The sequence below is a fragment of the Acartia tonsa genome, chromosome 5 (assembly GCF_053477335.1).
Source record: "Acartia tonsa isolate MP-2025a chromosome 5, ASM5347733v1, whole genome shotgun sequence".
NCBI classification, from domain to species: Eukaryota; Metazoa; Arthropoda; class Copepoda; order Calanoida; family Acartiidae; genus Acartia; species Acartia tonsa.
This window is the reverse complement of record NC_137264.1, coordinates 15,229,951-15,357,871: the sequence shown is the minus strand read 5'-3', so window position 1 is coordinate 15,357,871 and position 127,921 is coordinate 15,229,951. Positions and strand designations below refer to the sequence as shown.

The 127,921-nt window shown below is 33.5% G+C and overlaps 3 protein-coding genes across 22 annotated transcripts; all 3 read right to left on the bottom strand.

Annotated features, from left to right (window-relative positions):
• Positions 1 to 7,537: 7,537 nt before the first annotated feature.
• On the bottom strand, positions 7,538 to 54,498 carry fmt (phosphatase 6 regulatory subunit 1-like protein fmt). 18 transcript variants are annotated; one of them, XR_013879553.1, is made up of 34 exons: positions 54,365 to 54,498; positions 53,936 to 54,016; positions 50,898 to 51,011; positions 50,459 to 50,542; positions 50,094 to 50,240; positions 49,127 to 49,155; positions 48,254 to 48,346; positions 47,797 to 47,845; positions 47,334 to 47,430; positions 46,649 to 46,847; positions 46,221 to 46,338; positions 39,701 to 39,771; positions 39,369 to 39,450; positions 38,688 to 38,822; positions 38,061 to 38,180; positions 37,616 to 37,810; positions 37,242 to 37,349; positions 36,696 to 36,796; positions 35,673 to 35,760; positions 35,323 to 35,421; positions 34,618 to 34,689; positions 34,157 to 34,234; positions 27,828 to 27,925; positions 27,356 to 27,439; positions 26,954 to 27,035; positions 21,297 to 21,369; positions 20,482 to 20,586; positions 19,599 to 19,901; positions 18,438 to 18,543; positions 12,314 to 12,562; positions 11,987 to 12,050; positions 11,445 to 11,720; positions 7,941 to 9,211; positions 7,538 to 7,653 (listed from the first exon to the last, which is right to left on the bottom strand). XR_013879553.1 is itself a non-coding variant. In XM_080160483.1 (32 exons), the coding sequence occupies exons 2-31, from the start codon at positions 54,014 to 54,016 to the stop codon at positions 12,014 to 12,016; spliced, it is 3,297 nt and encodes a 1,098-aa protein (XP_080016609.1). In that variant the 5' UTR covers positions 54,365 to 54,498; the 3' UTR covers positions 11,288 to 11,720; positions 11,987 to 12,013. The 18 variants fall into 18 exon arrangements, 5 of the variants coding, with proteins under 5 accessions (XP_080016609.1, XP_080016613.1, XP_080016614.1 ...); XR_013879554.1 differs by lacking the exons at positions 7,538 to 7,653; positions 7,941 to 9,211 and adding exons at positions 9,404 to 9,477; positions 11,193 to 11,247; XR_013879555.1 differs by lacking the exons at positions 7,538 to 7,653; positions 7,941 to 9,211 and adding exons at positions 9,404 to 9,477; positions 11,193 to 11,220 and having other exon boundaries at positions 11,463 to 11,720.
• On the bottom strand, positions 54,462 to 76,002 carry ebo (exportin ellipsoid body open). Its single transcript, XM_080162348.1, has 29 exons — positions 75,826 to 76,002; positions 75,441 to 75,570; positions 75,016 to 75,125; positions 74,613 to 74,712; positions 74,015 to 74,234; positions 73,688 to 73,752; positions 73,104 to 73,201; positions 72,518 to 72,612; positions 71,524 to 71,615; positions 69,379 to 69,436; positions 68,622 to 68,746; positions 64,820 to 64,933; positions 63,888 to 63,991; positions 62,908 to 62,966; positions 62,313 to 62,485; positions 62,056 to 62,139; positions 61,452 to 61,557; positions 61,208 to 61,307; positions 60,722 to 60,832; positions 60,227 to 60,299; positions 59,769 to 59,899; positions 59,105 to 59,248; positions 58,672 to 58,789; positions 58,258 to 58,341; positions 57,683 to 57,820; positions 57,089 to 57,183; positions 56,559 to 56,713; positions 56,208 to 56,307; positions 54,462 to 55,651 (listed from the first exon to the last, which is right to left on the bottom strand). Exons 1-29 carry the CDS (start codon positions 75,903 to 75,905, stop codon positions 55,258 to 55,260), a joined length of 3,456 nt encoding a protein of 1,151 aa, XP_080018474.1. The 5' UTR covers positions 75,906 to 76,002; the 3' UTR covers positions 54,462 to 55,257.
• A 1,958-nt stretch (positions 76,003 to 77,960) lies between these two features.
• Positions 77,961 to 125,885, bottom strand: LOC145318839 (choline transporter-like protein 4). 3 transcript variants are annotated; one of them, XM_080160490.1, is made up of 29 exons: positions 125,843 to 125,885; positions 101,410 to 101,475; positions 96,308 to 96,384; positions 93,910 to 93,962; positions 93,299 to 93,375; positions 92,688 to 92,780; positions 92,197 to 92,331; positions 91,774 to 91,834; positions 91,054 to 91,126; positions 90,741 to 90,791; positions 90,149 to 90,251; positions 89,400 to 89,507; positions 89,200 to 89,254; positions 88,922 to 89,003; positions 88,718 to 88,742; positions 88,285 to 88,362; positions 87,045 to 87,125; positions 85,664 to 85,728; positions 84,860 to 84,902; positions 84,355 to 84,444; positions 83,904 to 83,991; positions 83,395 to 83,454; positions 82,964 to 83,027; positions 81,817 to 81,856; positions 80,718 to 80,851; positions 79,975 to 80,053; positions 79,672 to 79,754; positions 78,937 to 79,021; positions 77,961 to 78,312 (listed from the first exon to the last, which is right to left on the bottom strand). In XM_080160490.1, the coding sequence occupies exons 1-29, from the start codon at positions 125,874 to 125,876 to the stop codon at positions 78,224 to 78,226; spliced, it is 2,172 nt and encodes a 723-aa protein (XP_080016616.1). In that variant the 5' UTR covers positions 125,877 to 125,885; the 3' UTR covers positions 77,961 to 78,223. The 3 variants fall into 3 exon arrangements, with proteins under 3 accessions (XP_080016616.1, XP_080016615.1, XP_080016617.1); XM_080160489.1 differs by having other exon boundaries at positions 88,718 to 88,745; positions 88,925 to 89,003; XM_080160491.1 differs by lacking the exons at positions 77,961 to 78,312; positions 78,937 to 79,021; positions 79,672 to 79,754; positions 79,975 to 80,053; positions 80,718 to 80,851 and adding an exon at positions 81,024 to 81,103 and having other exon boundaries at positions 88,718 to 88,745; positions 88,925 to 89,003.
• Positions 125,886 to 127,921: the final 2,036 nt, after the last annotated feature.

The following is a 127,921-nucleotide window of genomic DNA, read 5'->3' as shown; positions in this document are numbered from 1 at the left end:
TCCGCTTTTAGATAAAGAATTATACAAAAAACGAATTTTATAAAAAATCCTTAAAATTTTATGCAGATTTCAAATCTACTCCCTACATTAAAATTCCGGAAAACTTATATCTCTTAATCTACAATTACTATTAAAAGAAAATTCTAAAGTAATTTTTACAAAAATATTACTCTATTGCAGTGCTTTTCTGTATAGACATTACTCCATGACAATCTAAAAGCACTGACTGCGTTCTGAGCTAAATTTTAAATCTTTCTAAGCATTCATAAGATATGACTCTAATATCACTGTGCTATAATTATTTAACTTACATGTATTTTATAATTTTTCCCCAATACCCTACCGAAAAATATCTAGAAAACCATCCAAAATCAATAATTTTTGCCCTATATTAGACACCCTTTCCCATATATCCATAATTTTATTCTACAATTCTAAAATATTATATATTTGATAAAAACCAACCTTACTTCATATGTTGATAGATTTTAATTGTTATATGTTTAATGTGTAATAACCATTTCATTATTTCCCAATTTTCATTTCAAATTGCTGTAAACTGTTTTTGACAAATTTAAACTGCTAAATCATTTCTCTTGTTAAATGCTCTAATTTTGATATCAATTACACAATGCTGATTAGGATCAAAAGCTTTTTGTAAAGTCACTATTAATATATATTATTGCTTGTGATTATTTCAATGTTTGTGTATGTCAAATTTTTAAATAAATTTTTCATTATGTATTGGAAATTTTAAAAATGCAGTACTAACGACCTAATGTAAATGGATATGCGTCAAGTAAGATCTCAAAAACCAATTAATCCACTTTTTAAAAATACTAACGCCTACTCGGCCAAACATGCTTTTTTCATAAATTGTTTCATTTTTATTATAAACAAGGATGACAACATCCATAAGGAGCGAAGCACAAAGCAACAAAGAACTAACAAATGGACAAAGTAAATATTGCAAATGTTGAGTGGTCACAAAAGAGAGAGGAAGTGAAAGAAAGAGAGTGAAGGAAGTATTAAGAATGATAGAATATCACGAAACCTTTATGTCTTTCTTAAAAAAAGAAACAGAAAAAAATCACAAATAAGTAAAAAAAACATAGCCACATCTTTGAACAAAAATTCCTTAAAACAACAAAGTGAATTAAGGAGGTAATAATAATAATAAAAAGAGTCTATGAATCTGTTCTCAGATAAAGAAACAAAAATATTTTATAATTTAAAATAAAATTCTATAAGATAAAAATAAACATTTTGCTTGTAAATTGTATTCCTCAGATACCAACATAGAAAAGTCATGAAACATGTAATCACCAAATATTGTAGTATACTAAATATGTTGAGAATTGCTTACTACTGCAATGTCAGACTCTTAATTTATCCAGGAAAAATATGCTTTAAGACAAAGGTTTACCGGATTTATGACAATTATATGGGGGTTTCACTCAAAGTGCCTAGTTGAGCAAAGTAACCCCCCCCCCTTATTTGGAAATAAGGGGAAGGGCTTACTGTGCTCGTCTGGGCACTTTGAGGGAAAACGCCCATCACCTTGTTTTTTTCCCCAAATACACGTCCCAATCCCTGAAGATAAGAACATGAAAGAAGAAATATTTCTCAACTTTGGCCTAGATTTTATTTAAACATACATAACATCGATAAATAATAAATGTATTCAAAACTTTGTTTATTAAAAAGTTTGCAATAAATTCTCAGCTGTTTTGAAAAGATTAAATTTAAAACAAAATTCAGAACCTTTTTATTATTCAATACAAGCGGCTACGCCCATGGAGGCCTCTAGTGGCACGTAAAATGTTTTGTTTTGAATTTATGTTCACACAAAAAAAATTCGCCGCTAAATGGGATTAGTTATATTTTTATGGTTTTACCAAAATTATTTTTTTTGGCGTTTTTTTCTTAGGGGGGTAGTTGTACCCTTCCCCAAAATAGCAATAAACCTTCCTTTACCTATTAGAAGCTAGACTGTAAAGGATAGCCATATCGGTTCAGCGGCTAGCGAGATCCTATGGTACAAATAGACAGAACAAACATCCTTTTACTTTATTATAAGGATTATAATAAATTTTCTAAAAATTTCATAAATCAAATTGTTAAGTTCAAATATTTGCCAGGGAAAGTGATCTATATACTAGTGGCGAAGCAGCGTCTATTTTAGTACCTATTCATTAGGGCAACAATTATTTGCTGTAAAATTAATCTTAAGATTATTGGTAGATTTTTTAAAGACACTAGCAGATACGCCCCTGATGTTTAGGGGCATTGTATTCGAAGGGACAGAGAGGGGATTAAAAAATAGCTTAAATCCATCCTACCCTTACATATGAAAATAAGATAGCCTTAAATCATTACTCAATCCAACTTATTAAATTCAAAATACTTAGCTTAGGTTTAATTAGGTCACAAAAGTTGCTTGTTGATGAGACCAATTTTTGTTAAAATATAGGGTCGACATACCCATATCGATAGAATGTCGTTATTTTTTTTACAGAGAGGTCTGTCACAATTTTATAATGAAAAATAAAGTTTTTTTGGTAAATCCTGAAAGTTTGGCCAATATCAATCCGCAAAATTGTAATGGTATAAAATTGTACAAAATATAATCTAAAAAAAACCCACAAAACCTATTTAATATTAATTAAAGGTTGCAAACAGAATATTCTATATAAATGGCCCGAATAAGATAATACTATTAAAAAAATCATAACTCATAAAGTAAACTTTTTTCGACTTTATTGGCTTTTCCTAAAGCAGATCCAAAAAAACAGCCGAGTACAAATCTAGAGCTTTATTGAAAAAAAACCATATGTTCCAATAGCTAGTGAGATAAAAAGTCTTACACACTATCGCACATATTATCGAAGTCAAGTTGCCATAGTTATTTATTACATCGTATTATATAATTATACAGCTTCATGAAAATACTAAGATGAAAAATTACAAGAGTAATTTAAATTTTGTTGGCCCCATGGACCAAAGTGCCTTGCCAACAATTCTGGTATTATTTTAGGGTTTTATAATATTATTTGTAGAAAAATGTCTATTAATACGAGATTGTATGACCGTTTGGATGAAAGATAGTTGCAGGGCATGAAGGGAGAAGGGATACTTTTTTTCTGAAAGCGTATTTGGCTCGTCATTTCCCGGTTAACAAATTTTCAAAGAGTAGACTTCGAGAGCGCCATTTATGGGTAACCCAAATAAATTTTCTCCTTTTTAGATAATATTGTTTTGATTTAGATGTTGAAGGGTTAGTTAACTAAAGCTTAACAAACATATTCACAGATAAGCACACTTATAGAAAAGCTTTGTTGCTAAAATTTAATTTTTGCACAGTGATTGTACCATAGTGAATGATTTGGTTGCCATTTTCCCGATTAATTTTTTACTCCACTTCTTTTCCTCAATATTTTACCTCCATATTTTTACTTTTAATAGTTTTACTGCAAAATAAAAAGATTTTGTATGACCGTTAAAAAAAACATATGTAAAAAAGTAAAGCTAAAAAAATCAGACAAACGAACATAACCAATCAATTTTAATTAATATAACTGAACTAAGTAACCATTACACATTTCATTTTGGGGCTTTCCTTCTAGGGTCTAGTAGAGGAAAAGACCCCCAAAACCACTAAAATTATGAGACCTGAGCTTGTTTTTCAAGATTTTTTAAAGAAAACTCTTTTAACATAACCAAACTCAGTAATCTTTACAGATATCATTTACGGACTTTCCTTCTAGAGGCTTGTTGGACAAAAGATCCCCAAAACCAAAAATGAGTTTTGAGCTTATATTTGAAGATATCAACCTGTTTTTTAATAAAATCTTTTTAACATAACTGAACTAAGCAGCCATGACAGATTTCATTTTGGGACATTCTTCTAGGGGCCAGTGAGGCAAAACACATACCACAATAAAAATGAGTTCTGAGCTTATTTTTAGAGATATAGAGCTGATTTTTTTTAATGAAAGCTTTTTGAACATAACTGAACTAAGTAACCATTAAAGATTTCATTTTGGGACTTTCCTTCTAGTGCTAGTGGGGCAAAAGACCCCCAAAAATTAAGAATATTCTGAGCTTATTTTTTAAGTTATCAACCTGATTTTTAAAGAGCTTTTTAAAAATAACTGAACTAGGTAACCATTACACATTTCAATTTTGAACTTACTTTCTAGGGGCTTGTGGAGCAAAAGACCCCCAAAAACTAATTTTCAAAGTTTTGTGTGTCCTTTGCTTTTTATTGTGTGTTCATATCACTTTTACTTCTTGAAATAACTACTTTTGGCAGAAGAGGGGGGCAAGTGGGGGCACAGAAGTTTCAGAAGTTTAACTGCCGGTTTTGGTGTTGGAGGTACCGATTTTTTTAAACTGAGAATAATATCTTAATAAGTTTTAACTATAAACAGTGAAAAAAGTGACATAAAAAGATTTTTTGGGGCCTTTTCAAAGGGCAGTTTTGAAATCCCGTTATTTCATAAAAAAAGATTAAAATGCTTAGACAATGGCTTGGAAGGTGAATTTAGTTGCATAGGCGTCCAAGGGGGGGGGGGTAATGGGGCGATTACCCCCCCCCCCCCCCCCCCATTTAAAATTTACCCCTACCCTGGGGGTGCCGTAGGCACCCCCAACAATTTAGGAGGGGGTATTTACCCCCCCCAAACAATTTGGGGGGGGTATTTGCCATTGAACATTTTCTTTATAACTCACTTTGTCAGTTTGTCTAACCATTTTTTGTGCTTCGCTATTTTTGAATTTTGTCATCTTGCAATATCTTTAAGATTTATTACGAATAAATTTGATTTAAATAATTTAAGTGTCTAAAATAGATTATTATTTTCCATCTCGCGATCTGATTTATATCATCCTTATACCGCTTCCATGAAAAAGAGAATATATGAAGGTTGGACAAGATTGATATGGATTAATACATTTTTTCTTCCCAACTTCAAAGATTCCAGCTCTATGGGTTGCCTTTGTTTTAGCTGCGTAGCTACTCTATATTTACATTTTCATATGTCCGTCCGTCTGTATGAAATTGTATAGGGGAAACGTGATATTCAAAATAGACCGCAGATTTCTTTTTGTGAAGATTTCCAGGGAGGAAAGTGAGATTTTACTGTTAATTAAACTGGCCCCCAAAGTTTTCTTATTCATTGACTCAATAACTTTATGGTTTTGGTATAATCTTGATTGGGTTTTACATACCCATAGTGTACAAACTTGTGTACCTTTAATTTTAATATAAAGAAGGGCTAATTTTGTTTATTGTAATTGCGGGTGGATTCGAGTTTAACGTGCGCCCAAACTTAAAGTATCTTCTGCAGTTGCAAAATTTTAAGGAATGCCTTTGAAAGGATGTGCAATCATTTCCGCCGAAATATCAACACCGAAAATTGATGATACCGTCAAAATCTGAAACACAATACTTTCATCTAAAAAAAGATTAACCTAATACCATCTCAGGCCCTTTGTGAAACTTTCTTAAAGTAAAAAATAAAATATAGAAAACAAAACAGTTTTGTCGTTGGCAAGATCTTAACGAAGAAACAAACGGAACCTTAATTCTTTATTTGAATGACTAGCGGCTACGCCTCTAGAGGCCTCTAGGGGCACTTGAGGAGGAGAATTTTTTTTTTTTTTTTGGGGGGGGGGGTAGGCCCCTCCTCATTTTAATTTTGGTTTAAAAATTTAAAAAAAGTTAACCAACCAATCGAAATTTAATAAAAGAGTCCATAGTTTTTAATCTAATGAATTAAAAAAAAACGTTACTGCAAAACTTTGGATGCTAGAGTAATACACATTCAATTGTCCCCTCCCTCCTTGATTTTCTATGATGAAAATGAGATTAGACAACTGCCAATCTCAACTTGGCACCCACCACTATTCATCTTCATTCAACTATATTTCAAATAAAAACCCAGGGGCGGGTAGCCGCATCCAGGATAATCAGGGAGGGAGGGGATATGGAACTGTAATTTACACTGGTACCCAAAATTTTATAACCTTATCAAATGGCTCTAAAACTATAGATAATTTTATTGAATTTTGATTAAAATATTCTTAGCCAATAATTCAATCTACAGAAGAGATGGGGCAATTTTGTTCATCATCAATGGGGATTTAGTCTTCTTTGACTAAGCCCCTAAGATTCCTTAAGAAAATTCAGCTGAAATTCATAGCTTAATTTTAGCTGAATAGTCAAGATCCAGTGATGCACAGGGAAGGCTTGATCGGAGAAAACACGCATAAAATAAGTCTTTTTCGCGCATTCAATCAAATAAATCTAAACAAAATCTGCTAGAAATTCCTTTGTAGCTGGGAGGATTTATGAGTCCAAATGACCGTCTAGAGTAAAATATCTATTCCAGCAACTAATTCGCGCCTTTATCGAGAATCCGCAGCAATCAACCCATAAATTGGCGGTTGCCAAGATTATTAAAAAAACTATCTTAGATAAATCAAAGTTTAACTTTGGGATAAAGTGATTTTTATCAAGACTTCATTTAGGCATTCTTCAACTTATTTTCTAATCAAAATTATGGTGGTTTCTCTGAAAGTGCATATCGAGCACTAAAACTCCATTCCTATTATTGAAATAAATTAAAAATAGGGGAGGGGGGCACAAACCCAGCTGGACTACCCAGAAGCCTTTATATTTTAACCTTAAGTAATAACAAACCCACTCTACCACTTTTTATTTCAAATTACAGGAGGTGGGGGTTTCTGTGCTCGACTAGACATCTTGAAGGGAAACCGCTGTAGATTATAGAAAATAATTTCGAATATCTTGAAGTCTTCACAAAATGCGTGCATTCTTTCTATTATCTTTAACTTTGGGTATTATCTGAATTAAGATCAACGATTTCAGATGGTTCCAATTATTCGAGGAGAGGGAAGGGAGGGTATATTTAATTTAAAATTACAGAGGTACCCAGAGTTTTATCAGCACGATATCTCTTATCCGTTGCCTTAAAATCTTTAGACATTTTATAAAATTTTGATAAGTTGGTTCATGCATAGAAGTGTCCAAACATTTTAACCAAAAATCTTAATTTATAGGAGGGATACTCAACTTTAATTTATCATTGGAGGGGGGGGGGGGTATATATAAATTTATAATCTATTGTCTTTTCCTTATTATCCCTGGGTATTAAGTGTCAATAAAAATATACTCGTATTGTTACAGTTCCAGGACAAACGCAGGAGTCCCAAACGCATGACTGTTAAAATATTAATTTAATTAAGTATTTCTATACAGATTAGGTTAGGTTAAGATATGAATGTACAAAAAAGCCCCCCGCAGGTATTAGGAATAGAAAAACCTAAAAGAAGGTCTAAAATATGTTAGGTTAGGTTATGTCCACTCCTGCGTTTGTCATAGGAGGACCGTTGTTACGTTTCTAAATCACCCCTTTTTTCACCGAATCTTCATGCAAAGTTTGCAACCAATAAGATGATTCCACCAAACATGCCTAAATTGGCAATTCTATACTAAGTAAATAAAGTAATGTTTTATAAGTCATTTTTATTCAAATTAACTTGGACACATTTTTAAACTTGTAGTGCAAATAGTTTCAAATATCATATTTAATTAATTATAATAAAATTCAAATATTATAAAATGGCCTCAATTACTAAGTTTAGCACATTGATGTACAATTTACAGGGGAGAGGGAGGGGACAATGAACTATAAATTACACTGGTACCTAAAGTTGTTTAACCACGTTACTTTATTCGCTGGCTCAAAAACTTTAGGCAATCTCTATTCGTGGTTTTAAACTTATTGGTAGTGTCCAAACTTTTCAACCAATTATTTTAATCTCTAAAGGAGAATCATAAATTGTCTTATCCCTCGAGATCCCCAATTATCTCCAAACTTGAGGCCATTTCAAAATATTTCTAATCACAGAACCTGACAAAAAAATGTATCTGATTACTGCACAAAAACAATGTTTACTAAATGACCAGGGAAGAAGGAGACATTGGGCTTATCGTCCATTGTCTTATCCCTTGACATCCCTGCTAAATGATTTATTTTTTTGTTTTGTTAATGTTTTCTGATTAAAGTTTAATTTGCTGTGTGTTGAAAGACCGGCTTCCAAGCTAGGTTTTCAGTTATGGGACAAACATTCTAGAAATATGTATGCGTAAAATTCATCCTTTTGTAGTGCCATTGTCCACTCCCCACCTGTATAAGCCGTAAGTTTATAATCCGTAAGGGAGGGGACATTAAAAATTAAATTGTTCTTTTATACCCCAAAAATCACATTTACTATTCCCGGTAAATAATAAATATTTAAAGACATTTGACCAGGACTACATAAATAAAATTATCTAGAATATTTTTCCCATTCCAGGCCCGGACTAGAAGAATATTGTGTATAAAGTCATTAACAAAGTTAACTTTGTTTTCTGTTAAGTAAGCAGAAATTTCCTCTGGGTGAGAGTTGAGCCAAGGTTTGGGCGCAAATAAAATTGACCTTTTCGTTTCAGCGGCAAATTTGTAAATATGATAATGTACAAATGTGCATCACCAATTACTACCCAAAATTACCCCGTAAGTAGATAAAAAAAAACAGGATTTAACAAAGTACCCAAAGTTATAAGAATAATTTTCAGTCTAATGTCCCCAAATCCTCCGGTTTAAGTAGCCAGGAAGGAGGGAAAGAACATTGGACTGTAAATTATACTGGTGTATTATTAACACAATATTTCTTTCCTTGAATTAAAAACATTAGGTACTTTAATTAAATGGTTGAAACATTTAAAGCAATATCTACACAAAGGGATAATTTTGGTTAATCTTAGTTGGGAATGAACATTAATTTATCGTCAATTATCGTATCTCTCTAAAAAAAAAACTTTTTTAATACATAAAACTACCTAGGTAAATAAATTGGTTTTAAAAAGGTTAATTTTATTGCAGCACAATTCTTATTTGTCATGGTTTTATTCAAATAATAAGAAAAAAAAAACATTAATTTATTAATATCTAAGATATGTTTACTAAAGCTTACAAAAATTGTAATCATTACGAAAACTAGTTTTAATATTAATATTTCACCTTTTTTAAACATTTAATTTTGAGTTTTATTTAAGTATATACTATTAAAGTTTTATTAAAAACAGTATGTAGTAGTAATGTACATAAAAATGGCACTATAAATTTATGCTATTGATATTCTGCTATGTCAAATTTAATTCTAATTCTAAGCTTTGATAGGTATAAAAAAAAACTTTTAAATATGATGAAAATTTTTAAAACATGAAAAAATGCTTAAAACTGATTTTTGAAAAATCATAAAGAAAAAGCTTTAAAATTTATAAGATAAAGGTAAAAATTGATTTTTTGGGGGGGAAAACAAATTACTAGCATTTTTGGTTTATTATATATTTTTAAACTAATAAAATAAGATATTATACGTTTGTAACAAAAATAAGTGTCTTAACTTAAAGCAATGAAAGGTAAATAAATTGATTGATTTGTTGTTAACTAAAGGATTTATTTTCTAATTCTAACATATAGACTTTCATTATAGAGACTTAATCACATTTGTGAATATAAATGATAAGTAACAAAATTGCCCTTATTACTTTTAGGATTTAAACAAGGATCACAACATCCATAAAAGTACGCAAAGCAAATATTCATTGCGTCTATCAAATTGGAGACGAGGAATCACGTATCTCCAAAAATGATCAGACGACGTACATTAAAGAGTAGCTTCGCTACTTAATTATATTATATTTATCAACAAAAAAGAAAAAAGGACAATTTTGTTATTTATCATTGAAAGTGAGGTACATTTGTACAGCACTGTTTGCTTTTATTTTTCAAACACACCTTATAAATGAAAGAGAAGTATAAGAGCGCACCTTTAAGGTTAAACAGGATATATTGTATTCTTTCTTAAAAATAGTAATATAATAGTGTGCATTCAATTCCGAACATGTAAATCACATGATAAAATGTTCAGAACCGCATTTCTTTATCTTAGTAAACTAACTGCCCCATAATAATTAACTTTACACTTTAACATTCAACATCGAATCTTTGTATAGTTCCTTTCTTTTTGCTATTTTGTATATGCGGAAAAGAATGAACACCATAACTAACTTATTACAAAAGAGAGGCTACTCCAATTAAGAAAACACATGCTATAATGATAATTATAAAATCTTTCACTTTTTAAATAAATCTGATTGACAAGATAATATAATAGAAAGTAACTCGGCATAGGTCTTAAAAGTCAAAAATAAAAAAAATTATCAAAATAATAATGGTACCTTAATCTGTAGATTTGAACCTAGTTTTATTTTAAAGTTAAAGGATAATAATTATAAACTTCAGGTGCTATTTTAATATTTTTGGTTGTCATTTAATAGTAGTATTAGCTTAATAAAATCCTTAAAATTTGATGATGCAATAGAGTGAATAATAAAGCCATGGTTGTCAATACAATTTTATACTTATTTTTAGTTTCTAAAGAAGATCACAGATAATGTAGGCATTCTGTTTTTATTTCTTCTCGTTTAGGAGCGCAGATGCCGCGTCAAGCAAGTAGAGGCGCAGCTCTGGTTATATAGTTCAATCAATCAATCACATAAAATGCCAATTTTAGCATCGAAACAAAACATATGCAGATTTTATGCCATTGATACATAAATTAGGCGATTCGAGGTGGGTTTTTGAATTTGATATATTTTAAAGAGATGAGACAGGGGTGGAGGGGAGTCATTTACTAGATAATATAAAAAATTGTAGTAAGGTTTTCTTGTCAAAAAATTGCAAAGCTCCCAATGGATATTACATAAATATGTTAACATCAAAGACATTAGGTAGGTATAAAGTTGCTGTTTTTTAGGTTTTAATTAAGTTTAAAAGATAATAAAACACAAAGTATAAGCCAAAGGGTTGTCAGATAAGAAAATCACATTTAAAAATCTTAGTTCAGGTATCAAAATGGTAAAAATTACCTTCTTAATAAAAATCAAAAAAGAGAGAAATTTCAGGTTTACTGTAAGCTCTGTTTGTCCATTTGAAATAATTAGAAAATGTATTTAGAATTTGGTTCAATAGTTGTATTATACCGGGAAGGTTTAAAAAAGCGAATTGAAGTCGAGTTTTAAGTAGCGTCATGTAGCGGTCAATTTTTAAACTAACATTGCTCCAACAACAAAAAATTGTAAGTCTTTCAAGTGCATAATTTGATTTTCATCTAGTAAATTCTACTTCTAACATTAAGTAATAAATCTAAATAAAAATCAACATGTATTAAAAAAAACTAACAAAACATTTAAATTAAAAAAAGCGTGTTGCATAAAATGATCTTAAAAGCCTAATTAAAATATTGCAACGTAAAATAAAAACAATAAATTTTGTAATTACGTGCTTGTAAGTAGAAATAAAATTGACATGAAAAGATATAAGTACATTATACACAAGAATAATGAACCCCAAAGGTTTCCAACAATTACATATTATGATACAGTACAAATTACAAAAGCAATGCCATGATATAAAAAGAAAACGTGAAGAAAGGCCTTTTTTATGCTACTAACTGTTATGAATCTACGTTCATGTGTTGTTTATCTATTGTCTCTTTCTGTGTGGCTATATGATATCCCAAGTTTAATTTTGTGAATGCTGCATAATCATAATTTGCGCGCGAACAAGTGGCAGCTTCAACAACTAGAACAAAAACCAAGAGATAACAAGATTAGTTTTCATGAAAACAGATGCATTTTTAACTGAAAAAAAATAACTGCACATAGTTCCCATAATGTTTTGAATTATATTCTGAAACCTACAAGCTAAAAACAATAGAAAAAACGAAGAAAAATGGTGAAAATATGCAAAATTTCATTTAAATTGACAGATAGACATCTAATGCACCGACACAATTTTTGGAGGTCATTATTATGGATGTTTAAAGACTTTTTTTTATCTCTTTGTGCCTGGGATTTGTGAATGCTTGGTTACTGTTAGGCCTCGGAACTATCACCTGCGCCCACTTCAAGGCTAAAATATTTTTAATTAGGTACTAGAAAATAAAAAATTCATGAAACCTTATTAAATAAATGTCTTTTTTAAATGTAGAATGACTGACAATTTAAATTATTTACTGGATGATCATTGGAAGGAATGAGTAATATACACTAAAAAACAAGCTCCTATCTCTCTTGAATAGCAGCGAGTAAGTCACGTTTCTTACAAATAAACGGGTGGACATATCGAATAATGTAACTTAGCTAGGTACTAATAACATTCTTTTAAGAATTTACCTTAATTTTTGTTGCTCTGAATCACTAGGAGAAGTTTCAGAATCTTCTGCGTCCTTGGCTTTATCATCAGCTGCCTCACTACCTTGATCAGCTGATTCACTTTCTGGAACAGCTGATTCAACAGTTGTTACTGGATCAGCCGACTCTGCAGTTGCATTGGAAATCTGTTGGACAGTTGCTAGAGAAGTGGCATGCAGTTCACTGGGCATCGGGGCGTGGTTGGCGTTACTGTTTGACAGGTCAGGGCTCCTGCAAACATATAAATATTCAGGTATAGGATCATGGATGGTATTATTAAATATTTTTTTTTAAGTGACACAGTGATAAGTAAGACAAAGCAAATAAAACATTGAAAATGCAAATGCCAGGGGCTGCTATTCAGCCAATTAATTCCAATTGAAAATGCCGCAAAATTTAATATCTTACTGGAGTAAAACTTTTTACGTAACTGAAGAGGAAAGGGGGGGGGATAAAAAAGGAGAAGGAGGTTCACTATGGTCTATTTAAGGGGTTTAGTGGAAATTTGGTATAGCTGTAATCAAATTTAAATATTTACAGTTCTACCAGTCCGAATTCATTAAAATAAAAAGTTATGAGTAATATATTACATTAGGCAACTTTTTAAAGTTGGTCATGTATAGGTGCGTGCACAGGAATGTGATTGGGGGGTAACCAAAAAGGGGTGATTTTTTAAATATACTTTTCGTTACTACTCTGTTATTTTTAAAGATAATTGAACCAAGTTTCTTCCCTGATTCAATTACTACCCTAGGTAAACGATTATTAATAAATAATAGGGATTTCCCGCCGAAACCGCCGTCTACCGCCGAATTCCGCCGTGTTATTTGCTACCTCATTTGGCTGTTTGGAGTCAATAGAAAAGTGTGATCTATTTGAATAAAAGTATTATAATACACCTTTTTCTATCCACTTACAACTGCTTTTTAATATTTATAATTTATTTAAGAGGGGTTAGGTCTTTTTAAACTTAAAGAAAATGAATATTGAGACTGGATAATCGAGCTTCCTATTAAAGATATTGATTAATTTTTTTTGTAAAGTATCTTATGTGTATTTTTCTACCTGTATAGTCTACCATTATAAGTACCTATTTAAATTTAGCACTGTCCTTCAAGGGCCTACAGGGGCCAACACCACCACCCCCCCCCCCCCCCTACTACCAAACCAGAAGTTAAAATTTTAATTTTGTTTTTAAAAGTATGAGACTGAGTTTTAAAGGAAAAAAGAATTCTCATAACTGAACTAAATATTTTTTGTATCTATGCCCCCTCCCCCCCTATCTAACCAAAAATAAGATAACCATCATAAAATTGATATCAAACAAACTTTAATTCATTTTAGAACAGTAAAGAAAAACCGGTAGACCAAGTAATAGACTAAAACAGTATTTGCCAGCTAAATCATAACATAAAAATGCTTTGTATCTTTCAAAAAATGACAGAAGAAACAAACACATTTACTCTTTGAAATCTTAATGTTCTTAGAGTTTTACAGACAGAGTGAGGGGACCTAGTGAACTAAAGAGTAGATGCTTGTTGGTGAGTTAATCATCACAAAAAAATCAGCTTTCTTACAAAATAAAACTGCGTAGTAGATCAAATTTTCCCTATAGATATCTAATGTCTGTAAGAGAATTAACAACAGACCGACGGACCATATAAATTTTACACTAGATGGTTGTTTGTACAGATAATGTTCATAAAAAGATTTTCTTTCAACCGTCTTGAGTCGTAGCAAAGAAATTCACGATGTTTACCTATCGGTTCATACAGACTGACGGACTTTGCGAATATTTAATTTAATTTAATCAGGATAATGTTCAGCTCCACTGTGGTAGAATTTTGAACATGTCAGCATTTTCATCTTCTTTCTGGTTCGGGTTGTATTTCTCGCCATATCCAACGGTCATACAGATTTTTAAACAGATTCAGGTTACTAGCAGACTTTATATTGTGGGGAAGAGAGTTCCATTTGTCAATAACTCTAATTGAAAAAAAGTTTTTGCGAAAATCTGAATTAAATCTGGGCTTCTTCAGATTCAAATTGTCAGCTCCAAGTCTTGTTTGGTGGGCAGGTTGTTGAAATTTGTGGAAAAACATTTCTGCATTGACATTGTCATAGTTTGATAATATTTTCCACACTTGGATCATGTCTCCACGCTCACGTCTGTCTTCTAGTGACTGTAACTTTAGTTCTTTAAGCCTAGCTTCATAAGAGTTACCTTGAAGTCCAGAGACCATTTTAACGGCTTTTTCTTGTACTTTTTCTAGTATTTTTTTGTCTTGTTCAAGCCAGGGTGACCATGCTTGAACACAGTATTCAAGGTGAGGACGCACATATTGCTTGTAAAGCTTGATCCAGGTAACTCTGTCTCTATATGAAACTGCTCTAGACATCTGTCCTAAAACTGAACTGGCTTTGTTGGCAGCTTTTTGACACTGAACTGATGGTTTCAGAGAGTTTGAAATCCAAACACCAACATCTTTTTCTTCGTTGACATTTTCAAGGACAGTACCTGAGGGTGCATAGCCATTCATGGTATAATGTGTTTTATTGTTACTTCTACCAAAATGAAGAACTTTACACTTGTCAGGATTAAACTGCATTTGCCATGTATCAGCCCAAATTAGTAAATTGTTTAGATCTTTTTGAAGTTGAGCAGTTGATTCTTCATTCACAATTATTTTTCCACACTTTGTATCATCTGCAAACTTGTACAAAATGGAATTGGTTTCATCTAATGACTGATCAAGATCATCAATAAAAATAATGAATAGGAGAGGGCCAAGTACCGAGCCCTGTGGAACTCCAGAGATCACCAGGATCCATTCTGACATTTCACCATTTAGTACAACTCTTTGCATACGTTTATTCAGCCAATTTTTTATCCAGTTAACAGTTTTTTCATTTATTCCTGCAGCTTTAATCTTCAACAAAAGTCGTTTTATTGGTACCTTATCAAACGCTTTAGAAAAGTCAAGGTACACCATATCTATATTTTGCCCAGAGTCAACAGCTTTTGTTAGATTCTCGAGATATTCAAGTAGATTTGTCAAGCAGGATCTTTTCTTTCTGAAGCCATGTTGAGAATTTTTTATTATTTTGTTGCTTTCCAAATATTCTGTCATGTCATCTTTAATAATTGATTCCATCAGCTTGCATACAATAGAAGTTAGGGAAACTGGACGATAATTAGATGCTTTGCATTTTTTCCCTTTTTTAAAAATAGGAGTAACATTGGCATTCTTCCAATCAGAGGGTGTTTCTCCAGTGTTGTAAGATTTTTGAAATAGCAAGCTAAGTGGAAGTGAAAGTTCATCAACAAATGTAATTAATGTTTTTGCAGTTATGCCATCCGGTCCAGGAGCAGAAAAGGGTTTTAAATTTTTTATTTTCACTTTGACCTTTTCTGGTGTAAAAGTAACATCTGCCATTTGAACTCCAACTTGAACAGGTTCTGGATTTGGTATATTTTCAGAATTTTCTTCGGTGAAAACAGACCCAAAGAAACTGTTTAATGTTTTAGCCATGTCAATATCTTCAGTAATTTCCTTTCCAGAATCATCCTTAAGTGGGCCAACAGTTTCTTTGTTCGAAGTTTTAGTTTTCATGTAGGAATAAAACTTCTTAGGATTTTTGGTGGATTCTCCAGCCAGTCTTCTTTCAAAGTTTTTTTTTGAATTCCTAATTTTATTTTTCAGTTTCTTTTCTGCTTCTTCATATCTGGCATAGTCATTCAAGTTCTTAGAAGCTTTGTATTTTTTCCATAGCCGCTGTTTCCTTTTATAAAAAGCAGCAGTTTCTTTGTCAAACCATTGAGGGTTTCTCGTATTTTTAAGCTGTTTTGTAGGAACATACTTTTCTTTTAGGTTTGATAAAACATTTTTAAATTTATTCCAGGCTTCTTCAGTAGAAACTTGACTAAAATTCTCGTTCCAATCATAATTTCTAAGCTCAGTCTTCATTGTTATAAGATCAGCTTTACTCCAGTCATCCACATATCTTTGTTTATCTTTTTGTTTAACACCTGTCATAACTTCAACTTTAATGGCTTTGTGGTCACTTTTTCCAATAAATCCGCAGTCTTCAATATCAGCTATAAGGTTGGCATTGGATGTTAAAACTAAATCCAGAGTAGAGCCAGATGAATGTGTCGGAAAATTGACCATTTGAGTAAAAAAATTATCATTTGCAGCATCTAGGAATAATTTTGCTTGATCCCCTTTGGCTGATAAATTCTTCCAGTCAATATCTCTGTAATTGGAATCACCAATAAAAATTGAGTGACCATTTGCTGAGCTTAATAGATTAATCAAACTATCATTATTTAACTTTACATTATCACAGTTATAGAGTTTATGTGGTCTGTAAACTAGGTATAAATTAGTATCACAAACATTTTTTTCATTTTTCACTTTTACATGAATGTACTGATTGAAATTGCAAGAGTTTTGAACTTCACATACTGTAAGACTAGTTTTAGCATATACAAGTAGTCCTCCACCAATTCCAGCACTGGTGTCAGCTCTGTCATATCTTGATAAAATTTGGTAGTTGTCAATAACAATTTCATTGTTTGAAATGGCGTCATTTATCCAAGTTTCAGTTATCATAATAAAATCTGGTTTGTCACATGAAGCAATAACTCTTATATCATTTACTTTGCTCAATAATCCTCTAACATTACTGTAGAAAATATGAAAGTAGCTACGCTACTACAAAATTTATTTTTGCACTTTCCTTCTAAGGACTAGAGTTGCAAAAACCTTCCCTAAATACTAAAATTAAAAAATTAGTTTTATAAAATTTGCGGGCGGCGGCTTTTTTTGCGGGAACTGCGGGTAAGTCGCGGTTTTCTTTTAAAATTATTGTTCCTCAAGTAATTACTGATTAATTTTAAAAAGTTTTACTCAATTATCTTTAATAGTAATGGAATAACAGAGAAATTAAGATTGCTGTTATGATTTGTAATTCCCCCCCCCCCCCCCTTCAAAGGGGTAGTTTCACGAAATGCATTTGAACTTAATTTAGTGAACCGCATATTTTTTCTTAGTTAATGGGGTAGACTACATTTAAATAGCATATATTTGAAATAAATTCAATTTTCTACCACGTAGTTTTTAAAATATCAAGACCTGAAAATTGTCTTTTTGTGATATATGCAATTTAAAAAGACGATTTTCAAGTCTTGATATTTCAAAAACTATGTGGTAGAAAATTGAAATTTTTTCAAATATATGCCATATAAATGTAGTTTAACCATTTAACCAGGATAAAATATGCGGTTCACTTAATTAAGTTCAAATGCATTTCGTGAAACTACCCCTTTAGGTTTTACAGGCAATTTTCAGATTAAAAATTTTTAAAGTTGCGCTACCGACCCCACTCTGGAAACTTGACTAAAAGTTGTATTATATTCTCAAAATTTAGAATCATATATGGTTTGGTATGGGGTCGGTAGCGCAACTAGGAGTAAAATGACGAAAACTAATTTTTTTTGCTAAATTTTTCAGTAAAAAAATGACGAAAATTATTTCATAAATTTACTTTCAAAGCATAAAATTAACACTTATAAGGTAAAATATATAATAAAAATGTTTTTATTTATTGATTTGGTGTATATATTTGTAAAGAATATGAACGAAATTAGTTTTTAATAGATATTTATGCAAAAAAAAATTATTTTTCATATCTAGGTAGAAAATAAAAAGTAGATTTTTGACCTTCAAAAAATATTGATTTGACTCAACTTTGAAGTAAAAATAAACTTAGTTCCAAGCGTTATTTTTTCTTTTCCTTGTCCATTTTGCATGCGCTGGGGTATGTAAATCAATAATATAAAGTTAAAATAAGAAAATTTGATCATGACTTTTTTGCCAAATTTCCACCCTTAGACCGTTGTGAGGTTATTAGAAAATTTTCCTTCAGAATTTTTTGTCAGAAACACATTCCTTTTTCCCTGGCCAAATGCAAAATCAATCATATATAGGTAGATTTTTTTTATTTTTAGAGAAAAATTTAGTTTTAGATGATTCAAAATGGCCTTAATCTAAGAGAAATATCGGTTTTTGGCGGTTTCATGTCCTAGATGTCTAAAACTTACTCCGGTCTAAAAACGCCTCCAGGTCTGTCAGCCTCCTCCATCCTGGCCTCAAATTGATCCAGCATCGTGGCCTCAGGTGAACTAGACATTGCAGGTCTCCAGTCATCTGAACAAAATAATCAGTATTAGTATGAGACCAGTTAAGTTTTAAAAAATTAAAACAGGGGGATGGTAGTTTATTAAGACAGAATTAAGGGGGTACCACAACAAGATTGCAACAACTCAGAATTAGAGTTTAATGAATTAGAAATTTTTTACGATTTATTGAAAAATATTAAGTATCGACGCTTAATTAACCCTTACAGATCACGGGGGGGGGGGGCTAATTTCACCCCCCAACCCCCTTCTAGGTTTTTCAATGTCATTTTTTTGTAGGTAAGATAGAGAGCTGTGACTTCATGACTTTTTAAGTTTAGTAATTAAAAGTCGGCAAGAGTTGATTTTATAAGGATATCTGGTCTGTGTCGGTCGTGGCGTCCGGTCAAAGTCGGTTAGGTAGCACCAAAATTAGAAAAAATTATAAATAAATCTTATTTCTACATTACAATTTTGTGTATAAGGTAGAAACCTAATTTTTTTTGTGAATACTTAGATATCAATGAACATCTGAGAAAATTAGTGTTATGACCGATTGACCGTTTGACCGCTCCCTGACCAATTTTATGACCGATTTTTTGTCCATCTTTTACTGTAGACATAAATCATGAATATCGTGGTTACTATTACAGCTAGAGACTTATACATTTTTTGGTAAATCCTTGAGCAATAATGAACTTCCGTGAATAGTAGTCATGACCGTTTGAACACTCCTTGACAGATTTTTGACCAATATTCTATTTCCTACCTGTAATTTTGCCGTTTGTAAGCTGCCAGCTGCCGAATTTCAAAACAGCTCTAGACCAGCCAATTTTTTATCTAGTCTTTTAATGTGATAAGAAACAGATAAAATATTAATTTGCGCCGCCAACCGCCGAAAATGCCGGTTTCCGTTATTTGCCGTTTTTCGGCGATGCATGGTAAGAAAAAGTAATTTTTTTTGTTATGAAAAATAAAAGTTCGTCCTAAAATTTGGTTATCCTAGCTTTAAAATTCGCCGCTCTACAGCTGTTTTAATAATTAGCGGCTCATGAAAATCTCATGAATAGCAAAAAAATATTTTACCTGACTTCTCTTTATTCTCATCAGTCAGAGAAGTAGAACCAAACCCTTCGCCGCCAGCCGCGTCCAGAGCGCTAAAGTCCGCCCAGTTTGCCGCACCACCGCTCAAGTTTCCCCCCTCAACACTGCTGTTACCGCTGGTATCAGCAGCTGAGGGGGCTTCGAAACTGGCCCAGCCCGGGGCCTCTTGTCCAACAGCGGCAGCCGCGGCTTGTCCGTCTCCGGGGGGCAGCTGTGTTGCTTGATTGTCAAAGTTGGCCCAGCCAGCTCCTTCGCCCTCAGTGCTAGCAGGGGCAGTGTCCCAACCTGATTCGCATTACATGCATTAAACCTTTATTTTCAAATACCCTCCTGAACCCATCAAAACACGTCTTTACCATACAAAATTAGAGCTTTCAGACAAAGATTTCTGAATCAAAGTACCAGTTCTTTATTAGTTGTGGTAGGAATGTTATGAAGGAACAAGATTAGAAACATTATAACAACTTAATGGAGCTTGATAAAACATAAGCTTTCCAGCATTCCTAAATTTATTCCTTTAGACATTTTGATTTCCACCAATCAACAAATAAGACTAAATAGGTACCTAAACAAGTTCTTGGTATCGTTTTCGGCGGTTTCCCGTATTTTGAAAATAAGGAGGGGATATAGTTTTTCGTTATTTGTTTTATTACTTTAGACCAGGATAGGTGTGTGTATAGGGTACTGGGTAGCATCAAGGGTAAGAGACCCGCAGGGATAGAGTATCCCGCATGGGTTAGGCATACGGGGAAATAACTACAACTTTTCTTATATTCACTTGGGATAAAACAGGGGGGCTGAGGAAACCACTTCCATTTAGTAACGCAGCTACACTATAATTATTCTATGTTTAATGTGTGTGTGCCTGCTCTTGGACCTGGAGGACCACCGCCAGAGGCTGCACCGCCCGCCCCGGCAACCCAGGGGGCGGAGGTGTCCATTGCCACACCCCCACTTTGCAGGTTCCAAGCTAGAAAAAGATAAAAGGTTGTTGCATTGGAAGATTTTATCTTAATATTTCAAAAATATATTTTAATTCATGCATTAATAGGTTAATAAATTGAAAATTACGACAAAATATTTTGTTAATAGTGTTCTAATTAATATGGCAATAATGGCGGTTTCCCTCAAAGTGCCTAGCGAGCACAGACCCCTCCCTTAATTCCTTATTTAGAATTACATACATTAAATAAAATATAGGGGATGGGTTTTCTTGTGCTAGTGTTTTATCTAAATCATTAAAGGATATGGAATGATCATGGATATTATGACAGGGGAAAAATTGTAGTCAATTTAGATTGCTAATATGGGGGGTAACTTTAATTTAGCCCACGAGTTTAACTCTAATATGAAAACCTGGTGTAACATCCAAGTAATAAAATATATATATATATATCCCATTAGGTCAGGTTATGTTAGCGCACCCCGCAGTGATTTGGCATGAAGAAAAAAAAACTACCCACCCCCTCTCATTTTCAATTTATAACCAGGGGGAGGGGGGTGTCAATTTTTGCCGCTAGATAGGGTTAGTTATGTTTTTTCTTCGATTTCTTTTGGGAGAGTCGTGGTACCCTCCCCCAAAATAGCTATAAACCTTCCCAGGACCTATGAGAAGCTACAGGACACAGAGACAGACAGATATCCTGTTACTTTATTATAAGGATGATAAGAACAACTTACGATCTTGATCGACCTCCATTTTCTCATCGTCATTATCTTCCTCCTCGGAACTATGCTCCAACATATCTGTCTTCTAAAATAATAGAGTACTTTTATATGGAGAGATATTTTAGGCTACACTTGCAGAGTAGATTTGATAAAATAATATTCGAGAATTTAAAAATCAAGAACGGCCAAGAGGGAGTGTAAAAGGGTTAATAACTCAAAAAATGTATTCCCCCCTATCAAATTCCCCCCCCCTCTTAGTAGGGGGGGGGGGGGGGAGGATATATAGTGTTATAACGAATAAAATATGTAATGTATTTCAGAAATTAACTATAATTGTAAATTTTTTAATAATAATATAGGATATGATAGGGATATGAGTTTACGAGTACAAGATAGTTAGGCTTAGTACACCTCTTTTAGTAAATGTCAGTACTTGTAGAGGTTTTACTACTAACTCTTTTTAGGATTAAGAATTAGGGGTGTAGCAAACATAGGAGCACATGGGAGCTTGGTGTTGAACAGGGTATTGAACCAGGGTTGACTGTTTTATTTATGAATTTGTAATTGTAGGTTAGTCATTTTGGATTGCTGTAGTTGATGGGTATTTATTATGATACTTGGACAAAAAAAACTTTGTATAAACAATAAACATTTCCGGATAAAAATGTTTGACCCAAAATCCTCCAAAAAATAAAAAGCTTGAACGTTCTTGTGTAATTGTATAAAGCCGCCAAAACATACTACATACCTGCAGTACATCCTAATCATTTAAGATTTAAGAATAATACCAGCGATAATGAAACCTTTTCAATTATAATTAAAATTAGGCATGATAGTTGTAATTTATTGTGATTAGAGATAAGAATTGTGCTGACAAAGTTAAGATATGTGAGGATGTAAATGAATGAATTAGTGGGGGGTGCATTCATTTCCTCATATTTATAATAGGTATTATCCTCTTAGAAATATTTTTTTCAATTTTGAAAATTTTTATGGGGGGAGGGGGCCCTCAACAGAACTATAAACTTTGGCCGCGGCGCTCAGCCCCCTTGTCTGCATAGCCGCAGCGCTCGGCCCCCTAGCCTGTCTAGCGGGGGGATATAAAAAAGATAGAAGATAACGCCGTATAACATTCTTAAAAAACAAGAGGTTGCGCCCCTAGCTTCCTATATTCTAGATTGAAAAATAGCCATTAACCTGCCCAGACCTTCATAAAGGTTCCCTAAAATGGAGAACTCAATCCGTATAGTCGTTAAGCGAGATCTTAACAGACAACCAAGACCTAATTCTTTTATAATATATTTATACATATATTATAAACCACATACTATTACAACAGCGCAATCTTTTTATTCTTGTTTACTTCCCCCTTCACATTTAAAATCTTTTAGAGGCCTCCTGGGAGACTTGAGGGAAGAGGGGAGGTTTGGGGGTTAAGAAGAGCTTCAATTTTCAATATTAATCGTTTTTTTAAACTTCAATTTCATTAAGGGGAGTGCATTTTTGACACATTTAATTTCTCTTGGGGAGGTGGAGGTACTCCCATATGCAGATAATAATATGCAGAAGTGAACTCACACTAAATTAGTGTAATTAGAGTAATTGTGCCAACTATCTCAAATTACAATCTAAACCCATTCAGGAAAAAAGGGATTTTTAAATGCATAAAACGTTAATGACGATTCAGGGATTTTAAGGGATAAGACAATTATGTTAAGGTAAATTATCCATTAATAAAGTAAACTCATTACCTATTTGAAAAGTTTGAATACTATCAGTTTAGAAACAACCAGTCACAATTCTATAAAAGTAACCAAACGCTAACGAATAAGACAACGTAATAATAAAACTTTGGGTATCATTGTAATAAATTTACAGTCCAATACCCCCTCCCTCCCTGGAGAATAATAGTCTTTCTTTAAAGTTAGATACAATGTCAGAGTTAGAAGTGTTAGACAAATCTTCGTTGGTCATCAAATGCGCTTATTAAGTCTAAAGTACGTTAAATGAATTTCCGACAACTATTTATAATTTATATACACACGATTAAAGATAGCTTTAATGTTACATAAAAAAAAACAGATTTATAGTCCATTGTCCTATCCCTAGTGGATACTACATATAATCAGAGATGGAGGAGACATTGGACTGTTTCTTACACTACTAACTAGTCCCCAAAGTTTAATAATGTTTTCTTATTCGTTGGCTTAGCAACTTTGGTGTTTTTTATTGAATTTTGATTGATTGGCTCATTAATGTGAGTATCCAAACGTTTCAACCAATAATTTTAATCTACAGAAAGGGTAATTTTCATTATTTGGAATTAACATCAATTTATTGTCTTATCCCTTAAGATCCCTGACACATAATAGATAACATTGCAGATGGTTTAAGAGAAATAATTTATTACAATGACAATCATGCCAGTCAGCCAAATTATATTAAGGGGGGGGTTTTTAATGCAACCATCTCGTAATCAGTGAGCAAATGGCACTTAGAATTCGAATTTCGGGCTGAAATTTTGCATGGGTAATCCTTGGTAGGTCTATTTTCCCTAAATCGAACAAAAAGTTGGAAAAGTAACGGCTGGCGGCTGCAGCTCAGCCGTTTAGCCGTTTTTGGCCTATTTTTAGGGCAAATTCATCATTATTTACGTAGGAATCAACTTTTTAAAACATAGTTTTGGTTTAATTCATATTTAATGATAGCAATAATCATTTTTTAAATTTCTAGTACCAGCTGCTAAACGGCTAGAACCGGCTGAAAACGGCTGGGAGCGGCCAAGAGTATGGAGAGTAGATAGGGCTCGTGACATGTCTAGGGGTAGGTTTTTATGGGTGCTGAGCTCAAAAATACTACTAAAAATAGTGACGGCCAATCCATATGCCAGCTGGGTAACAGCTGCAGCTCAGCTGCGAGCGGCCAAGAGTAGAATGAGTAGATAGGGCTTGTGACGTGTCTAGGTGTAGGTTTTTATGGGTGCTGAGCTCAAAAATGCTACCAAAAATAGTGGCGGCCCATCCATCTGGCAGCTGGGTAACGACGGTAGCTCAGCTGGGAGAGGCCAAGAGTAGAATGAGTACATAGGGCATGTGACATGTCCAGGGTTAGGTTTTTATGGGTGCTGAGCTCAAAAATACTACCAAAAATAGTGATGGCTAATCCATGTGGCAGCTGGGTAACAGTTGCTGCTTAGCTGCGAGCGGTCAAGAGTAGAATGAGTAGATGGGGCTTATGACGTGTTTAGGGGTAGGTTTTTATGGGTGCTGAGCTCAAAAATGCTACCAAAAATAGTGGCGGTCCATCCATATGGCAGCTGGGTAACGGCTGCAGCTCAGCTGTGAGAGGCCAAGAGTAGAATGAGTAGATAGGGCTTATGACGTGTCTAGGGGTAGGTTTTAATGGGTAATGAGCTCAAAAATGGTAACAAAAATAGTGGCGGCCAATCTATATGGCATCTGAGCAACAGCTGCAGCTCAGTTGGGAGCGGCCAAGAGTAAAATGAGTACATAGGGCTTGTGACGTGTCTTGGGGTAAGTTTTTATGGGTACTGAGCTCAAAAATGCTCCCAAAAATAGTGGCGACTCATCCATATGGCAGCTGGGTAACGGCTGCAGCTCAGCTGGGGGAGGCTAAGAGTAGAATGAGTAGATAGGGCTTGTGGGCTGTAGCTGTTACCCAGCTGCCATATGGAAGAGCCGCCACTATTATTGGTAGTAGTTTTGAGCTCAGCACTCATAAATAAAACCCCTTGACACGTCACAAGCCCAATGTACTCATTCTACTTTCGGCCGCTCCCAGCTGAGCTGCCGCCGTTACCCAGCTGCCACATGGATGGGTCACCACTATTTTTGGTAGCATTTTGAGCTCAGCACTCATAAAAACCTACCCTAAGACACATCACAAGCCCTATCTACTCATTCTACTCTTGGCCGCTTCTAGCTGAGCTGTAGCTGTTACTCAGCTGTCATATATGGATTGGTCGCCACTATTTTTAGTAGCATATTTGAGCTCAACACCCATAAAAACCTACCCAGAGACACGTCACAAGCTCTATCTACTCATTATACTCTTGGTGGCGCGCAGCTGAGCTGCAGCTGTTACCCAGCTGCAATGTGGATGGGTCGCCACTATTTTTGGTACCATTTTTGAGCTCAGCACCCATTAAAACCTACCCCTAGACACATCACAAGCCTTATCTACTCATTCTACTCTTGGCCACTCGCAGCTGAGCTGCAGCTGTTACTCAGCTGCCATATGAATGGGTCGCCACTATTTTTGGTAGCATTTTTGAGCTCAGCACCCATGAAAACCTACCCCTAGACATGTCACATGCCCTATGTACTCATTCTACTCTTGGCCTCTACCAGCTGAGCTTCGGCCGTTACCCAGCTGCCATATGGATGGACCGCCACTATTTTTGGTACCATATTTGAGCTCAGCACCCATAAAAACCTACCTCTAGACACGTCACAAGCCCTATCTAATCATTCTACTCTTAGCCGCTCGCAGCTGAGCAGCAGCTATTACTTAACTGCCATAGGGATTGGCCGAAACTATTTTTAGAAGCATTTTTGAGTTCAGCACCCATAAAAACCTAATCCTGGACACGTCACTTGCCTCATGTACTCATTCTACTCTTGGCCTATCTCGTCTGAGCTGCGGCCGTTACCCAGCTGAGCTGCGTCTATTACCCAGCTGCCATGTGGATGGGCCTCCACTATTTTTGTTAGTATTTTTGAGCTCAGCACCTATAAAAACCTACCCCTAGACACGTCACAAGCCCTATCTACTCATTCTACTCTTGGCCGCTCGCAGCTGAGCTGCAGCTGTTACCCAGCTGCCATATGGATTGGCCGTCACTATTTTTAGTAGCATTTTTGAGCTCAGTACCCATAGAAACCTACCCCTAGACATGTCACAAGCCCTATCTACCCTTTATACTCTTGGCGGCTCCCAGCCGTTTTCAGCTGGTTCTAGCCGTTTAGCAGCTGGTACTAAAAAATAAAAAAAAATGGTTATTGTTATCATTTAACATGAATTAAACCAGAAATATGTTTTAAAAAGTTGATTCCTACGTAATTAATGATGAATTTGCCCTAAAAATAGGCAAAAAACGGCTAAACGGCTGAGCTGCCAGCCGCCAGCCGTTACTTTTCCAACTTTTTGTTCGATTTAGGGAAAATAGACCTATCAAGGATTACTCATGCAAAATTTCAGATCGAAATTCGAATTCTAAGTGCCATTTGCTCACTGATTACGAGATGGTTGCATTAAAAACCCCCCCCTTTAATTAATGTATGTAATATTTTAATTCAAACTATTTATGAATTATTAACCTTTATTTTAAGGTAGTAACAAGCAAATTTAGTAAACGCGACAATTAGTTAATAACAATATTATTAATTTAGTACGTATATCTAATTCCCAAAGTATTATCTAAATCGTTGTCTTAAAACTACTTTTATTGAATTTCGATTGATTTACTACAAACAAGCAGTGTACAATTTTTTCAACCAATATTTTGTTTAACTTCATTGGTGATAAATATCAATTTATTGTCCAACATTTTATTTCCTAAGAAATACAAAGACTGCATTCCTTTGTTACGGATTGTCGCCAGGACGATCAAACCCTGGGTTAAAAGTAGCTGCGCTGCTAATTTATACCTTGTTGGACTGGAGCTCTCCAAAAGTGATTTGTGCTGTTTTGTCCGCCCAGATATCTTCCTCTTCGTCACTATCACAAGACCTAGATACCGAGTAGATAGATAGTAAGATAGCAAGGAGATAGAAAAATAGGGGGAAAGATATTAAGAAATAAACAGAAAATAGAAAAGTTTTTTTTTTAAATTAGAAATAAACTTTTAAGTTATTTATATATTTACAAAAACTGTCATAGTATTCAGTAACATGACTGAATACTCCTTAGCATAAGTAATCTTCACAAACAATATCAGCCGTCTAACTTGAAAAGCAACCGTGAAAAATACATTTCCTTCATAGCGTTACGGACTGACGAACAAACAACGTGATTAATAGAGTAGCATTGCTACAAAAAAGCGAACATACCCGCGAGAAGAACAAATCTTTTCAAAAATTGCCTTCTTTGTTTCATCAGTTACAACAAGACAACTGTCGGATGCTGTCATTTTTCTAAAAAAAGAAGCTGTTTTCAAAAGCTGTCGGATGCTGTCATTTTACTAAAATAGAAGCTGTCAGATGCTGTAACTATTCTAAATTCTAATAATTCTAATAGTCTAAATTGTTATAAATCAGCAGTGGATAACACTATGTCATTTTAGTAAAAAAGCTGCTAGTTGCTGGCCAGTAAAATCTTTTATTGTAAAGCTAGCGGCTGATCTGAAAAATATGCTTCGTGTAAAGTCCGGGCTTACGAAACTGGTAATACGTTTATGATTTTTATTTACATATTCTTAGAAAAATGTCTGTAATACAAAGCTTTACATGAATTTTCTGTATGGCTTAGAACCGGTTCTAATCCAGCGGATTTTAATCAGTTTGGAAGCTAAAAGTAACTCACCCGTATCCATCCTCGACAGTGTTGAAATCCTCGCTGGTGAAGCCGAAGGTGTCCTCCATGTTGTCGTTCATCAACTGCATTTGGTAATTAGAAAACCTCTGCATAAGTAAAAAAGGACTCCAAAATTAACTTTAAACCATGGCTCGGCAGCTACGTGTCAGCCACGATGAAGCCTCAAATTTGAACCCGTTTTGATGCTTTGAAAATTTGAAAAGAGGGATTGTCATATTTTGGTCCAAGTTTAGATTTCCTACTGATTTTATTTTATATTGCAGAAGATTGATTTCCCTGAGGACTACAGGCGGCTGACGCATGGCTGCCGAGCCATAGGCATAACATACAGAGTGGGGTATCGCTTTAAGGACTGACTTTTTGCTCGACTTTGGTCACAAAAAAATCCAACAATTGCCTACTTTTAATTTTGACCTTCTATTATGCAAAGTAGTACGATGTTTTTATGTCTGTTTGAATCTAAAGATCAGGGTAACCACTAAACCCATTTGTTTTAATTCTATGGGATATATACCTTCTAATCCTTTAAGCTATTTTCCCGTGGGTGGGAGGGGGGGGGGTGTTAAATACCTCCCGAAAAAATGAATACGCCACTAGTATTATTACAAGCAAAAAGATTTTTGAGTACGTTAAGATCTCGCTAACCACAAAAATTGAATCAAGTTTTCCTTTTAAGAGAAGCTTCCCATAGGTAATGGTATGATTTCAGGATGTTTTATTTCTCAATTAGCATTAGCAATGGGATATTTAAAACTATTTTATGTCCCTACATCACCGATTGAATGAAAAGTCCCTAGATGCTAGGGGCGAAGTCACATGGGCAAAATAAATATGTTGAAAAAATGTAAAGCCAAAGCAGCCCAGTCATCCCATATCCTCACCCTGTACATAACAAATTCTCAAAGAAAGAAAAGAAAAGTGGAAATTGTAAAAGTCCTTAGTTACAAATTTTCAGTTTTTATTTAAGTTAAGGTAGGTACCTATTAAGTTAATTTTGAAAATTAAATAGCTATATCATTAATCATAAACATTTTAAAACTCTGGCTTCTAAGCACAGTTCATTATTATAAAAAGGGGTAGTTGCACGAAATGCATTTAAACTTGAATTTAGTGAACTGCATATTTTTTCCTATTCAATGGTTTAAAATTATTTAAAAGAATTTCATTCTGTAGTTTTAAAAGTATCAAGACTTGAAAATCATATTCTTGTGAATATACAATTTATATAGCTGACTTATTTTCACAAAAACAGCATGCCGACTAAATTATTGATGTCTAATTGTAAGTTATTTGTTGTAATATAAAATTACTAGCGGCTACGCCCCTAGTGGCACTATAAATGTTTTTTTATATTTAAAATATGTCTATGTTGCGTTTGACGTTTATGTTTGCGTTGAACTCTCTTTTAAAATCGAGAACGTAAAAAACATTTCGATTTTTTGTGATTTTTCTTGGGAGGGTGGTGGTACCCTCCCCCCAAATAGTTAAAAACCTTCCCGGGACATATGAGAATCTACCCTGTTAAGGAGAACCCGATCGATTCAGCGGTTAACGAGATCCTTCGGTACACACAGACAAACAATGTCGGAAAAAATGTAAAATGTTTAAAATTGAAATGCTGAAAATGAAAATGTTTTGAGAACTATTAAAGTGACTGTGACAGTTTAAATTGTGAAAAATCTGGCAGTGACTCTACTGGTTGTGAAGTAAATAAAGCAAAATTAGCCGTGTTAAAATGACAAAATCCCTGTGTATGGTCTGCAAAAAAGGCCTGCAAAGGTCTGTTTGTGTGCCATGCCAAGTGTGTGAGGAGTATACACACCCTGAATGCTCAAATATAAGCAAGGATCTGCTCCAATATCTCATAGACGAGACAAAGGAGGGCAATGCAATTTCGTGAACATGTGCCCCGTGTCACAAGGTTGGTAAGGTCCTCCTTAACAAGATTAAGGCATTGAACAAAGATGTGGAAACGTTGAAAAAGGATATTAAAGATTTGAAAAGTGATAAAGTTAAGATTGAAGGAGATATTGTGAAAGTTGAAGTAAAATGTGACAAAAACAGTAAGGATATAGCAGGAGTGAAGGAAAGTGTGAAGGCCTCCATTTTCAGTGAGCTTAGGGAGCGAGAGGAAAAGATGAACAATGTAGTGATACACGGCATCCCTGAAATTGCTGAAGATATTCCAGGGCTGGAGAAAAAGGACAAAGATATGAAAAAAGTGATAATGGTAGTGAATCAAATCATTGAAGGTGAGATTGATAAAAAAGATAATAAGTTTATCAAGCGGCTGGGTGAAAAAAATGATGATTCTCGCCCTATTCTTTTAGGGTGCAAAAATGTAGATTTAAAATGCCAGATTTTACAAAATGCTAGAATGTTGAAAGATAGTGAACTTTATAGTGATGTTCGTGTAGGCCCTGACCTTACTGCCCAACAAAGAAAGGATGAGAAGGACCTTTTCTCTGAAGCAGCACATAGAAATGCTGAACTCAGTGCAGAGGAGGCTTTAAACTCAGAATGGAGGGTGGTGGGGGCAAAGGGGGCAAAAAGGCTGGTCCTAACAAGGAAATGGGAGGCGGAAGGGGGCAGGGGAACAAGGGGAGGGGAAACTGTGTGGAGGGGTCGAGGAAGAGGGCGGGGACATGCTCGAGGAGGGGGCGTGGGGAGGGGGTTGGGACAGAGGGAGCAGGAGAGGGACTAGGGAGTGAGGTTAAAGGTCTAAAACTCTTGTATTGCAACGCTCAAAGCATCCTGAGTAAAATTAACGACCTCCAAGCAACTTCTTGTGATATTAAACCTGATGTGATAATGATAACTGAATCCTGGTGCAATGATAAAATTAGTGATAATGTTCTGAATATAAATGGCTATGAATTAATAAGTGATCTCAGAAAAGACAGGGAGGATACAGCTAATGGAATCGGCGGTGGAATCCTGGTATATGCTAGAAATGGACTAGTAATTTTATCTGTTGACATAAATATTATATTTAATCAATATGTTAGTTTTAAAATTGTGACAAAAAATAATGATCTTAATGTTTTTCTTGTATATCGACCACCTAGTTGTAATGTTTTAAATAATTCTAAATTATGTGATATTGTAAAATGTGCCCCAAAGAATAGTATTTTAATTTGTGATTTTAATTTTCCCAAGATTGATTGGAATACTTTGACTTGCGATAATTATAGTAAAGATTTTATGAATATGTGTATTGACAATAATTTTGTGCTATATGTTGATTTTCCAACCCATAACAAAAATAATGTATTAGATCTTGTTTTAGCAAATAATGATTGTGTTTTAAATGTTGACAACTTAGGACCTTTATCAAATAGTGACCATGTTATGTTATTAGTAAATACTTGTGTTGATTTTAATGTTAATGAATGTAATGAAAAACAATACAATTGGTCAAAAGCCAACTATAGTGAAATGAGGACTGATCTTACCAACGTGGATTGGACCAACCTGCTTGCTGCTGATAATATTGAAGAGAACTGGGAAACTTTTAAGAATGTGATTGATAACACAGTGAAAAAAAATGTGCCATTAAGTGAAAATAAAAGGAAGAAGTCTAAACCAATCTGGTATAATGACAATATTAAAAGGCTTAAAAGAAAAAAAGTTAGATTTTATAAAAAATGGAAGCAAACACGGACTCATGAAGATGGTCAAAAGTACACACATGCAGAAAATGAAGTGAAAAGTGCCATAAGAAAAGCGAAAAAAAGGATTGAAGTGAAAATTTCAAAACAATCTGGCAATTCTGGTAAGAATACTTTTAACAAATATGTAAAGTCTAGATTGTCAAAACAGACTAGTATTGGACCCTTAATTGGAAACGATAGAGAAATAACTGGTGATAGTAAAAAAATGGCAGACATATTAAACAATTGTTTCAGTGATGTTTTTATTAAACAGGACAGGCATTCTGATGATGTAAAAAATATGAATTATGATGTACCAGTAAGTGATATTGTTATTACCAAACAAATGATTGCTAAAAAGATTGACAACCTGAAATATGGCAAGGCTCCAGGACTGGATGGAATCTCTACAACTTTATTGAAAAATCTGAAGGATGAACTTTTGACCCCACTCCAGATTCTGTTTAACAGTCGTTGAGTTTAGGCAAGGTCCCTGCTGACTGGAAAAATGCTAAAGTTGTTCCTATTTTTAAGAAAGGAGCTAAAGGAGAACCTGGCAATTATAGACCAGTTTCACTTACATGTGCTATATGTAAACTAATGGAAAGTATAATTAGAGATGTGATTACAGGTCATCTAAAGTCAAATAATTTGATTAATAATTCTCAACATGGTTTCGCTGATAACAGATCCTGCCAAACTAACCTGATTGAGTTCATGGATTTTGTTACAAAATGTGTAGATGAAGGAGATGCAGTTGACGTGGTGTACCTTGACTTTAGCAAGGCATTTGATAAGATTTCTCACAAGAAGCTTATCCAAAAACTCAAATCTCATGGAATTCAAGGTGCTGTCCTTGACTGGATTGAAGAATGGCTCAGCAACAGAAAACAACGAGTTTCTGTCAATGGTTTCATGTCGGATGAGAAGGATGTTAGCTCTGGTGTTCCACAGGGCAGTGTGCTTGGCCCAATACTATTTGTAATTTATATTAATGACATAGATGATGAGGCAACAGCCATCGAATTGTTAAGAAAGTTTGCAGATGACACTAAAGGTGCTAAAGTAATAAAAAATAAAGATGATGCTGACAAATTACAACAATGTTTGGACAAGCTGTACGATTGGAGTATTAAATGGAGCATGGAGTTTAATGTTAAGAAATGCAAAATAATTCATTTTGGGAAGAAAAACCCAAAATTTAGATACACAATGAATGGTGAAGAATTGGAGGTGGTTGAATGTGAAAGAGATGTTGGAGTTAAAATCACTGTAAATCTTAAACCATCTGACCACTGTACAGAGGCTGTTGGGAGAGCAAGATGGGTACTTGGACAAATAACTAGATGCTTCCATTATAGAGATAAGAATGTCTTTCTACATCTCTATAAACAATATGTCAGACCCCACCTGGAATTTGCAAGTGTTGCCTGGTCACCCTGGTTGGCTACAGATATAGCAGCTATCGAAAATGTTCAAGTTAAAGCAATAAATATGATTTCTGGAATGAGCAATAAAAGTTACCCTGAAAAGCTAAAAGAGTTAAATATTTGGAGCCTTGAGAAACGAAGAACTATGTTTGATATTATACAAATTAGTGATGGGAATCCGGATCCGGAATCCGAATCCGGAATCCGGAATCCGCCCAATTTTCGGTCAATTTTGGAATCCGAATCCGGATCCGGAATCCGTTTTTTATAGCGGATTCCGGATTCTAAATTAGTAGGCTAAATTTAATTTAAATAGGTTAGAAAATACCAAGCACATTTTTAGGACATACGTAGCACTTAAATTTTTAAATTTACTAATGTGATGTAAATGTTTTAGTTATGCTGGAAGTCAACACTTTAAACAAATTAAGGCTTCAACCAAGTAACATAGTGATAAATTAACGAAAAAAGCTATCCCTCTGTGACGGACGGCCTTTTAAAATACTGCTAGAATCCGGAATCCGAATCCGGAATCCGCCAAAAATAAGAATCCGGAATCCGCAAGAATCCGTCACTTTTTTTGACGGATTCCTTCAGAATCCGGAATCCGAATCCGGCCCAAAAATTCGACGGATTCCCATCCCTAATACAAATGTATAAAGTTACTCATAAGATAGGTGATATTAATTGCAGTGTCCAGTATACAGGTTCTAACAGGTCTGGTGTAGTTACTAGACACCAGATAGATCCTCTTAATATAGTGAAAGAAAGAAGTAACCTGGAACTAAGAAAAAACTTCTTTACTGTAAGAGTAGCAGTAACTTGGAACAAAATTCCAAGTGATATGAAAAACATTTTGCCAGAGCACAAGTTTAAAAAGAATCTTAAACAGTGGAAGAATGATAGAGCAGACCTTACGAGAAACTGAAATCTTCGCCAGAGCCTTACACAGAGGACACTGAAGATAATCTCTACAAGTATACCCAAGTAAGTAAACATCCTGTTACTTTAGTATAAGGATATATGTAAGTTTGATGGTATACTATTAACGAAATGCACCTCATGCAACTATCCCTTTAGTTTAAAATTTCCAATCTTAAGAGATAAGACGCTGAACGATAAATTAGCAGACAATGAATTTGATATACCAGAGAAGTATGTGTATATAACTAGATGGAGTATTATGATCCATTTACCGTCCATTTTCCTATCCCTTCTGTATCCCAGTTGTTACCTGTTGTAGAGTTGTATCCTGAGGAAACTGAATATCCCTAAAATCTGAGTCGTCGTCGCTGCTATGCTTTTCTCTGTAAACATCAACAAATAAGTCATACACGTCACAGTTGATTAAGCTTTTTTGGGGGGAAATAAATTGGTACTTTACCTCAAAGTGAGCAGAGAAACCCCTCTACCTCAAATTATTTTTTTAAAAACTGCTAGGTAATAGGGAAGGGCAATTTTTTTCTTCTAATAAACCTTTTACACCCGATGCCCTAACCCTGTGAGGATACCCTGTACCCAATATAACCTAACCTGAACTAATTTAAAAAATAATACACAAAAACTATAATCACATGATCCGTAGGTATTATTGCGATTTTTCGCGGTTGTTTTGAACTAAATACAATGTCTACATCTCTTAGGATATCATCATTATCAATGAAAAATAGACGACGTATGATTTATTTTCCTGTATGATTTAATTTCGTTCTTGGTATTAATTTTGCTAAGCTTGTCTGACACTATGCATTCCCAACGGGTTCTCAACTAAATTAAATGCAAGATGATTATTTATAAATAGTACCTAGTTCCTATTATACAAATTAAGTAGTATTTTTTTCGGTACCTTTAGATTTCTTGTTTTTGACAAAAGTGGGTATTTTTTCTGTCGATTTCGACTTTAGGTGTATAATTGGCTCATTTATAATTCTGATACAATCGTTTATTTGAAATGAAAATATTTGCTTACATAAGGTTCTATTTTAAATAATAGCCGATAAATCCTCCTTTTTAATGTGTCAGAGAGAACCTAACAGAAAGCACAAATGCTCTCTATTAGGTTCTCACTCATAAACAACAATCTAGGGTGCTAACGTTTATGCATCTAGCAAAAGTTCACTCACTATGTTTTGACAAAAAGTAGGTGTTTTTTTGTTTTTCTAAAGCAGCTTATAGTGCCTATAAAAAATGAATGTCATTCAATACAAATGACCAATGATAGTCCAGTATTCATTGTAATTGGCCAATGGTAAAATACTGGCCTATCATTGGTCATTTGTACTGTATGACGTCATTTTTATTATAAACACTATCAGCTGCTTCATATTTCTGTACTAAATTAAAGGGCAAAATTGCTTGGTATTTTCATTTCTAATTCCATAGTTTATTTAAAATTGTTACCTCTTCTGGAAACTTTTGAAATATTTGATTGCATAAAATTCTATTTTGAATAATGGCCGGGGAATCCCCCTCCCTTTCTTGCTGAAGCTCCACCAATCTGTTCGTAATTTTTAATATCTCTAATAAACCAATTGCAGTAAGGACTATGGCAATTTAGGAGAAGAAAGAATAGTCTTGTCATTCTGAAATTGATTTGCCAGCTCTGATGTAACGAAGGTGATCTATATTGACCAAAATAGTCTATACTTCCATTTAGAGACAAATAATTTTCAGCTAAAGGGCAGTTTGATATGTTTAAGCAGCGCCAAATTCGGACATTACTGATAATGTTATTAAAAGATATTTTTCCTATTGGAAATCTGTGTGATGTGTCCCATGTAGGCCAGCTTAGGATTATTATCTGCACTATCCCAGGCTTCTACTAGTCTGTCCAGTAATCTAGATAGATATATAATAAATATATAGATATATATACAGATAGTCCCATGTAGGTTAGCTTAGGATTATTATCTGCACTATCCCAGGCTTCTACTAGTCTGTCCAGTAATCTAGATAGATATATAATAAATATATAGATATATATACAGATAGTCCCATGTAGGTTAGCTTAGGATTATTATCTGCACTATCCCAGGCTTCTACTAGTCTGTCCAGTAATCTAGATAGATATATAATAAATATATAGATATATATACAGATAGTCCCATGTAGGTTAGCTTAGGATTATTATCTGCACTATCCCAGGCTTCTACTAGTCTGTCCAGTAATCTAGATAGATATATATTAAATATATAGATATATATACAGATAGTCCCATGCAGGTTAGCTTAGGATTATTATCTGCACTATCCCAGGCTTCTACTAGTCTGTCCAGTAATCTAGATAGATATATATTAAATATATAGATATATATACAGATAGTCCCATGCAGGCTAGCTTAGGATTATTATCTGCACAATCCATAGCCTCTGCTAATCTTCCCAATGAAATATAACGGACCTAACAAATGAAGTTGCATTTTATCAATACTTGCGGCTACGCCTTTAGAGGCCTCTAGGATCACTTAGGGGAATAGAGGGGGGGGGGGGGGTATCGGACCCTCCATGTTTTATTTTAGTTTTAAAGGAAAAGTTTATGTTTAGCACTATTTTTTTAAGGGTTGGGGATGATGATTATTTTTCAGAGGGTGGAGAAAGCCTTCTCCAAAATATTTGTAATATTTTCTGGACCTAAAGGAAGCTTCACCATAAAAGATCCTTTACTACATACATCCTGTTACTTTTAAATAAAGATAATATGGTTGAATCTTATCCTTATAGAATAATATCTAAATTAGAACGCTATTAACAACACTAAAATAAAATTAATGATACCTTGCTTCAGAGAACAGCTGAACAAGAAGGGGATTTTCATAAAGATCAAACGGAGAAGGCTTGTCCTTGTTTTCCTCGGATAAAGGGTTTTCTACTTCAACCTAAAATATTACAAATTACATTTGCTTCACAAATTTAAGGCATTATTATAAAAGAATTTTTATGTATTAAAAATCAAAATGTTTTAAAAACGAAAAATCTTCGATTTATGGTCGAAAATATTTTGGAAGATTTTCTGTCTAATTATCTTCGCACAGCATAAAATAACATATTCTTTATATGTTGGTAAAATGGTACAGGATGACAATAATACATGTTAATAACGTTATCTAAACAAAAAAATATTCTTAAAGAACTTTTTTTTCACAGATCAATTTTCAAAAATCAGTCTAAGTTTTTTCTAAACCGATCACTAATGTACAACTACAAAAGACCTAATGATAATCCTACAAAAAACCTAATTGCAAAGTTTAGGTCTTTTGTAATTAAGAATTTTTTTGTAGGGTTAGGTCTTTTACTAACGAAGCAAAAAAAATATTAATTTACCTTTGGTGTTTGTAGTGTATTACTAGGAAGTGTTTGTGAGGCTTCTGCTGTTTTGTTCAGATCTATTATTGGCTCCCATTGTAGGATACTCCGTATTATACTCTCAGTCTAAATAATAGTTATATACCTAAGGGATGAACATTTACACAATTAAAAAAAAATTAAACTGGTTTTAATTAGGATACTCCATAGGTATCATACTAGGTATCTAAGGGATGAACATTTACATATTTAAAAAATAATTAAACTGGTTTTCATTTTATGATTTCTATTTTTCTACTCGTAGGAAACTGCAAATGATAAAATACATGATTTTTCAGTTTGGCTGAGAACTGTTTCTTATCCACCGGATTATCCACTGGAAATTGTATTACCTGACTATGAAGGAAGTTATTCAAGGTATATTGAAAGAATAGGTCTAGCTGAGTATTAAGAAAGGGTGTGGTGGCCAGGCTGCTGTTCACAGCTGTGTTCTTCGTGGCCAACAAGGTTGCCAGCAGCTTGCAGGTCCACAGCCTGGAGGCACCGAATGGCGGGTTGACCGGGCCAGCGGTTGTGGCCACAGGCGCCTTTAGTTAAATAATGTATTACTTATAGTATATTTATCTTAATAGTATAAAAAAAATTTAGGGGTTAGAAACAAAAAAAAGGGGACATCGCACTCTAACTAAATTAGTACCCAAAGTTTTAAAAATCTACGCAAAACGCAGAACTGTTTCACTATTTTTTACACAAATTTCAAACACCTTGCCAAAAATGACAATTATACCATAAAGAAGTTTTAAAACAATTAAAACTGATCAAGTAATACAGGTATGCCTTGGCGGGAGGGTTGGCCAGCAGCTGGACAATTTGTGGAAGACGCGGAACCAGGATCTCAACTGTCTGCATCACAATCTCTTCCTGGTGCTGGATATCTGCAGCTGTCTGAGCAGTTATCTACAATAATTGTCAAAAATTTAGAAAACTAGGTCAAAAAGTGACTTATCTATTTTTGTTTGTTGGGAGTGTTGATAAAGGTGAATCAGGGAGGGTATTACGAAATTAGTTCATTTACAACAATAGTGAGGGTATATATAACTATATTTTATACCTTTCCCCCAGGAGCAAATGAATTAGGAAGGGTTTAGAGAATGGGGATTTTAGCCTGAGCTTAGGGGTGTTGTACTATCCTCTGCTACCCTAAACATCTACCTACTCTTTTAAACAAATATCCAAAGATCCTTAAATACAAGTAACAAAATCTCTATCTGTCTTTGTGTACCGAAGTATTTCAATAACCGCTGAACCAATATGGTTATCCTTTACAATGTAGCTTCAAATAGGTCCAGGGAAAGTTTATAACTATTTTGTGGGAGGGTACAACACTCAACCACCCTCCAATTAGAAATAACAGCAATAAAAATCGCACTTAGAACTCTCTTGATATCCCAGAAACGTCCTTACCTGATCATGGTGTGAAGAGAATCCATGTTCCATATTCATAGGTTTTCTGACCTCTAGGAGGCAGAGGAGAACAGATACAATGTTGACTATCACAGACTCGCGGGGGGGACTCAATAACATCACATCTATTAGGCTCTAAACATAAATCTAATTAGCTTATGTCCCAAACTTTTAGGTAAACATGATTGCTAAGATATCCATATAATATAGTAACAGGATCTATGTCTGCCTGTAACGAAGGATCTCGCTAAACACTGAACCGCTATGTAGCTTCCCATATCCTGGAAAGGTTTAGAACTATTTTTAGAGGGTACCACCACCCTTCTAAGAGAAATAGAAAAAAATATAACAAACCCCATCTAGCGGCCGTAAAAATACTTTTTGGTAAACAGCTGATCTTAACATAGATCGAAAAGAAAACATTTCAGAGGCCTCTAGGGACGTATCCGCTAGGTAGTTAAGCCTATACAATAGTTTTTTTTATTTGTTAAGTTCTCGCAAATGATAATAATTTTCACTTTTCCATTTCTAACAATAAGAAAAAATTCGTTTTATCTTTTTAATATAGATCAAGGACTTGATACATTTTCCGCATAAACACTTCCTTGATGTAGGAAAACGCAGTTTATTAAAATTGGACAAACTGGACTGTGTATTTGTAACTAAAAGAAGATCTCATACCTGACAGACTTCCCTGCTCTCGGCAGTGAGTAGAAGAGTGTTGTGACACCTCTCACTAGCCGTCGCACTCAGCATAAAGTCTCTGCAAACCAAGCACGTATACATTTTAGTTGGTAATTTTTCTCTGTTATAAATTGTTACCTTATGCTAGGTTAGGTTATAATAAACACAAGGTAGTTCTGCAGGTTCGGCGTGAGTCCTTATTTTTATAAATAAGGAGGAAATTAAGAAGGGTCCTGTGCTCGCTAGGCACTTTAGGGGAAAGCACCGGATAAGGCATTTAAAAACACAAATAAAAAATAGTCAACATTAATAAATGTGTACGCCCTTGCCTAGAGCCACGAATAATTTCAACCAAAAGCTGGCCCACGTTGTCATGTTGATCACGCAGCTTCAAATTTGCCTAGAAAAAGATTAATAAGTGGCATGCAGTATATTCTGTGATCTTACAGGCTTGTAAAATGGAGAAAAACCCAGGGTATTTTTTTTAAAAGCCCAACCCCACCCCAGCCGGTTTTTTAAAATAAAACCCAGGGTTTTATGAGGTTTTTTCATTTTTTTTTTCATTTAGGAGTCTAATACATTTGATATATTGATGAAATATTAATGTTTATGTTGTTGTAGATAAAAGGTAAGCAAGATTTCACAATAAACAAGATAGATAATGAGGAAAGCTGGCATTCCGATCAATTATAAACCCTTATAAGCAATGGTGCACAAAATATTCTATTAAGGGGGAGGGGAGGTTAAAAGCTTTAAAATATGGAACCTCCTCCTCTATTCTTAAGCTGTCAACACCCCCCCCCCCTCCCAGAAATTATTAAGGCCTTCCTCTTTTAACTAGGGTTGGGCCGGATATCCGGTTATCCGGCCAAATTACCGGATATCCGGCCGGATAACCGGCCAAATTACTACATATTAAAGTATCAAAAAAGGATATAGTCCCTTTCGTGGCAACGCACCTTAAGGGGCGATTCGTTTTATTTTTTAAATTGCTTTTAATAGGTCATTTTAGGTTAGGTTAGGTTATATTTGGTAAGGTGATTTCCCCGACTTTTTTATAAAAATTAAACAGCCTAAAACCACCCTGGGACTTATAAGAAGCTTCACTCTAAAGGAGAACCATATCAGTTCAGCAGTTAGCAAGATCCTTTGCTACAGACAAAATAAGCTTAGTAAATAAATCTAATTAACTATTACTACTCTCAATCTGTAATATCAACGGTTGGAGGATTGGCGGGGAGGTGGCGTTGAATGCCCCCCCCCCCCTCTGATTTTTTTCTATCCCATTTTCTGTGTATAAAAGGTAGAGGGCTATAACTGAGTGACTTTCGAAATATGGGTATGACACATAACTGAGAGTTGAAATTTTTTTAATACCTCCTTCCTGGCGGGCTCAGGATACCAGCAAATCTGGTAAGGTCATTTAGGTAAAAAGTAAAAATATTTTTTTACTTAAACAAAGCATTTCATGTTATCTAATACTAAAATATCCTATAGTCGTACATCCTCATATGTAATATAGGTGTTCAAGTCGATTTCAGGTTCCAGGTATAATCCTGCAAGTCCTGAACCTCCAGGTCTCCAGATATCTATAAACGGTTCCTGTGACCGCAAATTTTTACTTGAAGATTTCAAATTTTAAACTTAGGCTTTTTTATATATCTTCATGACATATTACAATTTTATAAAATCTGTTGCCGTTTACCTGCCAACCGTCGGTTTGCGGCTGGCAGCTGCCAAGTACTGCTGCCACCGCCAAAATTTATGTTTTGAGATTTCTAATATAAAATTTACATAAACATAAACATATTCAGAAAAAATTGTTCTTCTAGCTTCAATAATAAGAAAATTAAAGCCATTGAAGATTAAAAAAAACAGAGATTTTTGTTGTAAAATATAAAGATTATATTGCCGGATATCCGGCCGGATAGTTTCAATATCCGGTATCCGGCCGGATATTGAAAATGGCCGGATATCCGGCCACACCGGATATCCGGCCCAACCCTACTTTTTACATCCCCTCAATAAAACCCTCTGCACGCCACTGCATCTATTTCCTTTCATAAATTGTTATGTTTTAGCTTAAAAAATCAACTATGCACTTAAGTAATTTAAACAATTTATATATCATTAATTTAGTAGCAAAGCGTTTTCTGAAATTAAGTTTTGAGAAAAAGTAATTTCATAAACATTTGAACAATAAGTAGAGCATCATTTATATAAGGGGGGGGGTGCGTAATGACATAAGCTCTTACTCCGTGAGCAAAATGGTCTAAATATTGAGCTAGACCCTTCAAACTTGGTATATAAGCCTAGTCCTATAGGTATTACATCTAAATGGCAAAAAAATCCAAAAAAAATTATTTTTAGGTTAGGTTAGGTAAGAAAAACCCTGCGGAAATGGGGTTTTTAGGCTTTTTTTGGTCTATTTTGATGTGGAAACTTGCCTTAAATTGTTTTTTCTTAGGGTTTTAACTTAATTACACTGTATCTATTCATATGGACATTATTTAAGATGATTCAGCAAGTCGGGGACCGACCCCAGGGGGCTAGGTGTGTGGCCTGCAGGGGTTAAGTTCATTTTTCCCAATATATTTGTTGTGATACATCAAATTATAGGTTTTTTAGGTCAAGGAACTCAAATTCAGAGCTAAAATAAGCATTAGACTAATCTGAAGCTAGCCCCAGCGGGCTAGGTTGGTGGCCCGCAGGGGTTAAGTGCATTTTTTCTAATATATATCTTGTTATATATCAAACTATAGGTTTTTTAATTCAAGAAACTCAAATTCTGAGCGAAAATTAGCATTAGACTGACCTGAAGCTAACCCCCCCGGGCTAGGTTGGTTTTCTGCAGGGCTTAAGAGCATTTACCTAACCTAACCTAGAAACTTACTTATATTTTTACAGGTTTTTTTCTTGAATAAACTGTGTCTATTAATGAAGACTTTATTTAAGATGATCCAGCAAGTCGGGGACCGACCCCAGCGGGCTAGGTGGGTGGCCCGCAGGGGTTAAGTGCATTTTTCCAATATATATGATGTGATACATCAAATGATATGTTTTTTATGTCAAAGAACTCAAATTCAGAGCTAAAATAAGCATTAGAATAATCTGAAGCTAACCCCAGCGGGCTAGCTGGATTGCCCACAGGGCTTAACTGCATTTTACCTAAGCTAACCTAGAAACTTACATTTATTATTTTTTTTAGGTTTTTTTCTAGAATAAACTGTCCATTTATGAGGACTTTATTTCAGATGATTCAGCAAGTCGAAGACCGACCCCATCGGGCTAGGTGGGTGGCCTGCAGGGGTTAAGTGCATTTTCCCCAATATATATGTTGTGATAAATCCAATTATATGTTTTTTAGGTCAAAGAACTCAAATTCAGAGCTGAAATACGCATTAGACTAATCTGAAGCTAACCCCAGCGGGCTAGATAGGTAGCCCACAGGGCTTAAGTGCATTTTACCTAACCTAACCTAGAAACTTACATTTAATATTTCTTTTTAGGTTTTTTTTTCAAATAACCTGTCCATTCACGAGGACCTTATTTCAGATGATCCAGCAAGTCGAAGACTGACCCCAGCGGGCTATGTGGGTGTCCCTCAGTGGTTAAATGCATTTTTTTTAAAAAGTATGTGTTGTCATACATCCAAGTATAGGTTTTTAAGGTCAAGAAACTCAAATTTACAGCTAATAAAAGCATCAGACTAATCTGAAGCTAGCCACAGCGGGCTAGGTGGGTTGCCTGCAAGTTTTTACCTAACCTAACCTAGAACCTTACTTGTTTTTTTATGGTTTTTTTCTGGAATAAACTGTGTCTATTTATTAGAACATTATTTAAGATTTAAGACCCCAGCAGGCTAGGTGCGTGGCCCGCAGGGGTTAAGTGCATTTTTAGTTGTCATACATAAAATTATAGGTTTTTTAGGTCTAGAAATTCAAAGGGGTAGTTTCACGAAATGCATTTGAACTTAATTTAGTGAACTGCATATTTTTTCCTGGTTAATTGGTTAAACTACATTTATATGGCATATATTTGAAAGAATTTCAATTTTTGATAGTACAATGTTAGCGGTGGAAGAATTTAATATGCTAATAGGATACAATTTTTTAATTTAATGTATACCACATACCACGAAAAAACTAGCATCAGGTTGCTATTGTGTTTTTTTAGCTCCAAATTGACTTAAAAAACCTATAGTTTGATGTATAACAACACATAATTTGGAAAATTTACCCCTGCAGGCCACGCACCTAATCCGCGGGGGTTAGCCCTAGGTCAGTCTAATGCTTAAAATAGCTCTGAATTTGAGTTTCTTGACATAAAAAACCTATAATTTGATGTATGACAACACATACTTTAGTAAAATGCACTACACCCCTGTGGGCCACCCACCTAGCCCGCTGGGGTCGGTCCCCAACTTGCTGGATTATCTAAAATAATGTCCTCATCAATAGACACAGTTTATTCAAGGAAAAAACCAAAAAGAATAAGTAAGTTTCTAGGTTAGGTTAGGTTTAGGAGTAATCAAATGAGCTTAAATCCTGATAAAACTAAAATCATGATATTTAATAAAAATGAAAATACTATTGATTGGAATGCTCTTAATATTAAGCTAAACTTTAACAATGAAAATGAGTTTGATCCTGAGAAAATAAAAAATCTTAAATTATGTCAATTCAAGTAGCAATATTCCTGCAATTAAATTCCTAGGTGTATTTATAGATACTTCTTTAAATTTTAAATATCATGTAGAACATTTACGTAAAAAGATTTCTAGTTCCTTATTTCTTATAAATAGAGCTAAATATATACTGAATTTAGATAGCAAAAAAATGCTTTTTCACTCACTTATAAATAGTCATTTACTTTAATGTTTACCTGCCTGGAGTTGTTGTCTTAAATCTACTATGGAACCATTAATTAAATTGCAAAAAAAGGCATATATAAATGTATATAATATTCATTTAATTCATTTATTATTTTGTTGTTTTTTTTTCTATGTATGTACACCCAAGAATAATAAATCTAATCTAATCTAATCTAAGCCCTGTGGAAAATCTACCTAGCCCGCAGGGGTTAGCTTCAGGCAAGTCTTATGCCAATTTTAGCTCTGAATTTGAGTTTCTTGACCTTAAAAATTTTTATTTTAATATATAACAAGATCTATATTGGAAATAATGCATTTAACCCCTGCGGGCCACCAACCTAGCCCGCTGGGGCTAGTTTCAGATTAGTCTTATGCTCATTATAGCTCTGAATTTGAGTTAACTGACCTAAAAAACCTTTATTTTGATATATAACAAGATCTATATTGGAAATAATGCACTTAACCCCTGCGGGCCACCAACCTAGCCCGCTGGGGTCGGTCCCCGACTTGCTGGATCATCTTAAATAAAGTCCTCATGAATGGACAGTTTATTCTAGAAAAAAACCTAAAAAAATAATAAATGTAAGTTTCTAGGTTAGCTTAGGTAAAATGTAGTTAAGCCCTGTGGGCAACCCAGCTAGCCCACTGGGGTTAGCTTCAGATTATTCTAATGCTTATTTTAGCTCTGAATTTGAGTTCTTTGACCTTAAAAACATATCATTTGATGTATCACATCATATATATTGGAAAAATGCACTTAACCCCTGCGGGCCACCAACCTAGCCCGCTGGGGTCGGTCCCCGACTTGCTGGATCATCTTTAATAAAGTCCTCATTAATAGACACAGTTTATTCAAGAAAAAAACCTGTAAAAATATACCTAAGTAAGTTTCTAGGTTAGGTTAGGTAAATGCTCTTAAGCCCTGCAGAAAACCAACCTAGCCCGGGGGGGTTAGCTTCAGGTCAGTCTAATGCTAATTTTCGCTCAGAATTTGAGTTTCTTGACCTAAAAAACCTATAGTTTGATATATAACAAGATACATATTAGAAAAAATGCACTTAACCCCTGCGGGCCACCAACCTAGCCCGCTGGGGCTAGCTTCAGATTAGTCTAATGCTTATTTTAGCTCTGAATTTGAGTTCCTTGACCTACAAAACCTATAATTTGATGTATCACAACAAATATATTGGGAAAAATAAACTTAACCCCTGCGGGCCACCCACCTAGCCCCCTGGGGTCGGTCCCCGACTTGCTGAATCATCTTAAAAAATGTCCATATGAATAGATAGTGTGTATTTAAGTTAAAACCCTAAGTAAATACAATTTAAGGCAAGTTTCCACATCAAAATAGACCAAAAAAGCCTAAAAACCCCATTTCCGCAGGGTTTTTCTTACCTAACCTAACCTAAAATAAAAATTTTTGGATTTTTTTGCCATTTAGATGTAATACCTATAGGACTAGGCTTATTTACCAAGTTTGAAGGGTCTAGCTCAATATTTAGACCATTTTGCTCACGGTTTAAGAGCTTATGTCATTACGCACCCCCCCCTTACTTCAGATTTTTTTATGTTTTTTAGGTAAAATTTGCTTTAAAATGTTATTCGATCCTAGGTAGTCTTTGAGTAAATAGAGGTTTAATTTGTAAATTTTAACGTGAAATTTCAATGTTTTTTTAAAAACCCAAAAAACCTTGGATTTTTTTCATTGAGTTTTTTAAAAAAAAAACTGGGTGGGTTTTATCAGTATGCCCACCCTGATTATAAGACACTAGATGATGATTTACGTCCCTAATAATTACAAACAAAATTGATTAATGAAGATTGAAATTTTAGGTCTTAAAGTTTAACACTGATAGTTTGAAAAAATCCAAGATTCAATAAAAGTGACAAATGGCAATGGTAATATACCCCCCGCCCCCCCCCCCAAAAAAAAAACACCTCCCACAATAGGCATTAAATAAAACTTGACAACATACCTCTGACATATAATCTTCATTTTCAGATGCAGAAGTAGTTGTATCAACATTGCGAGAGTCAGCAGCAGGTTCGACAGTATCAGCTATAGTTTCAGAATCAGTATTAGCTTCTTCTGCTAGAAGATAAAGACAACACTTATCATTGTCGTAATTGATAAAGTGACTACTTGTTGTGTCGGGGAGGTGTCGGGTTTGATTCTAGATCACAACACCTCATTATAAAGACGTAAAAATTAAGCTACTGCTTCAATACCAGTCACGTGAATTAATAGTAAAAATAAGACACACACTCACTTTCATTAATTTTGTAATTAAAGGGTTGGTTGTCAGTTGAGTGTTACTTACACCAACACTAAAAATTTATAAACATTACATCTTAGTTTTACATAACTGTTTGTGGTCTTGTTGTTAAGTTTGTCTTTTTCCCTGCTACAGCAGTGGTTTCTTCTTTAGCACCTTCTTCTCCCTCACCTCCACTTCCCTCATCCATTTCAACAACCTCTTCTTTCTTCTCTTCCCCATCCCCCTCGTGGGCAGCACTTTCACCATCACCTTCGCTCCCCTTAGTGGTAGTGGCATCTGTGTCTTCTTCATTTGCAGGAGTAGTTTCATCAGTTCCAACTGTTTCTAACAAAAAATTAAAAATGTTCAATGTACCTAATTACTTAGGTACCTATGTCTGTTAATTATTAAATTCTATAATAATCTAGATGTTTTTTTCGTGATTTTTTTCCTGTTCCTTAATTTAAGGTTATGAACACTTGATCATAAAATCTAAACCCAACCTCAGCTCCCCAAGTTTTAAATTTATTTTGTGAGAATTAGAAAGAATTTGTGAGAATTAGGAAGAATTTGTGAGAATTAGGAAAAATTTGTGAGAATTAGAAAGAATTTGTGAGGATTAGGAAGAATTTGTGGGAATCAGGAAGAATTTGTGAGGATTAGGAAGAATTTGTGGGAATCAGGAAGAATTTGTGAGAATTAGGAAGAATTTGTGGGAATCAGGAAGAATTTGTGAAAATTATGAATAATTTGTGTCAATATAGAAGCATTTGTGAGAATTAAGAAGAATTTACAAGGATAAGCAAGAATTTGTATCCCTATTTTTTATACCTGAGGACTGTTCTTTGGATGCTAGAGGTTGTGGTTGGTTATTTTGAGGTCCAAACATTTGTACACACTGAGATATTAGGTTGCCCTCGTTTAACCACTAAAGGAAACAAACATTATGTTAAACATTTTAAAGGATAGATTTTATATTGCGGTTAGACTGTCCTTAATTTTGAGATTTATTCAATCCACTACCTAGAAACATTTAGGCAAAATTTCTCCAATAATCTTAAATCTTAAATGCAGATTGAAACTGTAATTATTATTAGGAAGTCTGTTAATCTTATTAACTTTTATTGACATTACATTTGGATATTTATTTGATTTTTGAATGTCCCCCTAGATGGTTTGTCTCCTAGTACGTTTGTCCCTTAGTGCGTTTGTCGTAATAGTAAGTCTGTGTAACGATTAAACACAGTGATGTGGCATCTCTATAATTACTAGCATAACTAATAAAATAACTTACATCTAAAACCAGTGCTTTTGCATCTCTCCCTTCCACACATTTTATAAACCTTTTTTACAAAGTTTTTGTCAAGGACATTTTTTATTAAAAGGGAGAGGGAGTCACAAATATTAATTTGAAATTATTTAAGGCAAATATATTTTATATATAAAAAAGTAATTTTTATATATTTGCCCTTGACATTTGTGATTTTTATTCTTGATATTTCAAACTTGTCAAGTGAAAATATAAGGGAAAATTTTAAAACCAAGTTTATCTCAAAGCATTCAATTTTTTAATTTGGCATGAAAAACTAAAAAAATCGGAGGGAGCGGCTGTTCCTGCGCCATTTCTTCAAAGTTTCACATTGTACCTCATTAAAGCAACTGCCATGACTAGTTTTAATGTTTTAATCCTGTTTTAAAGTCTTAGAATACTGCATTACAGCGTATAAATGAATGTCCTGAACAAATCCTGCCTAAGTAGGAGGTCAAGGATAGCTGAAGTGTGAATATGTTTGAGTAGTAGACAGAGGAAGTTTGGTTTGTTCTTGATATAATCCACAACCTGACCACAACAAAAATGGTGTTCCTGCGTAGTATTGCTAATATCCTTTATCAGGGTAAGGACAATGGGCAATTAATAATGTTGTAGATTCTAATGATAATAAATTAAATTACCCCTTTTGTAGATTAGAAATATTGGTGGAAATGTTTGGAATCGGGCAAGTTTTCATGAGCAGTACCCAAAGTTTTTGGCCCGAATAAAACTCTGGGTATCAGTAAGCTTTACAGTCTGATAGCTCCTCATCCCTGCATTTTTTGTTTAAATTAATAACATACAATTTTGTCCATAACACAATCCTATTTTAATGCGTAATGAAATATACAAAATCTAACCTTACAAGTGGCAGATTAATCACTTATAACATCCTCACACCATTTTATTCAATTTAAGAAGGGGGAGGCCAGGGTTGGCAAAATTCGGCTTTTTATAGAAAAGTCCGGTTTAACCGGTTAAATATTGGAAAAAAAACAGGACTTTTCTAGAAAAAGCCGAATTTTTGCCAACCCTGGGGGGAGGGATACACTGCTCAAAAGAGTATTTTGTGTTATAGCGCTCAAATCTTTTAGTTCAATAGCCGCATTGCCGACGGAATATCCGAAACTAAAGAGTAGCCGAGTTACTTAACAATCTTTTGCTTGTAATTGTTAAGATCTTGGAGAGAACTTGAGAAGAGCACTGTACGAAATATTTATTGACAGACGTGTCTATAACATAAACGCATCACAAATGAGCTACGCTATTATTAATATGAATTATTATTGTAATTGTGTAGGAACACCCCTGAAAGCAGGTGTACTGGTACGCAAAGTAGTCCTAAACAACATAAAAACACACGATTACACAAACATATAATACAAGCGGATGTGTATTCACTCCCGCATATGTACCACATTAAAAAATCAGCAAAACAAACTTCTCTTTCAATATGCTCCAATCTTATCATATTATTTGGCTGTGAGTAGTATTTAACAATATGCAGAAGTGAATGCACATCTTTACGAACATTTAGTTAAATAAGTTTTTATGAGATAGGAATTAATGATAGTACAATTGACCATAAATTAATCTAATTGAGTAGGTATGTCAAATTTCAATTCTTATAATTATATTTTTTTTAGTACTTTCATATTTTACAAAGACCCTTTTTTTTATCAAAAACAAAGAAGTTTAATATTTACATTTAAAACATAGAACTACAGAAATATTTGGGTTAACGTAAACGTTATCCTTATAATAAAGTAACAGAATGTGTGTAAGTATGTGTGTCTGTAACGAAGGATCTCGCTAACCGCTGAACCGATCGGGTTCTCCTTAACAGGGTATCTTCTCATAGGTCCCGGAAAGTTTTATAACTATTTTGGAGGAGGGTACCACCACCCGCCCAAGAGAAATAAAAAAAATCGAAAAATTTTTAAACATTTGAGACTTGAACGGAACATAAAGAGATATCGTAGAATTTGAAAGCAATAAAGAGGTATCATAGAGACTTGAACAAAAAAAAACATCTAAAGTACCACTAAAGGCCTCTAGAGGCGTAGCCGCTAGTTATTCATAATCAAATATCAACCAAGCATATGACATATCAGAACTATTTACCCAATGTTTTTAAGGTAACGAAAGAGAGTCTTTGTTTAAAAAAACTTTGGTTATCAGCATAATTTACAGTCCAATGGCCCCTTCCCCCCTGACTGTAAACAAAATAATAATGATAACTTTTAATTTAACGCGCATTGCTGTACGTTGCGTATTACCTGTTCACTCCTGCGCGTTATGAAGACACTGAAGACCTTGCTAAAGAAAGAGGTGGTGAGGGGGTTCAGAGGGGTGTCGCCGGAGGTGTCCAAGAAGTTGTACAGCTTGTCAAGCATACTCCGGTCAGAGGATAATTTTTCATTGATCTAGAAAAGTGTATTGATTGATATATTGATAAATTAAACCAGGTACCTAGAGATAGGTTAACTGGGATAGTTTGATCAATAGAGTTTTAGGATAATGTATGTTTAAACCAATAGTTGTTAGATACCTAGATGGGCTTACAAGTAATCCTACGATTTTCATTTTCATATCCGCCGACAAATGTCAATAATACAACACAAAAAGTCTACATTATTCGTACCTGTTTGACATCACAAGTTATTATTTCACTGGCAATATTTGGCAACTTATATTTAGTATTTTCATCCAATGACGGGTCAGGTTCCTGAAACAAGTTTTAAAAGTTATCTACAATACAAAGTAGAGCGATGTCTGTCCGTCTGTCTGAAGCTTAAGATCTAAGTAACTGCTAAACCGATAAGACTCTACTTTTCAGGGAATCTCTAGATACTGGTACTCGTGTTAAGCTATTTTTTGGGGGGTTGGAACAAGCACCCCCCCCCCCCCCCAAATAAATATTTATCCATCTATTTCTAATGGAAACCGAGTAAATCAATTCTCCTAAATACCTAAATGCATACACGTTCTAACCATTAACATGGCCTGATTGCTCCTCAACTGTATTCTTTAAGGTCCAATTTACTGATAAGCTAGTCTATTATTTATTTATTAATCCTTACTTGTAAAATGAGATCTAAAAGTTGATTAAGAATATCTGTTCTAGTTAGGAATTCTATTAGTTTCTTGTTTTGGCTGCCCTTGCATTCTTGTATCACTTCAGGCTGTTCCAATATCTACACACAAATATCAACAAGATTAGTAGGTGTAAAAACTTGCGCATTTTAAAATGAAAATATGCTAATCCTCTATATGTGCCTAAAGTTTTTAAAAAACGTTATTATAAAACTTTGGGTACTAGTGTAATTAACAGTCCATATCCCCTCTCTCCCTGCATTCCAGCTTTTATTATAGGATATTTAGAAGTTAAATTGAGTAATGCAAGATTGAGTACACTCGGCACTTAAAGAGATACTCAGATCAATGTTAGGCAGAAAATACTTACAATAAAGAAAATCACTTTTCATTTGCTATAACATCAGGAGGGGGAGAATGCAAACTGGACAAAAATGACCACTGGTACCCAAGGTTTTTAACCATGTTTACTTATTCGTTGGTTCCAAACTAGTAATATCTGAACTTTTCATTCGTTAATCTTAATCAGCATAGGGCGTAATTTTGTTTTTCCTCATTGCGGCAGTGAGTATAAACCAGGATTCTGACAAACACTTACCTCCTTCATAACCCCCCCCCCCCTGCCCTAATTATCCACTTCTCTTTAGTTACACCACAAAACAAGTTAAAGTTTTACGCTAACAATACGCTAGGTACTCAGATATATCCAAATTTTCATTAATTTCAAATGGAATCAATTTCATTTCCTAAATCACAGCCGCTGCATTAGGGTGTACATCAATATCGTCAATTGTCTTATCCCTTGAAATCTCTGGGGGGTGTGCTTAATTTTTATCAGAGACAGAAGAGAGGGGGGTAATAGCGGTTAAATTAATATACAATCCATTTTTCTTCTAATAAAATATCTACAACATAATAAAGGCAGATTTTAACGCTTAAGAAAAGAAAGAGTAAGGGAGAGGTCATTTTCTAGTAAATCCCGTAAAGGTGTGTGTTATAAGGCCTAAAAATAGTAGTAGAACGATAAGGTGCTCTATATATTTGTATTTCCTATTGAATAGAACATTAGGGAAGAAATTTTTTTTTTTTTTTTTTGATAACCGTACCTGGAATATCTGAAATTTCTATCAAACGCTTTGTTTGGCTCAAACTGACACAAATAAAAAAAAATATAATTATAATAAATCAACCTGTAAAGAATGACTTCTTCCTTTGTTTAATGGTATAGATTGTTCTTAACCTTTACCTTGTACCTATAGAAAACATTATTATTATAATTATATTTTTTTTTAATTTTTGTCAGTTTGAGCCAAACAAAGCGTTTGATAGAAATTTCGTATTTTTTTTTAGATAATCCAGGTACGGTTATCAAAAAAAAAAAAAAAATTTCCCTATTGTTCTATTCAATAGGGAATACATATATCTAGAGCACCTTATCGTTCTACTACTATTTTTAGGCCTTATAACACACACCTTTACGGGATTTACTAGAAAATGACCTCTCCCTTTATCGTCGATCATAAGAAATAAGGCAATGGACGATAAATATATCTATTAAAATTATTGGTGGGAAACTTTGGACACTACCAGTTTGTATTGGGCCAATCAAACTTCAATAGATGCATTCAAAGTTTAGCCCAACGAATAAGTTAACATAGTTATAAAAACTTTGGCGACCAGTGTAATTTTCGTCCAATGTTATGTCCCTTTCCTCCCTGGATTTAAATGCATCTATCTTTGCAATTTTACAATTGGCATAGGAACCGGGGCCAATTATTCTGCAAAAACTAAGAGGGATGTAGAAAACAGCAATACGGAAGAAAGGTTAACTCCCTAAGCTAACAGGACTGTTGAGAAGTAATTTAAACTTATACAGTGTGTTTTTTTTTATGAGCACTTTTTTGAAAGCAATTTTACCCCACTTATAGTTATCAGAATTTAATGATTAATGGCTTATTTTCTTCGTTTTTTAAGGGAAATTATGAAACAACAAAAAAAATTACAGTTTTTGTTGAAAAAGTACAGTAAAGTTGAAAATTAAAAACTTAGGTGTCAACATATAAAAATGGTTTTAGCGCATTTTTCTTTAAAAAATGGATTTTCTGAAGTCGACTTTGGGGGGCCAGTACTCCCTCCCTGGTTGAGATATGACCTTCAAACTTTGATATGTTCTAGTACATGTCCCTAATAGTATCTGTATACATTTTTAGCTCTATATCTCAACTTTGAAGTGTTTAGCAGCCATTCTTGCAAAAGGTTGATTATTTGAGCATAAGAAAAATGCGCTAAAACCATTTTTAGATGTTGACACCTAAGTTTTTAATTTTCAACTTTACTGTACTTTTTTAACAAAAACTGTAATTTTTTTTGTTGTTTCATAATTTCCCTCAAAAAACGAAGAAAATAAGCCATTAATCATTAAATTCTGATAACTATAAGTGGGGTAAAATTGCTTTCAAAAAAGTGCTCATAAAAAAAAACACACTGTAGTTAATAGGCTTAAAGTTCATATTTGAATATCTAATGTTCTAAATGAACTAACTTATTTTATTACCTATTACCATGAACAGTTAGGAATCCCAGACAAAGGTTGTGCAATCAAATAGGTTGGTTGTCTGTTGGGTATTACATGATCTTATATCCTTGGGAGAAAGTTTAATCCTTCAGTTAAAATGAACTATGCACTAGTTCATTGTATGATGGTTTAAAGTCAAAAAAGGAAAATGCCCTCACGAGGTAAAGTCCTTTATCACATTTCTCAAATATACAGATATAGTTAGTAAGTTTTTTTACCTTAAAGGTCACCTTAAACTGACACCTCAACCCCCTCTCAGTCACACACACACAAAATTAAGTTAGTTTTTCGTTTGTTTATTACTTAGGTAGGTTTGTTAATATTCAGTGTACCGGTTACTGGGTTAGCCCCTCTGGGTTAGGGCAGGTATAAAACCCGCAGGGTTATGACGTCCACAAATGTTAGAACCTAACCCCTTACCTAGTCAAAAATTAAAATAAAGGTACTTACCTCAGCTAAAGTTACATCTTCCTTGTCTAATATTGTATCAATTTGAGACCCTCGGCCCAAATTAGACGCCCAAAAAGCCATCTAAAACAAAAAGGATTACGTAATCTATAAGTAGCGAAGCACAAAAAAATAGATGGGTCAAATGGACAAAGTGAGTTAAATTGCAGTTGTTAAGACGCAAAATCACAAAGAAAATCATGAACAGAACCCTTTAATAAAACGTCTTTTAAAGCATGAAAGACAGACAAACGGACAAAATAATGTATAGACAGATCATGGTGATAGCCAAACAAATTTTTCTTATAAAACTTCATTCAATGCAATCAAAAGTCTTTCTCCCAAGTTTTTCTTAAATGGTAGACGTACATACAGATAAGTAATTAAATATAAAGAGTAGCTGCGCTAAAATATTTGCTAGACATGACTAACCTGCCCAAATTCTTCAAGACGGGATCATTCAGACAGCGGATATCACAGTGGGATAAATTCAGTAGATGATGGGTAGAAAAAAGAAGATATTTTAATATCTGAAAAAATTTGAAAAGCTAGTGTGTTGCACAAATGACAGGTACTTTATTTTACAGAGGTCTGGAGGGATAAGACAATGGACAAAATGATATTAATAAATATTCCCCCTTCTATAGATTTTATTTTTGGTTGATAGATAAGTTTAAACAGTACTAGTTTGAAAAAAAAATTACAAAAATTTGATTAAAGTACCCAAGATATCGTGATTATAAACTTTGGGTACCAGTCTAATTTACAGTCCTTTGTCTCCTCCCTCCCTGTTTTAATATGAATTGGTCAACGAATTATTGGTACAAAGACTATATGTAATATTAGTTTACAATAATAAAATTAGGTAGGTATAAAAGTAAACATTGAAACAAAATTGTGAGGTAAAATATAACACAAAAAATGGAAACTTTCAATTTAATAAATCTAATAATAACATAAAAATCTTTAATTACACACTTGAATTAAAATGAACAAATGAATTGTTGAAAAAAATCTATTACAACAAAGCAAATCACACATTACACAAAAAACTACTATTGTTACAAAAAGCGGCAAAACTTAGGAGTTGTGTTATATTTTTGTTTAGTCTATCTAGAACACACTGAAACTGATTTTGTTTTTATATTTTGCTTGCCTTAATTACAAAATAAATTTTCCTTTCTTTAAAGCATGACGAAGTTCTTTAAGAAAAATATCTTCCCGAAAGTTAATTCTTGTTAAGTTCGTTCATTTTAACCTACTAATTACATTTGTGTGAAAATATAAATAAATTTAAAGGATTCCATAATTCTAGATTCTAGCTACTAAAATTTTACAGAACCACTAGGCAGACTTGAATTAATATTCTGATAAAACCTAACATCATTCACAAACTTGCCAAGATTCGCCACGAAACTTGGCAAATCAGTTTCCTTGGTGAACCCTTCCACCAAGATGCCCTGCTGATTTTCGTCAACCAGCTGGTTTGTGCAGTTGCGCACAAAATGCGGGAGAAACTTTTGGAAAAAGGCGGGAAAATCTGTGGCCGCCATGTTGTAGGCGGCGATAGCAATTTCCTCTCTCAACAAATTGTGCGATTTTGAAATGAGAACTTGGATAAATACTGAAAGAAATTCTGCCATCAGGTTTTCTACAAATATTGGCTTGCTGTATAAACCCCACTTTTGATTGAGGTGCTCCAATGCTATCACATTTTGCCTAAAATAAGATAATAGTCAGTGGAAAGAAGTTCATTAACGTCTAAAACAGTTTTAACTTTCATTTATGGTTAATAAAAAGAACAAAGTAAGCACGACGAGACTTACCACAAAAGAAAATGTAACCTTAAATAGCGCTGAGAAATTTACTCTCCTAACAAACGTTTGACAGACAGACCGACCGGTATTTCTAATTTTAAAGTAGCATTGATACTAACACACGATCGTGGCGAAACATGTAACGCATCCCCTTGTTACCGGGAAGGTTCGTATATCGACCCTACACCACTTCATAACCGACGTTAAAAATGGTTTCAACTGCTATTATGTCAAGTGGACGAAATAAATAGTTATAGTTGGGGAATGACTTGAACCCAAACAAACGCAACATATTAACATACACAATTGGGATTTCCAGACAAAGGTCGTACGATCAAACAAAACCTTGAGCAAGATTTAGTTCAGATAAACACCAAAATACTATCTTGTAGGTTACGTGTAAACCCGTCCTCATAAGGGCAATCCAAGCAATGATATTAAAATAAAAATCTTCCTACCTGAAGATATGAATGTCTGAGTCCATGAAAGATTGGCCAAAACATCTCATAACTTGTAGAAATACTTCTGCGTTACTCACTTCTCCAACTTTACCCAACACTGAAACAAATATCCTTTTATAAAAGTAATTGGATGTCTGTCTGTCTAAAGCGTAAAATATCGCTCCCCGCTAAAATATAACAGTTAAGCTTCTTAAAAGTCCAGGAAATGTTATTACTATTTTGGGGGAGGGTAACTAAACCCTCCAGAAACCCCCCTAAACTACCTATCCAACTATTTAAAAAAAAAACTAAAATCGGTTTTAGAGGGTCGACTTACTTTGAATTTTTGAAAAATTTATAAAAACATACCTTTCAGAGATGACTTGAAAAAGAACTGCCAATTATGAAGCAGAGTCTGATATAGCAGCTGGTAGAATGTAGACTTTATGGCATCGGCTTTTCTTTCCAGGATTAGTGGGTAAACACTCTCCAGACAGAGGCTTAGGGTTCCAGGTACAAATTTTCTGCAGGATTTCATGATCATTATTATAGTATACTTAATTGATTTAACCTTAGTTACCCATTACCCAAACCCATTAGGTAATACCAAAGGATAATAAAATGAATGTTAACAAATGATGATCTACAAAATTACCCCTTCCCTTACAGCTACTGGTTTGGAACCAACAAATCAAATTTCTATTAAAATACCCAATGATAGGTACCTAGTTAAATTGTAACTGAATTTTTAAAAAAATATATTATAATTAGATTAAAATTACGGAATATCTTAAAATTCTTTATTAGAATAACTTTCTATATAGGAAGAAACACAGTTTTATTTCCCTGTCGTTTAATAATGTAAAACTAAAAATAATAATAATAAACAATGGACATGCCTAAATGAAGGTCCAGGTTCAGAAACAATGAAGGCAAGGATTGTTAAGAACTTGTCAACTACTCGTGACCCGATTGCGCCTCCGTGTAAAATTGCCTAGAAATTGATTCTTCAATAGTTTAAAAGGCCTAGACTGCTTGATTGGGCCAATATAACATAAGGTAAGAACAATCATATGTTAAAAATAAAAATTACTCATCAAAGTTGGATGTATCATTCTGTCTAATTGACCATTTAGGGTATAAGTCAAATGATTTCAAACTTTTTTACTTATCATCAGTCGAAATTGCAGGCGTGTTGTGCACCAGAGTGTTTTTCCCGACTGCAAAAAATATTTCATCTATCCTATACCCCTCTAACCCACCCCTCTCACCTCCCCTTAATGTATTCAGTTAATTCAAGATTTCTTTATTTGATTATATACAATGATACATTATACACTTGTGGCCCAATGAAAACATCAACTGAGTGTAACTTATTTTTCATACGCCCCCCCCCCCTCAACCCCCGCCCTTTTAGCCGAGGATCCCATGCAAATTTACACCCCTGTGAGGACGGCAAAATATTTTTTGTAAAAACGGATCAGTATCTTCACCTGAGTTAGTTGATTTTGGCCAAAAAGATTGAGGAATGTTTGTACGGCGTGTTCCACATATTCCGCGCCCATTTGAGTTTTCAACACGTCAAACACAGTGTGGAAAAAATTAAACATGTACTCGCAAACATCAGGATTCTAAACAAAACAAGGATAAAAAAATTTATAAAAGCAAAGCTCAACATAAAAGACGTGCAGACAAATGAAAATTAAGAAATATAGAGTAACAACGCTTTTAAAATAAGCACAGTTTAGAAAAAAATGTATACCAAAATCACCTACTTAAATACAGGATGTGTACTGTGTAGTATGGTTGGGCATAATTACATTATAGACTTGTTTATAGAGATACTTTGCTTAAACATTATATTATATATATAATCCGATCGTCCTAGAAATCAATATTCCAAAAGTAAGATACCTTTAGAATTTAGATAAATGAAATAAAAAAATGTTTCCAAAAAAGATAAATAGGTAGTAAGGTAGGTACGGCAGTTGAATTTTTCTTATTATTATTCTAATTACTATCCGCAGAAAGCTGTCTATCTATAATACGATACGATAACTAACTATACCTGAATATAAATAGGAAAGAGCCAAAGACTGAGATCAATATATTCTCTCAGAGTGTCATGGCACAACTTTTTTGTCTGCGTTACCTTTAAACAGGAATAAAATGATAAATAACTAGAAATAATGAAAGTTAAAACCGTCATTTGGAAATCAAAATTGACAAAAACTTTACGGATCTTTATTTAAAGATAATCTTGATTGGTTGGTTAAAACACGCAGCGTCAAAAATTTTCCAACATTAATTTTAATCTACAAGGGGGTAATTTAATTTAAAAATAAGCGTCCACTGTCTTTGCACTTGAAAGAAAAAAGTTTCATGAAAATTTTGCATTAAAGAAGCTTCCTTTCTTCCAAGATTATTTTTTTACTGCACAAATATTTTTCTCATGTGATTTTATTTAACACTCAATTCCTGCCTCATTTAGTACATTATCCACAAGATCTCCCAGGGTGAGAAGTGAGTGTATTATAACTGGTTCTGCTTGCTTCTGCAGTTCTGCACTTTGCATTAGGGCTGGCTCATCCTTCAGTTTTCTAAATTATTATAAAATAAAATTATTGTATCTCTGCATCAAATATTTCTAATCAACGTACATGATGATATGATCATGGACGGACAAAGCCCTTCAGATGGCCAACCCTTTAATTGGACTAGGTTTATAACATCGCATATCCAATAAGGGCTCTAAGGAAAAAAAAATAATGGAATGTAAAGTAAGACATATTTGTAAATACATTGGTACCATTTGTTTGCCTCTGAAATAAAAAAAAAGGGTGCTTTTTGATATTTTTTTTCTTTTACTACAAATCAAATTTTAAAATTGAGTCTTGCTAACATATTAATCTTACCTGAAGTCTTCAGTGATATCACGTAAAAATTTAGTCAAATGCTTTCTTCTCTCTTCCCATTTTTGTTCCTGTATCCCTGGCCAGGGGAGCAGCAACACGTTACACAAGGATCGAACCATCAACCGATGCGCCTCTGACTTTAGTCTAAACAAGATTAGTTTTCACGAAAACTGTTGCCTTTTGGGAATGAATAAAAATTATTTTCCATTTGTACACAAACCCCATACAACTTTACGTTTAGGAAATCATTTTCTGAGGCCCATACAAATGAGAAATAAATAATTTTTTAATTGCAAAAAAGTAAAACCTAGGTATGTAAGTTATAAGCCATTTCTTCATTATTTTCATTCCACCTAAGACTAAAATTATTTTTGATTTAAATCAGGTGCTAAGAAAGTATCTTTCATTAAGCTCAAAAGTTTATAATAGATATTGTTCGCATATCATAGTATTATATACAGTTTTCTGCGGATGGTAAAAAAAATATTTTATTAAATTGCTGGATGGAATTGGTTGCATTTTTCAGACATGTATTAATATTATATTTATCTTGGGATGGGTTTGCGCTATTTTTCTGACCCCCACTCCCATAGAGGCTAGGGGCAAAGCATTTTAATTATTATCATTGTTATGATCATTGTTGTTAATAAATTGAACCTTTTACCTTAAATGCTTAATACCCGAGTAGAGGTCTGTAAATTGTTTCAGCTTCCAAATACTGGGAGGTCGTACTGTTCCGGTCAGTGTGACCAGGAAATGCGCGGCTGCATGTACCAACTTCTCACTTTCACTCTCCTGAAAGGATTTTAATCTGTATATAAAAGTATAGATGATTGTGTGTGTCTTTGTACCCAAGGATCTAGCTAAACGCTGAACTGATACGGTTCTCCTTTACAGTGAAGCTTTTTATAGGTCCAGAAAACTATTTTAAGGGAGGGAACCTCCACCGACCAAAAAAAAAATAATTGCCCAAAGAAACTATTCCTCTCACCCAAAAAATGTGGAAGGTAGACAATCTCCTCCTTCTCTCATGTGCATTAAGAGGCCTATAGGGGGTCCGCTCCTCCCCCCCCCCCCTATCCCTATCGAAATCCCACCTTTACTTTTAATGGGGAAACTTACCTTAAGTACAGCAACCACGGCTGAAACAATACTGGAGGTTATATCAGAGGACACCCAGGTATAAGTGCTGTCACTAAATTAAATATCAACCATCAATCCGGATATACAAGTAACAGGATGACTATCTGTCTAACTGTGTATGTCATTGTCTAAGCTTGAACATCAATGATAAAAAATGTAATTGTACACAGTATACAAGGTTTTCATAAGATTTCTACATTTATCCTGTCGCCATTTTATTTATCGCATCGTATTAAAAACAGCTTTCCACGGATATAAAATGTACAATTATAAGATTAAAACCAGTTTTGTTAGACCTGAGACGCAGAAGACCCTGGCTAACAAAACTGGTTTTAATATAAATTATGATTGTACATTTTTATATTCGTAGAAAACTGGATATAATAAGATGTAATAAATAATTTTTCAGTATGGCTTAGAACTGGTTCTAATCCAGCGGATATTAGTCGGTTTCGACGCCATTAGATACTTTACCTAAGGGCCTCTGAGTGTAGGGCGGCCAGCCAATGGCACCAGGCTTTCAGGGTGGCCAGGGTTTGAACATGCACCTCCAGAAATCCAGATTTTATCACAGGATAGTTACAACTGAAAAGTAAATAGTTTGATAAAGGATATATACATCAACGATCTCTTCCATACTTTTACGACGCGAAAATATAAAGTTTTTTGAGTACAAATAACATTTTATCTACATTTAAGATTCTATTGATATCGATATCATAATATTTACTATGATAAATTTTTAGCATGGCTTCGAAACAATATAATACCCGCTGGATAAGAACCGGATATGAGCCATACAGAATATGACAGTATCTTATCGTACTAAATAAAAAAATTTCCTTTTACTATTAGCGGAAAGCTGTCAATATTACGATACGATAAATATATTTTCCCTTTTAAATGTAAGAGGCTTTTCAATGCATATCAAAAACTTAAAAAACAAACAATGAAGCTTACCTGCAAAGATAAATTTTGTTTCTTGATCCAAATGATGCCAAGGCCAACAATTGTTTAATGTAGTCCATACCAGTTTGTAATCGGTCCAAGAAAAATTCACCTAAACAAAGCCTTTATAAAGAAGAATTTTATACGCATTTGTTTATGTTTGTTAATATAAAAAGTTAAACTGTTTAAAATAGGCGTAGAATAAGATACTTTTTGTTAATGATACTTGAGCTAGCAATACTGGAAAAGTTATTACCTATGAAAAGAAAAGACATTCTGCCCATGAGCTGAAGTAGCATGGAGAAATCTTTCAGAGTATAATCAAGCTTCAATACATCTTCTTCGGATTCAAGCTCGATTCTTTAAAATAATTTATGTCATCCTTATATAAAAGCTACAGGATGTTTGTCGTTCCATGGGGTTGTAGCCTTATATCCTGCTAGCCGTTGGACCGATATGTTTCTCTTTACAGTGCAGTGATGATTCTAAATGTCAGAGAAGGCTTATATCTAACTATTTATGGGAAGGGTACCAAGACCCTCCTCAGAGAAACTCAAATCAGCTTTTTTCATTCAAAAAATAAAAGAGAAAAAGGAGGGTCGACTTTACCTCACATTAAAAGATTCCCCCCCCCCCTCAGCCCCCAGTATTTTATCACTTTCTTTGAAACTGAAAATGGGGGAGGGGGGGGGGGGGCGTTTTTAGACATCAAATAAAATCTTACAGTGAATGTTTTTGCCCAACGACATTCTTTGAGTGGGAATTGAGCAAAAGATGTACTCTCTTTGACCCAAAACCGGTTTTTTATCAGCCATAAGATAAAATAGATAATCAAAAATAAATGACATAATTAATTTCCTGTTATTATGAATAATTTTGTCTGTCCCTAAATACACGTTACAAGTATCTTTCCATACTAAAATCAACAACCAATAACAAAAATCCTAGCATCTTAAGATATCGGCAGTTAGTTCTCATTTTAAGGGAAGCTTTACATAGGTCTTTGGATGATTTTAGGCAATTTTTAAAGATTTAAGTATTCGGTTGGTTTTAGGCACTCTGCTCAAAGAATAAAGCTAGTCCAAACGTTTCAACAACTAATTTATTCCACAGAAAGAGTAATTTTGTATTCCATTATTGGGGATTTACATCCCTGGGAATAACATAGACCAAATGAATGTAGAATACTGGTTGTTCCTGAATCAACAATGCTAAGAACTTCAGCAGGTAGCAGGTCTGCAACTTTCATCAAGGTTTCTATGGCTGACACAATGAATACTTGCCAGTCTGGACAACAAATATTTCAGTTTAAAAATATGGTATGCATTCTAGAGAGGGAGGGGACATTGGACTGTAAATTTCACTGGTATCCAAAGTTTTATAACCACGTTATCTTATTCGTAGACTTAAAAACTTTAGGACATCAAGAACGTCTAAGGAGGGAGGGACGGATAAAAGCAGTATTTATTTTTAATTCAGGTAAATTTTGGGCATTATCCCCAAAATTATGTGTTTTTGAATACATTCAAATTAATTTAAAGGGTTTAATTACCCCCCTAAAGTATATTCTAACCCCTGCGGGGTAGCAATTTTTATTTATTCCTCCTCGAAAAAAAATTTATCGGTTTTAAGGATTTGAAACCTAAAAAGTACCTAGGCAGTAAGAAAAAACCTTAAATACCTATTAATAAAAATAATAAAATATTTTCCTGTTTCATTATTATCATTAAAACTTGAGTTGTCTAAATGTTGCAGCTGACTGGCATTGAACCTAAACATATGTCAAAAAGGATTAAGTTTGATAGAATAGGGGTTTAAGCTATGCATATTTAATTGTTTGATCTAAAGGGAAAAGAGGTAGGATGTTTATCTGTCTGTCTGTCTGTACTGAAAGATCTATTTAACTGCTGTCCCGAGGTGGATCTTTCTTACAGATCACAGGGCTTTTTCTTAAAAGGGGGGGGGGGGGGCGGATGTGCCACTTTTTGAAACCAAAAGTAATACGTGCATGATCTCAGCCCATAAAAGAGTTAAAACTCTGAAATTCTGCACAGCAGTTGTTTTTTGAGAACAAAATGGAACTGTGAAGAAACGGCCGCGGAACCGCCGTTCCCGCCGAAAACCGCCGTTTCCCGCCGATTTTTTTTCCATTTTTTTTTTATTTTTTTCGCCAAATTAGACAGTTCTCAATCATCTGAGATAAACTTTTTTTCTCAAAAAAATTTCCCTTGTATTTTTACGTGACACTTTACTTAACATGTCAATGTTAAAAAATTGCAAGTGTACAATCTTACAAGTGTCAAGTGAAAATATGAGCAAAATTTTTATGAAAAAAAAGGTTTATCTCAGATAATTGAAAATTGTCTACTATGGCGAGAAACGGCAAAAAAAATTTCGGCGGGAAACGGCGGTTTTCGGCGGGAGCGGCGGTTCCGCCGCCGTTTCTTCACAGTTTCATATTGTTCACCACAACAGCAACTGCTGTGCAGAATTTTAGAGCTGTAACTCTTTTATGGGCTGAGATCATGCACGTTTTACTTTTGGTTTTAAAAAGTGGCACATCCGCCCCGCCCCCTTTATATTGGAATAGAAAATCCCCACACTTATAAAGAAAAAAAACTAAAGTTAAACACCCCAAGAGACGCAGCCGCAAAAATAAATAATACTAAAAACATAAAAGTTTACTTCTAACCTGAATTGTAGCTTTTTCATTACATGAAAGACTAGAGATAATAAAGCTTCTTTATATTTGACTAGTAATACCTCTCCCTGCTCCCTGCTGATAGCCATAGCTCCCTGAAATATAATTATAATAATATCTTTATATTTGACTAGTAATACCTCTCCCTGCTCCCTGCTGATAGCCATAGCTCCCTGAAATATAATTATAATAATATCTTTATATTTGTCTAGTAATACCTCTCCCTGCTCCCTGCTGATAGCCATAGCTCCCTGAAATATAATTATAATAATATCTTTATATTTGTCTAGTAATACCTCTCCCTGCTCCCTGCTGATAGCCACAGCTCCCTGAAATATAATTATAATAATATCTTTATATTTGTCTAGTAATACCTCTCCCTGCTCCCTGCTGATAGCCACAGCTCCCTGAAATATAATAATAATAATATCTTTATATTTGTCTAGTAATACCTCTCCCTGCTCCCTGCTGATAGCCATAGCTCCCTGAAATATAATTATAATAATATCTTTATATTTGTCTAGTAATACCTCTCCCTGCTCCCTGCTGATAGCTATAGCTCCCTGAAATATAATTATCATAACATCTTTATCTGTAAACCTGTTTTGGAAAGCAGAATTTGAGATTTTAATTTCTAAACACATTTTTTACATCAAAAATAAATAATCAGCCCAACGACTGGACATATGATCGCATAATAATTCGTGCAAAATTTTAGGTACATTTAAATACAGATATTTTACCTTAAATTACCTAGTCGAACCCAGAAACCTCCCCATACCCTTTAATATCTTTAATAAAAAAATTTTAAAAGGGGGGTGTTAGTACTTTTTCCTATGCCTAACCCCTGCGGGGCCTTAAGCTGAGGTGCCCTATCACTGGGGACTAACAAGTCCCTAACCTGTCCGAAATAAAAGTCTAACCTGAATATAATCTACAACATATCCCCAGGTTTCTAAGCAGGCACTGAATCCTTCAATGTTTGGCTGGAGCAGGGTGTATGTGAACATCGAGGAGAGAAACTCAAGCAATGGAAACTAAAATTAACATGTCCTTATATAAAAGTAAGAGGATGTTTCTGTGTGTGTTTGTGTGTAGCTTAAGATTTCGCTAACCCACACTTTTCCTCAACAGTTTAGCGGATTTATGACCAACACGCAACAAGCGGTCAATGGATCCTATAAATAGACATATTTGCAAAATCAAAACTGGTTTTAGCTAAATTGTATCTGCTCCTTCTTCCGGATTATAGAATTTTTAAGAATTTGACTAAAAATGTGTGATGATTTGACTTTAAAATAGCCTTTGATGTAAAATGTATATTACCTCTAACACATGAAAGCAGTAGTTGTTTTAAAAACTTTTTTTGAAGATTAATTATAACTCATGAAATTGTCGACGGCGGTCCCTTCTGGTTTTAATCAATGCTTTTTTTCTTCAAATTACCTTGAAATCTTAAACTTAGAAAGTAAAAACAGTAATGAAAAATCAACATATCATTTAACTAAACAATTATGACAACATCCATAAAAGCGAAGCACTGAAACTGTAGGACAAACGGACATTAACACTTATATAGTATCAGAACTGAATAATCAGAATATAAATGTATAAGAGTCGAAGCAAAATTGTAAGTAAATTTGTTGAAAACTGCTTTACTTTCTAAATCGTACCTAATTACTAAAGGAATCACCATGCAAAGTTTGGAATCGATATGACATCTCTAACATGCCTAAATTAACGAAAAAAAGCTATCCGTTTGTGAAGGACGTACGGACGGACCGACCCTAATTATAGAAAAGCTTCGTTTTTAAAAATACTGACAGAATTGATTTACAACATATTTACTGTTATTAAAAGCGAAGCTTTTCTATAATTAGGGTCGGTCCGTCCGTACGTCCGTCTGTCCGTCAGTAAAAGTTAGATTTGAAGGTGGAAATGTTAGCTTTTTTAGTGGAACGGTTAGCTTTTTCCGTTAATTTAGAATTTTCCTATCGATTTCAAACTTTGCAAGGTTATTCCTGTAGTATTTAGGTACAACTTAGAAAAAGTGTAGCTACTCTAAAATCATTACCAGAATTTCCGAACGCCCAATTTAAACTGTTGATTTAAAAAAAAATTAAAACAACATATTTTTATGTGATAAAATTATCCGATTGAACTAAATTTTGGGATACTTATTCCTAGGACAACAAAGTACAATGTTATGGGCGATGCATCTCTTTATCAAGTCCTAAAAATGTAATCATGTCCTTAAACATTAACTTGTATTTAAACCGTTTATAAAAAAATTTACTCATAATTTTGTTTAGACTTTAATAAATTTATATTCTGATTATTCAGTTCTGAAACTTTACAATTAATAATGTTCGTTTGTCCTACGGTTTCATAGCTTGGTTTTATGGATGTTTTCATCCTTGTTTATATAGAAACAATAAGCAATTTAACACTCGAATTTTGTATGAAAGACACAATAGTATAAGTTATCAAACACATAAACAATAGATTGTTGAAGAAATTAGGCATTTAATTGATTATATCAAAGGAAAGTTATTAATAAGTATAGTCTAATTAGTTAAAAACTGAATAGTTCTTATACATTAAATAGTTTTACTATTAAGTAAATTTGTTGCAAAATACAACATACTGTTTAAGGACATTCCTACATTTTTAGGACTTTATTATAGATGTGCCTCGTTTATAACGTTGTACCTTGTTGTAGTATTTATTACAAAAAGGTTTAAAACTTATTGTAGAATTGCTATGCTTTCTAAATCGTACCTTACTACTAAAGGAATAACCATGCCAAGTATGAAATCAATAGGACAATTATAAAAGGCCTAAATTAATGATAAGAGCTATCCGTTATAGACAGACAGACCAATCCTTAATAAAGAAAAGCTTTACTATTAAAATCAAGCATCAGAAAAAGTCTTGTTTTTTTAATTATAATTATAGATCCACAACGACCAAAATCTTTGACCTATGTAGATTATGATCACATTTGAAAAAGGTTTTGCCATGTCTTAAATAAGATACAAAATTAAATAAAAATTGTTTTCAATTGCTAAATAATCTTTAATACACCAGACATTAATTTGATGTTAAATTAAAATATACTAGCTCTATATAAAAAAGCGATTGTGCCCCTAGCATCTAGTTGGTCTGTTTTCTAAGGGGTAAGGCATAAAAATCATCCAGAGACTTAAATCTAAAAATCAAATAGCCTGAACCCATCCTGGGTCCTATGTACGTGAAGCTTTCCTAGAGTGTAGAACTAAATCAGCTATCGAAATCTTAAGCTACAGATAAAATACATACTGTTTACATACAAAACATATCAGATGATCATTATCAAATTTTTGTCAACTTTAATGCAATTAAAATTAAAAAGCATATACTTTACCTAGTAACTATTAAGTAATAAAATAGTAAATGAAGTGTATTCAAGTATATCTTTTAAAGTAATGTTTTTAAATAAACCTTTCGTGTCATATATTAACCTACTTACTGTTTCATTAAATCAAATGTTTATCCATATGAAATTTAAAATGGTTTAGAACAGAAAAGATAGACTTTTGTGTAATAAACGGCTAAGTATCTAATCAATTAGGATTAGTGCTTTTTATATCACTAATAATGCATAAAATAACCCCTGTTATACATCCTAAATATGCAGTGTTGAAGTGTTAAAAATATTGTTTTAAAGCCTCAACAAATATGACAAAATTATATTTACAAGCTTTAAACTATAAGATGATTTTTGATTAAAGGTTATTTTAAAGTCAAATAATCACATATTTTTTATTAAAAATCTTTGAAATACTTTAGACACGAAGAAGGAGCAGATACAATTTAGGTAAAACCAGTTTTGATTCAGCAAATGTGTATATTTATAAGATCCATTGACCGCTTGATGCGTGTTGGTTTTAAATCCGCTAAACTGTTGAGGAAAAGCGTGAACCGCTTAACCAATATGGTTCTCCTTTATAATGTAGCTTCTCATAGGTACAAGAAAGGTTTAAAGCTATTTTGTGGGAGGGTACCACCACCTTCCCAAGAGAAATCAGTACTAGAAAAAATCTACCCCCAAAAAAAACATTATCTAGCTAGGTACCTATCTTTTTTGTATATCAAAAGGGGGAGGGGCGAAAGTGACACTTTTTGAAACCAAAACTAAAAGTCAAAGGAACTCAACTAAAAAGAGTTACAGGTCTGACATTTTGCATGGCAGTTGCTTTATAGGGCTACAATATGGAACTGTGAAGAAACGGCGGCGCAACCGCCGAAAACCGCCGTTTCCCGCCGAATTTTTTTTTGCCTTTTCTCGGCGGTTTCCGGCGGTTGCGCCCTTGTTTCTTCACAGTTCCATATTGTACCCCCTATAAAGCAACTGCCATGCAAAATCTCAGACCTGTAACTCTTTTTTTCCTTTGTTGGCTTTTAGTTTTGGTTACAAAAAGTGTCACTTTCGCCCCCCCCCCCCCCCCTTTAAGTAAGGGGAGGTCGACTTGAGGCTAGGGGCCAAGCAAACAGTCCTGTAATATAAAGTAGTCTGCTTTTCTGTTTGAAGCAAATGATTTTGGAAATTTCTGGTCCGAAGTGGTGGTACTTTTCAGAGAAGCTTTAAATATGTCTTGGAGTGGTTTTTAAGCTATTTTTTGCTGACCCCACCTACAGACCAGGAACGACCCAATTAGTTAAAAAGATAAAATAAAATCTTACCTTATCTGTATCTTCACATCTTTTTAAATGTGCGGACACAAAAAGTTTAATAAAATCTGTTATTGTGTTGATGTATTGATCATCCGCTGTCAACAATAACGGGTTTCCTCCATTAGACTCGGATTCTATAATAATAATTTTATTAAATTTTTTAAAGGAAAAACTTCTCCAGTATCGCTTCAAAACTGATTAATATCCGGTGGACTAGAACCGGTTCTCAGCCATACCGAAAAATTATGTATAACATAGTATTATATCCAGTTTTTTATGCATATAAAAATGTACAATCATAAAATTAATAACAGTTTTTTTTGTATCAACGTTCAGCTGTTTATAATACGATGCGCTAAATAACTTATAGAAACGGTGCCCTCCCTTATCTTTTCCTTAGACCATGTGTGTCAATATCTAACTAAACTCACTTGTTTCATTTAACATCGTCCTTGTATAAAAAAAAACCTTTTACTTGTAAACCAAAAATCAAGTGAACAGTATAAATATATTTTATATTAAATGAAGTTAAATATCTTTAAAACCCTCATGTTAAAAATGGACATATGATATGGACGTTCTGGTAATATTCAATTCAATTAGTGCGCTTTCTAAGTTGTATCTAACTGAATCATCAACACAGTTTAAAATAGATGGGACAATTTTAACAATAAAAGCTTTCAGTTACGTACGAACAGACTGACCAACCATAATTATATTTTTAAAAAGCTTTGCCTTTAAAGATATAGGTAAGTTATATTCTTACCAATTGTAAGTCCTTGCAATAGAATAAGGATTCCCCTATACACTGTATACAAATAACCCTAAAACAAAACAAAATATTATTTTTATAAATAAGTAACAGGATGTCCGTGTAGCAAAGGATATCGGTACACAGTGCTAATGTAGGTGCTTTGACTTTTGTGTCAGAACCTAAATTGGGACATAGTGCATTTCATTACCCTAGGTTAGGTAACTTCATTTCACTTTTCAATAAAATCTAAAATGCAGCGGTTTTTCAGAAAATTAAATTTGAAAATGTCAAGTTTAATTTTCACCCACTAGGAGTTACCGCATAATCATGACAAGAAAAGCAAAGATTATTTATTTAAAATTTTGAACAACTTTGCTTTTATAAAGTTCTTCATAAAACCACTCCTGAAGTAAGTTAATTAATGGCCATTTTTATCAATTGCTTTGCTAAGGTCACGGAAATTCAGCCTTAAATAAATCATATATAGAGAGGTTTTATGACTGACTTTATAAAAGCAAAGTTGTTCAAAATTTTAAATAAATAATCTTTGCTTTTCTTGTCATGATTATGCGGTAACTCCTAGTGGGTGAAAATTGAACTTGAAATTTTTAAATCTAATTTTCTCAAAAACCGCTGCATTTTAGATTTGATTGAAAAGTGAAATGAAGTTACCTAACCTAGGGTAATGAAATGCACTATGTCCCAATTTAGGTTCTGACACTAAAGTCAGAGCACCTTTGAAGGCACTGTGGGTAATCATTAAACCGACACGGTTCACCCTTCAAGTCCAGGTAAGGTTTATAACTATTTTACCCCTCCTTTGAAAATTTGTCTCTAGAAAGAACATCCCCTACAAAATTGTCTAGTTAGTTAAGTTAAGGTTAGGGTTAGTTTTGTTTGATTAGGGTTAGCAATCCGTATCCGAATCCGCACAATTTTTGGTCAATTTTGGAATCCGAATCCGGAATTCGTTTTTTAATAGCGGATTCGGATTCTTAATTGGTAGGCTAAAAATAGCGTCTTGAGTTTTTTTTCTTTCAATCCCCCCTTTTTGAAGGCAAAGATTATCATTATTCTATATTATTCGATTCTCGGAAATGAATTATAGAGAACACCAAGAACATTAATTTTTAGGACATATGTAGCACTTAAATTTTTAAAGGGGGGGGGGGCGGATGTGCCACTTTTTGAAACCAAAAGTAAAACGCGCATGATTTCAGCCCATAAAAGAGTTACAGCTCTAAAATTTGGCACAGCAGTTGCTTTTGTGGAGAACAATATGGAACTGTGAAGAAACGGCGGCGGAACTGCCGCTCCCGCCGAAAACCGCCGTTTTCCCGCCGAAATTTTTTTTGCCTTTTCTCGCCATAATAGACAATTTTCAATCATCTGAGATAAACTTTTTTTTTCATAAAAATTTCCCTTATATTTTCACTTGACACTTACACATTACTCATATTACAAGTGTCACGTGAAAATATAAGGGAATTTTTTTATGAAAAAAAAGTTTATCTCAGATGATTCAAAATTGTCTATTATGGCGAGAAAAGGCAAATAAAATTTCGGCGAGAAAACGGCGGTTTTCGGCGGGAGCGGCGGTTCCGCCGCCGTTTCTTCACAGTTCCATATTGTTCTCAACAAAAGCAATTGCTGTGCCAAATTTTAGAGCTGTAACTCTTTTATGGGCTGAGATCATGCGTGTTTTACTTTTGGTTTCAAAAAGTGGCACATCCGCCCCCCCCCCCCCTTTAAAAAAAGCCTTTTAAAATATTGCTAGAATCCGGAATCCGAATCCGGAATCCGCCAAAAATAAGAATCCCGGAATCCGCGGGAATCCGGCATTTATTTTGAAGGATTCTTATAATAATCCGGTCCAAAAATTTGACGGATTGCCATCCCTAGTTTTGATATAGTAAAATTTAGACGATGGACGATAAATGGATGTACAACTTCAGTGCTGTTAAACACCATTATTATCTCTGTAGATATAAATAATTGGTTTAAAAGTTTGAACACTACTAGTTTAGAACCAATCAATTAAAGTACCCTACGTGACTATAAAAGTTTGGGTACCAGCGTAATTTACAGACCCACCCACCAACCCCTACTTTACATCCCATGCAAATATGGAAACAAAAATATATTCTTTTGTATTACCTGAAAATCGTGTGGTACGTAATTTTTGGCCATTATTTCATTAATAGCCGACATTGCCAGCACAGATATGTCGGTTACACCAGGATCGTCCTAATACATACAAAATATTTAGGTTAAAAAGCATTTGTGGAGAAATATGATAGTTAAAATAACAACGATGGCAAGATTTTAAATAGGATCTTTTGCCTTCACTTCAGTAGTTTTAATAGTCAGCAATCAATAAAGCTTGTAAGTTGTGAATAAAAGTTTAGGCGCCACATATATAAAGCTAACTACTTATCCTAGGAATCACCATTTAAAGCATCATTGTAATCGGACAAGTAAATCACATATAAGTAGTGATGGGAATCCGGATCCGGAATCCGAATCCGGAATCCGGAATCCGCCCAATTTTCGGCCAATTTTGGAATCCGAATCCGGATCCGGAATCCGTTTTTTATAGCGGATTTCGGATTCTAAATTGGTAGGCTAAATTTAATTTAAATAGGTTAGAAAATACCAAGCACATTTTTAGGACATACGTAGCACTTAAATTTTAAAATTTACTAATGTGATGTAAATGTTTTAGTTATGCTGGAAGTCAACACTTTAAACAAATCAAGGCTTCAACCAAGTAACATAGTGATAAATTAACGAAAAAAGCTATCCCTCTGTGACGGACGGCCTTTTAAAATACTGCTAGAATCCGGAATCTGAATCCGGAATCCGCCAAAAATAAGAATCCGGAATCCGCAAGAATCCGTCACTTTTTTTTACGGATTCTTTCAGAATCCAGAATCCGAATCCGGCCTAAAAATTCGACGGATTCCCATCCCTACATATAAGATTGATGTCGAAATATTAAAATATTTGGCGCACTATTGAAATGATTTAAAGATCCAGCTCAGTAGAATTTTTTTATTTAGATCATAGAGTTGCTACGCTTTCTAAGGACGATTATAGAAAAGATTCACTCTTAAGATTTGACATTAAAATTAATATTTTGTACATTCCTGTTTAGTTCTTAATACGAGGGAGGCAAATTGGAATAGAGAATTGATAACTCTGGAGTTAACTGCGGTCTGGAGCTCTGCCCAGGTGAACACCTGTACAGTTCACATTTAATCAGTTTTGTACCATGATCTTAAGGGATAAGACATTGGGCGATATATTAATGTAAATTTCCGACGATGAATAAAAGTAATCCTTCTGTGGTTTTCAATTATTGGTTCAAAAGTTTAGACACGTTATGTTTGAGACAATCAATCATGATATAATAAAAGTACTCAAAGTTTTTAAGTCGTAGGAGAAATTTTTTATTAAACTCTGGGTGATATTTTGGTCTATAGGTATACTAGTTCCCAGGAAAGGGAATGGTTCGAAATTCCACCAAACAGCTTGAAAATTAAAAACATAATTTAATACAAAGATAATACAGTTCGTTGCCCATAAACATATGACAAAACATAACCGCAAACATAGGACTTTCAGGAAAGTGTAAGAAAATCAAAGTCTTTTTTTGAATGTCTTGTGTGATTAACTATAATAGGTATCTAATCGTTTTGAGTAAACACAATAAGCAGCTGATTAAACGATCCTGTGAAAAAATTTTGAGGCAGACAGAAGAAACAACCAATGACTGTTCGTCCAGTTTCATGGCCACTGGACTTATTCTGGTGACAGCTGTCTGATTTAATACCTGAAAATATATAATATTGTGGTTTTCTCCAGAGTGTCTCTCGAGTATGAAAAACCTCTTCCCTCTCCCTTATTTCCTAATAAAATTGAAAATAAGGAGGAAGGGGAGCTTTTTTCCTATGCTAATCCATTGCGGGGAGCCCCGACCGTGCAGGGCTACCCAGAACCCAATATTATATAACCAAACGAAAAACCACCTTCTTCCCTCTTTCATTCTTAATGACTTTTTTTTAAAAGGGGGAAGTTTCTGTGTCAAAAAGCACTTTAAAATAAAACGTTGTGACCTTAAACAATTATGATACCTACCTATTATGATTTTCTTACAAATATATTCAAATTTTTAATACCTAGGTAGTGAATATTAAAACTTTCCATAATTTTTATTTGGTAAGATAATGTATAACAATTCACTTGCCCTATCATAAGTATAGGTATAATGTAAATAAAGAGTAAATTCTTTAATTATTCAATACATACAGTTACTTACCCGTGTGTCTTGAAAGCTAGATGAAAAAGGAGATCCATCTATTGAATTACTATCATCAGAATCGCCTGAAGAAAAAAAATCGTTAAATCTCTTGGCATTTAAAACTGTCCTCGTTTATTTTCATTGCTATTTATCCATTTAGGTACAATAAAAATAAAAGGATGTAGGATCTCCCTAAATCAAGATTAAAGCTCAAGATAAGCTTCTTATATATAAAGGGAAGGTTTATAACTATTTTGAGGTAGGATACCTCCAGCCCAAAGAGAAATCGCTTTAAGAACCCCCCCCCCCAAAAAAAAAAAAAAAAACTCGCTTTAAAATGTATACCTGAGGAAGGGGAGGGAGAAGGACGGTTGCTGTTACCAGCCAGTCCAGAATTATCCAACACGGACTCAAGAATAGTTGTTAGCACCAGGCTAATATGGGACACCTGCCGTGACATCAGCTTTTTTAATTCTTTGCTCCTGTTTGAGGAGATGTCCTCTCGGGGAGAACCAAGCTCTTCACAGGCAGTTAGCAACATGTTTAGCCCATCTAGGGTTTTCTCCTAATATATTTAATTTTATCAAGAAAACAAGTAAAATTAAATCCAATTGCAGCTATGAACTGCACTGCACATACAAGCAAACTATCTCTTAAAATATCAATAACATCGGAAAAGAGGGACTGACATTTCTTTCGACATGAAGATCATCTCAAAATATTTGACTAGGTCTTCACAAGAAATAGTATTTTCCCCATGCATGGTGTTATAGCTAATAATCTTGCTAAACACTTGCACTGACATGGTTTTCCTTTACAATGAAGCTTACAGATAGGGTAATCAATCATTTTAAAGGAGTACTTCCATCCTCCTCTAAGGGCACAACCGCAAGTTTATACATAAAGTAACGACAGGAAACAGGTATAAAAATATAACAAGCACCTGATCATGTATTAGTTGTAGGATTTGTGGGAAAAAGTCGGGAAAGAAGTGAGGCCAGTCAATTTTAGCAATGTCAACAATTAATTTCATTAACTTTTTCCTAAAAGTACAATTATGATTTCTTCTTTTAATTTTTTTCAAATAGCATTTCAATTCATTATGTATTGTTTATATTTGATAAACCAAATTACCCCTTCCTATACATTAAACTTGTTGAAGAAAAAGTTTGTGCTAAGGTACCTACTTTATACCAACCAATCACCATCAAATGTACCCAAAGTTTGTAAGCTAACTCATTAGAGAATGTATTTACAAAACTTGTTCCAGTATTTTACAAGTCCAGTGTATAATCCCCTACTTGAAAAAAACTGAAAACCTACAAATATTAGAAGAAATCAAATGCCTAATGAACGGTGGGAAAGATCTATTTTTCTGAAGAAGCATTTCATGTAATTGTTTTCTTAGAACATTTTTATCTTCCGCCAGCATTGCAAACCATCTTCTATGAATAACCTAAATAAATAAATTAAAATTTAATCATAGTATAATTTGTAGTAAATAAACACTGAAGAAAAAAATCCTAAAATAAAAGTAAAAGGAGGATGTCTCTCTATGTGTACTTTGTAGCGAAGGATTTCGTCAACAGGTGAACCGATATGGTTCTCCTCTTATGGGGAAAAGGTACCTCCAACCTTCAATGATAAATCGTTCTCTTTGAAAACATAGCCCAAGTTTTTTGCTTTAAAATAAGTAAATCAAAGGGGAGGGTAAGCTAGCCCCCCCCCCCCACTCAAGTAGCTGCTAGTTTACAATCATGTTTAAACTAACCTGTTCTAGAGTAGTTAGACAGAACATTGCAACATAATCATTATTGCTGTTATCCATAAAATAAATACAATCTCTCCAAGCAGTTTCAACACAAGAAAAGTTCGCCAGCATCTGTTCTATTTCTCTTTTCCTAAATAATATAAATATTGTTGCTACGGCAAGTACTTTATATCCAAAGTTGTGTCCGTATAGGAAGATGAAAACTGGACAGTTAGAAGAAGATGTTTTCTTTAAATTCACATAGGAAGTAACTCAATTTATGAAAGAGAAAAAATAAAAGCCAGATGTTTTAAAATGGAATATGTAGGTAAACGGTAAAAAGACGGACATTAAAAAACATTCAATCAACTTTATTTGTAAACAATTCTTAAACGTGAAAAACAACCTGTTATTATCCGTAACTGGAGAAAAGAACTCATTCATGAGAGTCTCCAGCCCCCGTAGATTTTCTTCTGTAGACGCCATAGCTTCGTAAATGATTCAGGCCGTCAAGAAAATAAATAAATTAATTGGTTTTGTTGTTGTATGTAAATTCATCAAAATTTTAGAGTATCACATCATGTCTGAAACATTAATATTATGCAGCAATGTTTATTTTGTCTTCTTAGTCATATTTCCTTAACTACTGAACTGAATTTATGGAAGCTTTACTTAGGTCCTTGCATGGTTTAATGATATTTTATTATTAGAATGAAATCTTGGGGGATAGGATATCTTTTTCCCTATCTTTGTCGCCCCTTTCGTATGCAGAGCCCCTAAATATTTAGGAAATGCCTTTAGATTGGAAGGACTAATCGCGAGAGTAATATGCTGCTGAACCGTTATATAAAATAATGTTCCAATTTCGGGAGGTTAAGCTTCACAGAGATCCTAGGATTGTTTTAGACTAATTAAAGCTACGTTTCTTCACCTTCGAATACAGAGGCCCTAGAAAGACGCCTGGGGCTCAGCTGCTTGTAGCAATATAAATAAAATATCTTAATATCTTTTAAACACATACGTACATACCAAATGATTAATTTTTTAAAAACTTATTCCAATAAGTTTAAATATTATACTTTCAAATAAAGTTATATATGGAACAATTATTAATCTCATCATTTTTAATTAAAAATGTAATAAATTTACTAAAAACATATAGGTAAACAAAACATCTTTCTTATTAAATATCTAACTAATGAAGCTGCCTTTTCCAGATTAATCAACAAGTTTGGCTGCCTTTATCTTATTATTTACTGTTTAAACATTAATCTTAACATAATTTGTACAAATCTAATTTATTACTTTTAATTTAACAATATTTTCACAAAGAAACAAGTTTAGTAATTTGGAAGCTGTTTTTTCACGCAAAAATGATTTTAAACATTTTAATCTGGTGTAAACCCGGTCGTTGAATATTATTAAAAAGGTTTCAATATTTTCATTTCATTCAAAATTCGCTTATTAGTCTTAAAATAATTATAATCTATGTTTACATGGAGCAGAAAGATCATAAAATGGGGCAAAACTTGACATAAGGACAAAAACAGTTTTCCCTCTTGCCCCAAATCTCGGTGTTTTTGCGCAATACTTGAATAATGCCGCGTTACAACCATTTTTTATATCAAAAATAAATGTCGTCTTTGTTGGATTTTTTCATAACTGCGGCATACAAAAGAGTTTAAAATGGACTATTTAACTAAGAGAGTTTATTTTGAATAGATTCTAAACTTACAAATTCGTTGTAAATTAAAACTATTTAGAAAGCTATTTTTGCTATTTTACTTTAGAAGAAGAAATTATCTTTAATTTTAAATTTTCAGTTTCAAAAAGTATCTTAATTAATTAATTGTTAAGTTCCTTTTAGTATTGAATTCTTATACATACATAAAAATATATAGTCATTACAATGTAGCGGACATAATTTAAATGAAGGCTAGCTTCGCTCTGATTTATAATGACTTCCTTGTAAAAATTGCCTGTTGTAAAATTAGATTAAATTGAATGTTGTATAAAATCTGATTTGAGATTCCTCCTTTAAAATATATGAAGGGGAGGAATTTGCTATAATTAAGTTTAACCTGCCCTTTTAAAGCCTCCCCACCCTGAAATATAAACGGGGGAAGTATCAATCTTTTGTTAAGAGAACAATTAGCCATTATAACCTAACCTAATTTGTGTGCATATAATTCTAATATTCAGTATTGTGACCACTTTAGTTCAATAAACTTGTATATATTTTGACCCACTGTTGTTTGGGGTTCGAAGCGAAGCTTCTCTACAAATTAAAGTCTGTCAGTCCGTCGTGTACGCAACTCACGTCTTACCACCCCCCCCCCCCCCCCCCCCCGACAAAACTATGACTATGGCAGAGAACAACTATTTTAGGTTAGTTTAGGTTATAGGCTAGGGAGCGGGACTTTTTATTTAAGTCTCGGGATGATTTAAGGCAATTATCTGCTCTTTTATACCTTTTCAAACACAACACTCCTAGAGGCTAAGGGGGCATCCGCTATTATTGTACATTTACATAATATACAATTTTATTTATTTTTTTAATCTACAAAACTACGTTTATTAAAAATTATGTTACAAAATCACATTAGATTGTCTGAATTAAATTAATTACATATAAATGGCACATAAATAAGTACATGTTTGAAAGTATTTATGATTGAACCTTACAGAATTCCAAAAAGTTTTAAAAGTGATATTTCTATTTCACTTTGAAGTATTTTAAGAACTTGAGCATTTTAATAAAGTATTTGAATATTTGACATTAATGAAAGTAATATTTCAAGCATCTATTTTTCCTTTTTATTTTTGACGTCAAGTATTTTCATCAGGTTTTTGGACATGTGATAATGAGGGTTGTCCACTCCATCATTCTTTTCTAAAGAAAATAGACAGAATAGTTATTTACCGCATCGTATTATAAACATCTTTCCGCGGATATAAAAATGTGCAATTATAAAGTTTAAACCAGTTTGTTAGCCTAGAGATGCCCCGAGATACGGGCTAAAACATCTGGTTTTAATATAATGATCATAAATTTTTATATTCGTAGAAAACTGGATATAATACGATACGATATATAATTTTTCAGTATGGCTTAGAACTGGTTCTAATCCAGCGGATGTTAATCTGTTTCGAAGAATAGCTATTTTAAAAGTCATAAATAGCTAGGAGTAAAGCTAGAAGTCTTGAGGAATAAGACAAATGATGATAATTTGATGTACATTTACAATGATGATAATCATAATTACCCCTACTGTAGATTAAATTAATGGTTAAAGGGTTTGGCCCTTACTAGTTTAGAACCAACTAATTAAAATTCAATAAAAGCATCTAAAGTTTTTGAGCTAACAAAGTACATAATTAAGAATAATATACACATTTTTAAAAAAATATATTTAAACAAGAGATTAAGTTCTTTAACAAGCCGAAGCCAAAAATTCTAACACATATAGTGATATAGGTAGATATTTTTTATAAATATGTTTATTACATAGATTACCTAAATCTAGAAGGAAACACAGGAACAATGTATCCACTGCCATAGAAAATACAGAGAAGAAACAACTTGATATCATGTAGGCACTAATATTTCATATATTTAAACAATAGTAAACTTTATTATTAAATTGTTAAGGATTATGGGTTGAAATGAATATCATTCCAAATAAAAAGTAAAAATAGTTTAAAGCTTTTGTTGTCAGAAACAAATGACTAGGATTCTGACAAACAATTTTATAAAAAAATTTCACCACAACCCACTTCCTTCTTCCCCCTCTCTTGTTACCCACTTCACTTTAGTTACAGAACAACACAAGTTTTACACCAACATTACGCCACAAAAATATCCAAATTTACAGTTATTTCAAATGGAATTAGTTTGCTGAATCCCAGCCCCTGGCTTTTGTAATCAAAAGATGTATGACAATACTATTCAGAGTTATATTAGTGATAGGGAAGGACACTTGCTTACAGTTTAGGAGACAGATATGTGCTAAGGCAGTGATAATATGGATACGCCTTCATTGGTCATATAAGGGGCGTGCAGGAGTGGAGTAAGGGAAAGTCAACATTACCATGAAAATAAAAAAAAATGTTCACCCCTGAAAAATCAACTTTCCATCAAATGTTTGTAGACGCCTTTTATTTTAATTTGATAGATTCTAAAAAAGTTTCACAATAATTAGAGATCTTATAGTTTATTTAATTAATTTATTGTTTAATTGAATATATTCCTGATTGCAATGATAATGACTGGTACAAAATAATAGTTTAGTTTGGGGCTCGCCATGTCAAGTGGAACTTCACCATCTAGTTTACCTGAAAATTAATATTTTTTTTGTAATGAATTAAATTTCTAAAAAGTCGTGTAAAAGGACCAACTTATTAACTTGCACAGTTAGGATTTCCTGACAAATTATGTGCATTATGATTTTTAACTGTACAGAATTGACTGCATAATCATGCACTTTGTAAGCAAGATTTGATTAAATTAATGTGTAGAGGCTAGGGGCAAAGTCACCAGTTAAATATAAATTACCTGAAAATACATAAAAAGCCAAAACAGTTACGCTGCCCACCACGACAAGCTTACCCAAGAACATCAGGAAGTCTGTCACCTATAATTAGATAGATAAACATATTCTCATCGTTTGGTCATAGACAGATAAATATATGTGGACAGGCATCCGGCCCCCTCCATAATTTAAAATAAGGGGGAGGTAATTTTAATTCTTCCTATGCCTAATGCCTGCGGGGGCCCTAACCCAGTACCAAATATAACCTAACACCACCTGACCTAAGTAATAAACAGTAGAAAGAAAAAATAACCACCCCCTCCACCACCCCCTCCCCTTATTTTCAATTTATTTCATGATATCAGAAAGGGAGGTGGGGGGGGGGAGGTGGTTCAGTTATTGGGGTACTTTGTGTGATAGCCCCGAATTTCGCAATGTCAATAAAATGTTAGCCTTGACCATATTTTTAAAAGCTAAATAGTTGCCACAGCCCATATGAATTACTTAATGGCAGGTTTAAAAAGGATAGATACAGCTGGAATTTAAAGGACAATGGTTGGTAATGTATTTAAACAAAATTTCCTCTTCTATATATTAAAATCATTAGCCAGAAAGTTTGTACACTGCTAGTTTGAATAAACCAATTGACATTTAATACAAGTATTCAAAATTTTTAGGCAAATGAAAGTTTATAAAACTTTGCATACCAGTATATTTTACAGTCCAATGTTGCCCACTTCCAGCTGGGTTAATGGATAAATCTTACTTTGTCAAGAACAACTGCTCTGACCATATTTCTTGTGATGAGACTGAAAGCTTCCCGTGCTGACCGACAGAAATTGTATCCGTAGCTGGCCGTAATAATGTAGGCATTTCTGTTTATAAACTTCAGAAACTTTTCTAAAACAAGATGAAAACATTATGTAGATAGTTTGCACAAAGTTATTATGTATGCATTTCTGTTTATAAACTTCAGAAACTTTTCTAAAACAAGATGAAAACACTATGTAGATAGTTTGCACAAAGTTATTATGTATGCATTTCTGTTTATAAACTTCAGAAACTTTTCTAAAACAAGATGAAAACATTATGTAGATAGTTTGCACAAAGTTATTATGTATGCATTTCTGTTTATAAACTTCAGAAACTTTTCTAAAACAAGATGAAAACACTATGCAGATAGTTTGCACAAAGTTATTATGTATGCATTTCTGTTTATAAACTTCAGAAGCTTTTCTAAAACAAGATGAATCATTATGTAGTTAGTTTGCACAAAGTTATTATGTATGCATTTCTGTTTATAAACTTCAGAAGCTTTTCTAAAACAAGGACAAAAACATTATGCAGATAGTTTCACAATATCAGGTACAAATGTATCACAAAATTAGTTGATATGAACATACTTACTATTTAAGACTTGAATATAGAAATACTTCGCTTATAACAATAAAACTATAGTGGTCATAGGACTCCACAACCCAAAATTAAAGATATTGTACATAAAAATAAAACACAATGTTAAAAAAGTAAAATCTTCATGTTTATAAAGGACTTCCTGGTTGCTATGCTTTTCAAATTATACCCAACTAATAGAGGAATCAGCATGCCAAGTCTAAAATCTATGGTACATTCTAGAATGCCTAAATTATGAGCAAGAGCTATCTGTTACGGACCAAACCCAAGTATAGAGTAGCTTTAGCTGCAAAAAATAGTATGTCTGCAAAATACAGATAAAGTTAATTAGGAAATTTTGTTGATTTTAAAATTGTGTACGTTTGAAACTCCCCCCCCCCCCCAAAAAAAAAGCCTAAAACCTGAACAGAGAACCAAACAAAAATCCTAGTGTATATGATAAAATTACTTACCAAGACAGTAGAAGCAACACTTACAGCAACACATAATTGCCTGAACATTAAACGGAACATTTTAATATTTTTTAGTAGCGAAGCAATCTCTATTTGTAAATATAAATAGTAAAGTTTTTGGTTAAGAAAATAAATATCTTGAAAATTGTTTGTCCAATTGAGAAATGCTTTTCTAGGAAGTCTTTTTATATCTTCTATGTCGGTATTATTTCATTTTCTCGCTTACTGTCCCTAGATGCAATGGGTGAATCCACTCCCAATTTAAAATGTTCATAGGCTGTTATTTAATACTAGCGGCTTCGCCCCTAGCCTCTAGGGGCTGTGCCCCAAGAGGTTTGATCAACCTAATTTTTCGTATTTTAGATTTAAAAAGAAAAAGTAAAAAAAAAGTTTTTTTGGGGGGGGTATTTTTCATTTTTTGGGGGGGTTGGGGGTGTCCCAACCCCCAAGAAAATAGCTTAAAACCATCACAGGACAAGTAGGTATATTCCCTGAAGAGAAGAGCCCAATCGGTCCAGTGGTTACTGAGATCTTAAGCTTCAGACGGACAGACAGACGGACAGACGGACAGACAGACAGACAGACATCGTTCTACTTTGTATTATAGATTGACGTCTGTATATTATTAAGAAGATTCTTCAGATTAATAAACATCATGTCCGTCGGTCTGTCTTGTATTTAGTCTGTTCATATTGTAAAGACGATGTTTTTTTATGATTCTGCTGACTAATCTATTCTGAAAATAACTCTGTCCGACTCCGCAGGTCTTTCAGTAATATTAAGGATATCAAATTTGGGGTATAGTCCTTTCCACGACATCACTCCATAAGGAGCGATTCTTCGTATTTTTAAAATGACTTTTTATGGGTTATTTTAGGTTAGGAGGTTATATTGCGTTAGGTGATTGCCCCACAGGGTTAGGTAATTGGCCCCGCAGGGTTAGAGCCCCCCGCAGGGGCTAGAAATAGGAGAAAAGCTACTGTGAAAAATACGAAGAATCGCTCCTTATGGAGGGATGTCGTGGAAAGGACTATACCCCAAATTTCTGTATTTCATTTGTTCTTTTCTCGTTTACTTTTAAGCATAAATGACTATTAGACATCAATTATAAACCATATTGAAAGCCCAAAAAAGAGACCTTCCTTACCTTTACTAATATATTATCCATGTTCTTCTCTTTTATCTTCTCCTCAATGTATTGTATGGCCAGTCTAAAGACATTATATAATTTGGTTGTTTTAAATACAACTTTTAATTTAAAGTTATAAGACAAAACTAATTTTCGTATTGTGTGCAAGACAAAATATCTTCGTTCGAGCTAGAGAGAAGTTCATGTTGTAATCGTAAAATTTGTCAAATAATTTTAGTTCTAATTAAGAAAATTTGAAAAATATGTTTAATATTTAAATCATATTTAAAGTAAAAAATTATCTGCTTATTTTGTGTCACCAACTGTGCTTTTTTAACTTGAAAATACAAAATAAAAATTTGTTTTAAGATCCCAACATTTTTATTAGCGAACATACATATATGTATATTAAAATATTGTTGCATAACTCATCATAAACACACACTAACCTAATCATTCTGACAATGGCAATCACCAAAGAACCAAAAGCCAGAGTCCCAAGATGATACCTAAAGTAACAAAAATTAAATTCAGTCATAAATTGTTTTGTAAATGTTTAAATTAACTAAGATATTTAAAGTTAAGTTTCATAGGTAGCTTAAATATTCCAAGTAAGATTGTAATTGCTTCAGTTAAAAAAATCCTGAGTTAGAATTTGAAGCTTGATTTTAGACTTTTTTTTATTTTTAGTTTTTGATAAATATAAGGAATCAAAGTGATTTATAATTACTTGGATCTTAAACCAGATTTTAATGTTCTATAATAAAGTGAACTCTGTAGGGGGCTAAAATAACGATCTCCCCCATCCCCCTCCTCTTTCCCCCTACTGGATAAACGGCCCGACTAATAAATGTAGGGGGAAATTGTAAACTAAATTGAAGACAATTTTTCTCCTGTTATATCATCCACGTATGTTCTACATCCATTAGGAATCCTCATTAATTATATTTAAGTTTACCTTACAGTTCTCAGCAGGCTGGCTGTAAGTGTAAAAAAAGGAACATCTTTAGACTTGTCATCAGCCCAATACCAAGAAGAAAATCCACCTAATATATATAATTGTGATAAAATAGTTGCATTACTAAAATTTGTTACGGTTTCATTTTTAAATAAATGGATGGATAAAATGTCTTTAAATCTTAAATTTATGTACTTTAGACTTTACAAGAGCGTTTGTTATTATTTCACAGTAATTTTTAAGTAAAACTCTACAAAATAATATTGAACGTGTAAGTAAAAATAATTGCTTAAAATACCTTCCTATCAAGAACATGCCAGCATGTTAGAAAAATAACAATAAAATATTATACAGTAGGAGTATGAAAACTTTTATAACCGTCAGATGTAACAGTATGCTAAAAAGTAGATGCCCTTCAATATGCTAAATAATATGTAAAACAAATTCGAACCTGCAAGAACCATTTCTCCAAAAGCGGAAGCAAAGAACATCCCCCAAAATAATCCAAAGATGTTGTACAATTGTAGATAGTTGTTGGTATCTAAAATAAGGCGAGATCTCAATGGATACTGTAATGGAAGATAAATTGATGTACATCCTCTATGTTAAGAAAATTTACCCAATCTGAGATTAAAATTATTGGTTCAAACAGCCAAACGTTGAAATACTAAAGAAAGTGTTTAGAAAACTTTGGGAACTATTATAATGTGTAGTTCTTTGTTCTCTCCCTCCTACTCTAAAACCAAGATTATTTTTATTTCTAATACAGTTTAAAAGTGGAAATTTCACACTTACTACTATCTTCCCTAATGAAACTAAATGCACGAGGGAAATAATTTACCTTAATGATTTTAATTAATCTTTAATAAAGCAGCTTTTTAATCTAATACTTTTCAAGTAATTGAATCTCAAAGAATAATTTTTTGGTTGATTTTTTTTATAAAAATGTTTAATACCTGATGGAGTAAACTTGTAGAAGATACATGAGGAATTCTTATCCTGATAAAAAATTAGCAGTGATTATTGGTATTAAAATTTAAGTATCAATCTATATTACAAACTATTTATATATGGATTAATTATTTTCTTTGATATCTTTTCATTTTCCCTCTGAAAAAGTTAAAATAACAGCTGTTTTGAAGCCATTGTGTTACTTATTTACCCACAGGGGACACTTCAGTCAACACCATATTAATATTATACTGTGGTAATATCTCACCCCTACACTTAAAGAGACTTCAGTTAACCAGGGAGGAAGTGAAGGGACAATGGAATCAATATTCAGTATTTTTGGGGTCTCAAACCTTGGAGACTTCTTAAAGTGTTCGTGAAGGATTTAGCAAGTTCGGACTGACTTTAGGGACTAGCGCACAATTGTCGCAAAATTTGTTATGATCCGAGCAGACAAAAATAAAAAAATAATAAACACAATTTCTAGCAGACAGAAAAATTTGAATTAAATAAAATTATTTTGCCTGGTTCTAACAATTTTTTTTTCTCCAAGAAAATATCATTTCATGTTTAGAAACTACTGTGATATTTGTGTAATCAACAATCTAAGATACCTTATGTTTTAATTTGTGTTTTCTTTAATTTTAGTGGCAGTTAATCATAATATAGGAGAAGGGATGAAGAAGTTCTAAGGGCGTTTTGAGTTTTCTGAATTAGATAACAATTAACAATTTATTTTTTTTTTCTGAATAAATCTGGTTTGGGTAGTATCTAATCCCTGCAACAGTCAATACAACAACAACCTGTACCTGTTCGCAGCTGGAGTCGGGAACAAAGGTATCTGCTTCACATTCCTCACCATTTCTAGGTCCACCTAAAACAATCTTGATTCATATCTCATCCAAACTTTTATTATTTAAGATGTAGGTTATATGAAAGTCCATTAAGATTCTATCAACCCCCGCATTTATATTTCATTTTCTAGTTTATCTTTTTATCTTACAGTTTGTATCAAACAGGATAACAGTGTATCTATCTATTAATTGATCCCAGTAATCAAATAATCTTTGAACCTCTCAGGGAGGAGGGGATTTTGGACTGTAAATTTCATTGGTACTCAAAGTTTTATAACCAAGTTATATTAACCCTTACAGATCGGGGGGGGAGGGGGGGGCTCTTTGAGCCCCCCCCTCTAGTTTTTTCAATCTCATTTTTTTTGTATGTAAGATGGAGAGCTGTAACTTAATGACTTTTTAAGTTTAGTAATTATACGTCGGCAAAAGTTGATTTTATAAGGATATCTGGTCTGTGTCGGTCGTGGTGTCCGGTCAAAGTCGGTTGGGTAGCAAAAAAAAATTGAAAAAATTCTAAATAAATCTTAATTTCTACATTATGACTTTTGTGTATAAGGTAGAAACCTAAATTTTTTTGGTGAATACTTAGATATCATTGACCTTCTGAGAAAAGTGGTGTTATGACCGTTTGACCGCTCCCTGACCGACTTTATGACCGATTTTTGTCCGGCTTTTACTACAGACATATATCATGAATATCGTGGCTTCTATTACAGCTAGAGACCTATAATTTTTTTTGGTAAATCCTTGAGCAATAATAAACAGATAAAAATATTAATTTGCGCCGCCAACCGCCGTTTTACCGCCGTAACCGCCGAAAATGGCGGTTTCCGTTATTTGCCGATTTTCGGCGATGATCAGAAAAGGTTATTTTTTTGTTATGAAAAATAAAAGTTCCTCCTAAAATTTAGTCATCCTAGCTGCAAAATTGGCCGCTCTACAGCTGTTTTAAAATTTAGCGACTGGCCGTTAAAAAGAGCCAAGGAGCGGTCTGACTGCTATGACTAGAAAAAGTAATTTTCTCTAAAAATACACATGAACCACCAGAAAAAAATTTTACGTCTTTATCTGTACCAGGAGCCGAGATAGAGGGGGGGGCTCTTTGAGCCCCCCCCCCCCCCCCGATCTATTAAGGTGGGAATAGGGGCCCGAGCTGTAAGGGTTAATTGTTGTTTCATTAATTTTATTTTTTTTTCACCAATAGTGTCCAAACTTTTCAACTTATATTTCTAGTCGGCAGAATGTGTAATTTTGAATGTCATAAATGTTAATAGGTATCAATTTATAGACCATTGTCTTATCTCTTTCGTTCCCTGCAATAATTGTATCTATTTACCTGTACATTCATGAGCCACGACATATTTCTGCCTGCCAGTTGAAGCCAGATAAGCTGCTACCACACAAAACAGACTGATAACTAAAAATAATTCCTCATTCAAATTAATGATAAATTTAGGCTAATCAATCAACAAGACTCTAGATTAAGTTAGTTAAAATAAATGAAACACTGTAAAGTGCCTCCAAAAAAATGACATCATGCAATAAAATTGACCAATAAGAGGCTAGTATAAATTTTACCATTGGTCAATTACAGTGCAGTGTAAATGTATTCTATTGTATGACGTCATTTATTGGGAGCACTTTACGCTGTCACAAAATAAATGAACTACAACCCAGGCAATAAGGGAGGGGACAATGGGCAATTAATTCAATATATGAGTTATCAAAGAAAGGGCATGAAATCCAGTTTAATCCAATAAATTTGTAGGAAATTATAAAGGGATTGTTAATTGAATAATAGATTTCCATAGCGTCATGTAAAGTGAAATCACAACTTGTTTTTGATGAAATATATTGAGGTTTTTTAGTGTGATTTTTATATTACAAGATTATTGGACCCGGCCAGCTGCTAGCAAGAATATGACTGCCCCTTTTTATTCTGTTTATTTCCCTTGCCCCCACCTCCCTTCTCCCCGTCTGCTACATACCAAACTAACACAAGGAGTGTTTATTTCCCTTGCCCCCACATCCCTTATCCCTTCTCTCCGTCTGCAATATTCAAGACATACATAACGAGTAGCGGCATTTCATGCGCAAGTACCCAAACTCAGTCAGAAACTGCTAAATTCTTGCACATTCCCTTTAAGCCAGTACCCAAAGTCTGAGACTCCTAAAAATTGAATATTCGATCCATTGTCCCCTCCCTTACTCCCTGACTACAACCGCATTGCTAAACTTATTTACCAAGTAATGATTATGACAAAAATTGAAATTTTTTATAGTGTATTACTTTAAATATTGTCCTTCTTATCCTATTCTTAGATTAGCTTGGAGTTTTTGTTTGAAGCTTAGGATATAAATAAATACTGAACCGATAGGGTTTTCTACTCAGCCAAGCTTCACGTATGTCCTATAAAGGCTTTATGCTTTTTTTGTTTTCATATTTTGCTATTTGGATGGTTTTAGGCTATTTTTCTAGTCCTCCTCTGCTTTTTCGAGTACAAAGCCCCAATATTTTAGGGGTGTAGCTACTAGTTAATATATAAATAACCTGCTTATTTCTAATGATTAGATACCTGCTATTTCCAGGATGAAAGGAAGGATAGGAAAGAAAAGACTGGACATAATACTTGCAACTGCTTTGGATGCCTCCTATTCTTATCAATATATATGATTCTTTCGTTTAAATGATAGCTTAAGATGTACTACTTACTCGATTAAGTTCGCCATTATAGGAAAGCTTTACATAGGTATTGTAATGTTTTTTGGCCATTCTGTTTGTAGTTATAAGTCTGAAGGTGGTTTTAGGCTATTTTTAGTCTTTCACTAACCCTTTGAATCCTTAGATGCTAAGGACACATCTGCTAGGTTTTACATAAACCAAGTAATGTTTGTTTTATTTCATCTTTACAGCTGGCCAACTTTATTTTTATTATTTAATCCATTCATCAAAATAATGACTCATTACTTTTTAACAGCAAATAACAAATATAATATTGATATATTCCTTGATAAGCTCAATTGCAATGTTGATTCTAATTTAATTATCAAGCTTTATTATTCAAATATAATTTAATAAAATTTCATGATAAAATTCATGTTTTAGTATCAAAAATCAACCATATATATTCATTACAAATATTTTTTCTTGTAAAAAAGTAAACCAAAATATAATGGTAATTTAAATCCTTCTCATTTAAGCTTGAAAATTTTCCTTTTTCTGAGAAATATGATGATGAGAAACAGAATGGCAAAGAGTACCACACAAGCAATGAAAAACACAAGCCAGGTTCCACTAAAATATATCAGATAATCGCAAAATTAAACATTATGATATCATTATTTATGTTAAAGTATAAAGTATGTATAATCTTTATTTTCTTAAAAGACAGAAAGCCTTAAAGACCTCTCTAACACATTGCAAAACCTAAGCTTATTATCTACCAAATATCTTTTTTATATTAACATAAAAAAAATTGTTTTTAAGAAACCTGATAGCTAGATAATCTGAAAGGTCATCTTGTAAAGGATTAACCACAAAAACATCTAAAATTTTAAAAATTAAAATGTAAAAATATATTTTAAATATTGCATAAAAAACGTGTTATAGCATACTTGGCTTTATAAATCTTCTAAAATCTTCCCAATCAAATATTTATTTTTATAGTTTGTCCTTATAAAATATTTTTACCTGAAGGGCTGCCTTGCTGTTTAAGATCATCATATTTTATCCATGAATACGCAGCTCCAACTCCAAGTAGAGCTAATGACAACAGCATAGATAGATAGATCATAGGTCCTTAAACAAAAGATTTATCAGGTCTCGGATGAACCCACAACCAGGTAGAGCCAATGACAACAGCATAGATAGATCTAGATCATAGGGCCTTAAACAAAAGATTTATCAGGTCTAGGATGAACTTACAACCAGGTAGAGCCAATGACAACAGCATAAATAGATAGATCATAGGGCCTTAAACAAAAGATTTATCAGGTCTAGGATGAACCTACAACCAGGTAGAGCCAATGACAACAGCATAGATAGATAGATCATAGGTCCTTAAACAAAAGATTTATCAGGTCTAGGATGAACTTACAACCAGGTAGAGCCAATGACAACAGCATAAATAGATAGATCATAGGGCCTTAAACAAAAGATTTATCAGGTCTAGGATGAACCCACAACCAGGTAGAGCCAATGACAACAGCATAGATAGACAGATCATAGGGCCTTAAACAAAAGATTTATAAGGTCTAGGATGAACTTACAACCAGGTAGAGCCAATGACAACAGTATAGATAAATAGATCATAGGGCCTTAACAAAGAAAGAATAATTTTTCTGGTCTTTGATGACTTCAACCCCAAAGTAGAGCTAATGCCAACAGCATAGGCTAGTGTACACTAATATCTCAAGAATAGCTTGTATATTAAAATCTACCTGGAATGAATCTGACAAGGATAATCCAGAAGAAAGAGACAAACAAAGAAACAATCTGTCCACCTATTATCCATGGCCAACTTGACACCAAATCAGCCCAAACCTAAAAATAATTTCTCCCATAACCAATCAAAAGATTCAATGATATAATACAAATGTATTTTATCTAGCTTTAATTTATTTTTATTAGATTATATTGTTAGAAAAGTCAGAACCAGGGAGGGAGGGGATATTAGACGTTGCACTTATACCAAACGTTTTAAAACAAGCTCTAACATTTGTAGGCTCAAAATCGTTGTGTACTTCAACTTGCAGTATCCAAAACTTTCCAATCTTAATCTACAGAAGGGTAATTTTATATTTTCAGTGAGGGTGTTCAGTTCACAAATAAATCGTCAATTGTCTTATCCATTAAGATCCCTGGTTTGAATTGACTTACAAAGAACTGACTGTCTTTAATTCACACAAATTTTGAATTCTCTCATTGAATAATATATGTTAATTTTCCACCCTTATTGGTTAATATTTCAAACTATTCCTGATTTGTCTCTAACCTTCTTTTCATTGAGTATTACAAAGTTCTAATATTCACCTTTTCTGCCAGTTGTCTTGCATTGAGAATCTCTGTTAGGTACTTGATGATCTATAATTATTTTGAATTAAAAATAAGTCCTAAAACATAAAGTTTTGCTCATCTTTCATTAATTTTAAGGAGGGAGGGGGGAAGATGAATTAGCCAACCCAATTTTTTATTTTAGATTTAAAACATAAAAGTAAAAGACTTTTTTTTCGGGCAGATGGAGTCGACTACTTCTCATTTTTAATTTTAGTTTAAACAAAAATGTAAATTTTTTTGGGGGTAATTTTTTTTATCGAGGCGATTTTTCTTGGGTGGGTACCCTCACCTGATTAATTATATCAGCATTGATTGGGGTTCCATTGATATCAGCCAACACAGGGTAATCTCCGTTTGTTACACTTTGTATAATAAATATATTAGTGTCTATCCTTCGACAATCCAGGGGCCTCTATTCGAAGGAAAAGACAGCCTAAAACCATCCTATTACCTATGTGAAGCATCCCAAAAACGGAGAAGCCAACCGGTTCAGTAGTTATCGATATCTTAAGCTTCAGACAAAAAACCTTACTACTTTATAAAAGAGGATAAGTGTTTTTTTAAGGAACAAAAGTATTGCTTCATTTAAGGTACTTACCCTTGACAAAAATTAATTATTATCTTATTATCTTTATTACTGTGGAGAGTTTAGAATTAGAAAAAAAATATAAACAAATTTCTAAATCCAACCAATACTTTAATTTCCTTAAAAAACACCATGTATTTGCAAGTATTTTAAATGCAGCGTGTTTCATTTAAAGGAACAAAAGTATTGCTTAATTTAACCCACTTACCCTTGACAAAACTTACCTTATATTCTTTATTACTGTGGAGAGTCTTGTATCAGAAAAAATATAAACAAATTTCTAAATCGAGTAATACTTTAGTACCTTTAAAAACACCTTGTATTTTATATATATCTATAGAAATAATTAGTTTGGTACCAGCTGCTGCTATATTAGAAGCTATTAGATTACTGAACAATTTTTTAAGTAAAATCTGAACTCACTTTATGATTGTCTCTTTACTTGGTAAATTTGAAATTATTCCAAAGTCTGGTACACATCTTCCTAAATATTGCAGATAGATAGATAAAGCATTAGTTTTTATTGACTGACCAATACACAGATTGATAGATTGGGTGATGGAATTTTTGATTGTTTCATCAATTGATAGATAAAGGAATAAATTGATAGATTGAATTTATAGATGAATAGGTAGATTTTATAGATTGTTTTACATACAAAGGTTGAGAGTTTGAGCAACAGATTATATTTATAGATTAAGCACTATTATGATTGATTGTCACGGAAATTGATAAATAAATCCGTAGAATGCTAGATTGAGCCAAAGATTAATTAATTAATAAATAGGTAGATTGGCCCATTGATAAATTGATCAAAAGGTGAATGATTTAAAATAACTAACTAACCTATAATTGGAACACTGGCCAATATGAAGGCTGGACATAGTTTATCATCTATTAACTTTTGTGGACTATTTTTCAATGCATCCCATTCTGTATTTGACATTGGTACACAATATGGCCTGTACTCTTCCACAAGATCTAAATTAAATATACAGGGTGTTTTTTAATTGTATAAAGTATTGCCTCATTCAACCCACTTATCCTTGACTGAAATTTGTTATCAATATCTATTTTTTTATGCAAATCATGCCTTAAAAAATTTGTTTTCAAAGTATTATTTACATTGAATGGATCAAGATCAATTTAAAAGGATGCTGTTTTGAAAAATTAGTTTTAAAGGCAGCTAGCTCCAACATGCGTTCAGCCGTGCAATCATGCACTTCATTATCAAGGTTAGATTCAGAGATACACCAAAATAAGATCTAATAATGTGTATTCTGTCTTATAGAGGTTATCCTTGTTGCTACTTTACTAAACAGTTAATGTTTGCTAACCTGCACATTGACCTGGCATGATCTTGAGACATCCTGCCAGGGAAGTGGTCCCATTTGGACATTTCTCCAGGCATACTTGTGGGGTAGCACAACCTAGGTGCCAGATATATAGAAAAATGGAGTAAGGGATTAGATGTATTGTACATTAGTAGTACATATTCAGCTTAATATGTAGTATCAATTGTATTTATTTAGGATAGCAATGAACAGCCTAGATATACTAATTGAAGAATAATTTGAGTTTTTTTGTGTGATATTACAAGACAAAGATAAACTATTTTTTGGATGCAGATGTGCCCGTAGCATCCAGGAGAGAGAGGGCAGTAATATAGCCTAAAACCATCCCAAGACTAAATTTTTTATAAAAAAAATAGCGATTACAGGATCTATGCCTTGACTAAGCTTTCCAATATGGAGAACTGAATCGGTTCAGTGCAGGTTAGCAATATCTAAATGGACCTAGCAACGTTTTTATTATTATGATGATTGAAACTTATAACAGTAAGGCGCTAGGAGATATTGTTAGTTAATGAAAGCAATAAGATAAATTTGAAAAATTGTTAAATGAGCATTTTGATAAATAGATATAAAGATAGCAATATATACCATACCTAAAGCAGCAGAGAGCGAAAAGCATTTTGTAAGGTCATGAAACATAACATAAGGTTTGTTAGCATTGTCCTTTCTGAGACATTGTACGATTTTAAAAAGAATTTCATCATATCAAAGAAAAAGCAAATCTTTGGCAAAAATTACTTACCAAAAATATTTTTTCCTAAATTTAAAACTAAAATATGTTAAACAAAAGTTTCTGATTGTAAAGATTTTTTTAGTTCCTATTCAGAACCTAAATTACAGAAGTATACCATAAATTCTTGTGTTTCAAAGAGAACAAATATCAAACAATTAAGAATAACAGAAATATTTTTATGCTGAATTTGAGAATATAAGAGAGCCTCTTTATAGTGCCCACAGGAAAGGGATAAATATTAAAAACTTTTAACCGATGTATCCCAAATGACGTCATATTAGAATAGTCCATAACTCTAATATGACGTCATACGGATTTTTTTGGCCAAAATTTTATAGGGTCTATAAAGAGCTTTAATATAAGACACATGTAAAAGTTGCATTTATCTCAAATTAAGTATTTTACATCTTTTGATATTTTAAAAGCTACATGGTAGAAAATTGAAATCCTTTTAAAAATCATCTTTTCCTGCCACAAACAACTCCAGAGCTGTTACTTGGATACACTATAAGTTCAGGTTGACCCTAAAATTAAAGTAAAATAATAGAGGTCACATGAGCTATATGTAACTCTTCCCTCCTGTCCTTATATTGTATTGGGTCTTTGGAATCAGCAAATAGCGTCATAATTATAAAAGTACAAAAAGCAATTTGCCAGCAGACAAAAAGTGTCTGGAATATACATCTATACTCATCCATTTATTGCTCTAAATAAAACCAAAAAGACTTGGTTATAAGATTACTAGAACAGGGATGACAATTTCAATGAAAGCGAAATATTTATCAGAAGCGGTGGCATGCACATTGCCAGGGGGTGCGTGCAACGCACCCAACAATTTTGACAATCACACTGCCAATTTTTGACACTTCCCTTAAACTAAAATTAGGGGGAGGAAGGTGTAAGGAGGTTCGAGCTTTAGGGTAGAGGTACACAGTCAACATTGAGGGTTATTATCCAGGGAGTAAGGGAGGGGACAATGGATCGAATATTCAATTTTTAAGGAGTCTCAGACTTTGGGGACTGGCTTAAAGGGAATGTGCACGAATACAGCAGATTCTTACTGATTTTGGGGACTTGCGCATCAATGCCCCGCTAACTAGCTGAGCTAGTTTTGAATATGCAGACAGAAAAGTTTGTTATTTATCGCTGGTTTTAACAAATATTTTTTCCCAAGAAAATGTCTTTTCATGTATAGAAACTCTACTATGATATTTATGTATTAAATAATCTAAGAACCGCTTGAATTTAAGGGTCAGTTATAAATATATCAGAAGGGTTGAGGTAGTTCTAAACAAGATTTTTCTAGTGATTAATTACAGAATGTTTACTACATTGTGATGTGTTGATAATTTAATTTTCAAGTAACTGATTTTTTTCTTATAACTAATTTTGTTCTAAATTAGGTTACCATAATCCCTTTACAATTTTGGTAAAATTTTCTTGATAAATCTGGTTTTCATTGCTTTTCAGCGAACCCTCTTAAATTGAATTAATTGCCCATTGTCCCCTCCCTTACTCCCTGGTTATTATCAGAGGGTGGAAATATCCCCTGAAGAGCGGTGTGAATCATCAGGATTCGTCATGCCAAGTTAAAAATTGATAGGACAATTCTAACATTCAAAGATTAACTTGACGGGATGACGTACAAGCCGCCCCTGATTATAGAAAAACTTTTTTAAAAAAATAACTTAAGTTTATAGAGCAAGAATGATTGCGAATAGAACAGTCAAATTGATTAATTTAATGTAAATGAAATCTTTTCACATCAATCTAATTTTCGATAGCTGTATGTTACAATTTTTATAGATCATCATTGAATTTTATTAGGCATCAAATTACTTTGTAGTGCTTAATCAGTAGTTTTTTATTTGAATTTTCTTCTTTAATGAGTATTCAAGAGAAAAAAAAACAAGTCCAAATCACATCTTCGTCATTTAGAGTATACTTCAAATGCACACATCCATTTTAGATCAGACAGGGATATGATAAGAATAATTATACTAAACAAATTAACCCCAGCTGTAGATTAACAAACTGTTTTTAGCTAACGAATAAAAAAGCGTATTTATAAAACTTCGGGAACCAGTAAAAAGTACAAACCAATGTCTCCTCTGTAATGCACATTGAAAAACTTTTTTAACCTATACAAAATACTAAAATATATTCAAATCAACTATGACCAATAAATGCAACTCGTATCAGCTGTTTTTAAAGATTTTAAGTAACAAATAAACATCCTATTGTACATTACCTCATCAATTACTTATACGGGCGGGGATGCTGTCTTTGACACTTAAACGCCATGATCCAACAACCCAGGGTAACCAAGGCGATCCAACAACCCAGTGTAACCAAGGGGATCCAACAACCCAGGGTAACCAAGGGGATCCAACAACCCAGGGTAACCAAGGGGATCCAACAACCCAGGGTAACCAAGGGGATCCAACAATCCAGGGTAACCAAGGGGATCCAACAACCCAGGGTAACCAAGGGGATCCAACAACCCAGGGTAACCAAGGGGATCCAACAACCCAGGGTAACCATGGGGATCCAAATATTAAAACACCCGAGGTATTAGATAAAGAAACGCCCATCATACATAGAACCAACTCTTTGATTGCACTACCTTTATCTGAGAAGTCCTAACTGTGTATTATAATGAGTTGCACCTGTTTTGGGCCAAGGCATTCCCCCTACTCTAACTTTTGATGTCGCGCAACTGACATAGTATCAGTAGGAACCAGTAGGAACGTCTTTAGTTATGATGCGATATTAAGCCGAGATTCTAACATATACCCTCCTCGACGACGAGCGGATAAGCCACAGTCTATTGTACATTATTATCAACAACAAAACTTGAAATGTTAACCTGTGAGAAGGCTATTCCAGCAACAACAAACCATCCAATTATAAATCCAAGAAAAAGCAGTAGGCATATGATATCTGGGCAGCAAAAAAACAATGATTTTTATTTGTTTTTAAATTAACTTATCTATTTCGGTACTTTCTTAAAAAGTACCCTGTAGAGCACTAATAAACATCCTCCTCCTCTTATTTTATTTTAAAAATAAATTGACAATAAAGGTCCATTCCTAGTACCCAATATAACCTAACCTAACCTTACTAAAAGTAACAAAAAAATAAATATAACAACCCTTTAGGTCAGGTTAGGTTAGGTTATGTAAGGTAATGGGTAGTCTAACCTTACTAAAAGTAACAAAAAACTAAACAAAACAGCTCTTTAGGTCAGGTTAGGTTAGGTTACATAAGGTTCTGGGTAGCCTAACCTTACCAAAAGTAATAAACTAAACAACCCTTTAAGTCAGGTTAGGTTAGGTTATAATGGATACTTGGTAACCCCATAAGATTAGGGCACCCTAGGTATAGGCCAGTTTCGAATGTGACTCAGTGTTTAAAAATGCGTACCATTCATATAACTAGGAAATTCCAAAAAAAATAATTTATAATTTTTATTTTATATAATGAATAATATTTTAAATATATGTGTTAAAAATGTAATGCCTACATAATGTAAAAATCGATATGTTATCGTATGTTTTATCAACAAAGGCCAAAAATATGTCTTCACAAAACATATGAAATTTTGTAAGTAGCAAACTTGCTACAATTTTGATTATTAGACGAAGTATTAGTCAGGGATAATGAACTGTTTATTACACTAGTCCCAAAAGTTTTATAATAACTATTTCCTATTCTTTGGCTCAACAACTTTGGAGACTTTAGTGAATTTTGATTGGTTGATTCGATTAATTGAGTGTTCTAACGTTTCAACTACAAATTTTATTATACAGAATGAGAAATTTTGGGGATCATTGGGGATGTACATGGATTTATCGGCCATTGTATAATCCCTTTAGATCCCTGGTATTTGTACTATCCCTGTTAAGTCTAAAGTTATAGTGTTAACATACAATTTTACAAGTTTGCGTCGACTACATAGCATTACCAAGTGGTCACAGCTGACATTTCATACACATTTTATAATAATTGCAAAATTTAGAACAATAATGTATGTCCATATAATAGTTTTATGTTGATATAAATTAAAGGGATACATAAAACATTTAAAATTCTTCTAACAGCCTCGTCCCTAACTTCTATTGGTCAAGCCATGTTTACAGGCAGCTTAAATCATTCCCTAAAGAAACACATGGTTTAGCAATTTCAGAGATAATTTGCTATTAATTCTAGATATAAAAGAATTTTTAAAGCTAAAATAATCCGGAAAGGGTTGTTTTTGTGGTTCCATTGTAAATACAACCCTCCAATATTTGTTTTACCTACCACCCCAAAATAAAAGGTTGATTATACTTTTAGCTAAATTGTGTAAACACTTGACAAAGCACTATTACGTATAAAATTGTGCAGTGAAATTGGTTTTTCCTAACACACACATACTCACATATTTTGCTAATTACTTTCACAACAAGGATGACAACATCCATAATAATCCGCGACTGTGTGTCTACATTCACTACTTATCGGTTAGGTGGATGGTTAGAATTTCGGTTCAACAATGCGTCATAGTTAAAGGCGTATCAGGTGCATGACATTAAAAGAACTGAGTGTCTTGGCTCAAAAACAGGCGCAACTCATTACTATGCAAAATAGAATATTACCAAATGATAATACTATTGAAAAGTTTTAACTAAATTAATGTCGAAAATCCATTTTCTAGACTCCAAATGAAACAATTTGTGAAGCTTTATAGAATATTTTTCCTTGCCATAATTATTATAATGTGAAGTACATACAATAAAAACCTAATAATCACTTTAATTGATTTTTTTACATACAATCATTACTTTTCGATGATAATTTGCAAATTTTGTGGGTTTTTCCAGGATCTAAAGAAATAAGACAATGGTCAATACTTTTGTTTACATCCCCAATGGTTATACACAGAATTAACCCTTCTATAGATAACAATTAGAGGTTGAAATGTTTGGCCAATGAACTTAATGAACCAACCAATCAAAATTCAATAAAAGTCACTAAAGTTTTTAAGCTAAAGAAAAAAAACACGTTATTATAAGACCTTGGGAACTAGTGTAATTAACAGTCTAATGTTCCCCCTCTCTGGGTTTTTCAAAGTAGAATTATTTTACCTAGACTCCAAAACTTAATGACAATCTTTTGTACAGTATTTTGGTCTATTTTCCTCGGCTCTAGTTAACCTACATCACCCTTCCCCCATCCCTAAAGATAGTCTAAAACACACAAAGGACTAATGCAAAGCTTCCTAAAAATTAATGGGTCCATTAATAAGCTGTTTACGAGAACATACTAGACAAAAAATACAGTTATCAAACTGCCTGTGTGACATGAAAGACAGACAGACAGACAGAGTAATCCATTAAAAAAATATGCATATAATGTGGCGCAAAGACGTCCCCCAAAATTTTATTTTTTATTTTACCCCCCCTCATTTAATATTTTACCACTACCTTGGGGGTCCCTAACAAAAAAATTTTGTCGCGCTTCACGCGCATTTTTACTACTAAATAAATAATAGTATTTCATTACTTAAAAAATTACAAAATTACCCCCCCCTTAAAAAAATTTTACCCCCCCCCCCCAAAAAAAAAAAGCTTGGACGCCCCTGATGTGGCGTTACAAGAAGACGGACAGACAGCCTTACTCAAGAGAAGCTTCGCTTCTAGGAATAAATTTTTTTATGTACAATGTACATATTATATACATATAAACTAAATACTGCATACTACAAAAAATAATTTCTTGACAGTGACCCAATTCTTTAAGTATGTATTTTTTATATGAACCATTTATTTATTTATATTATTTAAATTAATACTACCGGCTTCGCCCCAAGAGGCCCACATGGTTGCATAAGATGGGGAGAGGGGGGGGGTAAGGGGGGGGGGAATTCGGATCCTCCGTTTTCGATGACGGGTAATAAAAATCTGAAATAGAAATGACGCAAATGACGCAAATTCTGACGTTTATCTAAAAATGCAACATTAAGCTATTAAAACAATTTTCAAGCATAACTTTTATCTTATTAGGATAACAATTAAATAAGAAAAATATTTTTACCATATGAAATTCGTGATCAAACACCTAATTGAAAAAAAATGCAAGACATAGCTTTTATTTTAAGAAAGACTAGGGGCAACGGACGCCCCCAAGAAGCCTCTAGGTGTTCTTAAGGTGGGAGGGGGATAAGTCAACCGCCCTTCTACTTTTTAATTTGAGTTTTAATAAGAAATATTCAGAAAAAAAATTTGGGGGTGTGATTTTAAATTGGGAGGGTGGAGATACGCTCTCCCAAAATAGTTAAAAACCTTCCCTGTACCTTAAAAAAAGCTTAATTGCAAAGGAAAACCAAACAGATGTCATTTTTTAACAATTTTATAAAAAAAAAACATTGGCGCACTTGTATAAACACCTTATCGCTAACAAGTTTTGGAATAGACAATCCAGAACTATCCAGTTCAAAGGGAATGGAGAAAGAGAGGGGGTGAATCTATCCGAAAATAGTTATGATCGAGATCTTCCTTCATCCCGTTTTCAATTTTAGTTTTAAAAAGAAAGAAAGAATAGTGATGAGGGAGGGGGAGGTTCTAAGGGCGATATCTTGTCAAAAGTTTCTAAAAGATACCAAAATGTTCCAAAAAAAAGTTTGTTACATTTTTGTTTCAAAACTAACCGCAAAATCAATATGGTTCTTTTTAACAATAAAGCTTTTTATAGGTCTTGGGAAATATTTTAGGGGTACCACAACTCACCCAAAAGAAAAAGCCCCCTGGGAAAATAAATACCACCCCCCTCCTTTTATTTTTACTTTGGGCCTTAGTTCTTAAAAAAAATTTCTCTCCCTCCCCCCCCCCCCCGGCCCTGTTATAAAGCTGTAAAAACTAGTAAAAATATGTCTTACTTTTTTATTGATCCTAGATAAGGAAAGTAAATAATAAATCCAGGGTTGTCGTCATGTTGAAAAAAAATCATTTTGTTTTTAGTTTAAAAAGTCGTCATTCTTCTTGAACTTATATTTTACAACAAAAAAATATACTACAATTTTGTATGTATATATTATGCTGATTAAAACAATCAAAAGCTAAAAACAAAGGAATAAAATTAGGGCACTTATTTACTTAGGAATTAAGGACATAACTAAGTAATTTATTTTGGTAACTTTTTCTTCAATAAACTTATCACCATATAAATAGAAACTAGTAAATGCCCAACTAGAACATACTGCACACATTGCCTCTAGAGGCTTTTATATTTGAAAAATACATAAATAAATACCTTCTTGTGACCTATGTAGAGCAAGATCTTAACACACAAATAAACAAGGATGACAACAACCAGAAAGGCTAAGCAATGAAACGGTAGGACAAACGAACATTAACTCTTGTAGAGTGTTAAAAACAGGATACTGTTTAAAGGACATCCTTACATTTTTAGAACTTGATTATAGAGATGCTTCACGTATGACACTATACTTTGTTGTCCTAGGAATCAGTATACCAAAAATCAGATATATAGGATAAATAAAACACATAAAAAATTGTTGTCAAAAAAGTTCAAATCAACATGAATTAAATGACCTACCGACATTCTGGTAACGATTATAGGGTTGCTAAACTTTTTAAATCGTATTTAACTGTGATAGAAATCATCATGCAAAGTTTGAAATCGATAGGTAATTTTGACATATCTAAATTTTTTAAAAGAGCTTATAGTTACGAACAGATGGACGAACGGACCATAAGTATAGAAAAGCTTCGCTTTTAAGAATACAAGTTTGTATAACAGATTGTGGCTTTAATTGACATTTTATGTCGACTTGATGAAAAAAATAAATTATTGTCACCAGAAAAATGTAGTTACCAATTCTAACACTGCCACTAAAAAAACGTGTTTTGTTGATATGATACCAGCTGAACAGTTTAGCAGATAATCATTGTATTTTTTCTTTTCCTGTGCATGATCTGTTTTTAATTGGGTTCTGTAACCTTTTCTCATCCTTCGGGACAACTACCATCTCATCTGGAAAAAATATAATTTTATCTATAGTCTTAACTACTTTCTATCAAATCTATTTATCAGACACACAGAGAAAGACATCCTATTACTTTTATAGATACTAGCGGCTTCGCCCCTAGCCACTAGGGGCTTTGCCCCAAGAGGTGATCAAAAAAAAATTTAAGCGAATCTTCTGCAAAAAAAAATTGGAGGGGGAAATTTTCATTTTTGGGAGGGTTGGGGGTGTCCCACCCCCCCCCCCCCCCCAAGAAAATAGCTTAAAACCACCACAGGACCGATACGTATATACCCTGAAGAGTAGAATCCAATCGGTTCAGTGGTTACCGAGATCTTAAGCTTCAGACAAACGGACGGACGGACGGACTGACAGACATCAAGCTACTTTGTATTATAGATGAAGCAGACAAGGAAAAAAAATGTAAAAAGATGTAAAATTAACGCTCGAAAGGCTGAAAAAAACAGATTATGATAAATTTGCAGAAAAGCTTTTCTGTTTGCTTTGTCTAGTCTGTATGTCATATCTAAGTAGCTAAGCATCTCTTTAACTAGGTTATTCTGTGTGTCCATCGAGTACACCAAATTCTATGTCACAAAGATATTTAGATAGATATCTAACTAAGATGGACGGACGGACGGACATACCATAGTTATTAAGTATAGCACCACTATCAAAAAATATTAAATACAATGATGAAATTGTTAAAAAAAAGATAAGATTTTAAATATAAAATAAACGGCTCCTGAATCCTAAAAAAATAATCATACATTTATTTTTTATTGAGATTAATATTCAGTTTCGTATAAGTTTATATTTCACGTTGACATCGTAATTAATATGATTAAGAAAACTAAATTTAGATCCTGCAAAAAAATTGTATAAAATGCACCAACAAACACAAACAAGGACAAATAGAATCAAATAAAAAAAAACAAATTGAACACTTTTTTTTATATCTTTTTTGTGTTTTGGTTTTGAGGTGTCTCAAAGAATCTAATGTATTTCCTAAAAATTTAGAGGATGCCTAGGAACCAGCGTTTCGGAGCCGTTTGATTTTGGTGCGGCTCAGACTCCGACCAAAAATCAAAAAAAAAACTCGAAATATTTTTATTCTCACGTCTATTTTTGACTTTTGAAGGTTTTAAAACTTCAATTTTTGATAAAAATGGACTTGAAAAACTTAATAGGGGCATTTGCACATGAAAAAACAGAGTTACCAAATTATAATTTATAAAAAATCTCTTTATTTATATAGTCCGGAGCCGGAGCCAATTTTTAACGAAAATTACGGCTCCGGCTCCAGCAAAATATGGCGGCTCCACGGCTTCCGGCTCCGAAACACTGCTAGGAACCTCAAAATTTGTCTAGAGAGGGATGGGAGAGAAACAACCCTAAATCCCACACCCCCCCCCCCTTCTGGATGATTTTGCAGTTTAGAAAAATATTGGAAAAGGGTTGATCAACCAATCATAAACAAGGTAAAACCAATAAGCGAAATAATCAATTAGTTTGCTGTATCTCTTGTGAGAAAAAGAAAAAATGCCTAGTCTAATATAGAGCGGTCAATAAAAAAGAAGATGTGGTCGGCTCAGTCATTTACAAGATCTTAATGAACACACACACAGAAAGATAATTATCCTATTTATTCCTTTTTACATGAGGTGTCTTCGATTTTAAATAGGAAATGACGACCGAACTCTAAGAGTTATATGCATTACTCATTAAAAGTTATTTTATATTTTCATGACGTTTTGCTGATTATAATTTTATTATCTTTCACATAATAAAACAAGGATGTTAATATAGAGTAAGCGAAGCAACTTACAATTTAAAAAAAGCTTAGCCAGCAGTTAGCGAGATCTTAATATGCAGTTAGACACACAAAAAGACATCTTGTTACTTTTAGCTGAGGACTTGAGAAATTTTATGTAGAAATTTGATATTTACAGCAAATAGTGGAGTGGCTTTAAAGATGCTTGACGTCACAATAGCTTTACGTATTTAGGAACAAATAATGAATAGAGTTGCTTCGTTTTTGAACAATCTAATAAAATGCATATTTTAATATTGGAGATGCGACCCTCAATTTTCAAATTCTTTGAACGTACATATGAGACTTTTACAGAAATGCTTCGCATCCACAACTATCTATCTATGCTTGATATAAAGTCAACACTTTATAGATCATATTATGAATCTTTGATTGACACGTGCCCTGCAATTATCTAGTAGCACTCAGGGGCAAGACACAATTACTTTAGCTAGGCCCAAGGCATTATTTGTATCAATTTATGCATTCATAAGCCTATCTTTACCTATATGACACCATATATGGGTAACGCTAGCCTATTCATGGTAATCTGTATGTGATTTGCTAATAGTATATGTTTATTAAAGATATTATGTTTATAGTTAATGTAATCATATAAACAACCAGTACATATATGTATGCCTACAACCATGCCTGATTTACGTCACATATTAACACACAGATATTTAATTGCACAGACAAACACTAAAATCCTGGTCCAGAGCTAATGTTATAGCATGTACCTCTTGAATTTATTCAGTTATTTATTAACTCTCCTACCATCAACTTCTCTTTCTGGCTTTAAAAGGTAATGACTTAGTTGTTTGGCATGCATTGTAGTTTAAATTTAGGCCCCTTAGTACTTAGCATGAATTGAGCTCAGGCCTTATGTTAGAACTCTAACACTTAGCACAATTCACTGCTTGGGACTTAGGGCATATTTCAGTCCTACTCTACTTATAACTTTAACACTTATCCTGTAAATATTTTCATACTTAACTTATGCACTTGTAATATAAATACACTTTATAAAAACATTTTCCTTCCTTAATACTTAATATACTTATATAATTCCGATCGAATATCAAAACCAACCATTTATTCTTAGGTTAAAGCAACATAATACCTCGCGTGGGTCTTTTGTTGAGCTTCCACCAGCTCAACCAAATTCGTATTATACTTGTGGGAATAGAGGGTTAAGCATTCTAAACAAGCGAACCGACGATGAGAATGTCTATGTGTATTGCATTAAAATTAGGTTTTAGTAGTACTCATAGAAGAGCGGTCTCCATACCTAAATATGGACAAACGCCCCATTCGCACACACAATGGTGCAACTTACCGGTTGTATCTTGGAAAAATTTTAATTCATAAATTTTTTTTTCCTTTTTTTTCCTTACCGTACCCGAACCGCCTAAGGCAGGTATTTTTACCAAAATCGAATAATTGTAGTTATGGCAAAATCGGATTTACCAAAACCTGTGAAACTATTTGAGAGCAAGGTTAGGACTATGAGGCGTTTGAAGAGATAGGGACTGAAAGGCACGACACAAATGCAATTGAGAGCCTCGTGTACGAGCAGTTGCACTAGCTGACACTCTAGAGGCCCTAGAGAATGCTAGCATATTTGTGGCCATTGGTCGCCGCCCTATAAGGACACTTGCACTGGTTGACACTCTAGAGGCCCTAGAGAATACCAGCACACCGGCACCTCCATGTCCGCCTCTCTTTAGTAAAACACTTGGGTTGGAATAATCTATGATTGAGCTATGTGCAAAATTTTGATTTCTGGACTTAGTCAGAGTTTTGAAATTTAGGAGTTGTGCTAGGTGGCGGAGTATATATAAATCTTCGGACTTAGTATGATTTTTACTTATTCGGAAATTCTCTAAGTGTTGAAATACTTGAATCTTTGATACTTAAACCAGAACTTATTAAGAATCAAGCATGGAGTAACTTTTCATTTATAAGCTATCAAAATACTATTTGTAAAGGACCATTTTGAACTGTCTTATTAAATGAAAACTTAGGAGCAAATCCTATAGAACACGGGAAACGCTGTTAGTTGGGATACATATTGTCTTTGGAGCCATGTTTCTGAAACAATATGCCGAAAGCAGTTAGTACTCTTGAGTCGTAGTAAAGGGCCAAAAGATTATTACAAACTTGTAGCATTTATACTCAAGTTAAACTGTACTAATACTTTGGTACCGTTAGAACCGATTTTCTGAGATTTGCACTTACTTATACATGCCTAGGACTTATATTCCTAATGTAATTCTGATTTATATGCGGATGTATCAAAATAACTATTGCCTCTAAAATTTTGAGTTAGACAAAATATTTCAAAGTCTCAAAGATATTCTCAACATCGATCGGTTGGAATGATATAAGTATAAACAAATTACTGTATGCAATCAGCAATAATTCCAGAGACTTCCTGATGCTCTGAGCAAAATACTCCACTTTTGGACTTAGCACCGATCTATTTCTTTTGTTACAGAGAGAATTTCGAATCTCTGGACTTACAGTAATTTTTATGAAATTGGAAACTTGGTTGGAAATTTACCAAAATACGGACTTGTAATAATTGCAATTTTTCCAACTAGATTAACAAATTTCATTTTCCACACTTAAGAGAAAATTTTGTTTTAGAGTATTTCTGTCTTAGCCAAAATATTCCAAATTATGGACTTAGAGAGATTCTATTTCTTTTGGTGAAGGATAATTCTAACACTCTAATACTTTATGATTTTAAATTCCTTAACTTAGCGAGGGTTGCACTTAGTCAAAATACTCCAATAGTGGACTTAGAGTGATTCTATTTCTTTTGACTTAAGGACAATCTCTAAAGTAGCTTTGTGAATGGACTGTTAGGAAATTTCATCTCGGACAAAATATTCCACATCTGGACTTAGAGTGATTCTATTTCTTTTATCCTAAGATAAATTTGTTAATTTTTGTACTTAGCATAATTCCATTGAAAATTTTTTGGACTTAGTCAAAATTCACTAATTTTTGTACTTAGTATAATTTCATTGAAAGGAAATTTTTTTGTACTTAGTCAAAATTCACTAACTTTGTACTTAGGATAATTTCAATAAAATTTTTTTTGACTTAGTCAAAATTTATTAATTTTGCACTTAAGATATTTTCAGAATTTTTTTTTCCTAAGCCGAAATTTATTGATTTTGTACTTAGAATAATTTCATTAGAAACTTTTTGGACTTAGTCAAAATTTTCCAACCTTGGACTTAGAGTGATTCTATTTTATTTTGACTTAGAAAGTTTTAATTCAATCTTAACTTAGAAAATTTTTGTTTGTATGTTCCTTACAAATACATACATAAATACAATAAACAGTTCTCTCAACAATAAGTAGGACATGAAAACTAAAATTTTACTTACTTTGTTAATGCTAACATTTCTATTTCATGTACCACCAGGATTCAGCAGTGAAAGTGAAGACAAGTTAATTACTAGTGATAGTGACCATTAGTGATATAAAAGTATAGTCAACAATATAGGCCCTATATGTACTGAATAGCACACTTTAAGAGACAAAGTTCTATAAACCAAACACAGCAGGAGGTTGCAGCAGCCTACCTTGGGAGAGTAGGACGTCTCTAAAAGAAGTAGCAGAAGTACTACGGAAAAGTACCCTACTGTCTTTAAATATCCGGAATCATAAATTTTTTTTACATATCGAGAAACGTATGTTTACTTAGGCTTACTAGCACATAGACTATAACCAAGTAACATAAAAGTGTGTCTACATATAGCCCAGAGTTTTTATAACCTAACAGATTACTTTTAGATAAGTTAAAAATAAAAAAAAAAAAAAAAAGGGTGCACTAAAATCAGTTAGATTAGTTTTCAAAAAGTATAAGTATTGCTTAATTCAAAGTTGATAGGCTCCTTTGAAGTTTGATTGACAACCTCCACATTATAGGTTGGCCACCTAGTGTAGGATCTCACACTTCCTCAGAGTAAACTTGCACTTGAATATTGTATTACTACTAATTATAATTAGATTACATCCGGTTAGATAATTTTGAAAACAATCTTTACGTATATAAATATAGGTATATCTAAATTGTATATCTTACTAAAGTTATAAGAATTGAAGTCATAAGTGAAGCCCCAATTTTGCGCAAATTACATTATAGGATTGGAAGGAAACCCCTAATACAACTATAAGTAAGAGGTGGCGAGATCTTTGACATTCAGGCAAAATTGTTGCAATATTATTAGAATATAGACGATCCTTTGGGAGTGAACCTTAGTAAGTTATATTCATAATAGCCTTACAGGAATAAGTAGATCGTAGGCTATAAACACATATCCTTAGAGTGAAGTAAGAGTTCAACAAGGATTATAAATTGCTGTTTCTTTTCTCGACAACCATAATTTGCTAGGAAAGTCGACTCCTGAGCATACTAAAAGTTAATTTGCGATAGTATATAAGCATACCCAAATTAACTCCGCTGCAAACATTACTTAACTTGATAACCAATTTGAATAGCTAACTAGCTCAAATTGACTCCATAAACAAACCTATATAAAAGTTAAGTAGGAGTGTTTCTACAGTTGAGCTTAATTAAGGATAAGGGTGCATTAGCGCACATTTTTAGAATATCAATCAAAAGCTCACACGCACGTATATACGACGTAGAAACAACTATAGGTGAAGCAGATATCACACCCATCTATAGCTAAACACATTTTAAAGCAAAGAATTGTTAACTTAAACAGATTCTTGATTGTTTTAAACTATATCCATTATTTGTACTCCTCTCGAACTTCCGCTATTTTTATCTTAAAAATAGTATAACATTTCACAGGCATCTAAAAGAACTTACAATTAGTTCTAAGACTTTACAACTATTATCATGTCATCTGCCCGCAAGCAAGGCCAGCAGGATGATGAAGCTGATAAGGAAACCACTCCTTGTCGGGGACGCTCGACAACACCTGGTATAAAAACCCCTTCAGCTAATACAGACACTAGAGACTCCGATGCTTATGAGGAAATACAAATATCCAATCTAGAAGAATCAGAACAAATTGGCAAGAGGAATATGAGCCCTGAATTGAATGCGATATCTCTGGCCTCACTATCAACTCAAGCTAACTTATCAGACTCGTGGAAAACTGTTTCCCGCAGGCGGACAAAAGTAGCAGAGCCAGCAGAAGAACTTCTACTCTCACAGAAACTGAACACAATACAACTTGGTAGACCTAACACGAGTGGTTCACTTGAAGTTGGAAGGAATCTCTGCACAAACTGTACAACGAGTGTAGAACACAAGAGAACCCACAACACCAACACTTCGAAATCTAAAGAGAGAAGAGCTAACTACAGAGACAGACAAATTGCCAAAATAGAGGCCATCTCAAATTATCATAGAAGAAAATCCACCGTTAGAGAAATAGCTACAAAATCACCCAATCCCAAACCTTATCACAGGGATAACAGGGACAGGCATTTTCAAAGGAATACCAAGCGGGATTATCAGGCTTCTTATAGGCTATCACCTGGACGCTACTGTGTAGCATGTGGACAATATTCTCACAACATATCTGATGGATGTAGATTATTATGTGACGATACAGGGCGGTTATACCCAACTGTATTGACATCAGCTTTCTGCACAAACTGTTATAAGACATATGGTAAAGAGTTATACCATTCTCGACACTTATGTCCTGGAAGGCCAGCCATGATGGAATTATACCATAGTGGTAAGGTGAAACCTAGTGGTGTCTTCAGGCAAACATATGAAGACTGGGCTAAATCCAATGCTGAGGAATCATCTAAAGATTGTAACCTCAGTGGAATCAAAGCTGCCACAGCGGAAATAATTCCCAATGAGCCTAAAGATCAAGTAAGAGATAACACTACACCAGCAAAGGAGGAAGAAAGAAAATTGTACCTTCATTGCTCTGGTTGTATGCCAGAAGAAATAGATTGCAAATATGACTATGACGTACGCATGACAGCTTTACTTGACTCAGCAATAGATAAAAACATCATATCAGCCAGGTACTATAGCAAGTTGTTTGGCATAGTAATGAACGATGATAAAAATCAGCTGGAAGAAAGTCATGAGCTACCAGTCACATGTGCAGATCACAAGATCCCCGAACCCAGAGAAGTAACTCTCATGATTCGCCCCACATCATTTTCAAGCCGTCATTACCCAATTCTCTTTTCAATTGTAGCTGAAGACCATGAGGATGTCGCACCTATGATAATTGGACTGAATGGTATTAGAAGCCTACAGCTAACATGGACGCCTGTCACAGACAAATACCGGTTAGCACCGTGTTTGTATTCTCTTCTTCACCCTGAAGGACCGCTGAGCAGTATCTTCTGTTCCGAACTTGAGCTCCAGCTCTGTACAGGAGTAGTTAAAAAGATCAAAGCTAAAGAAACCCAAGTGATAGTAATGAATATCAACCACTTTTTCAACCTAGCACCTGGAACACAAGTGATCCTCAGCGATGATCATATTTCAAAGGAAAATGCAGGAATTAAGATCTTACCTGGACAAACACAACTCATTATCAATGATGATGGACAACTCAGTGGCAGAGCTCTAATAATCAACAACTCCAATCACACTATCACCAACACAGTTATCACTGGTTACATAGAGTCCAGCGACCAATCTATTGTCAGAGAGGTAGTCGTTGATTTTGACTTCTCAGGATCATTCATATATGGACTACCTAATAACCTATGCTACCAGAAGTAGACGAATCTGATGACGAATTGGATCAACTTGCCATAGCCCGAAACACACCAGCTATTAATTAGATCACTCTAATTACTAGTAACCAACCCAATAATACTCTTATACCAATCTGAAACACAAAATCAATAATTACATTGATTAACTTATTAAGCTGATAGATACACTTTAAATCATACAGCTATCGAACAGGGCACTCACATATCATGAGTGATCTTAATCTGATTATCATCTTAATGCTAATAAAATTTCCAGTCTCATCTACTCCTGAATACAGTAAATTCGTTGAACACATAGATGATGTTGTAGAAATTAGGTTGAGGTGTATGGTCAAGATTGAAAATTTCACACACTACTATTTCAAATCAACACACACAAAAAAAGAGAAAAACTTGAATAGTAATATAGCTAATGTTTTATGGCATAATTCTAAAATCTTCATACATTCACATGTAGACAGAAAAGTCCTGAACAATCAACAGTGCCAAAATACCACTGGGACTTTGCCTAAAGACTATTATTACTTGTGAAGCAAATCTTACACTAAAACTCAACCTAAGACAGACAAGACAAAATTGTATAAAACAAAAATATATATAGGACATGACTTAGATAGTACACTCCTCCACCCCAGGAGCCAGTATACTTAGGGAATATCATTAAATTGATTGAACTATCTAAGATCGAAATCTGAATCGTTGAGCATACATTTTAAATATTCTGAGAATACGCACATAAAAGAGAGAAAACTAGTTTAAGAAAATTTCACTTGCTTAAGAAAAATTGTAACTTTTCCTTGGTTCTAAGTTTACACGCCTATCACAGTATAAATTGAAAGCGAACATAGAGGTTTTCAAGAGATATCTGGACTTACAGCTCACACTGAAATAAGACTTCTTATGAGCATATTCACAACAGTATGCGTAAACGAACCAATAGCATATTCGATCTCACTCATATTCTCAGGTTGAATAAGGCTTTTGTCTCAATACTAGCACAAGGGTGAAACTTAGAGGACATTAATAGAGTTTTGGCAGCCGGACCAATTTTAGTAGTTTAATTAGCATATTGACATGTAAAATAACCTGTCAAATGAAGCTGGGACCACTTCTAGCTTTTATGCAATAGTCTTATTATAAGTTGCATTGCCAGAACTCACAAACCACTTTTACCACCTGATCTAACTCTTACATGATCATACAACACTATATCGTTCCTGGTAATAAAATACCACACTTATCGTTGCATTTGCGAGCTAAGGAAAGTAGTATTGGACCACCCGAACTTAAGATTTTTGTTAACCTAAAAACCCTATGAATTATAATCCTTAATAACCTTGTGGTTAACATTAGGTCTAAGAAAATATTCCGGATACTTAACCTATCAGCCCTTAATAATGCCTGAAATATACGCCAAAAACCGTATTGTGACAAAAAGCATATCTAATTTGTACATAACAGTGATAAAGCCAAAACTATTGATTAGGACCTGTGTGAACAAAACTATACTTTTCATGCTTTTATTATGAGAACACAGCAACAGTATATATTGTAATACACACTTTCACCCATCAATGATTTTATTTAAAGATCTAGTAATTAGGCAAAATCCATTGCCTACTCTCAAAGAAAATTTCAGCCAAGACAAAATTAAGTTTTTCTTGCATATTGTACTCAGACTTCTTAAAAATTTTAAAACTTCAAGCGAAAACCCCTTCAGAACTATAATATAACCCAAATACCAATGCATCTTGTCAACAAATGAATGACAGGTATATTACAGTTCTAACCAAATTAGATTTGAACTGCTATAACAACAACACAACTAATAATAATGCCATAAAATATTTAAGTTATAAACCATATGAACTAATTATAGCTCATACTATAAGAAGGGAACACTTTTGCTCTTCTTTCCTTACGCGATATTATATGCTGTACGCAATTTTTGATAAAACAGGGATATTTAAAAGTTTAAATAATAAAACTCCCCTATATCTACTTTAAAGACGCCAAAACCTGCTTTAATTGCTAATTAAAGATAAGATTACAACTAAAATCACATAAAAATAAAAGGTAAACTTACAGAAGATTCATGGAATTAATTAAATACTTTCCACATAAGACCAATCCTAACATCACACATATCCTCTCACAGTATTAATAAATTGCAAGTTTTCAAAATAAACATGGTTGAAAGGAGATCTGATATAAATACAGACAAGTTAAATACCCTTTCAAAATCAAAGAGTTTCAAACCAATTGACTAACATTTTGACACTTTCATAGAGGATACATAAGAGTAATTATAAAGTCTTACAATAAAGTCATGGACTAAAAGATAATTAACTAAACGATACATTTCCGCTTATAATTCTGGCCAAAGCAAAATCTGCGACCAGAAATATGTGCACAGTCATCTCTTTATGCACAAATAAGCAGCGGAATGATTACCACTATAACAAAATGCAAATTTAATTAATACAAAACCTATAATTCTGGACACGTACAGAACTCATATCTATAAAACATTGAACATAAATTATAATATCAGATTTCAAGACATATAAATCCATTCCAATAACAATCACTTGCGTTTCCGTTTACCCTGTAAACTCGGGAACAATATAATAGTATGTTATTCTAATCTGATAACAGAGATATCATAATTTATGTAGAATTTTCCCACTCAAGGTTATATATCCAGTGGTAAAATTTACGTCTTCTCTCTTGACAAGGGGAGACCAACCATATACAATACACGTCGACTAAATAAGTCGATCCCTTCAAAAATATTTATACACAAAAATATATAAAAGGAAAATTGTATATGTATAAGTTTTGAATCTGTATAGTCTAAACAGAGTCAAACGAGTAATACAAACTGTACAAATATACGCATGTCACTGCGTAACCCAATATATACAAAATTGAGTTAAAAGTTAAAATATCTAATACAAACTATGTAAATTACACAAGCATAAAAATATTATTAGACAACCTATATATATATGCCTTGAATTGAGATGAACTTGATTAGTTATTAAGCCTATAACCAATCTACATACAAAAAATATGTCAAAAACTTTAATTATAGTTAGAAACCGGAAACGCCCACTCAGGATCTAGCAGTAGCGAAAGTGGGATAATAAATAGATTTTGGAAAAATAAGTTAGTTTATCATAGAACTCCAAGCAGTGAAGACCTTATCTATTAGTGTAAGTGTATCAGTCAGAAAAGTAACTTTTGATTGTGGATATAAGCATTTATTAAATAAACTTAACTGTTTAACAATGTATCCTAAGATAATATTAATAATACTAAGTACGTACTACTATAGTACAACAGCAAAAACAATGACAGACTTGATACCCACTCACTATCAAAGTGGAGAGTATATAGGCTACACAGCTGTAGCAATTCAATCCATTCAAGTTGATATATCTGTAGGCAATACAGCGCCTGAAATAGCAATCTATGATGGCCTAAAGACTCAATTAGACATTAGCTACGATGGACGCACATTCACTTCAGCACAAACTAAACTTATAGGCAAGTTATATACCAAAAAGATTAAGGACTTGCTTATTGAAGTAATAAAACTTATCCGCAAAATCAAGGAAGCTATTGAAACAGTAACTCCCTTAATAAGTTCTAACCGCATTGAAGTGACTAATAACGTAAATAAACTTTCTTATAAGCTAGATCATGATAAGTTTGATTTTACACAGTTATTGCTTGCGGAGATAGTACCACAAATTGTAAGTGGTATAACTCTTCATGCCAAAGCAGCTAACTTTGTGCAAACAGCAGAATACTCTTATGTTGATAGCTTGAGCAACTTAGCCATCACAAACTTAGAAGAACTTAAAGCAGACTTAAACTTCAGACTTACTCTAATTCAAGATCTTGCAAAGACGGATATCACAGACTCTATTAAAACTTTTGTAAGGCAAGAACTTAACTTGGACTATACTCATAATCTTGGATTGGAAGTCCAAAGCCGTTTAAGTGGTGGTACAACATCATTCACCACTATCCTATCCATGGAATTAAGTTCTGAGCCAATAAAAATCTACAGATACGCACCAATTCCATTTGATGAATGCTATATCGATTCCATTTATTACTTGGATAAAACCAAAAGAGTATATAGACAATCTTACTATAACGCTTATCTACCAGTTGAGGCTGACCAGTGCCTTAAGGGACTACTTAGCGTTAATGAAACATTGATAACCAAGCACTGCCCTTTGGCAAAACAGACTTATCCCTACACTTATGTGCAAGATGGAATTGTCTTTACTAGCTTGAGTGAGAATACTAATCGCAGTTTAGAGAATGCATCAATAACTATTACATCCACTCCTTTTATTATAACAGGAGGATCATATAATCTCACATTGGGAGATACGATCACACAATTCGCATTAGGTTATGACCGACAGACCACGGCACGAACTTTACCATTTGCGTCAGAATCACTGTGCCCACCTAAACCTAAAGACCCATTGACCATTAGAACTATCTTCGCTCATATAGAAGAAATAGCTATATACGTGACGATAACAATTATCATGGTTATAATATTAGATAGGATCACTACATTCCTAGTCAGACTCTTGAAAAGAATATTAAGAGTATTCCAGAGGAGTTTGCGTATACGCGGTAGAACGCTTATCCCTCAACGACCAGATGCACATCATCATAACCTAATGGTAATCTACGGCAGGAGAGGTCACCCCGCCGCAACTACCGCTAGTTATCGACCTAGAAACTCAAACAGAATAGTCAGATAAATATACAAGTTAACATGATTCCTATGACTTGATTTCTAATGTATCCAGATGGAAAGACTTACGGACATTCCCAATGATATAAAAGACTTTGCCAAACGGAAAATATAATACTCTCGTACTTACCTATACAATATTGTACTTATATTCTTGTACGTTCTTATAAAAATCTCCACGTTATTATTATATGATTTATCTAAAAGGGTAATGATAGAAACGGTAAGAAAATAAACCACATATATAGTAACTATGATACCAAAAGAACATAGTAGGTAATGTTATTACTCATTTAATCGTTATAAAATAAGCGAACTTTAAAACTAGGCTAAACGCTTCATAAAGGTAACAATTTAATTTAATTATTATCACTACTAACGTGAAAAACGAACAAGTAACGCTTATAGAGTAGCTACGTAAATAGAATTTTACACAACATATATTAAACCAGTAATTAACAAGTAAATATGTAACTTAAAATCTCTATATTTATTTTAACAAAAGTAGATAATCTTTAGAAAAAGGTATAAAAATTTGACAAATATTTCTCTTTGGTGAAAATTATAAAGTTAAGACAATTTCGAAAACAGAATATAAACTTTCATTTAACAAAATCTTTGGAAAACAAAATTGTGATAATAAGAAAGATTTCTGATAAGTTTTAACAAATTTAGTTAATATATTTCTTTTTTTGGACTTAAGCTGTATACTGGCACATAAGAAAAATTCCGAGATCATTAAAAACAATTAAGCAATAAATGCAAAAACTTATATATATATATAGGCACACAGCCTATCAACGACTCTACTTGAATCAGGAAAATTCTATTTGGTGGAAATAAAAATTTAGATTTAGCTTTAATGACAGGCCTAAGAAAATTTTACCCCGAAACTTAAGTTTTACGGCTATTGTAGTAAGAATTAAAGGGATGTAAAGTTCTATAGCTTTGAAGAAGAATGATATATACGCTAAACCTTAATAAGTTAAACAATTCTTCCTTAATGAAATTACCCGATCAATGATACTACTTTAATTGCTCAAATATTAAAATTTACAAACAGTCTTTACATATCTCTCTTACAAGTACTTGAATAAGCATATTTAAATAGCTTTGTCTAACGTCAGTCTTTCAGTCTACTTAGATATCGGTTACAAAAAAAAAATATATATGCTATTTACAGGTCCTCTATATATATCACAGCACAATTAAAATTCACGATTAATGCACAGGGATGGATATAAATGAAAGATCAGAGAAAAGGTACTGAGGCGCAAGTTCGACTAAATATCTATATACATAACCCTTAAAAGCTAACAAGAATGAATAAATTGTGATATAAGGCTGAAATTAAAATTGTTAATATAATATTGAGAAAAGAAATTTAGTTCAACTATGACGAAAGTAATTGAGATTACACGAATTTTTAAATTAGGGGAAAAGAAAATACAACCTTATTTCCTTACAAACTAAGTTCCTTACAAGCTAACATGTAATGATATAACAAAATAACAATGGTGTAAATTATTTGGTCTTGTACAGTATGAAAGTCATAACGTCTAATATTTTACTAAATAGTAATCACTATTTTGACTAGTTACATAGATTAAGAATTTTGTCACACGTGTCTGAGCAGTTTTTGTCTAATAAACAATTACAATGTCTATGACCAAGCTAACATTCGCCACTTCAACGCGTACGCTTAGGGCCGGCAGAACCCCGTCGCCGAGGGACACCTTCAGCATCGGACTCCTCCCTGCTATTATCCGACGAACGCACAACTGAAGTCAGGCTAGCCGTCTCTGAGGCAGTCTCTGGCGGAAGAGATGGGGTGGGAGTCTCGACTGTAAGACACAGCCGCTCTAAACCTCCAACAATTCTCTCTGGCAATGGGAACCGAATCTCACTACCCATGGAACCGAACTGGCTGGATGGTATATCGATCTCGAACACGTCCACCAGAGGAAGTGTATTTTCCGCTTCCTAAAATAGGGAAGTAAATATTAGTTAAAACAGAAAATCTTAACAAATAATCAGGGAGAAATATAATAATACTTACCCATATAGATAATTGAGCAGCCCTGATACTTTTAGAAAATTTTTATTAACTCCGCTAAAGTCATAATGCTAACCATTGGAAAGGGAATAGCACTATGGTTAAAATAACTTATTGCATATACGCATAGCTAAAGTCACCAAATTCTTTACCTCAAGTCACGTAATTTTAGCGACTAGTAATATTAAACGAATTTAGCAAACTTACCGCTGAAAGATCCGCTGCAGATGGGGAATCAATGCGACTAAGGCATAGAGATGAACTATAGCTGGATCCTTCTGCAGACCCTCCAGTACTGGGCGGGCTAAACCTTAGCATGTTTGTATAATGTTCCTCCAGATTGATTGAGTTGGTCGCCTAAAATATAATAGATTTTATTAGTTTAATCGCAACACCAACAAAGAATCTAGGAAAATCAGGAAATGAGAATGCCTAAAATCCTGTAAAGCTATATGATTAGGTAGCGATTCGACCCACTTTATAATAGAATTAAAATCTTAGATCGGTTCAAAAATGCTTATGCAACCATACATTTTTAAGATTAATATTCTACCAATAAAAGAATTTTAGTTGCAAATACCTCTAGATACGTGTACAAATGTACAGCCTCTTTCTGAAAATTAATAGAAAAACTAAAGCATGGATACTTACATGTAGACGCTCTGTTTGATCAAAGATCAACGGACGGAAGCCAGGACTTCCCGACGGGGTGTCCAATCCCGCAGGCACATTACTTCCAGTAACTCGATCCTCAGTGGCAGACAGGCGGTGTACAGCAAACAGCCCAACTCTGGATCTCACTTCGGCTGGAGTCGATGGACTAGCAGAGGGAGCCTAAAACAAAAAGGAAACATTAAAGTCTTGATCTAACACTTAAAATCCCAATGAGAAACGTGCGGCACGAGCAAACTCTCAACCTTCCCAGAGGGAAATAATATTAGGTTGCTAATTAAGATTTTAGTAAATGTTAACTGGTATCTCAATTTAATTGCGGTAATCGAGCGGATTTCTCTGGTGACATAAAACGACGACAAACGGTGAGCGATATATATGGAAGAGCCGAAAGTCAACGTTGAGGAAGTGAGAATAGGACAGAACAACCCTGCAACATCATGATGCTTTATTAGACAAAACGGGTGGCTAGAAAAAAAATATACAAAACAGAAAAGAAATATACAACAGAAGAAAACTCACCTGTGTATCTGACAGAATATCATCCATCACAGAGGACGCGGCTTCGTACATGCCTGTATCCGACGGCTCCACAGTTGGCGACGTAACTCCAGATCTAGTCCTGTTGGTCCTGTTACCGCAGTGAAGAAGCTCAATGGTCCTGACGCCTATATTACGGAGGCGCGTACATACATCTCTTATCCAGCGAGCCAGCGACCTGTCTGAGGTGTTGTCTAAACGTGTTAGAGTCTCAAGCCCTACAGCACCGAAGAAGACCACTATGAGAGCACATGAAAACAAGCCTAAACCCAACAACATGTTAATTAAGCCATCCATGTTGAGTGCGTCCAGACTCGTCTTCTGGTCTCTCCTCGACTCGGCAGACCCAGAATCACCTCCGGCAACATCGTCACCAATGTCACCGCAGGAGTTCTGCATCAACGAATTGAGGAGAGACCAGATGATTTGTATCGTTCTACTAAGCATCAGTGAGAGATGCTCGTTGCCAAACATCTCCCCTTGATCCCTTTTGGACTCTACAGTATCAAAAGTACTTGTACTCCCATAGTCATCGACGTCAGCAAGGCTTGGCTTCCCAGACGCGTCGCTGTACACTGAACTCGAGTCGTCTAAGGAGGTTTCGAGAAGCGAGGAATTGGCAAGAGTGGCCGCAGCCGCTCTCATCGATTCCTCGAATCTTTCCTTAATATTCTGATGCGCGTCGAGGCTGTCAGGAATATACATTATGAGCGGATGTAAATTTAAAATAAAGGACTAGTGATTCTGAAAGGCAATATAGTAAAGTTAATTTTATGAAAAAGACTGTACACACGAATATTTTTTTGTTTGTAGTATTTTAAGCAACTGTGGTTGAGCTTCCTAATCATTAAAACTTTGATTTATCATTTTAAAAGTAAAATTCTTTAAGTTAAGGAATATGTAATTAATTTTACATGATTCAACGCTTAAAAATAGCTATCGCTGAGCTATCAAAAACATCTTCATTATGATGTATCAAGCAATTAAAAACTTATGTACTAGCTAAATCTGAATATTTTCAATGACGTTTTAAAAACACTTTCGATAAAGCTAGCTAAATTTAATTTTTGTAAGCGACCATTTTAAAATAAATATGGTTGAGTTACTCGTAACGTAAATAACCTATTAATTAGCGTCATTATAATTGAATTAAGTAAAAAGAAAATCTTATTTTAAAACCTATAGTAAAATTGTTTTAGAAGATTTGAGTCAGGACTAAATAAATTTTGATTATAAAAAGGGACGCTGTAATCAAAAGTTAAAACGAATAAAATGATGGAACATATCTGTGTCAATATAAGTTTTGCTTACGATGAACGAATTTAACTTTTGCAGATGGAAAACGTAAACAAAACAAGGTACGTCAATTTACCTGATGATTCAGATATGTCCTATCAAAACTACAAATATTATATAAAACAAAATTGTCATAGATTGAAGATATACCCATAGTGCTTCTAACCCACTTTCGATCAAAAATATAGTGATAAAGGCCTTATCGACGAAGAAAATAAGATTCTTGAGTCTTAAATAGAGGCTAACGAATGCAATAATGAGCATATCAACAATCTATAACATAAAAACATTCATATAAAACAAACGGGTTACTATATTTTATCACTTTTATATAAATTCTCTTGGAATTTAGCGGTAAAATTAAACACTCGAACGCAAGCTCCGCTCGCAAGGACAATTATTAATGAAATGAGCATAATTACTGGGCTGCCAGCTTTTTATAACCTCGCTCAAATCCAACCCCTATCACTTTTGACCGCCCAAACATAAACAAAGGGTTGACAACTTATTGTTACGTAAAATTTAATTACGGACGTCGAACGATATATTCTGTAGATATTAAGTCTAAAAGGTATACTTGACAAGCGATGTAATGTAAGACATTAGTCTTTAAAATGATTAAAATTTATTCGTGTTAAAAATAAAATAAATACAGCTAATGCCAACAATGGTATAAACCATATGTACATATACAAAATATACAAACAAGGGTTACCAACTATTGTTAGTAAAATCTTATATTTATACATATATACGAGTAATGTAACCAAAGAAATTAATACGATATGTAAATACTAATTGTACTTATAAAATTTTATATAAAATATTGTTTAAATTCAGGAAACAGATATAATTAACAGAAATAGAGATAACTAATCAATCCACTATAGGTCTATCTGTAACGAAAAGAATTTCTAGAATATCCCATGGATAAAATGATTAATAAAAGATTATTAAAACTTCTTTTGTTTAGATTACCATAGCCAGGATACCCCAAGGAACCGGTTGGAGCACGTGCACTAACTCTTTTTAGGATCTACCATGGACCAGCCTGGAGATAACCTAGATGATCATGGAGTATTAGAGCCCTACCACCACCCTACCTTGGACGGATTGCGGTTGTGTTCCTGTCAACACCTTGACACTATAGACGAGAACAACAACATTATCACCACACCAGAGTATGATGGATTCTCAGAGAACCTGTCCATCACCATCAGGAATTTCTTGTTAAATACAGCCCTGAATACCAGAGAAGATAGTAGAGTGGAGACCGATAGTGACCTCAGCTCCAGCAGCACACTATCCCTCTCTACAAATGACCTCAACCAACTCTACTATGACCTGGAAAATCACTCAATCACCTTGGACGAGAATGGTAACGAGGTAGCACAAGTGGACGCCCTTGGCTACATATCTACCTCACCCCCGACCTCAACCTACACTTCGAACGAGAGCATTTCACCACCTAGTTCATCATCAGAAGAAGCTGAACTATCCAGAACAACCAACGCAAAAACATTTATTGATGTGACAATGTTAGATAAAACTAAACCCCTCAAGAAAAGAATGTATTCTATTTGGGAGGTTTATCATCTTGTATACCCAGCTATGAAAATACGCAAAGCATACTTTCTTAATGGAAAGCGTATTTAACTTAGCTTGGAATACATTTATAGTTTATTATATATGCCTATATACTGGGACTACTAAACTTTTTCTTTTTCTCTTTTTTCTTTTTTAACAACTTACCCCCATTGGAGATGCGACCCTCAATTTTCAAATTCTTTGAACGTACATATGAGACTTTTACAGAAATGCTTCGCATCCACAACTATCTATCTATGCTTGATATAAAGTCAACACTTTATAGATCATATTATGAATCTTTGATTGACACGTGCCCTGCAATTATCTAGTAGCACTCAGGGGCAAGACACAATTACTTTAGCTAGGCCCAAGGCATTATTTGTATCAATTTATGCATTCATAAGCCTATCTTTACCTATATGACACCATATATGGGTAACGCTAGCCTATTCATGGTAATCTGTATGTGATTTGCTAATAGTATATGTTTATTAAAGATATTATGTTTATAGTTAATGTAATCATATAAACAACCAGTACATATATGTATGCCTACAACCATGCCTGATTTACGCCACATATTAACACACAGATATTTAATTGCACAGACAAACACTAAAATCCTGGTCCAGAGCTAATGTTATAGCATGTACCTCTTGAATTTATTCAGTTATTTATTAACTCTCCTACCATCAACTTCTCTTTCTGGCTTTAAAAGGTAATGACTTAGTTGTTTGGCATGCATTGTAGTTTAAATTTAGGCCCCTTAGTACTTAGCATGAATTGAGCTCAGGCCTTATGTTAGAACTCTAACACTAAGCACAATTCACTGCTTGGGACTTAGGGCATATTTCAGTCCTACTCTACTTATAACTTTAACACTTATCCTGTAAATATTTTCATACTTAACTTATGCACTTGTAATATAAATACACTTTATAAAAACATTTTCCTTCCTTAATACTTAATATACTTATATAATTCCGATCGAATATCAAAACCAACCATTTATTCTTAGGTTAAAGCAACATAATACCTCGCGTGGGTCTTTTGTTGAGCTTCCACCAGCTCAACCAAATTCGTATTATACTTGTGGGAATAGAGGGTTAAGCATTCTAAACAAGCGAACCGACGATGAGAATGTCTATGTGTATTGCATTAAAATTAGGTTTTAGTAGTACTCATAGAAGAGCGGTCTCCATACCTAAATATGGACAAACGCCCCATTCGCACACACAATATAGGCTAATCCTTTGGCTTATAACAATCACTTTATTTTTTTCACGGTATAACTTTAGTAAATAATTGTCTAGATTGTATGTTAAACTTAACAAATTAAAGGATGATAACATCCATAAAAGCGAAGAAATCAGACAAAATCTGTACAAAAATCCGGGGACAACATGGACATACTTACAATCTAAGACTATAGAGATGAATTGCCCATAACATTGTACCTAATATCACAAGAAACAAACCACCCAAAAATTCGATAAATTAGATAATTAAGCTAAAAATTCATCATGTTTACATAGGAAAATTGTATTTAATATAAAGTTGCTGTGTTTTCTGAACTGTTATAGAACTCATAACAACAAGTTTAAAAGAATTCTGACATGCCTAAAAGCTTAAATTACGACGGACAGATGGACCGACCATAAATTTAGATTGATATTATGACATTGTAACTGCAAAATTTTGACAGGGTATTAGGTTAAGTTTAATAATTACCATGAACTATATGGCCATTTTTATTTAGCGGCGGTTGACAGTCGGACGGACAAACATACCCAAGTTTGGGACAAGCTGCAAATAACTTTTGTTTATAAATTGTTATTAACTAAACTTTAAAACGCCACAGAAATAATAATCCAATATTCTAAAATCTTCGTCTGTCATGTAAAACTATTTAATTTTAGAATCATTTTTCACAATTTATATTGAAGGAGAACTTATATACATTAAATGTAACTCGAGTCACTGTTTAAGTTTTACTAAGTTTCTGTTTTCTATGTATATATGTGTGTGTGTATTACGAATCAGTGCCGGGTTTTAAAATATAATTATTTTTTTTAGAAATTATTCAATTGATATTTTTAGCGCAGCTATAATTGTTTCTTGAAAATTAATTTTTATTATAAAAAAAAACTTTTGTCGTCTCTTTTATCTGCAGTAATTTTGAAATATCTACAGCCGTTTTTGTAGGAGCTAACCTATATAATTTTGCTATGCCACAGACCCAGCTTATGCCAACAACGAAAGTAATTTGAAAAAAATAACAAGATTTATACGTGTTTTTCATCTGCTCCCCCCCCCCTCAATATTTTTTTAGATTTATTTTACTTGTTGGTTATACCTTGTTACTGATAATTGACTCTTAAATATAAATTCTTAAATTAAGAGCTAATCTATAAATTTGGTATGCCACAGTCCTATTCAAATTATAGCGGTTAAATTAGGGAGAGTACCGGCCTAGATTTAAGAATCATTATCTTGTTGTAGATTTACTACGAGATGGATACAATAATTCCACTTTCATAATAAAATTGTAATTGCCAATTTTTTCAAAATTATGATTGATAAAAATGTTTTGTACGGAATAATGATAAGACTTAAAGGCTAAAATTAATAAGAAATTGTGCATTTAAATTTTTTTCCCTTTCAATCATACATTGCTTTCTTTTTTATTATTTAAAAACTGTACCTGCTAAAAATCATTAACAAATGAAAAAAGATAAGGGTTTAGAAGGGTGTTCAATAAAAATGACAAAACTATGATATATGTTTTTTTAAAGTATAGGTTATTTAGACACATTAAAATCGTCCCTTTGTTTTGAAACTATGCATTAAGATGCCTATAACATTAGGGTATTATAATCTAGATAACTTAGCAATTCTCAATGATTTTCAGGGATGATAATATGGACGATAAATTAATGTACATTTCCAAAAATAATGATAATGCTAAACAAAAATAATCCTTTTGTATATAAAAAATATTGGTTGGGAGGTTTGGACACTATTAGTTTTGAATTAACGAATTACAATTCAATAAAAGTACCCAAAGTTTTACAGCCATCAAATAAAATACCAGAGTTTTAGAACTTTGGGTACCATTTTAATTTACAGTTTAATATCCCCTCCTTCCGTACTAGTTCTTTATTCTCAATTAAGTATTTAAACTTGATGTAATAGAAATGTACAAAAATCTTATCACTGAAAATTCTTTTAAATGTACATTAAAATGTGGTTAATACAAAAAAAACTGGGCTCAGCTGCCGCAGCTGCACTTTTATGGACGCAGCTTTGAGGAAGATGTAGTTAGCCGGTAACATAAAGACAGCCAATGTCTCTATTAGCCGGTGTTGCTAAATTTCTGTCGGCTACGGCCTCAAAGCAATGAAAAAAATTCAAATTTTTACTCTGTTATTTACCAAAATAATTCCTATTTTCTATAATTATTACTTGTTAATGTTTCTATTGACTGAAAATTGAAAAACAAAAATGGTATAAAAAGTAGGCCATAGTATTTTATAAAGTTCATTATATTGATATGACATATACCTAGATATAAAAAATCAGGAAATATTCGGTAGATAAAATCTTCCAAAGTTTAAAGTTAGACATGAATTTACTCTTCTGTTTCACAAAGTTAATTATTTGATTTCTAATTTCATTAACAAAAAAAAATTGCCTTTTCAGAAATAGTAGCCTCGGATAGCCTATAGAGAGAGGGATGCAGCACGAGATCTTATATTGGTGGATCTTTGAACCAAATCTTAATGACGTGTATGATTATATGGTCAAATGCCCTTCAGATCACCAACCCTTTGATTGCACGACCTTCTTCTGGAAGTACAAACTGTGCATGGTAATCAATTGCGCCTGATTTAGAAAAACTAATTTCCCCTGATCTAACATAGCAACAGTAGGAACCATTTTTAAAGTCTTTAAATTGACTAAATACAATCACATATCTTCGTCTGCTATAAATTTCTTTTTTAAGTTAGACTGACTATTGTGCCTTATTGAATATCTAGAGCAATACATCTATTGTTTATCTTTAAAACTTTATGTGGGGGATAAAATGATCCATTTAAAATTGAAAGGATTTAATCCAAAGAGGTTTTAATATTTAATTAGTCTATCAGTAACAAGGATGACAACATACATAAAAGCGAAGCACTAAAACAGTAGGACAAACGGACATTAACACTTATATAGTGTCAGAACTGAATAATCAGAATATAAATGTATAAGAGTCGAAGCAAAGTTGTAAGTAAATTTGTTGAAAAAATGCTTTATACAGAATTATGTTTATGGACATACTTACATTTTTAGGACTTGATTATAGAGTTGCTTCGCTAATAACATTATACTTTGTTGTCCCAGGAATCAATATACCAAAAATCAGATCAATCGGATGATCAGAACACATAAAAATTTGTTGTTAAAAAAGTAAAAAAATCAACATGTTTAAAATGGACGTACGGACATTTTGGTAATGATTATAGAGTTGCTACGCTTTCTAAATCGTACCTAATTACTAAAGGAATCACCATGCAAAATTTGAAATAAATAGGACAATTCTAACATGCCTAAATTAACGAAAAAAGCTATCCGTTACGGACGGACGTACGGACGGACCGACCCTAATTATAGAAAAGCTTCGCTTTTAATAATTATAGAAAAGCTTCGCTTTTAAAAATAGAATTAAATATAAGTAGTAGGATGTCTTTCTATACGTCCGTTTGTTATATTGGTTGCTACAATTTAAAATTTGTGTAAATATCATAGGAGGGGAGGGGATTCTTAGCTCGCTATACACTCTGAGGGAAAACACCATAATCTATTCTTACCATTATTTTCTTCTAGAGTTTCTGTCATTATCATCTTCAAATTAACTTCACATTCTTTCATTTTAATATTTGATATCACATCCTTTTTGTTCAAGATCTAATTTATATATGTTGTAGTGTCTATGGGTTGATGAGAACCTAAAGAATATCTTTGTTCTGGATATATAGGCCAATAAATAAAGCCCAAAAAAACTTACAAAGAATTTTTTGCTTATCATAAGACAAAGAATATTGTGTTTTTTCTTTTCTTTTAAGGAGATTTACAATGGTCGTCTTTTCTTGTTTTATCATAAAAAAATATTAAATGTTATTTAGGGCCTGTTGGTCCGTAGTGGATAGCTTTAATTAGTAATTGTGACATTTTCTATAGATTTAGAATTTCCCTTGAGGATTTCTGAGACAATTTGGGATAAATTGGAAAATTGGCAGCTACTTAACTTAGCATAGCAGATACAATAAACATCGTTAAAAGTATATAAAAATTTAAACTTTTAAAATTGATTACATCACATACAAATGTTTTAAATTATAAGTGTTACTAATGGTTAATATTCTGTACAGACAGACAAAATTAATGAGGAAAAGATGCGCTTCGTTAAATACATATTTGTAAGTTTGCAACTTAATAAGGAAAGGAAAAAGAGAATAAATATGTATGATATACATTGGAAAATAATAGATGTTCTTCATTAGATAACTACCTACTGCACCCTTGAGATCAAAGGCTTTCTATAATGTTATTATAAACAAGGATGACATTATATATAAAAGCAAAGCTCTTGTCTTAAGGACAAACAAACATTAACGCTTGTAGAGTGTCAGAACAGAATAAGCAAAATAAAAATGTATAGTTCTAAATAAAATTGTAAGTAGATTTGTTGCCAAACTGGTAAATACAGGATTTTGTTGAAGGATATAATTATAATTTCAGGTCTTGTTATAGAAATGCTTGGCTTATAGCTTTGTACTTTGTTTTCATAGGAATAAGTATTCCATAAATAAGATGAATAGATTATTATATAATAAAAAAAGTTTTTGTTAAAAAGGTAAAAGATCAGCAACAGCATGTATCAAATGGACTTTCTGGTGACGATTATAAAGTTGCATCGCTTTCATGCCTAGCTGTTATAGGAATCATCATGCAAATTTTGAAATTTATAGGACAATTCTAACATGTCTAAATCAACGGAAAGAGCAAACCTTTACGGGCGGACGGACGAACCTACCCTAATCATAGAAAAGCTTCGCTTTAAAAATGTCTACACTAAAAACTAAGCGATGGAGTAAAGTCAATTAATGTGTCTTTCAGTTGGGGAATGGGAGACTTAAAGAAATGATAAGGATAGGGACAATAGAGCCAACATCTTAAACTAATACTCTAAATATCTGTCTATCTATTGTTGACAAACCGCATTTAAGATGAAAAGGAATATGGAATTTTGCTTAATTTATAAACCATCCAACATTATATTCATTTAGATTAGATGATATGGTTGAAGGAAAAGTATTCATAAAGAACAGGATAGACTAGAATTTTAGTATATTTTCAATGCCAAGCGTTCGGAAAGGGAGGGAGAAGACATTAAACTGCAACTCAAACTTGTACCCAAATATATTTACAATCACTATTTCTCATTCGTTGGTTGCAAAACTTTGGGTATTATTATTAAACTTCAAAGAAGATGTGTCAAAACTTATCCACCAATAGTTTCTTTCTACAGAAGGAGGGGTGATTTTGTTTATCATAATTTGAGGCGTACCTAGCTGCAAAGTGATATTTTCATTTAGATTATGATACCCTTGTACATGAATTTATGAAATCTAAAGAATCTATGAAAACATTTAACTTTTAATTAGTTCTGAATTTCGAAGAAAAATAAATTTTATTTACCCAGAAGGGGAAATAAGAAACAATATCTGGAAAACGACAATCAATTGCGTGTTTAAAGTCAAGTTTACATCAATTGTTTGTTTTGTTGGAGATCTTAAGGAATTTTACGATGGACGATAAATAAATATAAATCCCCAATGAATACAATCAAAATCATCCCTTCTAGGATTAAATTTATCAACCAACTA

Excerpts from the sequence above, each read along its gene's own strand:
- fmt (XM_080160483.1), bottom strand. The coding sequence starts at position 54,016 with ATGGCTTTTTGGGCGTCTAATTTGGGCCGAGGGTCTCAAATTGATACA. Across the intron at positions 47,846-48,253 it reads ATCCTTGACCTCCTACTTAG|GTTTATAAAATGTGTGGAAG; the intron begins GCAGGATTTGTT and ends TTTGTAAAAAAG. Across the intron at positions 39,451-39,700 it reads GAAATTATTCGTGGCTCTAG|AGACTTTATGCTGAGTGCGA; the intron begins GCAAGGGCGTAC and ends CTTGGTTTGCAG.
- LOC145318839 (XM_080160490.1), bottom strand. The coding sequence starts at position 125,876 with ATGATAATGACAGAAACTCTAGAAGAAAATAATG. Across the intron at positions 91,835-92,196 it reads GGCCAGTGTTCCAATTATAG|GAAGATGTGTACCAGACTTT; the intron begins GTTAGTTAGTTA and ends TGCAATATTTAG. Across the intron at positions 87,126-88,284 it reads TTTCATCCTGGAAATAGCAG|TTATCAGTCTGTTTTGTGTG; the intron begins GTATCTAATCAT and ends AATTATTTTTAG.
- ebo (XM_080162348.1), bottom strand. The coding sequence starts at position 75,905 with ATGGCGTCTACAGAAGAAAATCTACGGGGGCTGGAGACTCTCATGAAT. Across the intron at positions 74,235-74,612 it reads TACAACTAATACATGATCAG|GAGAAAACCCTAGATGGGCT; the intron begins GTGCTTGTTATA and ends TAAATATATTAG. Across the intron at positions 55,652-56,207 it reads TCAGACATTCATATCTTCAG|GCAAAATGTGATAGCATTGG; the intron begins GTAGGAAGATTT and ends ATCTTATTTTAG.